Here is a 144179-nt window from a genome sequence, read left to right as displayed (position 1 = left end):
GGCTTATTCTATTAGTAAATGAGATTAAAGTTTGCACTCAGAAGATTTGTCCTGATTAATATATGATGCAGTAATTATGCAAGCATATTTACTTGTTACAGTAATTATAAAAAACAATGATTTCTCAACTAAATCCATAAATCCCAAGCTGGTTATCTGCTTTATTTCTAGCTGACTCAGTTCAAAGAAGGAAACAGAATCAGGCACCAAACCTTCCCTTAAAAAAATAATGCATTACAGCATTGTAGATTTTGTAAAATTCTGTTGGATATGAAATATCATGTGCATTCTGTAAAGTAATTCAACTCACACTAGACATTCACGACTGAAATAGCCTGTTAAATTATGGCATTTACCGTTTTGATTCTTGGTAGTACATTATAGTCAACCCATGGCCGTGGGATTATTTCATTACAAGGAGAAAGGTTTGAGCAATTACTTGTTACAAAAATCTGATATTTCTGGGGTTTTCATCTTGTTTATCCCCTGCAATGAGAATTTGAAGCTAAAAAAAAAAACATAAGCAAACTGCATTATATTTCTTTATAAGATAGCAGTAACAAGCAACAGTACTATTTTGTTCTCATACACCATTTTTCACTAAGGGATCTCAAAATACTTTTAAAAAGGAAGGAAATGTCATTAACCCATTTTACAGGTAGATAAATTTCACAGATTTTGATTTTTCTCTGCCTATTCCACATCCTCCTATGCAAGGAGAAACAATGGATACTATATTTAGCAGCAGCTTCCAAGCTGTGGTCTGTGAGAATTCAGTAACCATATTCAAGTGTGCTTTTAGGGTGGCCTTTAAAAAGTACATATTGATCCAGAAGTTCCGACATTTGATAGCTGTTGATGGGACTCCAAAATTTTGCAAGCCACTGACCATTTATACATGTCCCCACATACTGTAAAGTACCAAGATACAGAAAATGAGATCCCTGATTCCAATAGTCTGAAATTTTAGGGCTACCCATTAATAATTGTTACCTAATTTATACAAAATTAAGCTGAAATTTTTCTTTCTGTGGAAATACTTCCTATCTCTGAAAGTGTTTTCCTTTTACAAACTAGAGACCAAAATCAAAGTCATAAAAATTAGTGGAAAGAAGTATCCCAATGTAATTGAATACTTTGTTTTTATTCTAACTTAAATTTTGATTTAAAAGTGGCTTTGAATTGAAATTCAGAGCTTTTAAATTGAAAATTTCAAGGAAGAACTCTCACTTTTAACTTCTTTTTTTTTTCCACTAATAAGTTTATCATCTTTTTTTTTTGAGGGCTGGGGGGGGGAACAAAGCTGACAAATCTACATTTTCGCATTGGGTGGGCAGGAGTTAACTTTTATTAGTAAGCATCTTTAGAACTCCCTAGTACAGTAATGCTGAGTATCTCCATTTTTTGGCAATGGACTCTCAGTATTCATGATCCCAAAGAATGGACTATCATTTCATATTCACAAAACCTTGTCCCAGAGTCTCGTACACCTTATTAGTTGTCTCGGGCCATGTGAAAGTCGGTAGATTTAGCAATAATTTCAGCAACAAATGTAAATAACCATGTATGCAAACCCAAGCTTCATTCAAGTTCTGAAACTGTCTCAAAACTAGGACTAGAAGACTAACTTTATCAATCTTAGAAAAGAAAAGAAAAGAAAAGAAAAGAAAAGAAAAGAAAAGAAAAGAAAAGAAAAGAAAAGAAAAGAAAAGAAAAGAAAAGAAAAGAAAAGAAAAGAAAAGAAAAGAAAAGAAAAGAAGAAAAAAAAAAGTATCTTGGATTTGTGATCTTCTTTTTTCCTCACCTCCATCCACTCATTTGTCACGCTAAATAGCAACAGCAGCAAATGATATCAACTGCAGATTCTGACCATTTCTGTTTTCTTTAATCATCATCAGAAGTGAATGATAGTTGTGGCATGTTTGTGTAACCAGTTTCATATCTAAAAGCCCAGTGCTGTGTCAAGGGAAATCTTTGTACACCCAACCGTCTCCTAAATGCTTCCTGGCAATAGTTGAGCAGGTTCCCACCAAAGGATTGAGGTCACCTCAGGAAACAAAGTAGAATTAAATGTTTCCACATTAAGATTTGCAAGATTGTTGTACAGATGGTTTTTGTGACTATTTCAAAAGCCTGTAATACACACCTTCCATAGGAAAGTAAGAGAAAAAGTATCCTTTCTGCAACTTCATAGTCACTCCTGTGTACAACTTAATACACTGAAGCACAGAAATTATTCACCTGTATCAATCCACCAAAATCCACAGGGATCGAAGTCTGTTCCCAGTGTGCTACCGGGCTTTGTTCCCTCAAGCTATATAGCAGAGAAGAAAACCATGCCTCACAGATGTAGGTTTGGAGAGCTGAATTTTGGCTATTGTGCTGCAAGTCTTTGGACATCCGCTCACTTTTTACACCACAAAGCAAAGAAGAAAAAGATTCACATACAGCTTACAGTTCCCACTGTCTCTACCTGTGAAATTGCCATAATTCAGCTGGAAATTTTCTTCTTGAGAGCCTGCGGATGTTTCCAGTCACTGTACCTGCATGCCTGGACAGCTAGCTGAGCTTGGTGGGGAAGATAAGAGATAGCAGGAATGCAGTCAAGAGTTGGAAGTGGAAGAGCTTAGTACTGCTTCTTCAAGCCCTCAGACCAGCAATGTAACTCTAAAGGTTTCTGGTAGCAGTTTCAGACTGTGTCAAGTCTGAAATAATGAAACTTATTGTCCCTCACCATTAGGGCAACTTAGTTTTTAGTTATATATATTGTTGATATGAACATTGGATAACAAACATTGAGATTCTAGCTTATAAAATTTTCTGTGCAATTGCAAACTTTTGAATATTTCAGGAATAAATATAACAATAGATAAATTGGATTTATTATTAAATACAGCCCTTTCAAATGATGAATTTCAAGAGTTACAAAAGAGATGAGGGAATTCAGCCACACAATTTGTAACAGAAAAATAGCTGCAAGGTTAAATCCCGTGCTACAATTAAAAAAAAAAAAAAAAGATATCACAGGAAACATACAACAGGAAACAAGTAATCACGCAAGTACTAGCCAGTACTCTGTTCATCTACGTCAATTTTAAATGTTAACACTTTTATTCAGAGGCTATCTACACAGATGGAACCAGTGCCAGAAGAAAGACAATTTTGCTTCGAGCAAATCTTTGATATCATCTTTTCAGGATGAAAACGTCTTCAGAGGTCCCCTCAGCATTGACACACAACCTGCCTTAGAATTCAAAAGAGAAAAGGAAGAACAGGAAAAAAAAATACCTCTTCCTCCACTCTGAGAAAAGTTTTGGGCCATGAAGAAGATGCTATATAATTCCTAACATTATGGCTACTTCTGTAACCACAGTTTGCATTTTAAATCTAAACTTTGGCTCTTATATCAAAGAAAGAAATATTTCTTCTATAATAATCACATAGAAGATAACTGTACATCTTTTCATCCCAAGATGTAATGCATAAACTCTGTTTTACTTTTTATGTCTGTTTCATCCACTGTCATCTTAATTATTCTGAATGGAAATGATCTTCAACACATCTAATACAGGAAAAGGACATGGTCAACATGAACAACAAAAAATAAGTCCTAACCACTTACTTCCTGTAAATCTCACCAAATTTCATACTGATCACCAACAAATATCTTAGTCATAGAAGCCTTTAAAAGTACTTTCTAGTGATTAAGAAAAGGAGAAACAAAGGGAAAAATATTATTGATACACTTGCATTCTTCAATACTGAATGCTGCTACTTTGCACTGCTAAAGTGTTTCCCAGGGCTCAGATTATAAGTCATAACCAGATAAGGAGTTTGCAGGAAGTAAATTGAAGTCCTACTGACCCAACTTACTTAATGACAAAAACAAATAAACAAGAAGGCCTGTTACTTCCAAGATGTAAGTATTCTACATACCTAACACTTGACTTGAAACCCAGATAATTTTATATGTAGTTTCTTGCTCAACTGAATGAAGTTGAATTAAAAAAAAAAAAAAAAGAGAACTTCAAAAATCTTTAACTGCCCAAAGATCCGAGACAAATCCCATTAGCAACAATGTCCAAACTGCATTTGACATACAGTCGCTTGAGCTGCAATGGGAAAAGAGAACTCATTCCTGATTACTATCATAAAACATATTTGACTGCACATATTTTTAAAAGAATACCTTCACGTAGAAGAACTGAAAGTTCTGCTCTGGAAGAACAGCTCTCCCATTTTGGAAGTAATGTTAAGACCTTAAAACCCACAGGGAAAGAAGGCTGGGGAAGGATGGGACCTTAAGTCATATTACCTAGGCAATTGGGTTAAAGATTACAGAAGAACAAAGGATCATTTGTTTTCACATTTGTATGAAAAGCTGAAGCAGTCTCTGTTGCAAGAATTTGCAACACATTCACATCATTCTCATGTCTGCAAGAAACTAAAGGCCTCTTACATTGAATCAGAGAATTTAATTAAAACATTACCCTTTGTATACAAATATTTCAGCAGCTTTTAGCTTGTTTGTAACAACTATTTCATTAAATAATCTTTATGGGACAGCCAAGTATCTGGTCCATTACATCAGCAATGAGAAGCAATTTCTCTTATTTATCTCAAATCAGCTTCACTTTGATATCACAATTTAATCAATACTGTATGTATCATAATTTATTTATTACTGTGAAAACTGATTTTTCCATATGCAGGTATATCTAATTTATTGAGGCACCTTTTGTCAATTTACTAGCAAAACTAAACATGTTTAGATAAAGAAATAGCTTTCTGGCATTGCTAACCTGTTTGTAGCAGAACAAATATACATCAGTGGTTATTTTATTTTTTTATAGCCTGAAGTCCTGTTTATAAAAAGAAAAAAAAAAAGCACAACCAACCCTTACAAAAAACACACAAAGTCTTACTTTATTTCAGATCTAGTGTAACTTTGCATATTTTGAGATAAAATATGTTAATTATTTAATAAGAAAAGGCAATTTTAATTTAATAGCCTCAAAGATTTTTGGTAATCTTTGACAAACCAGGAGGAGGCTTGTGTAAGGCATCAATAGAACTGATACACCCGATCTGCAAAAAGGGCATTTCCAAGTGCCAGGCAAACACTGCTCAGTTTGCTAACACAATGCAGTTTCTATTTTCACTTACGTAGGCAGTGAAATAAGCCTTATTTAGCCCTTTCGGTGATTTTCTGTTCACTTTTGCCAGAAAATGATGCTTTTATTTTTATTCTGTTAACTTCAACTCCCCACTGTTCACCATCTTTCTGACATCACTGATAGTTGTCCTCTCCCTGCAAGCAGATCAAACTTCCATGTTTTTCCTACAAAACTTGAATCACAAGTTTCCTGAAAACCCCAGTTCTTCAACAGTTTAAAAAATCTGGACACGGGACCTCCTTCCTGTAGTGATGACAAGTCTATGTACCTGTTTTGTTTAGTTAGTTAGGTTTTTGGAAACACTCATAAAGGACAGCATGGAACAGATTGATTCCAGTGGGGAAAAATGCATATAAATATAAAAATCTGAGGCAGGCATGAGGAAAAAAGACAGGACATCTTGAAGCCAGACTTAGCTTCCCTGCTGAAGAAGTGGAGACAGCTGTTTAGGCAGGGATCAACATAACTGAGCTGCTAGGTCCTGGCTACTGGAAATGTGTGTGTGTGTGTATGCTGGTCTGCTTCAGCTGTCATGAAGTTCTTTGAAAATAAACCAATGAACCATTAAAACTTCCAGTGAGGTAAATAATTATCATTCTTCTTTCACAGATGAGTAAATAAAGATAGTAAATAAATAGCTGGTCTGAAGCTGCAGAGAGAATTCAGTAGCTCCAGAAACAGAATACCAGTTTCCATATCTATATATTCCCCTTTAAGAGCTTCTGTCCCATTCTGGTTTTTGGTTCAGATCACAGAGTAGTCTGTTACACCTTCCAGCTTGCACACTTAGCTCAGATTTACAGAAAAACCTCACAAGGTAATAGAATAATGTATATGTTGTACAGTATAATACAGCATAGAGATCCCTGAGCTGGATCCAGAACAAGCAGCAGGTCAAGCACATTAGGACAAAGTAATTTATTAATAGTGGGATGACTCAAAAAAATTGCTCCTGCAGAGGTCAGGTCTTAGGCCATGACAGCATCAACCATCTCATTTGCAACACAAGCATCTTCCCACTACACTCTACTACATGCTACCGGCAATAAGTAACTAACTTCATTAGCAGATTGACACCTAGCTCTGTAACGAAATTCCAGCCCAAGTTATTTAAACTATAGCAGGACATTGCCTGATAGACCAGCTTTCATGCTACTTAATTCCATTCACATGAACCAGAAGCTCAGCACGGGCTTCGGATTGACTACCGGTTAATCTTTTGGAAAGAGAAGCACTATGAGGAGCATGAAAGAGCCACTAACTGAGCTGCTCTAACAGTGGGCTGGGTTTACACTCTGGACTACTGTGAAGGATCTGAAATCTTAGTATTTCTTCTATAGGGATAAACCAGAAAGCTTTGTATTCCACGTTATTAAAGAACAGCAGCACAGAAGATGGTGGCATAAAATTCATACATTTGAGAAAGAGTACAACTCTCGGCAGCAAACAGTGGCCAAGCAGAAAAAAAAATATAGCCTGATTCCTTAAACTGTTTATCGGTAAAATATGACCAGCCAAAGAAGTCTGATGGAACCACAAGAGGCTGCTTGATAAGGATGGCTACACAATATCATGTCTGGCATATAGAAATGGAAATGAACATACATCATCTTTAAAAACAAAAACTGGGTGACACTTGAGGGCACTGCACTTAAGAATAAGGAGAAGTTTAATCTTTTATTTCATGATAGGACAGAAAGTTAGCTTATTTCTTACTTCATTTGTGCAATGCAGAATTAAGAAAAAGCAGCCATCATCTTCTTCCACATTCCATGCCTCTCTTATAATGGAAATTTGAAATGAAAACTCGTAATACATAAAAGCATGAAAGTATAATTTCTGTATTCAACAACATGTTTTAAAGCATTAGAATTTGAATTGTTTTACAGTAGATGCATTTTAAGACTTTTACTTTCTGAAAGATTTCCTTAAAATTGGCATCTTCCTTAGAGTGTTTTGCATTTGCTACGTTATTTCTCTACTAGGAAAATATTTAGGAATTCAAGAATGACATAGCACCATATAGCCGCTCTCTGAAACATTATCTCATTTTAGTGGCCCACTGCACATCTAATAAATATCATAGTATGTCTATATATTTAGGCAATATTGCTCTGTGTATTTACATACACTGCCTTTCATATTTCACTACATCTGTGCACGTCTGAGGTTGTATTTTTATTAAGTTGCTCACTCTATAACATATTCCAAGATGAGATTTTCAGTAGACAACCACTGAAATATCTGGTAAATTGGTAACATAATTATACCCACATTAATATATATAATTTTTTTTTTAAAGGATGAGTATATTTTCTACTCTGAAAGTAAGAAGTCAGAACACATACATATTTAGGAGCAACTCTTCCAGATGACAGTTTAAAGAGTTTGCCAGACACAGTTAAGAAGCACTGACAAATTAACATGAGAATGACTGTATATGACACAATATGTTTTCTGTTTAGTGGATTAACAGACAATTTTAGCCTATTAGTGCTATATACACATCAAATCACCACTAAAAATACAACTTTTGTAATTTTAACTTCAACTCCCAGATAAACAAGCCCCTTTAACGTGACAGCTACGAGTATTCATGAGAAAATAAGTCTTCTAAGCAGTCATGTAACAGAAGCCATATGCAGAGACACATACCAGCAGCAGATAAAAATCTTACTACACTGAACTTGGCTTCCCCAAGACACAATTCTGTTCCATTTGCCAACAGAGAAGAACCGCTATTTATAGGAGCATGTTTCTCACACGGTAAAATGAGGTACGTGACTTAGTTTGATCTGAAGTATAGTCACAAAGAAGAGTATTTGGGAAACTCCAGTGGGGTTGTACACACTAGCTAGGAAAAAGACATTTCCTTTACAGAAAAATTTACATTCTTCCTTACAGAAGAAGTTGAAGGGAGAGGGAGTTGTGTTTGTAAACATCACTCCCTCATCACAAATGTGAAAAGTGCATAAAAATTAAAACATAAGAATCCATCATAATCTGTGTCTTATCACACTACAATGTATATCATTATTTTGGTCATTGTGTTCCTGTTTTACTGCTAGTTTTCACAATATTGTTATACTGAATTTAACATTTTAAAGACCTAAGCCTTTGAAATATTAAACATATTCTGCTAAACATCTCAAAAGACAGCTCCAAAGAGTGAAGAAACTTAACACCAGAGAAAGCAGTCAGCTCTTTGCAGAATTCAGCTCCTGTAAGTCTTCAAAGAAAGGGCAGTCTCTGCAGACAATGGATTGGGTAAGCAATTTTTAGCATGCCATTAATGCAATTAAAAGTTCAAAATGAAAGTACCAGCAGATTGGGTTGTCTCTCTGAAAACAATCTTTTGTATGCTATAGTATTTCTTCAATATAATTTTGATTTGGCTAGAACATTACTTTGAGTTTTCTTTAGAAGACCTTCTTTGAAAGGTGGGAATTTCTAAAGCCCAGACTTCAGTTGTGAGTCATTACTATTGTTTCCTTTAAATTTTCTCACCAGCTCATCCTGCACCACTTCCCTTGTTCTCATGAATGAACAACAGTAATGGAAACATATCCATTGGTAAGAAAGACTGAGAAAAATATTGTGGTAGATTTTCAAGTGCCCTGTCAACAGAAAGTTAATATATAATTCTAGTTGCTAACTTTTAGGATTGTAGGTAGGAATTAAGAAATTTGTTTCCTTGCTTAATACAAACTTATTTAAACTTTGCAGCCATGTGACTTCTTAACAGCAATTAAAATGCACTCATCTTGTGCAACATTGTTTTATGATCCATTAGAGTAAAAAGGAAAGGGAATATGATTTTAATCTTAAAATAACATGCCATTTGCGCAAAATGAATGCATCATCAAGGCTTCATTTCCCTACAGAATCTCTGTATTTCAGAACGGGGGGGGGGGGGGGGGGGGGGAACCCCCAAACCGTCCTTACATACCATGAAATCTTACCTCCCTTCAAGATTAATGGGCACTAGTCTGTACGTACATTAAGAGGTCACTCGACCTCATCTGTTGTGCAATAGCCAGGCACACTGGGACAGCGAAGGAGACTGAAAAGCTTAGTTTCCTCTCTATAATTCATTCAATGAAATCTTTGTGTTGTGGGCCCTTCATGCGTTATGCCTGTGGAACTCCCTTCAATATCAGTGGAATTTCTGAGCACGACATGAGTGCAGTACTGTCACATTAGGCTCTATCAAGTGCTGTTTTCCTGCAAGTTCCCCCAGTTATTGGGTCTTTCTTAATATTGGGTCTGGAGGTTAAAAAACAAACAGAACTCCACCAAACAAACAGAAAAAAACCCCATTAAAATAAGAGAAATGATCTAGTTTTACTAAACAGGTTGCAGCCTAGACACTCAGCTACCAAGGACAGGAGATACCAAGATCTTTCGAGTTGCCCTTTCAAGAAGGAGCACTACGACACAAACTCTGACTGGATAGATACCTAGTGCAATTTCTGTTTTGCTCTAACTACTGATGGTCCTCAAACACAACTGACCACAAACACTGCTAACACTTCTCTCCTTTCACGATTTTAAACATGGTTTTTAGGGAACAGCCTTGTGACAAGACTATCTCTGTTCTCGTTTGCTGTGCTCTTACCCATTAAAACTTTCTCAAAAAGCTGCTTTCTCTTGATGTTAAAAATCTTGCTTGTACAGTTAAGACAAAAGCCTGTGGTGCTATATGTAACACTGCCATCTAGTGACATACTGCAAGGGTGCTTTCTGCTGATAAACTATTCTCAATCACTTTTTTTTCCTAATGAAATTTAGCTCAGTGTATTTGTTTAGTGTTAATAAAAGATTATTCAAACCACTAAAGTAGTTTAAAAAGTAAGAAAATTTTATTGTTTGATTGATTTTAGAATATTTTTCACTGTCTGTTTGCATTCCATGATTAGCTCTTCAGAAGTCTACCTGGTACCTTTTAATATTGCTAATGAGAAAGACCATTATATCAGTAGGAATTGAAAATTAGTATTTTCTCCTTCGGAAAGGGATCACACAGGATTATTTGGATGGCTGCAGGCCTTGCCGTTAGTGCTCTGAACAGTCACACGCATTTTTACTTGCTTGACATTTAAAATTGAACCTTCTCCTGATACATGTTTTATGTGCCATCACCTTAATCAATACCAGGTACTTTAAAAACTATAAATATAAGACCCAAGAACCTAAGTGGAAAAGCTAGACTTAAGCCAAAAATTAATGGGCTTACACTGAGTATCAGTGGCATACACCCACCACTGGGTTACAGCCTTCTATTGGGCAGAAGGGACGCCCTGTTTGAGTTGGTTTTAGGCTTTGGACTCAGCCAGTGAAGGTGACCATTTGGTTGAACCTTTTGCAGTTCAGAGATGAATGAATGAGGTCCAAATGAAAGAAATGGAAACATAACTATGCTAGCCTTGCAGGAAAGTAATACTGAGCACCACAAACTGCTAAGTGCAGTGTTAACCAGATACTAATTTTTTCTCTATGCGTGAATAAAGGAGTAGTTATATTTTATTTGTTTAGAGAAAAACTGTGTTTTATTTATTTAGAGAAAAAAACATGTTTTATCAGTAAGCTCTTTACTTCCCCACCACTTACTTGGTGCTACAGCGGCATCAGCTCTTAAGCCAGCATGTGAGAGGTGGAAGAAGCGTGTAAGATTTTCTTCAAAGTCTGTTACTTTACACAAAGTCATCCTCTGTCATGTCTTATCTGGGTACTTTCAGTGGTATATGAACACTATTGATCTCTATTTGTAGCAGATCTAGTCTTTGTCTTTCCAGATTGTTTTTGATCAAAAAGATTTTCCTAGTGCTTGTGCATGAGGAAAACTACAACATTCTGGAATAGGTACAAAAAAAAAGGCCAGTAGATGTAGTCCTCCCTCTTTCTTTCACATATATACAGAATATAGTATTTTCTTATGCCAGTTATTTGTGTCCTTTTTATTTGTAGAGGCTAAAGTTGGGTAGGGAGAGGTTACAAATACTGGTTTGTTTCTAACACAGTGGGAGCTACCAAGGCAGAAGTCCTCATTTCATGCTCAATTCTTTCTGTTGTTTTTAACCAAGACTGCTTTGAGACTCATGTTGCTGCAGCGCTAGCAACTGACTTGTATCTTGTCTCCTTGGGAAGCAGCTGGTCCCACTTAGCAGGGGGAGATGCTCAGTAACACAGACGTTTACCTTAAGGAACGGGGTCAATGCGGTTATCTCTATAGAAATACCACCCCACTTCAAAGGACAGCTATTCGTGCTCTGCTGCCCAAATCTTTAGGAAAAATATTTTTATTTTGTTTCCTACAGGAAACATTTAACAGGCAGTTAATAAATGCACTGAAAATTGCCTTAAATGTATTCACAACAACAGCGGACCATCAGAAAGAAGATTATGTTGTCCAGTCTTGTAATTCTCTACAGCAACCCCTACCCATACAATTCAAAGCTTAAAAATTTTACTTATATTCGCAATGAATTAGGTTTCAAAGTGCTTGTGAGACAACCAACCATTGCTCCTACATATTTTAAAACTCTGTACCATAGTTTTGTCATCTGCAACTTCTTCTTTGGTCCGTGAAATGTCTGTAGAGGAGCCAAGAATGATATCCCAAAATCTTGACTCCATTACGGACTGTAACTGCAAGGATTCTTTCATTTGAGGCAGATGACTGGTCAAATCCCAGGGATAAACTAAACAGTACTATCTCAAATGTCGCCAGACATTTAGTGCTTAGAGAACACAAATGCAAGGATGTCACTTACGTACATATGTACATAATTTTGACTCATTTTTTACCATATCATATATGGCATTCATAAATGTGTCAAATATTCAAACAGATGTCACATTAAGTGCACCACTATTAAACACAAAACACTCTGTGAAGTCATTCATTAAGCTAAAATATCTTAACCGTAATGGGTAACAAGCTGCACAATAGCATTATATACCTAAATTTAAAATCAAAGCTTCATATATCCTGCTGTGGAAATGGACACTTTTCAAGCTCAGTTGTTTTGTAAAGTGAATGTCTGACATCTGCTGGTAATTACACAAACTGTGTATTGTTGAATAAAATTGTCTTTAGTTTTTAGACTAAGGAAGATGCTTTAGAGTATGTAAATTATACAAATAAAAAATATTTGAATTATTACAATCAGGATGTAATAAGGTTTCAAAATCGAACTGCATCAATATTGCTTTTACTTGTTATATGCAAGACAGTGAGTGTCTTAGAACTTCCTACAAAATATTCCTGCAGGAGCAATCAAATCCAGCCCTCAGAAAAACAGTTTTTCCCCAACGATTTTTCTACACACTATTTTAATAAATTAGCAGAAGCAAGTCTAGTGCTATTGTACTTCACAACCCCTTTTGTTTAGATTCAACATTTTTTAGAAAGGTAATTCTACACTGTTTTGTAATATTTCAGTCATGCTACCAAAAAATACAATCGCTAACTGAAACAGCAGAACTGCAGGAATGCCCATTAAAATATTGACTTACAAAAGTCCCACCTGTGACAAAGGCTACAAAATGTGTCTTTATTTAAGAAGTTTTATTTGGAGCCAGCCAAGACATAGGAGAAAATAAAGGATATTGGACTAGAAAAAGCAGCAAAAGTGGACTGCCTTAAGATTAATAAACTGAAGGCTTTCAGTTTTTCACACTTTCATGAGTTGCACAGTTCTTTTTCAAAAATTTGGGGACTTATCAGTATAAGTAGGACCCAGTTTTACAATATCTAAGCACTTGTGATTTTATGAAGCAACTCTGTAACACCATATCTTGGTAAAACATAATTCAGAAACTAATTTTGTACATGAAGGGGTAAGCATATCAGAATGAAAATAACTCTGCTGGATCACAACCAGAAAATAGGAGAGAAAGGAAAATGAGAAACTGTAAAACATTTTATGAATTCTGTAATATGGAGGTAGCAAATAAAACATTCTGTTTGACAAAGTTTGTACGGGGAAAAAAACCCTCAAAACTTCCAAAGTTAACCACTGACCTTTACTGAAAGCCTATATGGATATCAAACAGTAGAACTCCTTCAGTCATAGAAATTGATCTTTCATTAAAAAAAAAAAAAAATATTTGACAAGATTTTCTCTTGCTCTGTAGAAGTATCACCCAATGAAAAGGGGAGGAAAAACAGAAAAAGCTATCGCCTCCATCCATTTTTATTTTTTCTCTATACGAACAAAACAATAAAATAGAATTAAAATCTGGTAGAACATGTGTTGAATCCCTGTATCATAATGTACAGTTCTGATGGTGTGCAACATATAAGCTATAGTTTGCTACAATACTGCCAAAAAGAGAGCATAAAAGAGTTACCTTGAATTCAATGAGAAATGCGTATTGTTTTTTCTAAACAAGAGGGAGAAAGCAAAGACAAAAAGAATTTTAAAATTAGATCCTGCAAAAATACTTTACCTGTCTCCAGGAAAATAAGTAATTTACACCTCCTAGAGCTCCTCAGGAGCAAAAGCGTAAAATTGGTGTGGCACCCGGTAGAACTGGGCAGACACGTCACAATGTTTGACACTGGTTCCCCAGACACATAAGCAGAACTGAAAACAAACTTCTAAAATTCCCTGCTATTGACTGGTTCATGAAGGATTACATCGAACTATAGATACACATACATACCATATGCAGTTATTGGGTCTCCCTGAAATGTTAACAGTTTGTTATTGTAAAACACAAATGGAAGTTCCGTATTATCTGTTTTCTTTAATATAAAAAAAAAACCAGAAATTTTACAGTACTTGAACAATTCATCCACCTGATGGGATAGGGAGAACATTAGAAAAATAAACAAACAAAAAACAAGAAAAGAGACATGACTAATGAACTCATGACATTATTATTATTATGCCAAGTATCCAGAAAAAAAAACCCAGACATACCTTATCTGAAGATATCCACTGACTTTGATGAATGTTGATGTGTTCCTAGATAGAACTATCTGCGTTTGAGGAGTAGCCTACTGTCCAGTTTCAGGAAGCCAGCAGCTGCTTTTCAAATTTCTGATCAATAACTTACAAAAATGGGAGGCAGGGGAAAATAATAGTGCTGATTATTCAACAAGTCAAAGACAACATCTATACGCTCTTATGGGACAAAACTAATCCATTTTAAGAAAATTAAAAATGCAAAATCTGCAAACACTTTTACCTTAGAGACTTCAAAAGTAGTATATCTTAACATTATTCTGGAATTGCGTGGTGAGGAGTTGCTTTGCCAGTGTTTCTACTTATTTGTTATGCTTTTTTAAACAATAAAAAAAAAGATAAGGTTGTTTGTTTATATAGCAAGGAAGTGCATTAAAAATCAGCTTGTTGAGATGCAAAAAACATTAAAACCCACAAACGTACATCCTATATCCAGGTCAAAGATGTTATATTGTGCAGCAGCACATTCTTGAAGCAGCAGTGGCTTCTGCTTTTAGACTTTCCAATCAGGATTATAAGAGACATACTTCACTTTCTTGCAAAATTAACTTCACACTCTGTCATAGAGCTGTTCTCCAAATACAGAATAAGAATGGTTATAAATTTTATCACAGAGTCAAAGGTTTAAGTTACTTTTTAGATATGATGATTTTTATTTCTTTTCTTTTTTTCCCTTCCTTTGATAGAAAGATGGCAACCCTATATGCCAGAGCATCAAAGAACTATTGTGCTTTTTCCAAGACACAGACCTACTTCACTTGGAGCTGTTCAGAATTTTCATTTCATCCATCTTCTTAGATTTCAGCAATTTCAAGTGATGCATTTCTTAGATCCAAACCTAGGGGCAAAAATCCACAACTACATGAAGTATAAAATATTTATTGACCTTATTTATGTGAATTTCTGCCTGTTCCAAACCAATGTTTTCAGTTACATGCTAAATCGCATGTAACAAATTTTCTCCAACTGCTTTCAGCTTGAGAGCAAAGTTCCTTTTAAATACAATTATTGGCAAAAAGCTCTTGAATGTCATTAGAAAATAATATTTAGAACACTTCCTACTCAGTCTAGGACTATTACAGCATAAATTTGTTCAGGTGAAATCAAGTTTCAGACCTGTACTTAAGATTATGCAGATTATAATTGCTCATGTTCTTACATTGTATGGATTTATGCAACAGAATACCTACAGGGAACAAGACTAAATTAAACACAATACAGGAAACTTGTATTTATTGTGAAGACTATAAATATCACATAGTCTTACTGATTGTTAAATCAACATTTCAATAGTAAGAATCACAAAGGCTGTAAAAATAGCCAGAGTCATCTTTAAGTCCTTCTTTTTATCAGTTGCTCAAGACATTACCACCTAGATTTCTAATAAAGATTAATTGGATGGGGTGGTGGGAAATTAAAAGTAAATATTCAATTACAAGTACTTCATAAAACAACTTATTTCTGTTATCCAATATTACATTCTGCTTTTACATGCATACACAATTTTAAAAATCTAGATAGCAATAAACCCAAGAATATTAAAAGTGTCTTGGCAATCATCCCTTCATCTCTATTCTTCTCCCCTACTTATCCCAAAACAAACAAACAAACAAGAACACTTTGGCTAGAGATTTATTTAACCTTTCTCAGTGTTTAGAGTATTGCTACCAGCTGTATGTTCCTAAGACTATATTTAGCAAATAACACTCTAACATCTCTAAAGCATATTACAAGGTCACATTCACTACATATATTTTTTTATATATATATATATCTGAGGAGTTAATGGATCTATTGCCTAAGTTCTGCCAACTAAGCCACCAAAATTTTGGGACCCTACTTCAGTTTTGGGAACTGTTCTCTCACCTGTTGTTACGGCCTGCAATTTTACCTTTTGAAATAGAGTTATGAGGAACATGAATTTTCCACTTAGTGGATTAACTCATAAACTCAGGTCAACTGGGACAGTTTCACTTACATTAGTACAATTGCATACACATCAGTCTGCAGCCACAAAATCTTTCCCACCTCAGCTCCAGGTGCACAATCTAGCTGTTTCCCCCATCATCGTGATGAGGAGGTGTTCTGGTTTTGTTTAGTGAGGGGGGGCCCAAGGTGGTAGCTTCTGTAGGAAACTGCTAGAAGTCGCTCCCCTTTGTTCAGTGGACTCGGCTGGGCCTAGGGCGGACCCGCTGCTGGCCAAGGCCGAGCCAATTGGTAGCAGAATGTTCCACGATAACGCCTCTGCAATAACATATTTAAGAAGGGGAAAACAGGAAAAAAAAAGGAGAAGATGTGAAGCAGCTGAGTGGGGGCAGAGAGGGGGAGGTGTGAGCCTCATGGGCCTTGCAGGCCTCACCCTCTGGCCGCTCGCCCAGTCCGGCCACAAAAAGTGGAGAGGAGAGGAGATGGATGATATGAAGAGATCCTGAGAGGCGTCTGCCTCCTGTTGTGAAGAACTTTTCTTGTGAGAGAAACAGCTGCAGACACTAAGGTCAGTTCAGAAGGAGGGGGAGGAGTAATGAGGCTCCTGGCCAAGATTCCCCTGCAGCCTGTGGTGAAGACCATGGTGGAGCAGGTTGTCCCCCTGCAGCCCATGGAGGTCCACACAGGAGCAGAGATCCACCTGCAGCCTGTGGAACACCCCACACCAGGGTAGGCGGATGCCTGAAGGCGATTGTTGTCCGTAGAGGTCCCGCTGGGGCAGCCGTTCTGGAGGGACTGCACCCCATGGAAGAGATGACCCACACCAGAGCAGTTTCATGAAGGACTGTGGCGTATGGGTGGGACCCCACGATGGAGCAGGGGAGGAATGTGAGGAGTTCTTCCCCCAACCATGAAGCAGGGTGTAAAACAACATGTGATGAACTGACCGCAACCCCCATTCCCTCTTCCCCGCTGTGCCGCTCAGTACGGGGGGAAGGTGGTAGAGATAATGTTAAGCTCAGGAAGAGGGAGGGGTGGGGGGAGGTTATCTCATTCTCTGTCTCATTATCCTGCTGTTTGTAGTAATAAATGAATAGTTTTCCCCAAGTCAAGTCTGTTTTGCCCCTAACGGTAACTTTAAGGATTTTCTCCCCGTCCTTATCTCAAACCTCGAGCCATTTTTTCTTATATTATCTCCCCCTATTCTCTCGGAGGGTGGGGGGAGTGAGAGAGAGTGCATAGTCTGGTCCTGATCGGGGCTGAACTACAATAGGAGGACACTGCTTTAACCCATCTGCCATTGTTGTGCTCACCATCACAGAGTGGAAAGGGGCTGCTGATGACCACATCAACGGCTTACACAGTGCAACACAGGTAGGAAATGCTGTGTTCATCAAAACTCGTAAGAGAAATACAAAACTTGGGTACACTCCTTAATGGGCCAACTCAATCTATACCATCACCTTTCCCATGGTAACATCTATCAGACAAATATTGGCATAAACTTATTCCCAGCACGAGTCCCACATCTTTCTAGAAAAATCTTTGTTAATCTCAGGAAGTTTTCCCTGATGGGTGAGTGGGAAGATTCAGACTAAATATTCAAATACATATAGTTTATAAAAATAGATTCTACTCCCACCCCCAATAGATGCAACCCTTATTTTGATTCCCATGCACAGTAAAGTAATATGCATTTCAAGACCTAGAACTCAGGTACTCTTAAATGTACACTCCTATAAACCATATTATGTAAAAAACCCACTGATTTCCTATTCTGCGCTTCAAGATGTGAAGTAAATGTACAGCTTCCACTGTCAAAAAACACTTACAGAGTATCCCAGCTCTGACTTTTATAGAACCAGATACATAGGGAGAATAATTTAATATGATTTACTCACTACCCTTGCTTGAATCTCCAAACAACTACAACTTTCTATGCTGAGCATAATCTCTAAGTTTAATAAAGTATAATTCCTATTCTATCACCATGTCATTAATGACAGTAGTGAATAGCATAAAAGCCAAGAAAAACTAAAAGAAAAGGAAAAAAAACCCCACCAGTCCACCTCTAAAAACAAAGCCCAACACAGTCTTCCACTCTGATGTTGAAAAACTTACGGCTATTAACTGCGTATAATTTTCTGAATAGTTCTACACCTATCTTCAAGTGTTTTCGCCTTTTCCCCATAGCTAATTAATAGCAGAGAAAGCAATGTCAAAAGCCTTATTTCAATCAAGATATCTTGATAGAGTCTTCACTGTTTCTGGGGATGCTCCTTTGACTAATTCTTCAAAGCCATTTTGCTCTTAAATGCCTTTGGAAAAAAAATGATTCCTAATGAGATACTCCACTTAGGAATGAGACTTGACAATACAGAGAGGCGACAGTGAGGAAAAGTTCATTGCTCATGTGGACGTGGATCAGAGGTTGTGAAATGACACAGTCCTTCCAGTGAGCTCAGATAACGTATCTGATGAGATATAGAATTTCAAATAATTTTATTCCAGCTTGAAGTTGTACAAATCACATTACTTTTTAACCTTAACATTTGTAAATGTGAAAAAAAAAAAAAAAAAAAGAACACGTAGTATCTAAAGAGAGATGGGGGCTGGAAGGGCAAGGAAAAAAAAGAAATTCTGACCCTCTCGTTCTTTCAGAATTGGGACAGAGAGGAGGAATAAAACAGGAAGAAAATTATTTTTTAGAAATGAAAGTAGAACTAAAAAAAAAGAGAGACTTAAGCAGCCACAGACAATCTCATCGCTGTTACTTCCCAATCACGGTTAAGTTAGTTTTATGTTAATCTTCAATTACTACCTTCTGCAAAAAAAAGCTCTTTTCTCTGCCTGCCTTGACAAACACTCATAACTACATCTAGTACAAGTCATTCTTAAAGACAAATAGTTTTTACACTTAAACCAAACACTCATTTCTGAACTGATCTTCCACAGCCACATCCAAAACCCTTCTTTTTCTCACAGTAAATCCTACCACCATGTTCTGAAACCTCTCCTGGGTACGAAACTGGTACCAACTCATCCACCTCAGCACAAGCACCCAGGACCATAGCAGCCACTTGAAAGAAAAAAAAAACAACCAACAAAGCAAGAAGAAACGGCGAGCAAGGAGGCAGAATTAGTAGCACTGTACCTGTTGTTCCTGTTGCACTACAGAAGCAAAACCCCATGCATGAAATCCAAAGCCTGGTTCTGCAAAGGGCATTCCCAATTAGCAACCCCCAATTACCCCTTTTGCCTGCCAGCCACCTGTGCAGCCGGCTGAGCCCCCCACACCCCCAGGCAATTCGAGCTACGACCAGCCAATATCTTTCAGATTGTCACTTGCAAAAACACTTCCAGTGTGGCTTAAGAATGTTGGCCTTTCTGGAAATAAATATGGATTTTTCTTGTAAAGCACTAGGAAGTCATTGGATTACAACTGCAAAATGTATGACAGTTGCTGTTAACAAAGTTATGGGTATGCCATAAATACATCTTCAGATTATAAAAACGTTTGCTCACTGTCATGGTCTTCTAGCACTCGAAAGATGTACATTCTCTCGAATCCCTTTCTGCCAGTTGTGTGATTTCAAAGGGATGCCAGCCGTTTCTTCAGAATTTATGGCCTGGAGCACGGCTAAGGAGCACAAGGTGGGGCATCTGGAAAGCAGAGGAGGGTTCCCGATGACTTTGGTGTGCATCGTTAGCGCTGAGCTGGAGGAGGAAAAGGGGTCAGGTGGTCAGATATCCCCTCTTGCCTATATCCGAGTTCTGAAATAGTCTCTTAATGAAATATTTGGCTCCATTACTTTTACTTTGAGTCAATAGCTTGTAAGTCAGGTAATATAAGTATACTGATTTGGTGGGGGCTGTTTGTTTTGTTTTCTCAATAGTTTATGTATAGAGGATATAGATTAGACCATTAATGTTTGGAAAAAGAAATCATAAATGCAACTCTGTTGGAATTTGGAGTAAACAGAAAAGAGAGAGAGAGGAAGAAAATTCTGACTATATTTCCATGTAAAACAAGATCATTAAGAATTGCCCACTAAGAGCAATTATTAGTTGATAAACTAAAAAAGTAACTTGCATAAAAGGAACTACTAGTGTGACAAAATATTAAGGGAAAAAGAAATTTTTACCAATGGAATGCCTTCTTTATCTCTAACTGTGCATCATCTCTTCAAGAAAGTGCAGATTCACAAAAATCGTCCCAGGAAAGTGGTGGAGGGCACCAGAAAAAGATCCAGCAGCCATTTGGTTTGTTCAAGCTAAGTTTTTAGTTGTTTGCTTTTTTTTTTTCCTTAATAAAAATGTCAGATGTGACTGTAATACGAGCATTTACATGTGTTCTTAGAATGGGACTCTTCATGCTAAAAAGTAAATGCCTGTTTGCTTGCATGAACAATGTTAAATATTTTAAAATAGTTTTAAACTGTTCTTAATGGAAAAAAAAATCAATTTTCTTCCAAAATAAATGTTCTGGTTTTGTTAGTGAGGGGGGGCCTAAGGTGGTAGCTTCTGTAGGAAACTGCTAGAAGTCGCTCCCCTTTGTTCAGTGGACTCGGCCGGGCCTAGGGCGGATCTGCTGCTGGCCAAGGCCAAGCCAATTGGTAGCAGAATGTCCCGTGATAACGCCTCTGCGATAACGTATTTAAGTAGGGGAAAACAGGAAAAAAAGGAGGAGAAGATGTGAAGCAGCTGAGCGGGGGGCAGAGAGGGGGAGGCACGAGCCTCATGGGCCTTGCAGGCCTCACCCTCTGGCCTCCCGCCGGGCAGCCGACTGGGCCCAACTCGGCCCGGCCTGGCTGCAAGAAGTGGAGAGGAGATGAGAAGTGAATAAGATGTAAAAAGGATCCTGAGAGGCATCTGCCAGCCTGTTGTGAGGAACGGCTGCAGACGCCAAGGTCAGTGAAGGAGGGGGAGGAGTAATACGGCTTCTGGCCAAGATTCCTCTGCAACTCGTGGTGAAGACCATGGTGGAGCAGGTTGTCCCCTTGCAGCCCATGGAGGTCCACGGAGGGGCAGAGATCCACCTGCAGCCCGTGGAGGACCCCACGCCAGAGCAGGTGGAGGCCTGAAGGAGGCTGTGGCCCATGGAGGGCCCGCTGGGGCAGCTGTTCTGGAGAGACTGCACCCCGTGGAAGAGATGACCCACGCCGGAGCAGTTTCACGAAGGACTGTGGCCCATGGGAGGGACCCCACGCTGGAGCAGAGGAGGAATGCGAGGAGTTCTTCCCCCGATGATGATACAGCGGCGTAAAACAACGCGTGATGAACTGACCGCGACCCCCATTCCCTTTCCCCCCCCCCGTGCCGCTTGGGAGGGGAAGGTAGTAGAGATAATGTTAAGCCCAGGAAGAGGGAGGGGTGGGGGGAGGTTATCTTGTTCCCTGTCTCATTCTCCTGCTAATTTTAGAAATAAATGAATAGTTTTCCCCAAGTCGAGTCTGTTTTGCCCGTGACGGTAACTTTAAGGATTTCTCCCCGTCCTTATCTCAAAACTTGAGCCGTTTTTCTTATATCATCTCCCCCTATTCTCTCGGAGGGTGGGGGGAGCGAGAGAGAGACTGCGTAGTCTGGTCCCGATCGGGGCTGAACTACGACAATAAAGAAGCCAATTAAACCAGAACAGTCCCTAAATACCAAAGACTTACAAAGTTATTTTCTATGGTTTTTGGTGTTTTTTTTTTAACATACATTTGGAGTAAGATTGCTCCTCCAATACCTGCATTTTCAATCTAAATAGCTTTTATTTTACAGTACTGTTCCTGCAAAACCTCTCTTGAAATATTTTTCAGAAGCATGACATTTTCAGCATTTGTAATCCAAAAATAATGCAGGAACTCTACTTGAATCTGGCTGTTAAGCAATATAATAGCTAGCTTTAATTTCATTGTTCAGAAGAAACTTATTAGAAGAATAAACAAACAATAGTTAGAAGTAATTTATTTTCTCTATGTCTTTCTACTTTCAATATCTATAGTGCCAATCCGTAAGTAAGACTGTACGCACAGGGGAGCAGATCTTTAAATACAGATTTTTAAAAAGTTACTTTCTTTTCCTGCCTAGGGCTTTCCATGTCATGCTGCGTGCTCTCAATGGTAAACGGAAAGCCAGGCCAGTTTAAGAGTTTGCATTTTTCCGTCCTTGGACAAGAACTCCTGTCTCCAGAGCCTCAACAAATTCTTATCTGAAATGCATCAGAAGTGTTTTCAGTTCAAATTTCCTACAAAAGGGTTTCAAGCTTAAGTAAATCAGTTGCTAGGGAATACATCTTTTGTACACATCACTACATAAACCATCACTAGTTAGTTAGTAACACACCTGAGAGAACAATCAGCTGCTAGCAACAACACTACCTCTTTGTACAAGACCTATCAGAAGGAAGAAGAGGAAGTAAATGCCATTCATTTCCATAAAAGAGCGTTCTTTTTATAAACGGTTTGCGAATTGTCACAAAGTGCAGTAGTCTTTTTACTTTTTGAACAGCTTTAGAGAGACCAACTGAGGAATTTGCCTTCTTGCTTGCTGAACCAAGGAGAGACCATCCTGTCCCCCTTGATGGCCGAGCAGTCAAGAACAAGCTGTTACAGTGTCATTTAAGTGCTCATCTATGCTGTGTTTCCCTCAGGATAAAACCAAGTTCTTCTCTCTAAGAACTTAAAGATTAACTCAGGGATGGTTTCTTCTTCATCCTTCTAAAGGGCTTACCTCAAAAATTTCTCTTCAGTGGCAAATGCTAGAGAATCTTCAAGTATCATGTCTGAAGCTACAATTTTATTCTTAAAATCCTGCTACTGTCTGTGGGGAGGAACACAACCATCTTGGAGTAAAGAAAGTAGATTTATCTGTTTTTTGACAGCAGACCCTTGTCTTTGTAGTTAAAGCATCTTCTTCACAGACAGCCTTTATATTCATTGGAAGAGTACTGCCAAAGGAGTACAGAGGAGTGGCCGAATGCCAAGCCACAAGAAATAAATTGTATTCCTGAAATGTTTACTGAAACTTATGAATAAACCAACTTACTTGGCAATTAACAACACAACTCCACAACTTTGCCCAATTATCTCTAAAAAAAAAAATTTGTTTTCCTTCTGTATAGCAGTTTTAAGTTCTCTGTAAGTTTTTAGAGCAATACATACATTTGATATCAAAGCACAGAAAAAAATGGAATATATTTCAATGTGCTGATTCTGTTCAGAGAACTGAAATTCATGAAAATATGCTGGATACAAATGAAAAATTGTCCTCAAATACTCATGTGAAAATGATGTTTTAATTTTCACTTACAAAACAAAATTTTGTTTGGAAAAAGACAAAGCAGTTTTTAGAAATTTTTCAGTACTACTTTGATTGATACACCAACACAGAAAATGTACTAGACAGTCACTTACGGATAACTCACAAATATTAAATATCCCCTTTTAAAACCAAGTTGGCTTCCTCAAAATCCATCAGCTCTTAGGTGAACTCACAATGGGGAGACTCTGCTACAATCTTTTGCATCTCTTCTTTCTAAAGTTCTGTCACACTGCAATTCTCGTCATTTCTCCTATTATTTTTTCTGTTTTGCAGTATTAAAAAACCCAGTTTTAATTTCAGACTATGTTTGCTCTTTTTGAAGTCCCCAGCACATTCAGATCAGTCAACATCCAACAATAATTTAACTTCTCCCATACTTTGAATATATCTGTACCTTAAGAATTATGTCAAGGTGACAGTGGCAAGTGCTTCTCCTCTTGGATACACAATGAGCAAGAAACACTACTCGATCAGTATAAACCATTATTATTGCCAAGGGGTGATCCTGACACCCTGTTTCTTCTTTCTGTCCTCCCAGCTATGACAAGCATTTGCCGCTGTAGCGGAGTGAAGGACATAAAAAGCAGGACGTGCAACCACAGAGGCCACTACTTCAGCAGAAATGCTGACTGGAACTGCTGCACACTGCTTGCTTTCCTGGTTGATGCAAATCAGGAAGACTTGCAAGTAGACTCATATTCATATTCAAGCTGCTAAATCTGTCTGAATTTCTCTATGTTCCCATGGGAAATTCTCTGTTCCTTAAATGTTTTCCCATACTGTTCTGGAGGATATCTGTCCCATTCCTTGCTATGGAAGGGGCGCTCTAATATTCATTGTCCCAGCCCCCTCTGGAACAAGTGTGTTCATTCTGCCTGCTGAGTAGATCCCTAAAAAAAATAAAGCCGTTGCTTTGTAGACAGTCTTTCTTTACCTAAAGCTTTTAATATTCTTACTGACTTATGCTTAATACATGGAAAAGATTTCTTTTTATTCTTCCAGTTCACTGCATTATAAGCAGTTATTAAAATGTTTTACAATACACAGGGAATTGCATGTGGGCCACATCAATGGCACTCAAAACAAGATCTCCAGGCTGACTGACAGATAATGAACTACCACTTTTCAAAGCAGCTGTTGGCAGTGCTAGAAAGGACCAAGCTTACCTTACTGTAACATGCTACGCAGGCTTTTAGCAAAATGCTGTGAAAGAGAACAGCCATTTCCTTCAGGTCCTCGAAGAAACTGACTCCAGAAGGTGTATTTGAGTTCTACACAGATTAAATAACTATCACAGTACCTCAAAAAACCACACTAAGACTATCTTCTGGTTTAAAAATGTTTATTTAAAAGAAAAGGAGATATATACCCAGATGGCCAGGGAAAAAAAAAAAAGTCCTCAGTGTTCCCCCAAAATCATTACTCTGCAATTTACCTTTCCCTTGTTTCATCTTCAATGTTTTATTTAAAAAAAGATCCTGAACTTTCATTTCCTTTTCCTATGCCGCTAGACCTGAGGAAATTTAAGTACCTTTCACTGAAGGGCTGCATGGGGTGTAAGAAGAAACCGCAATAAAATTTATTCACAATATACAAGTATAAAAATATCTTGCTTAGGATTCAGTATTATAATTTAATAACTTTTTGTTGTTTCATAGCTATCTGGAAAAGGTACAGATACATGTCCTGATCCTGTTACAAGAGGTAGAATGCCAGCATTTGGTACAACATTCCAGGAGAGAGTCAAAGTGATATTCCTGTTTCCCCTGCAAAAGCAAAAAAACCCATCAGCACAAATACTCAAGTTAACAATTTAATTAATAATTACTGATATTAAATAAATTAGGATACAAATTGTTTTCTTGATCCAGAAACAATGGGTTTTTTAAATTTTATGTAGTTACTTCATGAAGTATTACCTATTTTCCAGATAAGACTTTTTTTTTTTTTTACTATTATCTAACTCCTTTGGAGTTGATGGCATCACAGAAACAACTCTACAGAGACAAGAGTATTTGAAGCAGAAACCCAGAAGCCAATTGCTCATATTAACTAGAGCATCTTCTAGACTACAGAAGAAACAGGCTATCTAGTATCCCAAAATATCATCTTCCTGTATCATCCTCTAACAATCAAACTACAAAGATGCAACACACTGACAGGATATCAGATAAGACTATAGGTACCTTACCGCATCAATAAAAACACATATAAAATGCAAAGTATGCAAGTATATCAAGACATAATGAATAATAACTTAAAAAAATATTTACTTACTTGAGACCATTTCCATCATCAAAGAAAAAGTACTTTGACTTCATGTCTTTTAAGAACAGCCTTGGATTATCTCCTCTCAACATGATCTTGTCCCAAAGGACTACCTGGTTTAGAGCCTAAAAATACAATTGTAATTAAGTCAGCAAGGTACCTTACAAGACCATATTCAGTCACTGGAATTTCATAGCATTATTCATCTAAAACCCTTGAAGTACATGCTTGCAGTCTGTAACTAATTTAACAAAATAACGCTTCACACGGAGGGAAATTAGTACTACTACACATTGAAGTGTGGCACAGAATAAAATAAAATACAATAAAAACGACACAGAACAGTTCAGTAAGACACAAGAAAGCCATTTAAAAGCTTGACTTTAAAAGACTTAAAGTATGACAGGTTTTCCTTTTGAATTGCAAAGGTAAGTTGCTTTTAAAGCAGTATTTAGACTTTGTTTCAAATAAAGAACAAATTGAGCTATCATGACACCGTAAGTCCACTATTGTAAGTGAACAACCACGGCACGTCTTACTTTTCTCCCACTCTGCTGGGCACGTATTAAGTTAGATTTCATCAGGGTGAACTTCCCACTTTACAGTTAAACTGTCAAGAAAATAACAATCGTGAAGGCCAGTAAAAACAGTCCAAGCTAGTAGGAAATACTGGTGCCTTAACTCTTCCCAGCAGAACTTCAGAACGTTAAAAATAGCTGCAGTACAAAATGGGTAATTGCTTCAACTTTCTTTTCAATACTTACATTGTTTTTCGTTGAATATTCTGCAGACAAATATAGAAACAATTGTTTAACATTCCAGTCAAATATACTCTGCAGATGTATGCAAGTTAAGAAAAATACCATATTGTACTTACATAATCTTGTTTTATTTTTTACTAGATCTAAATAGATTATGATAACTACGGTGAGTTCTTACATTTCAACATACCTCATCTTATTTATAAATCAGAATACTTCCAGGAATTCTAACATAGATTTTAATCATATTAAAGCAACAGGGTTTTTGATTTGGGTTTTTTAACTTATTTATTAAACCTACTAGCTATTTCCTTCAATGATTTAAGAGTTCTATATTTGACAACGCGAGTAACCATAATCTGCTGCTAGACAATCTATTATAAAACCATAAACATAAAAAGCAAGACAGAATTTTTCAGTAAATAAGTAAAAATAATTGCTTTGAACAAAGATCCCTGGTATCCAACTGTGGATCAAGATACAATAGCATTAAACAATACATAAATACAAAATTGGCAGACTGTAGAGTTCAAAGAGCCTATAATAGAGCAGATAGTCTATAGGAAGTATTTCACGTTGGAGGGGACAAAAGCAATTAGCAGATTTAATTACCTACTTACTACAAGATTTTTGACCAGCAGTAACAACTGATGACTGCCATTTGATACTGTCAGTATAATAAAGCTGATTTTATAAATACTTGTCTGTTGTTTATTTAGCAATAAAATGCACCAAGTGTGATTGCTAAAGATTTTTAAACTCACAATAAAATTAGCTGTAACCTTTTATTTCACAGTCCTCTTTTTTATTCTATTTGCCACTATCTAAAAAAAAAAGTGAAAGAGCCCCCAGCCAGCCTCAAAATCTGTTCTATCTTGTTTCACTCACCCCAAGATTGAACCATATTTTTAAGCCTCTAATTCAAAAGTCAAGTAAGGAAAGGATTAAATAATTAACTGCTGTTGCTGCAAGAACAGTTGGAGCTATTTTACTTGAACATTTTTTGTAATCTAACTCAAAACAAACAAGATTCAGAAGATCTCCTTTGTGGGATTTCTTAACGCTTGCTAAAGTTAGCCATAAATTAAGTAAGCTACAGAGTTCGTGAAAGGGGAGTCTCCTCCCCTTTCCTTTCTCTAGTTTTTTTTTTTTTCCTAACTGACATTTTATTTAATTCTTCCTAGGACTACAATTTGCTTCCGTTAATTAAGAGAGACCATGTGCCACTATCTCTTTACAAATTTTGTCCAAAAAAACCCCTACCATAAAGTTGTATTTTACAACTTCACATACTGCAAGGTTTATTTATACCAGGCATGAAAGATTAAGTCAGTTTTTACAGAATTTTAAAACTACTGCTACTATTAAAAGTTATTACAACATGGAATCCGTATGTCCAGATATTGCAAACTAATCCTTCTGTAAGAAAATTTATTTTAGTGGTCCTGTCCTGCCTCATTTTGCCTCCTCCCCCTATATACACTGTATACAATTCAAATAATCTACTTCAGAATGTTAGTCTCTGGCTTTAATACGTATAAACATTTCAGAGGTAAAACTCAGACTTAGGAGTTCACCTCTCCTGCTTCCAGCTAATAAAAAAAATAAAATTAAAAAAAAAAAATCCAACAAAACCCTCTTATTCCTGTGCAACACACACTTGCAAAAATCTGATTAATCTGTTTATCCAGCGTTCACATGCATTCAAGATTTGTAATTTGTTGTGTTTGCTTACACAATGTAGTATTCTCCAAAACAGGGCAACTGAAACAGAGGTAATCAATGTCTTGCCTAATGCAGTGACAAAAAACAGCACAGGGAAAAATCCCAGGAATCTCAGCCCAGTTGCAAAGCAAAGCTTTGTGCAGTCACCTGAGGCAAAGCATGCTGCCTCGTATTTGGTACTGACTTTGGCAGAAAAACACTGAGAATTCTTCATATCAAGAGCCTAAATCCTAAGAATTTTTCCCTTCTATTGTCAAAAAACCTACCCAAAACAAAACCAAACAGAACACACCCACACACAACCCTCTTTCCCCATTAAAAACCAGACTAACAAGGAAATAAAAAAGAAACGTTGCAAAAAGGTATGGCAGTGAGAAAGAGACCAAAAAGTAACGTGATAAATTTTGTAGTACCTCATATGCTTCCCAATGAATTTTATGCTACTCAGTGTTAAAGATTTGATAGTTTAACATTGAAGCAAGCAAAGGATTACAATGCCGTTTTATTTTTAAAGAAAGACAGGTACTTCTACGCAACTATTACATGGACAGAACTTCGAAAGTCTCACAACAAAATGAGTCTGAAAGGTGCATCGAAGATTCTAGATTTAGTGTGACTGTCAAAACAGTATGTTATATAAACCCTATACTTAATTCACACCTCAAACCACCAATACAAACTTCACTTAACGCTAGTACTGTCCAGATGTTAAACCACACTTACCATTATTACATACAGTGGACTTCACTACAGAGCTTGATTTTAAAAAAAGGCATTAAAAAAAAAAAAGAAAAAGAGAGAGAGAGAAAACAACTCACCCCGTGTCACCTACTAGAGATAGAACAGCAATTCAAAGTTCTGTTTTACCACCCCAGCTATGTAAAATACTACTTTTCACTGCTGCAAATTTAGATTTTAAGGATAAATTGTTAGTTTGCCTCAAGTCCTGAATAACTGAGGATTAAAATGTAACAAAAATAGATATCAATATGTTCTTATTTCAAAATGTTGGCAAACCATCTTTTCCATTAAGGATATCTGCAGTAATGTCAAATGTGACGAATCCCAGATCACTTCTTTCTCTAGGTCCAGTGAAATCTTCTACATTTTTTCTAAGACAAAACAAAACACAAGATTATTCTTTCTCATTATTTCTCTTTCATGCATTACATAAATTATTATTCTTATTATATATTTCCCTCATCCATTTTCTTTACTTTCTTTTAAACACTTTTGGCTAAAATACAATCAAAATTACAAAATAACACCCGCCTTATAGAAATTATGGAGCTCCAGTTTTGAATGACAGGCCTTGCTGCCACAGTAGTCTAAGTTATACAAATAGTCTATACATTTTTTCCCTGTTAACAACAATCTCTATCTATTTGTACCTAAACTGCATTACATTTCATTTCACTAAAGTACCTCTTAGCCATCTCCAAATATATAAAGCTGATTGGAACACTGGCAGCATTAGCTGTCTGCTGGCAATCATTTTCAATATTACTTCTCAACTTTCCATAAAAAAAAAAAGCCTCTAGCACTCAGTCTCATACAAGACACTTCAATCATTCTGATAAAACAGAGTTTATGCTTCTAGTTCACATAACTTACAAAAGATTTCTCCCTGGAATGTATTTAAGTAACAGTATAAAGAAAATGCTTATTCTACATTTCGGAAAAACAATATCATTTTGGAAGGCTTTATTACAAAACCACATTTGGAGGAGTATCTGACACTGCCACATTAACCCACATTAGAAAGAGAAACCAGAAAACAGAGACACGGTAGGTTCTCTCATATTTATTCTCAAAGCTTATTTATTTACTAAACCTGCCCTCCACAAAAAGGAAAACCATAAGCAGCTTGGTAACCAGCTACGAACCTTAATTCCTCATGTAACAAAAATTTGATGAATTAAGATGTTCTTACATTTATTCCAGATTGGAGATTACTCCATTAAAAAATAACTTCATTAAAACTAAGCTCAGTAATCTAAAAAAAAAAAAAAAAAAAAAAAAAAAAAAAAAAAAAAAAAAAAAAAAAGGTTAACAGCAAAGAAAAACACTTTTGGAGACAGTAGTTAAGAAGAAGAACACCAAAACTTCCCAGTTTAAGCCTTGCTATGAATTTCATCCCTTTGCAAAAAGCAAGATCTTTTCAAGCAGTAACCCTTATCAAGTACTTGACTTCATTTCTGAATCACTGTCAATCTGGTGGAGTAACAAGCCTGAGGTCTGCAGAACTTGCGCAGAAGTTCAAGAAAAGCAACTGAGGTATAACGTCTCTCATTAATACCAGATCTGTGCACCACAGAAGGGACTGGCAGCATAAATTCCAACCAAATTAGCCATTAGTGTGCTACAACATATATATTAAGCTCACTGGAACACTCAAAAATACACTTCTATGCCGGTTTTATGCTGTTTGCAATCCTCCATCTAGCATAAACACGAGGTTTATATTCCTGAGGTGTTAAACCAATCCAAAAGGTGATGGCAATTCTCACTCTTTATTCGCATTCATCTCCCCTTTCAAACCCTGCCGCTAGCCATCCACTCATGCCTCTTACCTTGAGGTGGCTCCAAAGCTCCATGAGTTGCTTTAGCTCACTAACTTGGCCAAAACCAAACCAACCCAACTCATCAGTTGAGTAAAAGCAGCTCAGTAAAGCATCTTATGAGCCCGATTGCCTTGTGCAGCTGTGCTAAAGGACCATGTGGCTAAAAGCAGGAGCAAAGACCTCCGCTTTCTGGTGGCAGTAGCAGCTGCTCAATTGCTTGTGAGACTACAGCCCCTCCACATCATACATACTTAACCTGAGGAAGTTTTCTGTGGCAAAGTTTCCTTTTTGGAAAAAAAAAACCCAAAAAACCAAACAAAACCAACAAAGAGCAAAATTGAAAAAAGTTCCCTTGGCACAAATCTGCATCAGCACTGTGTCTTCCGGTCAACACGCCTCTGATGTGGTTATTACGTATTCTACACCTGGCACCTTTCACAGGAAAATAAACCATCCCAGTCAGTCTACTGTCACAGTGCTCGCAAAAACAAAATGAAAATACATTACCAGTGGAAAAATCCAAGGGTCATTAAAAATTACCTGCTGAGGAGATATGTTCACTTAGGTCCTCGCACCCACCCCCAAAACCGCCAATAGGTCGACACCCCTGGAGGTCAACACCCCGTTACAGCGATCGCGGCTGGGGCTGGCAGGCCAGCCGGCCCCCTCGGCGGGTCCCTACTGCAAGGCGCTGTCCCCCCACCGAAGGGGCCCAGGCCGGCGGCGGCGCCGCCCCAGCTCCCGCCCGGCCGGGGCGTGAGGCGGCGGAGCGGCGTCGTGGGGCTCCCTCATTGGCCCAGGCGGGGAGCGAGGGAGCGGGCAGGAAGCGGAGACCTCGGCGGCCCCGGCCCGTGCGGCCGCCGGAACGGCAGCGGCGGGGTGCTCCGCGGCGCCGGGCCTCCGCTCCCCCGCTGCGCCGTCCCCCGCCCCGCAGCGGCTCCTCAGCGGGCAGCCCAGGAAAAGCCGCAGCCCCCTGACAAAACCGCCTCTCCCCAGCGCGCGGCAGTCGCCCGGCCCGGCCCGGCCCTCCTCCGCCACTCCCTCCCCTCTCCCGCCCGCACTCACAGCGTGACCCGGGAGACGGCGATGCTGACGGGCACGCTGCGCTCCTTGAAGGCGGTGGTGATGAAGCAGCCGAAGGTGAGCGCCGCCATCACGCTCAAAGAGAAGGCGAAGAGCGAGTTGGCTCGGGACAGCACCGTGTTCATCTCCCCGCTCGGCCCGGCCGCCGCGCCGCGCAGGCTCCCAGGCTCCAGCCGCTGCTCGTTGTCGGGGGGAAGGGGGCGGAGCGGGCCCGGCGGCGCTGGAACGCGGCAGGAAACGGGCAACGGCGGTTTCGCCGGGGCCGCGGAGGAAGGGGGGCGCGCGCGCGGCCGGCGGGGAGGGGCGTGGCCCCGCCCCATCTGGGCGGACTCTTTGGCGAGGCCACGCCCTTCCCGCACCGCGCCTGCGCCCGCGGCGGCGGGACGTCTGTCTCCGCTTCCGCCAGGAGTTGCTCCCGGTCGCAACATGGCGGAGGGGGGCTGTTGTTCACCGGCCGCTTGCTGCCCTCCCTGCAGGTGCTCTTACCCGGTAGTTCTGCGCTGTGTATGCCTTTTGAGACTCGCACGCTCTCAGGTTGGGAGTTTGGAGGCAGAGACGCGTTGTTCCCTGTGGCTGTCGCTTGTCAGAGGTGACCGGCTCTCCTAGGAGAGGCTGCACAGTGCTGCTGCGTCGGCCTGGTTTAGAGAAGGGGAAAAAAAACAAACAAAAAACCACCTGAAGACAAGATGTGCCCACTTGTTTGTGTCCCGTCTAGCTGTGGGTTGTTTATTTTGTCACCTGCCTGCCTGTGGGAACGTCCCGCGTGGGTGTGTGGAGGTTTCTAGATGAGATGATTTACACACATTTGGCACCTATTCCTGCTCCCTGGACCCGCAACATTTCATAATGCAGTCTAAGTAGGGGGAGAGAGAGCCTATCCAATGGGTTTTTCTCCCCATGTTTCACTGTATTAAGTACACCAGGCCTGATAAACACAGATTTCTGTGGGTGGACAACAGGTGTCAGCATTGGTTCAGTTATATTTAGTTTCCTCTTCCCAGCCCTAAGATTTCAATGCTGTAAATACCTGGAGTAGGAACAGCAGCTCAGATACAGGGGGTCTAAAGAGGTGGAAGGCCTCATGGTGACAGAAGGGATAGGGAGAAGAAGGTGTGGGCTGTCATGCTGTTCAGAAATACGTATGTTCTGCAATCGTGGTACTGTTTCTTTTCCTCATCTGTAACTGAGAGTCAGGTCTGCGATTCAGGGAAGAAAAATCTTTGCAGATAAAGGTAGGGAATGGAAGAGGAAAAAGATCATATTAATGCTGTGTGTTTTGACTCAGCTTGAGTATCTGGAGCACATCTCCATTTAGCACTATTATTAAATGTAGGATGTGAAGGTGCCTATGGGGACATTCTTTGCAATTGGGAACCTCTGTTCGCCTGTGCTGTTGGTTTCTGCGTGTCTGTGCATTTGCCATAATGGAGTCAGTCGCAGGCCCAAAGAGGATATAGGCTCTTTAGCAACGTTCTGATGATAAACTCTGCTGGTTTGTGTTTGGTGATTCTTGACTGTCCTGATATTCCAGAAGAGTTCCAGAAACACTGAGAGTTTCTTGTGTAAAGGTTTTTGTTGGCTTGTTATTATGTTATGTTTTGATTTGCTATTCAAAACATTAATTGTTGTGATGTAAAGATTTTTGATTTATGGTCTGGAATGTAGTGTTACTGAATCCTTGGATAACGGTTACTGAATAGTGAGTACTTTTCCCCAAAATATTTGAAGACTTAGAAGCAACAAGGAAGCTTTTACAGCAAACTGGGGAACTTAAACATTTCAGAAGTTGAAAAATCTCTGCTATAATCAAAAAGATGGTTCCAAATGTGAATGCTATTCTTTTCTTGTATCTATAGACAAAAGACTCAATTGCCTCTGCTCTTGATTTTAATTCTTATAGTTGCTACTTAGAGTTTTTCATTAGCTGTTAAACAACTCTGCTGTTGTTTGTTGGAGAAAACGTAAGTAACTAAGGCAGAACTTACAGTAGTAAAATAGTGAAATTTCCAAAGCAACAGTCAAGTACCTGAAGAAGACCAAAATCAAAAAGTTTAGCCAAATTCATGTTAGCATGTGTCTTAAGACAGATAAATAAATATGTCTGTTGCTCATGTTTTGGATTTATTTTAGTAGAACCCTTACATAAATATCCCTTAAAAGCACAGTATTGAGGGGAAGATAGGTGTTTATTCAAAGGCTGATCTGTTACCATTTCAGAACAAAGAAACCTTTTGTTACTTTTTAATGATTGAAATCTTGCAAAATCAAAAAAGGAGAAAAAATTTGAAATTAAGAAGGTAGTTGTGAAGGAAGAAGAAAAGAGGAATATTCACAATAGCTGTTTGCTGGTAAGTTCCAAATTGTTCTGTGGAAAATATAAAATCTGCTCATTTTGTAAAGAATAGTGGCGTAATACTAATGTCAGAATTCACTGTCAGCCAAATAACTTGTGTTAGTCTGACTGAATCAAATACTATAATTATGAAAACAAGTTTACAGAATCTTGGGAGGCTGAAATGTTTGGGAGACCATTTTCAAGATGCAGTGGTGTAAGCTATTCAGTATAGACCAGCAGAGCATGTAAGGCATGGCAGTGCTCAGGCTGGTTCTAACTTCAAGAAATTTCATTTCATGTCAAATTAATTGAACAAAATGCAGAGATGAGATTAGGAGCAGGTCTGAAATGTGGAACTCTTCCTATTTCTTCTGTCCTTCTCCAGAATTATCCAACTTTGGAATTGTGTTCTTATGTACTCTTTGATGTATTAATCATACGTGTTCTTTTTTTTGTAGTGTCAGCACTTCAACAGGATTGATCCCAGTCAGCAGCTGATGATTAGAGTAGTATCCTGAGAGAGATTAGCTTGCCTTCTTTGGTTGATATGTTTCTACTCTGGTGTTCAAGTTAGTGAATGATTCCTTTAATCAACTATAAACAAAATGGCAAGTGTGGACATCAACCATCAACAGAGACACTTATGTGTTCTTTGGTTTTCCGCTGAAGTCAGACTGGTTCTAACATGGTACACATAGATAGGAGCTTCGAGTTGGCTGACAGTCTGAGGCTTGTGAATTCTAGGTGAAGGGGAGGTGTTAACTTCAGCCCAGGTGGTAGCACCTTCGGCCTTCTAACTAATTTTACAGGTGAAAGTGTAGATGCCTATGGCATCTTTGGCACCTAGCTAGTTAGATGAGGACTGTATAGATAACTTCTTTTTGGTCTAGGGCTGTGTATTATATACTTCCTAAATTTTACCATAAGTGTCTAAATCATTTAATGAATTTGTCTTTTATTCATTATTGAAATGTTAACTCTTTAAGAGATGGTAGCAACACACAGCCTCTTAGGGAGCTCTGGATATGCAGATGAAGATTAAAATAAATGTGGCTGTGAGCAACTTGGGGAATTTTTGTCTCTATTGCAACAGCCCCCTTTCAGTAAGCACTTGTGGGTGGGCCATTTTTACAACTGCTGTGGAAAGGCTGTGGCTAAGAGAAATGGTCTTTCTGGAGTGCATTGAAGGGTTTTTGTTTCTAACCTTCTTCTCACCTCCATGTTTTTGCTTTGGATCTACAAAATATGGAGAATAAGAAGATAAGCAAACAGAAATTTTTACTTGCCTCAGTATTTTTATTGTTAGTCCTCCAGCAAGAAAATCTCAGGGAATTTTAAATTTTGATTTCTGTATGAACTTAATATTTTATAACTGTCTCATTCAGCAGTATAAGAATGCTGCTTCAGAGATAGAACCAAATATTCTTGGCTCCAAAACCAACTCTTAAGTATGTTTTGGAGCCCAACACAGTTAATTTTTGGCTCCGGACAGATTTACTATTGCCCATTCCATGGCATATGAAGCCATGTTAGGTAAAGTCCTTTCATACATCACTGATTCAGCCAAAGCTTTCACACTTCATTGAGCTTTACATTCTGTGGCAAGAAGCCCATATGCTACTGATCCCCCTCACTCTAGTTTTACCTCATTCCCTAAGTCAGTTGCAAGTTCTTCATCACAAAGTATTTTTATGTCTCTTGTAAAAGCACCAAGAAGAGACTGTCATGCCTCAGCTTGAGGAAAAGAATGTTTTGCTCCCCCTGTCATGATGATAGTCACGATGATATCACTTAACTGATACCAATTTTAGTGGATGGAAAAAATCTTTCTGATGTGAACACTAGCCATGGGAGTCAGGGTATAGTGACATATGCTTGCAAAATAATCTCTTAACTCTCATTGCTACCAGGTCATGAAATTGACTTTTAAAATTCCTTTTATTAGTACCATTCATAGGCACCTATATACTTTCTGTGTATACTTTACACAGAAAGGAGACAAATGAAACCACTTTTACTTAGTCTAGAAGAAAACCTGGCAGAAGTTTGAAGAAAGTGAGTAAAAAGTTAAAGGAAAGAGATTAATTCTTTTTTTTTTATCAGGTTTGCAATGGAGAAGAAAAAAACCAGTTAACTGATTAAAGAAAAATTAAAAGACAGACTATCATTTAGAATAAAATTAACCATTTTGACAGGAATTCAAATTGGTAACAGAAGAGATTCAGAACTGAGATGTTATTTCAAACAAACTTTTCGCTTTAGAATAATTGACAATTGTCTCATCTTGATGACATAATTTAAGGCTCTCACACATAAATAAATGATTACTTTAGATTCAAAATAGTTTCATCAGTCTAGGCAGTATTAATTCAAACAGCTGAAGACATCTGTCTAGGTTTCAAAGTGGCAGAGGGGCATTAGTTGGAGGTGCAAATCTGATCTTTTGAAAACAATTGAAGCAGAAAATTTCTGTCAAGTTACTTTCTCACGTGCCAACTCTATGTATGGTGAAAACCAAATCCACACATCATGGCTCTTCTGAGATTTTAATGTTACAGATTTATTTATTTATTTAGAGACAGCTATTTAATAAGAATATGTGACATTTTGCAGTTCATTAAAGAAAAGAGTAACTGTAAAAACTGCAAAAATACCAGGTTCAGTTACATGAATTTAGATAAATAGGGTGTTTGCTCTGCCTACTAGAGAAATGAGAAATAGCAACGTTAGTTCTGTCAATCTAGTTCAAGTATCAAAAGCATGGTGGCTGTACTACGACATACCTAAGGAAGAGAGCGAGTTAGTTGCTGAAGAAGGAATTGGTGAAGTTCTATAGACACGTGGTTGATGATGAAAGCATTTGGACCCAAGAAAGGAGCCACACAAAGGGAAAGAGATGCAAAATGAGGAGACATCAAAGTTTCACTGATACAGCCCTATCAGTACATTGAGCCATCACAATTATAGCTAAATATCCTTATTAAGAGCTGCATTTTGACAGTACTCTCCCCACATCATTTGCTGCTGCTTTTTAACAGCAGGTTACTATCTCTGTAGAAGAATGGATGGTAAGGGGTGTGAGTGTTTATTTCACTGTAAAGGTTAGTTTAAACTCATCAACAGTTTAAACTGCCAGATTTTGAACTGGAGTGGCTGAATACCAATACACATTCCTTCCTGTTGATTTCCAGGAAGAGAGAAAGAGGGGCAGGAACCTTTAGCTGAGAAATGGAATGGGCAACTGGAGGTGGTAACTTTTTAAACTCCTAGGGAACAAGATTTGCTAGAGTCTGTCAGCAGGCTGTGTGTGCCTGCTGTCTGACATGTTTCTGGTTTTTGTAATGTCTCCAAGTGACATGACTTATTTCGGAATCTTCTTCTGTAACACTCGTAATAATTGGATTGTATTAAGTATCCAAAGAGAACTGCAACAAATACTGTAGGACAAACTTACTATGTTTCTTAGCAGAACTCAGATTGAATTTACTTGTAAGCAGGTCAGTTATACTGACTTCCCTTCTGTATAGAACTTCACTGTCAGTGATTAGATGGACTGGTTAAGCAGATCAAGCATGTTCATGTGATAATGTTGCTGATAGCAGGGATTATTTGATATTTGACTTGTAGTTGAAGTGGAATCTATCACCATTGTGAAAAGCAGCTATCCAGTGGCTGTATAACGAAGTGATACAGCTTTAAAATTTCTGTGTATTCTTTCAAAGAACTGAGAAAGTTAGAAAACTGGGATTTCATAATCACTTAAATATCTGAGTTACTTTTTATGTTTTTAAATACATGTGATATAGAGAATGTCTGTTATGTCTAGAGATACTAATTGACATTTAAATCCTTGACCAGTAATTCCATTCTCTGGAAATCCAGATATGCAAGTCTGTATGTTAGAACTGTTTTCTAAGATAGGAGTAGTATTTTCAACAGACAGGAAAGACAAAGCACTTGAATAAAACCAATTTAAATTCATTAGATGTTCGCAGTAGAATAAGCAAACTTCCCATGATGTTACAAATGGAAGGTTGCATCATTCAACTGCCAGAAGAACTTGATTTGTATAGAACCTAAACTGTATCAGAGCACTGATTTTAATACAGTGGAGGAATAAAAAAAACAAAAACCTACTACTGTATCCACCCAAGGCATGAATTTGGAGTTTCTGGAGCAGTTTGAGAAAGGATGGAAATAATGCGATACACCAAAACACAGAGAGAAGCTATATATGGAACAAAACTTGTATAAGATAAATTTTTATACATTAAAGCTTTTTAAATGAACTGGTGGGCTTCGTAGTCTTATGAGAGAAAAGGAATGGTATCTAAATACATAGCTGTTCAGTAGAATGCGTGTCAAAAGTCAGAGCATGACTACTAAGAGGAGGAGGGTAACATGTTTTACAACACTTATTCTGATAGTCCCCTGTTACAATGCTTAAGTTGTCATTGCATTGCATTTTGAAAGAGGCTTTTGGTTAAAGTCTTCAGTTGGATTACCAGGAGAGCAGCATAAATTATGAGATCTGCAGAAATCTGAATGAATCCCTTTGTATATCAGTTATAACTTGATGCTGTATTGTTTGTGTAGATTCTGGATAGACATGGCATTAAGGTATGGCCGGAAGAAAAGCTATAAAAAGGTGATGTAAGCCTTTCATTTGTGTGTTTTGCAGTGTTGTGTTTGCTTCAGTTGGCAACATAACTCTCAGGCTTTTGTGCTGAGAATGTGGCTTTGTCATGTGGTCAAGTAAGTCTGCAGAATTTTTAAGGATAGCAACAGAGTGCAGTGGAAAAGCGGTTTAGATCTGAACTGAGCTTGGTCTACTCTGGACCAAAGTTTGTGTTCTCCCACTTTTCTTCTTTTCATTCCCCCAGAACAGTAGCACCAAGTCTGTACTTGGCCAATTTTCGTCTTCATATTTTACAAAGAAAGAGTAGCATCTGTTTTGTGCTAATGGGCTTGACTTACTGTTTGGAAAAGGACTCCACAGCTGTTTGATGTCTTCCAGTCACTTAAATTTCTGAATTTCAGGTAGCTGTCAGGTAAATGTGATTCGTTTGTTTTTCTGTGCCTAAGCATAGATGCATAATATCCTTAACTTTTGAAGGATATTATTGAAAAGAACATTTAATATTTTTTGAAAGTTGTTTCATGGTATGTCTGGCTATTTTTGCTTTACCTTCAGTGTTAACTTAAGGTGACATTTTGCATAACCACATCTATGAGAAAATGCATTTTAAAATAGTTGCTCTATGTCTAGATATATTCAGTTCAAATGCTTTGAATAGAAAATAATAGAAAAAAATGCTTAACGAACATATGCCAAGGAGGAAAATATATAAACAAAATTCAACAACTTTAGATGAGTCGAATGACATTTTAAGTATTGAGGATTAACAGACCAGACACCTATTAAAATACAAGCCAGCAGGTCCCTAATTCATACTGAATTAGACATTGCCTTTTTAGTAGCTCAGGCTTCTCAGCATTTTTGAGTCCTTCATCAAGCACTGTATGCTTAAGTCAGAAACTCTACACTAGAACTAGTGGCTTCTTCCTGATTTTATTTTAAACTCTTTCTGTTTTGAGGTCATTGTTTTAGAAGTTTCTCCTAGTGGATTGTCTATAATTTATAAAACAATGTATTCTTGAAAGCACCTAAGAATTCCCACTCCTCTGCCCGGCACCCTATTTAATTAAATTATCTTGTGTTGTATTTGTTATTAGCCAGACGTTTCAAAACCAGGCTGACTATCTTAACTTCTTGTGTATTTTTAGCCGAATCTTATATATGGAGAAAGACATGCAGATGAAGTATCACACAAATAATTCCTTATACTGTCACATATGTTGTCTTTAAAAAAAAAATTTCACTTTCAGACATTTAGATGCATCTTCAAAATTCTGAAGAAAACTATCTTAGCTGAATTTGTGCCGAGAGGATAATTACTCTTCTACAGCCTATATTAATCTAATTTAAGGATATTACTTTAAAAGATTTAATTAGAAGGAAGTATATTTTCCAGAAGTAAAGATAGAGTATATATTGTATATTGTATTTCTAATGGTTTTACGGTCTTTAGTTTTAAAAAATGCCTTCACAGACTAAATATTATATCAGTTGTCTTATTTTTCTTGTGTATCTTGCCTTACTGAAAATTAAGCACATCAGTTTTCTAAAGCGTTGAGGAAGAATTGCCAGAAAAAAAAATTAAAGTTTATTAATGTGATTATGTAATTAATCACAGAAAATAGAGCATACTTTTTTTCTAAAAAATCCTCATTTAAGTCATGGGTAAATTGCACTAGATTTCACAAGCAGTGTGAATTAGTGTAAACAGGTGCTGCTGCTGAATACTTTCTTTCTGCGCTTGACCACTAACCAGTAAGGCATTAAAGGGTAGGCTACTTTGAGCACTGGAGTTTGAAATTAACCACTTTTTTAGTCATTTTAAGTTGCAATATTGCTATCTCGCATATATTGGTTATGTTCTTTAGAAATGATAACTGACCAAGCTACATTAAAAGGGAATTGAAGACCATAAATTCTAGCATTTGAAGTTTTTTAAATGGTTTTAAAATTAAAATAGTTAATTGCCAGAAATGGGGAAAGCATACCAGAGAAATTATTACATTGTTCTTGTTTTATTTGCTGAGAATATGCTAGTATGTCAAGCTAGGAAGATCCTCGTCTGTCACAGTATTACTATGTTCTTAAAGCAAAACAAAAATCCTAGTATTGCTTATCTGCATTGTAGCTTGGTGCCATTTTCCTGTGTGCTATGATAAAATCTTAAATGTTATAATAATTTGATGTGCTATCCCTTTTGTAGCCATTAAGTGAATAAATATTTAATATTTCATTTTATTTAGGTTGTTAACCAATTTTTTTTAACCTAACTAATTTCAGTATTGCTTTCGCCAGAATATGAGTATACTGTTAACAGCAACGAAGTCCTCTTCGGAATGCTTCTCTTGAGTGGCCCTTTTAAACCCATTTTACAAGTGAGGAAATGAGGCAGAGAAACTTCATTCCCAGAAGTCAAAACTATTCAGGAAATGTGAATGTCCAGATTAAGCCACTGCCCTTTTCAAGTGCTTTGATATTTTTATAGTGTTATATACTTGTTACATAGTGCTGATGCATTTCTCTTTGGAAGCTCTCAGTATTCTGCACTGCTGCAAGACTAGACTCCAGTTGCTTCATGTTGCTCTGCAACAGAAAATTGGGAACACTTACATGCCACTCTTTCATGGCATCACATTGACTGTCAGGTCCTTTATTTATTTACCTATGTTTCTACTTTCTGATTTCCATTACAATATCTGTAGCTTTCTGTTCCTGGTTCTCCCAGTCTGCATGGTCTTGCTCTCAGCTATTTTGGGTTCAAGTCTCAGGATTCACATTGTTGATTCCTCCAAAATGCTATGAGAGCATTAACATCTGAACTGTTACTCAGTTTTCATGACTGGCTGCCTAGTACCAAGCTGGAATGGCAATTTCTGCAGAGCTTTCGTAGCCTTAGATTAGGATAACGCTGGTTGTTCTGTGCAACTGGGAGAGTTTCCAGTTAAGCTGGCACATATGAGTTACAGAGCTTTAAAAAAAAAAGAAATATTATTAGAAGAGTAATTTTGCCAGCTTCTCATGAGCATGTGTGAACTGAAATTCTCAAACTTCATTATTTCTTTCATTTTAATATCGTTTTATAGCTAAGGAAGGAAATTTTTGAGAGGACAAAAGACAAGCTTTGATATAGGAGTCACCATCCTATTCAATTTTTCGGTTGTTTCTAAAAGCAGAAATTTTACAGATCAATGAGGATTTTTGAAAGAGCACTTACAAAATATTACATGCACCCACAGCTTTATTTTTGAAAAAGTTTTTGTTATTTTTGTTGACCCTTTACAGAAAAATTCAACCTGAAGAAGACAACCTAACAATTGAGAATTTTTTTTCAGTGATTTATCTACTGCAGTTATAAGAAGCAGGAAACAGTATTGTAAGGGGAAAATTAACTGTGAGCACTGCTGTTAACTCCAGCTGTTATTTATAGTAATCGCTATTTGGATTTTCGCCTCTACAAGGAAAGACTGTTTGGTTAATTAACAAAACATGAGAGAAGGCCAGATGAGAAAGCACAGTTACTAGATGACACAATGTGGAGTCAGGAAAAAAAGGGGTCAGGTAAAACACTGTAAAGAAGAAAAAGGTTTTCCGTGAGATAGTTATGATTCTTCCTTATTCTGCATGTTAAATTTGCAAAAGAGGTACTTAAGATGGCTGGGGAATTCTGTGGACTGATTGAGTTACGCTTAATAATACTAGTAGAAATATGGAAGAAGTAAGAAATTCCAATACTGGATGTGTTACCAAGGAAAATATCATTTCTATTAATGACTGAAACGGAAATTGGCAGTGGTGACTCAGAACATAATGCCTATTTATCCTTATGGAAAACATGACACCTCAATTCAGTGTCAGATAACAATGTGCCAAATATAAAAAGGGATTTTCATTTGGCATTTTAAGTACTCACGCCTGCTTCTAACTATGGTATGAGGAGAGCAGTTCCTATTCTGGCTGGATGAGAAAATGTCTATAAATGAAATTTTGGAGAAAATGCGTGTATTTTTTCACAGACTGATATAGTTTACAGTGTAAACTGCTTTTTAATTGCCTTTTCTAGTTCCTGTTTTGACTTTTATGTGTATTAAGCTTTTTTCAAAGAAAAAGACTGAATGTCTGTTTCTCTCAAGATAAGCCAAATTCAGTTCCTGTCTGTTAAAAATCTTGATATTTATTTCCAAGCACATTTCCTTTTATCATTGTCTTTTATTAATTTATATAGGTTTATTTGAATGTAGTTTCCACAAAACATTATATTTTCTGACTCTAATAAATTACTCCTGGAGGCAGACGATAAGAGGTTCTTTATTTTGCCCCTTTCCTTTCAGAAATATGATTTTGTATCATATCTTTAATGTCTGCTGTGCTGTTCATTGAAGTCAGGGGGATCTGTGGATGCAGTGACATTTGGATCATACCTTCTGTTCCTGATGGACAGTTGCCAACATTCTAAAAGGTTTTTTTCTGTCCATCAAACAAGAGAATCCAGGGTAGAATAGAATGGGTGTTTCAGTTTAAGATTACTATGGGTAGAATATTTTAAACTATAATTCAAGACACTATTTCTTTTTTTTTAAAGGAAATATAAAAGCTTAGAGCAAGACCCTTTCCTATGCTGCCTGTGATTCTTTATTTTAGGGTTATAGCTGACTTCTGTCCTGCAGCTCCTCAGTTTGTATCATGTTGTGACACCATTGTTTACTCAGCAATTACTCACACTAATGGAACAACTTGTGCATAACTGCTGATAACTGTGAGTAATAACTTTTTGATATATAAGCAAATTAGCTCTTTAAAAATCTGAGTAATTTAGATTCCCCTCTCTAAAACTGGCCAAGAAAGCAAGCCTGTCATGTCATAGGTTTAAAATAATATGATGCAGCACGATGAAATGTGTATCATGAGCATGATAGATTTTCCTTGTTGTATATTTAACATTACATTTATTTAATTTTAATTACATTTTAATTAATTTAATTTTAGATGCTCCAATATATTTTTTTGTAAAAATATCTAGGAGTTTGATTCTTGTAATCTGCTCTGAATATTGGGTTTTGCATAATCTTATAAGGCATGTATACTAGATATTTTTATTCAGTCTGAACAAAATAATGAGAGACTGTCAAAGCTGGTATATATTAAATCTTTGTTTCTTTATTAATGTGTATTTCAAGTATTTACTGATATGGTTCTAGTTTTGCAAGAATAAAATAATTTTCTAACGTACATAAGTAACACAAAAGAGCAATTCTATTTAAGAAGCAGGAGAACTTATTTTCTCAAAAACTGATTACCTGAGTTACCTGTATTAATAGGGTAAATAAACAAATTAGAAATGCAGAATTTGGAATGAAACAGACCTTTTAAGTGGAACAAGTACAATTCAGGGTCTTGGAACCTGTCTCTGTTATATTCCATCCCACTTGAATATCACCAGGCTAGCAGGAGCGGTAGTGAACTCAATACTATGTACAGTATAAATAATCGTCATATTTTGAGCAGCAAGCATCATGACCAGCTGATATTTTCTTTCCTCAGTACCAGTTGTTCCCGGGAGTGCGTGGCTGGAGCCATATGATCTTACGAACACATTTGAGAGCCCTGCCCAAACACTGAGAGAGATTTTGCTGCAGCAATGACTGTCATAGAAGAAACTCGCCCTTTTGCCCAGCAGCTATCCAATGTCTACTTTACTATACTTTCACTTTTTTGTTTTAAACTTTTTGTGAAGATCAGCCTGGCTATACTTAGTCATTTCTACATTGTGAAAGGAAACCGTAAGGAAGCAGCAAGGATAGCTGCTGAATTTTACGGAGTTCCTCAAGGACAAGGTATATTTGTACCTACTATCTATCACTACGCTTTGGGGTTTTTGTTGTTACTGTTTTTTTTTCCAGGAAAGTACTTATCTGCTAGCCTTATTTATATTCAGTTTGTCAAATGATATGTGTGAGTGTTTTCTTTTCTCTTTAGTTCTTGTTGTGTTTTTTTTTTTTAACAAAAAGTATCTGAAGGAGTGTTGTTAGATTATTTAAGCTTTTTTTTTTTAGGTTAATATTAAGTTCAGAATAAAAGAATAAAACTGAAGTATTACAGCAAATGCCCTGTTAGGAGAGAGGCCTATACTTAAGATGGCTGTATTTAAAATTGCCAACTACTTCCCAGTCTAAGACTATTTTCCCAATTGCTTCTAAATTCCCCAGCTTACCTATGTGTGGTTGAAATTTTCCATGCTTGGCATGTGATTATTTTGCAACGCTTTAGTGAAACTAGTCCAAATATTTCTAAGAATTATTTCTTGATTAAGTTAAAATTTTCTTATAATAATTTGTTTGAGGAGATATAGTCCTTCTGTACTTTGAATAAATTAGTGTCTTGGCACGCACCAGGTAGCTTGCTTACTGTTTGTCAGAGTGAGCTTTTGGGCGTCTGTGTGGAAACCCATCAAATTTTACTGGGTTGAAAGCTTTTGTGAAAATTCCTTTCTCTGTTTGCTCAAGCAGAACTTTGGCAGAGCTGGGTACTACTGTTCCCTCAAGCTCATCTGTGGTGAGCCAGCACCATCTTAATTTAATTATTTTTCTGGGTCACAGAACGCAGAAAACTCTCTCTTCTCGATTGTGGTATCCTAGTGCATGACTGAGATGTATTTTTGCTCATCTTGTGACCCCTGCTGCCTCACTTGTCTTTATTGTTGTTCCTTGTGTTCTGGGATGACATCAAGTTTGAGTTAGGCAATGGAACAGGAAGACTTGTCTTGCCTCTTACCGCCTTCACCACTCGTCCCTGGGTACTGTGAAAGAGAAGAAATAACCCAGGTTAAATGCAAAGGGAGAAACTGTAGAAACGAGCCAGAAACTGTTTCAAACCTAAAGATCTTTTCAGTCTTCAGTGTTGGGACAAAAGCTAGACATTTTGTGTACATGTGTTTAAATTTGCAAACAGGCTTATATCCTAAAGCGGGAAGTAGCTTGCTTTGCAGAAGGTTTACTTCAGGTGGATTTAAGTCATGTGTTCTCCGCACAATGTAGAGGGAAAGTTCTGAAACCCAGGGTTTTTACATTTGAGTATGTTAATGACGTCATTTGAATTATTACATGTGTGCTTGTGTGTATATATATATGTATGTGGTGGATGTGTATGCATGTATGTATTCACTACAGTAGGATGGGGAGGACTTACTGTATCCTACTGGCAGTAATACTTGCAGAGAGTGTGGTAACCCTCACTTGAAATCAAGAATTTTTTTCAGAAACTGATAGCTAGCTCTAAGGCCGCTCATTCTGGGAAGATGGATGCAGAATCTAAGTCAGGAAGGAAAACGACCAGGCAAAAACTAGAGGGAAAGGAATAACATACATCAGGTTGGAAACTAAAATAGTCTCTAGAGTATTACTTCTTGCTGAATCCAGGAGACTTCAGTTTGGTCATTCATCAAATGTCTGAACTATTATATCTAAATAAATGTATATTCAGCATTCTAGTTAGCTGGACAATACAAAAGATGAAAATCTGTCACTCTTGCAGGTTACCTTTTTGCTCAGGTAGCAGAGGTTTATGTTGATTTAAAGGCTCAACCATATGGTAGAGTTTCTGGTTTTCTATTTGGATTATTAAAAGAAAATAGTTAATGCAACTATTTTGTCCTTAAACTGTGCTTTTTACAATTTGACATCAGTGTGTCTTACTCTTTCACCACCCAAGTCGCAGTGTTTTGGTCTGGATTTGTAACAGTCCTAAGCACATGTTCAGCTAATGTCACATAATCTGCAAATTCAGCCATTTGTTGTGATTAACAGGACCAGTCCTTGCTCCTTGGGGTGCAGATAAGGTGCCTCAAAATTACTGGTTTATCTCATCTTTTCTGTACCTTTGTTCTACATTTGTAGAAGGGGGCATGTTGGTACCTCAGCTCACACCATCTTGTGGGATTTGGTTTGTTTCTGTTTGTGAAATATGCTACAGAGATAGCTCAGTAGAGTTTATACAGTGCCATGTAACAGAATATCCTGTTTAAAGTAATATCTAGAAGATGTATAATAAGTAATATGAAGCTACAGCTTGAAATGTTACATGATAAAATTAAATACTGAGTATCCTCCTAATTAGTGATCCTGTTCTATGTTTTTTTCTTAAGCAAGAGAGAAGCCTCAGCAGAAAAAAACACCCCAAACCAGAAAATTAGCCTATCGTTGCCTTATTGAAGTTTATAGTGTTTCAAGAACTAATTCAGATTAAAGGAAATGATAGTTTTCATTCTCTAGTTTTAACTTGATTATATACTCTTAAAATTATGTTAGAGCTGATATTTTCAGTTTGCTTGTAATAGTACAAAATGACTTTTTGCTATTATAATGGCTTGGCTAGGATAGAGTGCTACAATTTTAAAGAGAGCCTTTGGAAATAATGTGCTACTAGGGACAGGCATTATTTCATGTTTACTGAACTGGACTCTTGAGTTAAAACAAGCCTTTCTTTTATGCTTCCTGTATAATTGAGGACATTTTAGGTACTGAGCAGTAATGCTTGGTGGAACTCCTTTTATCAAACTGAAGGTCAGTTTGGTCCAGGATTTCAGGCCCAGGGATCACACATTTCATGGCTGACTTCCTTTGTTTTGTGGCTTGTTCTTTGTTGAATACAAGGAGATAGCTTTGCCTGTCTCATCTGCCTTCTGGGGTCTTGTTGCTGCATATTAGTAGTAAAACAGGTCATATTTTGTTCCTTTGTATTTCAGGAATATTTTCCCTCCAGGTTGGATAGTCACCAATCTACTGTTTTAAATCCGTCCTTTGGATCTCATATATATGTGAATAACGGGTTAGGGATAGCGTCTCAATAATTAATTAGAAATCATTATACTGTGTATGTGGCACTGAAATATAAGAACTAGATCAGGGTTCAGCATCAGCTAAGACCAGAAAAATGCGTATAGCTCTACTAATTGTAAGTCACATTAATTTGTTTATGGAGATGAAGTCTGAGTAAAACTCTTCTTTTGTACAGCTGAAAGGCACCTTCAGAGGTATTTGGACTCTCTAGATGGGTTGCATGGCAAATGTTTGGCAAAGCTGCTTTTAAAATGATTAGTAATAGTGATTACTGCAGTGTCCTTATGCAACCAATTACAGTTTTTACTATTGTCATCACTAGAATGCTTTCCATTCCTCCCAAGACCTACCTAATTCTTTATTTCTGCAAACTAAATACATAAAATATGATTAAGGTATTTATCAGTTTTTCTCCATGTATGAAAAGTAATCCATTTAAAGACTATTACCATGCATCTTCCTACCTCTACTGTTTTTGTCTCTTCTAGAAGAAAGAAAAAATGGTTTAACTTAGTTTGTCCTCCTAAATCTTGTTTTCTAGACCTGGAATTACTGTGGTTGCTCTCCTTTGGACTTGTGCCAGTTCATATACAGTTCATAGACATCTTTATTGATATCTAATTCCCCACATTAAATAGAGTGCTCCAGCTGAGACTTTATTAGTGCAACCAGTGGAACTATTAGTTGTGTAAAAGTGGAACAGTTATGTCATGTGCCATATATATGATACCCTATGTAATACCTCTTGGAATGAGGTGCTTTTTTTTTTTTCCCCAACAGTAAAGTATTAAGGATGTGGTTTGTAGCCAATAAACCACATGTTAAAACACAGTCACCATACCAGGCATTTGCTTTTTCCTCTCTAAGTGTAATACTTTGTACTGGCTTTCAGCTAATTTCATGTTCTTTATGTCAGAAAACTTCTCCATTTTACTCAATTCTCTTGAATTGTTTCCCTCTAAGCAGTAGCAGCACCAGCAGTTGCAGCACCTGCGGTTTAGTGTCACCTACTGATTTAATAAAAATAAATGCAATATCCTGTCATCCACAACAGTAAAAAACTGAATGGCACCAAATGCAGGACAGAACTCGGCAGTCTTTTACATTATTTTTAAAGTGAATTAGACTCCTGTCTTAAACTATCAGAATTTAATTATTTTTTCAGTGAAGTCAGTTGTATTACTACTATTAAAAATTAAATGAAAAAAGGATAGGTTCTGTTACAAAGGTCCCATTTACTGGATTATTTTTAACTTTGGCACTAATTTTGTAAACACTCCTACAGACATACTTGCCCCTTTAAATGGAAAGGGACTGATTAGTTGTTTAGAGCGAAGTGCTTTGCAGTCAGGGACTATGGCTGTGTTGTAAGTAGGTTATGGTGCCTAGCTGTCTCTTTTTATTGTGTTGAAGTGATCACGTATTCATTCATTATGCTAGAAAATGCGCAGAAGCCAACATTTTATTAATTTCTTTCTTTATGGAAAAAGTCATAGCACATACATGTTTATGCCGTTTTAAAATTCTGTGCCCTACAAACTGACCTACAAAAATGAACTTAGTTCCAAATTAACATTGGATATAATTAGCTCCTTAGCAGGCTATCTGCAGTGACGGTGATCTGCACAGTAAGATTTCTTCTTTCACTGTTTTTCCAGACCTGTGAAGAGTTAATAACTCAGCCTTTTGTACAGCTGTTGCTGGATACAAACCAGAGGATCAAAAGCAACCTTTAGATTCTTCCTACTATACCAAGTAGCTGGTCATATCATAAAAGTGCTCTGTACATACAAGCACTGAGTTGGAGCTTTAATTGAGTTTTATAATTCAGTTGCTTTAGGATGAGGTAGTAGCGCTGTGGTATGAAATGATTTCACAGTGTAAGTGTGTATCAAATTTTAAGAGTTAACTCATCATCAGATGTTTTGGGTCTGTAAGATACAAACTCTACTGACAAATAACTGGTAAGAGCTTGGTTTGTATGGAAGAGTCCATATTTTGATAATACAGATAATTTTACAGAAGGAGGTCAGTAACTGTCAAAATGCTTTTAGCTGCAAGCAGGAGGTGATATAGAGGAACTTTTTAACGAAACAATCCTTTTGCAGAAGTTAATATTGCATAAACAACAACCTAATCATGTACTTACACAGATACCTGGGGTCTGACGCACAAGCTAAGTAGTTCTGACAGCATAAAATACTTTTTCTTTAGTATCATGTTTTTTAATTATGTCAATTCTCTTTGCAAAAATTTTCATAGAATGTCACTTTATACATAACTATCCTATTTTAAAGTAATATTCAAAAGTTATTTAAAAGCAGAATTTGTATTTGTAGTATTTGAGTATAGCTTCTCAAAATATACTGTTTTTGCAGAACTGGAGAGGTGAATATGACTTGATTTCTTCTATTTTTTTTTAATTACTCTTGAATGAACATAGCAAGTTCTAAGCTACCTGTCTTTGCTGTATCTGCCTTCGCCAGGAGTGGTGGGAATGCTCAGTACACTAGTTATTCCTAGTTACCCTAAATTAAGCCATCCATGAGACTGTGGTAGTTCAAGACTGGAGTCCCCATCTCCTTTCAGGATTATGAGGCCTGTAAGTAGCATGAAGCCTTCTGTTTCCTTCTTTTTCTTGTGCACTGAACACTGCTTGGATGGACCCAAAAACTCGTCCATTAAATACAACTCATATATAGGAAATAATGCTATGTTTCACTGTTAGAGATCCGCTGTTTGGAAAGCTTGATTACATTTTGAACTGTAGTGAATGATTAGAGCAAAGTTTTTCTATTATTTTATTCTAACAGGTTGCAATTGATAATGTCACTCAGCAACAGTTGTTAGGTAGGGAAGATAGGCACGAGGCATTTTCTCAACTTGCATTCCACAGAGATCACAGTTCTATTAATAAAAGCCATATAAGACCTCTACTAGCTTCCTGGATACAATAGAGATTCATTTAGTAATGACAGGAATATTGTATGGCATACCTATTTGCCATAACACTTGGTGTAAGGCACCACATTTAGCATTTGTTTTTCGTATGCAGCACGTACGCTAATGGTGTAAAAATGCTTAAGATAGTGTGAATGTTCTTTTTTGAAAGTTCAGGAGGGAGGTTTTTTGATAGAGCTCATCACCTTCTCTTATATGCTAAATAACTTTGCCTAGTATGATAAATAACTGCCAAAGAAGAGTCATACTTCAAAATAAATCTCAAGAAGACACTTACTTAGAATGAAGTAAGTGACACCACATATCAGCAAGATACCAGAACCATTCTCCTCTGAAGAACATAATCTACCGTAAAGTAGATTTTGGTGAGAGTTATATGACACAATTGGACTGGTCAAAAAACTGACCTATTTGCAGCAACAAAAACCAAGCCCATCTGTTGGCAAGTGTTTGCTCTTCCCTCATCTTAAAGAAAATTTCTGAGACTACAGAAACTTCTAGTGAGTGTATCTGCTGGAGCCTGTCTGTATGATTGCTTCCCTGAAAGGAACTGAAATATCCTATCATGTGAATTCCTCTGTGGGTTTTTTTTACTCCTATCTGTATTTGTATGTCAGGACCTCCTTGAGAATAGCACTGCCACAAGCTGTATTTTGTGGTCAGTATTGTTTATGTATTGTTTACTGCCTCCTTGAAATGTGTCTTTTTCTGAAGATAGACCTTAACTTGTTACCAGCCTGGTCCTTTTGGCTTGCTTGATGTGCACACTCTTAAGTTAATTCACATGGAAATCTCCTCCATCAATTGATTTCTTTATTTTTCTGGATGAAATTAATAATAAGCTTTTGAACTACAAACAAGTACAAAATGAAACATGAACTCTGTAGCTTAAAACCTGGGGTTTTGGAGGTGCATAGCAATAAAACTGAAAGATAATCCTGGAGCAATCTGCCACAAGGCCTTCAAGACAACTATTGTTAAAGGGAAGCTGTTAGGAAACGCCAGTACAGGATTGGGGCAAGCCAAAGAAGACCAAAATAGCATAGCTCCCTGAAGGTGATGTTCCTTCCCTCAGCCATAGGCTTGTTATGGCCAGAGTTCTGCTATTCACACTCCTCTCTTGTAGGGGATGTTCTCAAACATTTGCAATGCAGGCAAGCAGCGAGTGAACTGCTGCCAGGGTTAGATGATGATGGCTTTGGGGGAATGCAATACGTGCCTAAGTACTGAGCTCTATTCATTATTGCAGCAATGCTGGCTGGTTGGTCATAAATCCATTATGGCATGCTGCATCTGTTGCACTAGTGGATGTTCTTATTTGCTATGTCTAGAGTCTTTCTGGCAGTAGGTATGATCTTTCTCTTTATGGCTGTTCTCTCACGGTAGTTGACTGAAGATTCACTCTGTGGTACTCTATACCACTCCCATGCTGACTACTCGTCTTACCCTTGTGCCTTTCTTCTCTGCCAGTATCTGAAGCCCAGGCCTGCTTGGTAGCAATTCATCAGCATGACTGCTGTGATTTGTTTTACTTTAGCCCACATATTGGCAAATATTCAGTGTTACCACTGCCTGTCTGTATGAAGAGGTCTGGTGGGTACACACTGCAAAACCACAAGCCAAGCAATGTACTAAAGGTATCACTGGACCATGTTTTACTTCTGTGGGGGCTGAGATGGAGCCTTTATCATATCAGAATTTTAAATCTTTTCTCAACCTTCCATTCTGATTCCCAGCATTCAAGGATACAAGGCCGAACAACTGCAAAAACCTCAGGGGAAGAGGTAGGAAAATTTTATTTTGTAGCTAATGTAACCCAAGCACAGATGGCTGACTTGAAGAAGATCACGTAGCAATTCCACGTCAGAGGTAGAAGTGAAATAGCGAGTTCTTCCGTCTTACTCACAGTTTTAACTGTATGTTCATCCTCTCTTTACATCAGCATTTTTAATACATTTCCAGTTGATTTCTGATGTTGGTCTAGCTTTCACCTTTTTTTAAACACTTTTATTTATGTACTGTTTTAATAGGACTTTTAAATGGCTTTTGCCTGGACGATGAATGGTTGTGCTAGCATAATTTACTGAAAAGTTGCTTCTGCAGTCCTGAATGGGATAAGCTTTGCCTTCTTAAAAGTACGAAAAAAAGATAATGCATATGTTTTATACATTGCATTGTGATGTCCTCCAAAGTATTCAAAGTAACTTAATAATAATCACTGGCAAGTTTTTATGGAGTAGAGATACTTTTCCTAGTATCCCTTGTCTTGAAGGTGGCAGATTTGGGGATGGTGTAACTCCAGTGGTAGCTCATTGCTTCCTATGCAGTTTTCTGGATGAAAGTGAGCAGGTACTGCTGACTCCCCCGGGGGGATCTTCCTCTTTGAAGCCAGGGCAGTTGTCTGTGTACCTGCTGGTTTCCTTCCTCCTGCAAGTTGCACCTCTGAGACTAGTAAGAGAAAATGGAGGCTGGAATAACTGTGAAGCAAGTTGTATGATCTACTTCCAGGTTTGTACCACTCCTCTAGAAGGACCCAGCTTCATTCTTGGCTGACAACCTCATCCACAAAACTCCTACAAAAATATTTAGGTCTTGTCTTCCCAGCCCACTGTCAATCCCTGCCCTGCAGTGCCAGATGCTTTGCTTGATCCTGATCCTCACCAGCTTCTCCTGAAAGTCCTGGAATTCCATTCCAAATGGAAAGGAAGTGTAAAACTGAGATGAGCCTCAGAGCCATGGCAAGTACCGAAATCGTCATCGGTTGTTTCTCACCTGGAGAATAGCACTGATATCTTCTGACACAGACACATGTATACATGTCCTTAGTACGCTTTCCTGTTGATTCACCTTCCAGTTTTTATTTACCTGAAGAAAGCACTACATTTTAACAAGTAATTCCAGTATTAAAGTGATAGGTTTATTATGAGCCCTTTTGCAAAAGCTCTGTTCAAGACTTAGTCGCGTCTTGCTGTAGAAGTGTTTATTTCAGTCTGTGAGGTACTCTGGTCCATTCAGCTAGATACAATCTGAGGAGGAAAACTTTCTGAAAGCAGCGTAACGTCTGGGAGAGTGCAGTTTTGTTCTCTCTTGCAAGAACAGCAATAGCCCACTTGCTTCTGTTCTGCAAAGAGCGTAGCACCGTTCCAGTAGCACAGTTCTCATGTGCTGTGATTTCAAGGTGAAATTTGCAGCTGCTTCTTCTTCCCCTTACCCTACCTAACTATAATCTTGCCTCTGATTCTCTCCTAAAGAAAACCAAGAGGGATATAGAAAATTTCATTAAACATCCACGTTAGGGATTAATTTTTGTCAAGTACTTGAAAGGAGTAGTATTAATGAAACCCAGTAATGTTAATTTCATTTTTTTAAATTTACAAATGGCTAGCTTTTATATCAGTAGAGGAGGATAGTGAGGACATACTAGAAAGAAGTGGTGGGGATGTAAAGGCGGCATCTTAACATGTTATTTGTACAGAGAAATCACTGTCTTCTTTGTCCATGCTGGAATTTGATCACAGATTGTTTCTCCCTGCAGATTTTTGTTATACAGTATCAATATAGTATTATATATTCAGTATGGATAATATAATACATAGTAACAAACAAAAAATTCTACTACTAGAATTGATTCTGTTATTATTTTAAAAAATATTGACTACTACTTCTGACAAGACTACATCCTTACTTTCATAATAAGATCAGACTTTCCAAATAAGCAGTGAATTATTATTTTGTAGTCTAACCATGCTTTTATTTATTCAGGATGTAGTTTCTGGTTGGCAGCTCTAGGATACCTTTTCCCCTACTTCCTGATTAAAAAAAAAAAAAAACCAAACAAAACTAAAAACAAAAACCAGAAGTGCTTAATAATTTCATGGATTCTTCTGAATTCAAAAATCATTCTTAACTGCAAGTTACATATCAGTAAAGCCTGATGCAGTAATAATTAGTGTTTCTGTTATTAAAAGAATTGCCATTCTGATAAAACAGTTTTAGTTTTTCTGGTTTAGGTTGCTTGTTATTCAAGCAACAAAGCATTGAATACTTACACTTTAAGAATCTGTTTCTTTTTTGGTTAAGTGATTAAAAAATTAACACCTTCTTTCCATTTAAATCATGTAAATAGTTAAGACTCATGCTGTAGCTAAGCTGATTCTTTCTCTGTTTTAAAAATAGAAAATGCCGGAGCAGTCCTTCCCTTCCCCCACTATGTACTCACTAGTCCAAGCTAGTAAATGTTACTGAATGGATTTCAGTGTTGTAGCCATTCTACAGTAAGTACAGCAAGAGCCTCTGTGAAACAGCGCAAGAAGAGGTAGGAGAAATCCATTTCTGGGTGTTCGTCAGACCCCAGCACCTGCACCAATGACAGGCAGGCTTTCCTCAAGAAGCAAATAATGACAACAAACACGGCTGTGCAGAGGAGCCAGAATCTCCCCAAAAGACGCCTAGAAAGTATAGGGGAGTGTCCTGTGAAACGAAAAGCTAGCTGGGGTATTCTGACCAGCCAAGGTTAGTATAGCAGCCATTTCAGAAACCACGTACTGAAATATGCTAAGCTGACCCAGTTTATGGTGTTCTAGCTCTAAACTGTTTTTTTTGTTTGTTGTTTTTTTTTCTTTTTTTTCCCCTAGCTGTAATACAAATGCATGCTTATGCTTATGTTTGTGGCACTGTATTGTCTTGCATGGGTTAACACAAGGGTGTTGAAGCTATTTTTGTTCTTTCTGCACTCTTATCAGCTGATCTAAAATACCTTTTCTTGTTTATCTGCCCTATTTGTTTTATGCAAGTGTTTAAGGCTTGACTTACTCTGACTTTTGCTGTCCTGTCACAAGGTAACTGGATACTGAAGGCTAATTGTTTACAACAGGGAACTGGGGAATGAAAGGAGGGGGAGGAGTAAACTTCACGTTTAACTTTATATGTAAAGTTTAGAGGTACCTGAAACCGGAGGCAATGGAGGAACTACAGGTGACAGAATTATTGTCCTGCACTAAGATACTAAAGACAAAGATATAATTATAAGGGTTTGCATAGAGATGTACTTAGGAGGTATTTAAGTTGCTGTACACTGGCATTTTCAGCAATGAGGAACAAACTCTATTACAGAATAAGTTTTTAGGACTCCTATTATCTGCACCATATTTTCCTATTTTTTTTCATAATCCAAGTATGTAAAAGGAAGCTTTGAGTAATTGTGAGAATCTCATAGGAATTTTTTAAAGGAGTGATCATAATTCTTATTAATATTGACCATATCATAAGGCTTAGAGTGAAAGAAAATAAGAGAATCAAACTTGAAATTCTTGATAATATGATATCAGATTAAAAACTGGAGATGTTAAAACAGTCAAGGAAAGGAGGAGACAGGCAGGAGATAATTATTTTTATGCACAATATATCAACTATGAATTTACCATGTGAAATGTAGCTATATGTTATAGGAATCAGAGTTATTCTTCAGATACCTTTGCTAATTTCCAGTACTGCCAGTTTTAGATTTAAGCAATATTGAAGAATTTAAGCAACAGTTACCATATCTTCCTAAATAATTATTTGAATGCAATGGTCCTGTAAGGTTGTATTTATTAGTCAGTTTTAATGTGCAGTGTATCTTTTACTCTCATATTGTTCACTGCTTGGGCTAAGATTTCCTTATCTATAGGAACTTTTATTTATGAACATTTCCACTATTATGAACCTTTAGTTAGGTCAGTAGTTCCCAAAAATCTAGGACATTCTCCCACAGACTGAAAATAAATTTTAGCAGAGTTTATCATTGTTAGCACTAGCCACTCCTTGATATGGTTCAGGGTTTGGCTCTTGCCACTCTTATAAAGAAATAGCCACAGTTAGTCAAGTTTTGAAATTTTCAAAATTACAGTAAAATATGGAAAGTGAAGTTTTCTGGAGAACCCATCTTAACACTACTTATAGCCTCTTTGTGATTGCCAAACTGGGCATATATATTTATTGATGGACATCTTGAAGAGCTGAGAGACTTCTGTTGCAGTTGAGGCTTCTGGTTGCTGCAGTTCACTTGAGGAACAGGCATATCTAATACCAGATCTGAAGGAGGCTCTTTTCTTCCCTCTCTGTTCCCACCCATGGAGGTATTCAAACCTGACTTTGTTCTTCAGGCACTGTTGCAGAGCAAAGGAAGAGAAAGTCGTACTGCAATGCCATATGTAATGACATTTGCAAATTGGAAAATGGACTGGAAGTGATGCGAGGGGTGGCATATGTCATGATAAGATTTGGCAGAATGTTCTGGTTTTGTTAGTGAGGGGGGGCCTAAGGTGGCCCTTTTCTTATATCATCTCCCCCTATTCTCTCGGAGGGTGGGGGGAGCGAGAGACAGACTGCGTAGTCTGGTCCCGATCGGGGCTGAACTACGACACAGAAGGGCGAAAGGATAGAATCAGGCTAGGAAAAGATCCTCAGCTTACTGGCTTGAGGGTCTACAACCAGGCTATTTTACCAGAATTTCCTGGATGTGGCAAAAATCGGCACACTAGGCCCAGCTTTGCTGCCCAGCTGGGTACTGCTTTGAAGGCTAGGGATTAGTCTCTGTGCTGCATTCACTCGCTGGCAGGCTGGCAAAATACTGAGAATTCTGAGCACAGCTTGGGGAAAACTGCTTCCAGTCTGGATTAAGGCTAAAACTGCATCTGAAGAGCAAAATTGTTCCAGGCAGAAGTCCTCCAGAGTCTGAACTCAGCTCAGAATATCTGTATGCCTTTTCTGTCACCTTCTCCTTGGGAAGGCCACTGAAAAACACTTACTTTTAGTGATTTGTCCAAGGAAATAATAACAGCCTGAGTCCTACCAGCTGTTCCACAAACTCAAATAAAATCAGATGTGCATCTAACAGATTACGGAATTTAGAGGTTGATCTGAGTTTACACCTTTGTGCTCTACCTGTGGCACACAGAGTTTGCAACCTCCTTTCAGTTAGGAAAATGTCCAGCCAGTCATTTATCCTTCAAGATGGAAAAAAACCAAACTCAGCATGAGCAACGGACAGAGCAGTTTCAGTTTGCTTTCATGTGTTGAGAAAAGGGGCCTGGCATGCTTCTTCCCATGCGTGCAATGCTCGGCACGGAGCCAGCCACAACAACCACTGCTGCCCCACCGCCATCATTGTCGTCGCCTCGCGCAGTGCGTCATTGCTTCTGTTGGAAACCAAACGAGCTATGACTGGATATTGCTGTAATGGGTTTTTTTTAGGATTTTTAATACAGTTTAGTGGCTCATGTTTCGGTGTGAAAGGTACGTTAAATTGCAATGCCAAAGCACTCAAAATTCAGGAGTTGTTAAAAGTAATGTTGCCTGTGCCATGCTGATTTGACCTTCTAGTGCATTATATCCCAACACTTGACAACAGAGACCCGTGCTGTACTTTTCCACAAAGCCCCTGCTTCCTTTAATGTGCAAGATGGATGATGTTCTGAGAATGCACTAGGTTTATACGCAAAAAAAAAAAAACACCCTGGGTTTTCCCAGGGTTAGAAGGCATGTAGTGAATGGTAGAGAAAAAGGGGTTAATGTTTTAATGTCCCTAAAAGCAAATACTATTCTTGTCTTTGACATGGCACCTGTGTGTTTTAAGACAAATCATCTAACCTAAAAGTTTCTTGACCGATCATGGTTATTCTTATCTAAGGCTGAAATTTCAGAAGCTCAAAGCTCTCATAACCGTAATTAGACCATGCTTTCAGTCTATGCTTAAGTACTCTGGAAAAAAAAAGTTTTACAATTTAAGCATTAAAACTCTCTGGTTTTTCATTCCTTAGTTATGAAATAGTATGAATGGATGATGTTATGAAGATAGATTCAGCCAGGGTTTTGAAGTATTCTTCTATTATTGGGAGAGTACCATGAAAAAGGCCATATAAAACTAAAAATGTTATAGCCAGTTTATAGTTTGAATAGCATATCTTAAAGAGCGAGAGATCCTACTAGCTATGGAGATACAAAATAGTTTGAATGCTAACTCATTAATTGAATACAACACTGGAATGTTGGCAAAACTAATGTGTGGTCATGTAATGTGAGCGCATCATAAACAGAACTGTGTGGGAAAATAAGTTTGTTTTGTATGGTTTTCAAGAGTAGGAAATCGTTGGCATTTGCATTTGGAATGAAATCCCCAGATTTTGAAAGTCTACATGATGATAAGCACTGGAAAGAATATTAGTTTGAACCAATCAAGTTTCATTTTTTGTGTGCATATGTTTATATGTTTATGTGTATATATATTGTTATAGAATTTTCAATCAAAACAAAGATTATTTGAAATATTGAAATGAAATATTTAAATGCCACTTGAACAACTTCTCTCTCAGACATATTTTCATAATCTCTAGCCTAAATTCTGATTCTTTTGTACTTCTTCAGTGTTGACTGTTGGAATTTTATTTGTTCAAAATAAGGAGCTTCTGTTTTGCTGGTCCTATCTAATAATAGTATTTAAGCACCACAGATACATTTCTTAACTTTTAAATCCTTGACTTAAGATTCTTTTCAATCATTTTTAACATCAAATAGCAATTAAGTAGTTGACACACCACTTTATCCTGCAAGGGCTTTAGACAAACGGGTAATTTTATAAAGCCACATTAAAAATCTTAGAACTTAATCTCATTTGCAAAATATCAGGCAGTTTTAACAACTGGAGTGAAGTGAGTCTGTTGATCTTGGGACTATAGTGTTTCAGAGTTTTTCTGTTGTAGTTATTGATCGTGCCTGTTGCTTCAGTTGCCACCAACTAAAACACTCGGAATACATCTTAAGGTAACAGCAATGAGCTTAATACATAGCATTTGTTAGTTTTGCAGAAATAAATATTAGCTACAGTACTTCCCAAATAGACTGTATTTCTCATCTCCCAACAATGAGCTGTGGCAGGGTTCTGTTTTCAGTTCTCTGATGATGCTGCTGCTTCTGAGGACTGGGGCACCATATTTTTACCCTTAGAGCAGTATTTTTCTGAAGTGCTGAGCCCTGGCATAAATCTCCCAATGAAGTCAGTGAGAAGACTTCCATTCATTTCCAGTCCTCCTTGTTTTGAAAGTACAACTTTTTAATTAAGGTACCTTTTATACTGGGTGGGTGGTTTGTGTGTTTCGGGTTTTTTTTTTGTTTGGTTGTTTGTTTGTTTTTTTTTAAGATTACACAAATTTTTAAAAATAAAAACAAAAGGATGAGATAACTGGAGTTAATGACTTTTATGAAAATACTTTTACTTAGTATTTTACTACTATGGTCATAACTGCAGGAATGACTTAGATGCAGTTGCAGGTAGATGTAAAGGAGTGAAGTCCGTAGGAAATTTGAAGAAAATAACATTAATGACTTAGAAATGGATCAAAGCCAGAATTGCAGATCCCCATTTGGGGGGATTTTCACTGCTGAGAATAGTTATCAAAACCCCAATTTAACAACCAAAGAACTGTTTAGAAGATAATTGAGGCAATAGTGAACTGCTAAAAGAAAACACAGCTCAGCGTACAGATCAAACAGCATTTGAAACACGTTCAGAATATCTTTGCTTCTCTCTTTTCTAAATATATTATGAGTAAGTAGTAAAATAACGTAAATATTTGGCAGTGCTTCTCTTGCAAATCTATGTACTAATACTGATTTTTAAGGGCATAAAACTGTGTCTCATTGTATGAGGTTAAAAAAAGAGGAGTTTGTCCTGCAGTTCTTATTCAGCTCAAGGCTCTCTTGATTTTGGTGTGAGTTTCTCTTGTGTTGAAATTTCAGTTAAGCTGTCGTGGAAGGGAAATGCACAGATAGCGGCACTTTGAAAAGCTGTTATGTTAAAAAAAGAAATGTAAAAATTGAACAAAAAGGGCCACAGTCCTTTAGTATAAGAAAAGAAACTGGCAACTTGTATATGCTCGTGTCTTCAAAGTGATGCTTAGTGAAGAGTGAAAGTTCATATTACAGTGAGCCGCTGATCTTCCAAACGTAGCTGGAGTGTGTTACGAACAGACCCAACTAACAAGAACAGATTTTTTTTATTATTTATTTTTCAGATTGAAAGAAATGAGTAAGATTTATAATTGCAATTGGCTGGAAGTGCCATGGGGAGATGGAGATTTAGGTATTGTATGATACTTCGTAATTTTATTTTTTTTAACTTCACCTGTTAAGACAGTGAATGTATTTATTCTTTCTTGTTAGTGTTTACAAGGCAATGTAGGCTGCCCTTCCTGGTAAAATATACACCAGAGAACTTGGACCTAATGTGGCTTCTAAATATAGTTAGAGATAGTTTATATTCAGCATCTGTCAGAGACGACATCAGTGGGGAATTAATGCATTAACAGTTTTGGAGTAGACTGTGTTTACTAATACTGCTGTTACAGACAACAATGAATGAAAAAATGTCCTCGTTTATATTCTTGTCAATGCTTTCTAAGTGAAAGATATAGCAAGTTTGTAGATTGGCAGAAGGCAGCAATCTAGACCAAGAATTTATTTCAAATAAATACGCTTGATGTTTATTTATGATGCATATTTATTTTGAACATATTCTTGTCCTTGTGGTATTCAGTGATGAATTACTATGTTTATTCATAAATCTGTTGGAATGTGAAATTTTTTTTCAAAACTTGGTTTGTACAAAATATTTCTGCAGCATTTTGCCTATAGATTTCTAGTAGAGATGATACAGGCATATTGTATTTAATGGATTTAGCAGAAACAGCTAGCTGCTGGATGTGTCTACGTGAAGACAGGGATATAAGTTGGGTCTAGGAGCAAAACAGAGCTTTCAGTGGGATCTGGAATCATTTGATTCTCAGATGTCACTGGAGCAATGACATTAACAGACATTCTTCTGAGCAATCCAAGAGGGAAGGAGGTGAAGGAAAGAAAGGTGGAAAAAATGTTGCTTTCAGATCCTGCCAGCATCTTTGTTCTATTCAGAGTTATACATGGCTACAAAAATGTCCAAAGTGTGAGGGTTTTTAATGAGCATAAAAACTTCACGACGCTTACAATTTTATTAGATGTTTTTCTATATAGTAGTTAACTGTCTTTTTTTCCCCTGTTAATTTAGTAGTAGGATAAACTGTCAAGAGAGAGTTCTCATCTGTAGAGACAGGGTGACAAAATTTCCAAAGCTCTGAATACAGCTTTTAATTATTTTTGAGTAATTTTTTGCAGCTGCCAGCAGGAGAACTTAATGGATCTAATTTATTTGAGTTAGAACGACTCGATTCAGATACAACTACAGAAGAAGGAAAACATTGGTCAGAATTCTCATAGTGATTCCACATATCCAACCTACAGTAGGATAAATATATCTGAGCTTGTTGGGATGACAGAGAAAATACTGATGTTTTGTCAAAATCAGGTGTCTTTAAGATTTCTGAGCTCAGTTTTGTAGTATAATACCCCTGAAAATCCCAATCACTTTGTGTATGGGGTTTTTTTAGCCGTTACTCTGACTGGTAGTAGGAATTGCAAAATATTACATTTAATAAACCTAAAGTAGAAAGTATAGGGAACAATGTGTGTGCATGTACATACATATGCAGACACAGATGATCAGAGCTTAGTGCAAATAATGCTGAAAGAGTACTGGAAGCTGGGTCTTGCCTATGGTCCATCTGCTCCCCCAGATGAAAGAGAACAAGAAGCTTCACACGTACTGGATGCTCTGACATAATAGAAATCTCCATGCATTTTTAAGATCAGGCTTACAAAGCTTTAATCTCCTGTTTTTTAACTTCTGTGATCAGCTTTATATAGTCTTACGATAATTTAAATACTCTGCTGTGCTTTTGTTTTGCTAAGTTTTTTATCTTAATAGCATCCAGTGGTGCTGAGTTCCACAGTGTAGTTATTATGGTCTGTGAGAATATACAGTCTTATATCTGAGTCAGTTTTGGTTTCATTCACTAACTGGGAAAATGGAGATTTTTATCTTAATTTTCATATTGTGCACTATTTCATATGTTTTTAACTATGTCGTAATTACTTTTCAGGTTGAGCAGTCTTAATCTTTTCAGCCATTCTTTATGTGATTGGAAGCTGTTATTTATTGTAACCAAAAGTGTACTTTCTGCAACAGGCTAGTGGACAGAAGGGGTCCAGTAGAAAACAGAAACAGGGTCTATTTCTAGTGAGTAGCTACCTTAGAGCGTCAACTAATGATTGCCAGAGATTGAGCAATCGGCTTCTTATTTAAAATTCATTGCCTCACCACTAAAATGCCGTAACTGGCTTTGCAGGCAGTCCTAGTCTATGGCAGTGGACAAAGTCAGACACGTTTATGCGTTGGAGATTCATCTGCCGTTGTTACCAATTCATCATACTTGGCTAATTCTCTCTACATTTCTTCAAGGATTTTTGAGGGCTTGCTATAACTCACATGAGTTGATTGTATTAGCATTTTACAGTTCCGGTGATTTTCTTCTTACAGGAATAAATATCAGTAATTTATAATACATTTTGAAGACAGTTCTTCCTTGCACAGTCTTTCAAAACTTGATTTGCAAAATTCATACAATAAATTGGTATCAGCTATGCCTGCAACCCTGTCTGGCTAGAAGAGACCTATCAGTGGCCAATCTTCTAGAGGGAAGGGCAGGCTCTTCACCAGGAGTTAAGGGGGGGGTACGTCTGTGGAGGTGGGTTGGTGGTTGTGTTTCTTTTCTTTTTTTCCTTTCTTTCTTGGGGGTGATAACTAAACGAAAATGAATGCCAAACCTTTACATTAAGCAATTCTAACTATTTTTAGCCCTAAATCCTACTAGAATGAGAACTTAGACTTAATACCGTATTTCCACTGTAGCACTCTTTTTAGTGTGATTCTCACTGTATTTCTGTCCTTGCACTTGTCTAGTAGCAGCAGATTAATCTCATCATACATAAAGATTTCTGTATTGATTTTCACATACATCAGCTTTTTCAGGACTTTTTCAGGCAGATTTATGTTTAAGTTCAAATATCAATTTGTTGAAGTCTACAAATTTCTGTATGCCAGTTGCAAAAATAAGGTATATGATTTTTTTTTACAAAAATAAACAATGCAAAAATAGAAGTGGGAAATATGGAAATTGATTAATTTATTAAATCAGATTACTGAAATCATTATATCAATATGTTGTTCTCTCTACCACATAATTATTTATTGTAGATGTTGACAATATAATAGCAGTTTTTATTGTCTAGAAACTGGTCATTTGGAATACCATCTCTAAAGAGGAAAAAATAATTTCATAGGACAGTTCATTCTGTGCATTGTATTTTCTGCTTTGCTCTATGCATTCCAAAATCCTTCTAATTCATATGGTTTACTCAATAAATGTTGTTATTTTATAGGTTCTTGGGCAGATCGCTCACCTCTGCATGAGGCAGCCAGTCAAGGACGTCTTCTTTCTCTAAAGACTTTATTGTCACAGGTGAAGGCCGTGTTCTTAAAATTGCTTTCATTTTTAATGTTGCTTTATTTCTCAGTGTAAATGATTAATGCAGTTTTAGTGTGCTTTGATTTGCTTTTTTCAGTTGCATTTTTAAGAGCAATACACATTTAGGAATCTTTTATATGCTAAGACATAAGATAATATTTAAAATATTTCCTCTGTATGTTTTAAAACTTCCCCCTCAAAAAATTATTTACCAAAGATGTATTTAAATATATATCATTCTTCCCCTCTTGCATGGTATAAGTCAATGTATTTCCAGTGCTTTAAGCCCTAAGGTAATGTCATAAATGGAGCTAGCCAGGAAGAATCTTGAGGGGAAGAATCACTGAACGATTCTGGGGTTTGCATAGTTGTGATTTAAAAAAAAAAACAACCAAACAAACATTTTGTTAATAGCAAAAGGAGAGATTCTAAACTGCTAAATTGTAATAGTCCAGCATTGTCATATTAGCTACTACAATACTGAAAAATTGTACTGTAGGATACATTTTTTGAAAGCCAGTAGATGCAATTATTAGTTCCTAAGAATCAAACAGCATCTGCTCAGAAAATTTCAAGGGATTTTATCAATCCAAGAAGTGTTTTCATTGCTAAAATTAGTGGCTTTAGATATTTCAGACCTTAAGTCAGGGAATCATGGAATCACAGGACAGTTTAGACTCAGGGCCTTGTTGACTTTTAAAGATCACCAGGAGTGGAGATGCCCCAACCTCTCTGGACCCCTGTTCCAGGGTTTCACTGTCCCCACAGTCAAATTTTTATCCATGTAACTAATTGGAATTCACCATGTTCCAGCTTGTGTCTATGCCTTTTGTCCTGTCACTGTGCACCTCAGCAGTCTGTTTCCATCTTCTTAATACTCCCTATATCCTATTCCTATTTCTGATTTTTTTAAAAAAAAGAAGAGCTGACAACTTATTTTTATATACATTGATTAATTGAAAGATTCTTTTTATGCTCACTGAAGATTGATTTATTGCAAGTAGAGTTGTAACCCAGTTTAGAGTATTGTAAACTATTCATTTGAACAGTAGTGTGAACAAGTGACTCTTAACAGCTTTTGTATAATCTTTATATGTCATTGATCTCTTGTTTAGGGGTACAATGTAGACACGCTAACAATTGACCAAGTAACTCCTCTTCATGAAGCCTGCCTGGGAGATCATGTAGGATGTGCAAGAATCCTTCTTGAAGCAGGAGCAAATGTAAGGGGTTGGTTTTTTTTTTTGTATATGAAGTCCAATGCTAACCTTGCTTTAACTAAGAAGGATATATTCCTTGATTATTTTTTTAATCGGTATTTTTTTCTGCTTTTCCTATTGATTGCATTGATCTCATTTAATTACAATCAGCTGCCATCTGAAAGCTAGCAAAGGCAAGTGATAAGTCAAAGAAACATCATTAGAGAGATGTCAGGTTAAAAGAAAAAAATCCAACCAAATAAACCACACAATTGTATGTGTAAGAGTAGACTGTCCAACAGAAGAACAGTAACAGGGAAAACAGATGGGAGCTGGGCGGCAGAGACTGAGACAGAGGAATGAACTGGAGAGAATCTGCTAGCAGTATGTCACCAGCCTTATTTCTTCTCTGAAGTTCACTACATTATTTCCCTTCTAAAATATGGAATGCGTCCCTGTCTCTTACTGGTTTCCTCTTGCTTTAAGTGGCTTGCAAAAGACTGTTCTTTTAATCTCCAAAATATCTTTTGTCACACTGCACGTTTGTGCTCTTAAGAGTTTTTGATCTGAGTACAAAAAAGCACTGGCTCTTTTCTGTACTCCGGACACACGCTGGCTGTAATCCCAAAACAAAAATGAGACTTTACAGACCACTTTCATTGCAATCTCTGCCGACATCAGAGTTCAAATGCATAGTTTCCCAAATCCCTGTGATGGAAATATTTATTATCCCTACAATTCATTTTTGAGAACCATGTAGAATACATCTGTGTAATAGAAGGAGAAAATACATAGATTTTTTCCAAAAACAATTCCTCTCCACTTCAGCTAGCACAAGGATTCCAGAGATACAAAACTATAGACAGTATAGACAAAACTATAGAAGAACAAATTTAATTTTCCTATCTGAATTTGTTTAGTACTTATCCTTGTTTTGGTGGACTTGGGGCAGTGCACGGAAGAGGACAGGCCAGAGTCCTGGAAGGAGCCCTCTCCAAGTACCTGTGCTCCTTCCTTTACTATCATCATCTCTCACAAATTTCCCTAGTTTCTCTCACACTGGGAATATTCATTTAAGCAGTAAGATGATGAGGTTGGTATCAAAACAGCGAGCCTGTACTACTAGCTTTGTTTCCATCCTGTGAAATATCACTCCAACCTGGAGATGAAAACCACAGAAGAAAATGGCAAATAATTCTCACATTTAATATGGAGTTTGCACTCTTGACAGAGCTATGAGGAGAAGGTCCCCGTCATCTCAGTACCACACAAAGCGTGGATTTTCTGTATCTATGAAACAAGCTAAGTGTAGTGGCTTTGGAAAATTATTTACTGCCCAAATGTTAATGGGTGCTCTTTAGTACTCCAGGTGTATTTTGGTTTATTCAACGTAGTTTAACAAGAATAATAGTAAAATAATTTCAACTGAGGGATGTGTTGAGAGGAAGATAGTAGCACAAAGACTGAGCAGCTAAGCTACATTATTCTAGCCAGTAAATTTTCGGTATTTTAATGCAATTTCTAACTATATCCTGTTTAAAAATTTACCTTTCTTTCAATTGTGTTCTTAAGTAGATTATATATATTCTAGGTAAATGCTACAACGATTGATGGAGTGACACCTCTGTTTAATGCGTGTTCGAGAGGCAGTGCGGCATGTGCCGAGCTCCTGTTAGAGTATGGTGCCAAAGCTCAGTGGGAGTCCTGTCTTCCATCACCAACTCATGAAGCAGCCAGCAGAGGTAAGAAATGAGCTGCTGAACAAACATGGAGCAGTTGACAAATGTCTCAATAATACTGTTAAGAATTGTGTCCAGATTTGTCTAGAAGACATCTTACTGAAGTTGAGCAAACTCTCTCGTGCTTTGTACTGACAGGTCACAGTGAATGTCTGGAGGTACTGATATCCTGGGGTATAGATGTTGACCAAGATCTTCCTCATTTAGGAACACCTCTGTATGTAGCATGTGTTTCACAGCAGATCCATTGTATTCGAAAGCTTCTTTATGCAGGTATGTCATGATTTAAATAAAAATGTTACCAGTTTGTAAAATAAGCATACTGTACTCAGCTTTGAAGTGAGCTGTGCTCAGTCAGTGAAACTAGAACCCTTGCTTGCAGGCATCTACTTCTAAGCTTATTCTGGATGCATGTTTTTTTTTATAATAACTTACTATGTCTTTCATTCATAGTAAGCATATGAGGGGAAAAGGAAGCAAGACCAATAAGAATGGGTGTTCAAAATTTTCAGCACCTACTGCAGCTTTGTAGATGTTCATTTTCTGTAGGAGAAACAAAGGTAAAAAATCAGCTTTGAGAAAGCAATTTTATATAGTAATCATTGAGCTGTCAGCAGAACTTTTACTAGCAAGGTCGTCCCACCCGTTTTCATTCTTCCATGTGTTCTGATTGATCTTTTTAAAAGGCACAGAGGCTGAGCTGCAGAGATAAGAGATAAAATAAAAGGCATTTGATCCTAAATTGCAGATTATTATTTAATCAGCGTAAAAGAGATGTTGGAGGCTCACTTTGTTTCAGCACAATCAGTGTGGCTAAAGGATCATTTGCTGCATTTCAAGTAATGAGATACAGGGCTTTTGTGTCCTGCAGAACAATGAATGAAAAAATACATGTGAATAATTACAGACTTGCTCTCATCGCAACAGAATTGTTTTGCTTGTTAATTGCAGGTTATTTAGAACTTAAGCAAGCAGTTAAATTGTTTCTTATTAAGTCAGTCTCCTTGTATGATTAACTATCCTATTTCATGATGTTTATGTTTAAGAACCACAGAAGTATAATTAGCATATTTTGGGATTCAAATACTACTGTACATTGAAAACAGTAACAGAAGGGCATATTCTATGTTCATTGGTGCCCTGAAGTAGAAAAGGGTATGTTAATTGAGAATACAAGTAACTGCTTATGTTAATCTGAATGTTTTCATATTTGACCAGTTTATGGGAATGTATTACGAGTTGAAAAGCAAATAGAGAATAAAATAGGCCAGAGAATGAGACTGTAGAAAGATTCTCAAACTGTTAGTACTGAGAAAAGTGACTTATTTGTCTTCAAACCTAATTGCTAAGCTTGTGATATTACTAAATTATTTTACTCAAATTGGAATTAAAAAGACAAAAACTGTTGATTCAAGGAGAAGAGTTGTTACAGAAGCCAATTTTGGGTCTCACAGGATCAGTAATGCTTTCTTAAGAAGTCTGGGTTTTTTTTCTGCTAGAATAGTCTAGAAGACTGTTGGGGCAAACCCAGTTTTAGGGGGGCTAACAGCTTACCTGTAAGGGAAATTCTTCCATACCAGCTAGTTTTGTTTAACTCTTGTATGGATAATTTTTTCTTGAATATGAATGCATTATTGGACATTAACTTAGTCCATTTTATTTTAAAATAAATTAGCAATACCATATTAAGATAAAAGTGCAATAATTAGAATTCAGTGGATTGGGAGAATTAATAGTTTGCGATATTTTCCCTATTAGCTTTCCTGACTCTGTACCCTACTTTAATTTTAATTAAGTCCTTTATAGAAAATTCTTTGAAAAAGGTTGGATGGGATGGGAATCTATTTCAAACCCTTCACCAGCTTCAACACATGAAAAATTATAAGGCATCCAAGTTAGATTCCTTCTTGAGTTGGTGTACTTAAAAAAATAAAAATACTAAACACATACAAAATGTACTTTTTTTATAATTAGGGCAACAATGATGCTAATGACCTAATTTGATTTTTCTTTTCCTTCTTTTTATAAAGTATTTTCCTTTAAAATCTAGTTCTGTTTAGGTAATAAAAACTAGCGTAAGTGAATGGGTTCAAAAAAACCCCCACTGATATGATTAGCTGTAGCGCTATGCAATACAATTAATAAAGTGGTCAAATTCACTGTGGCTTTCTAGGACAGTGGGGATTTTGTGTTTCTTTTGTAACATCATCTTTATTCCATGACAATTTTAATTCATCTCTTCTTACGCCTCTTTATGTGCATCTACCCACCAGGTGCCAATGTGCAGAAAGGAAAGCATTTGGAAACTCCACTCCATGCTGCTGCCCAGCATTCTAGTACAGAGATTGTAAACCTACTCCTTGAATTTGGGGCAGACATAAATGCCAAAAATACAGATTTTGAGAGGCCTGTTGATTTAGCTGCTCCAAGCAGTTTAGTGGAGAGACTGCTGCTCCTCCATGAAGGTCAGTTTTACATGTGTGTTTTTGCAAATGTAACTTGTATTCTTAAACCCCACACCCCTAAAAAAAAACCAACAACCCAAACAACCCATGTTACAGAAGCTAACATTGCGCTTTATGCAATGAATATATTGATATTTGGGTAAATACCTTTCTAGCTATAAAAATACCCAGTAATATTTAGTCTCAGGCCAGAGCTTGTTGACCAAGCAGCATCAGAATTTATATAAACTGAAAAAGTATAATCTGATGTTTATTAGGTGTTTACACAACTAGACATTAAAGCTACATTTTTATTGGCTGTTTCAGACCTTATTAAAAAGAAACAGAACATTTTGATTTCACATTAAAAATATATTTAGTTTTGGCCAGCTGTCCCAATATTTTGAAAAATAATTTTTTAAGTGCATATAAAGCACTTTATTTTGATTGTAGGCAAAAAGTATAGTAAGCTTCATTTTCTAAATTTTCTTCACTGAATTTTAACTACCTGAGAGATGGGAATTGACACTGAAGAGTCCTTTAAAACTCATAAAGGTCTGTTGCCTTAGAAAGAGAGAGAGAATATCGCAAAGGGAAGTGGGTTTATTCAGACTGACCTATGTAGAGCATAAAAATAAGCCATAACACAAAGGCAGGAAATAAGCAGAGAAACTATTGCAATAACTGTGAGCATCTCTTTAGACATGAACTGACAAGTAGCATTGATTAATGTTTTCCTCCAGAAAACATCTCGGTAGTCTGAATGCTTTTGAAAGAGAAACCCTCCAAAAACAGTTAGTTATCACAAAATTACCAAGGCTAGTAGGATTTATAAAAGCCATGGCAAAGATGTCAAAAAAAAAAGTGAATTGACATGAAACATGTATGGTTTTATTGCCCAGAGAAAGATAGCAATGTGTTTATTTTGAGGGAGTGGGGAGGTGTCTAGGGACAAAGGCATTATCATGAGCTAGTAAGGCCACTAAACATGGTCTTAACATTTTGTTTGCTTATTCTCTGTGCAGTGATGCATTGGTAGTGCAGCTTGTAGTGCGTAGCATGTATTTCACCTGTTCTATGAATTAAAAAAAAAACAAAAACAACAACAACAAAAAACCCCAACAACCCCCCCCCCCAAAAAAAAAAAAAAATCCTGCAGGTTTAAAAGTTGTTGATATCAGATATTTTCTGGGAGCACCTGGCATTGCTTTTTTGAATATTTCCCTGATTATGAATAAGGTTTCAGCAGCCCTAGGGCAAAAAGGCAATGAAGGAAAAGCAAGGAAGGAAAAGGATGAATTTGCAAAATGTGAACATTTTTTTAGAAATCCCATTATCGTTCAAGACTGTTGTAAGACAAAGTGCTGGCTTTTATAGTTGTATAATTAAACTTCTTTCTTTTTTGTTTGCAGCCACACCATCTTCTCTTTGTCAGCTCTGCCGACTACGTATCCGAAATTACATAGGAAGAGCTAGACTGCATCTCGTCCCACAACTCCAGCTGCCAACAATACTGAAGAATTTCTTACAGTATAGATAACATAGTAATTAACCTTTAGAAACTTGAATAACAAGTACTTTTTCTTTTTTCTGTTCATTGTATGTTTTATCTAAAGAACTGCTGGGCGGAAAAAAAAGCCTTTTGCATATTACTTTAAAAAAATATATATATCTTTGACACCTGGTGTTGGTATATAATAATAATTGGGAGCCATTCAGCAACTGGTACCAAGGTGCTAATAAGGCTGAATTGAATAAGTGTGCTGATACTCTGGGAGATGATTGTATAGCTTTAGCTTAACACTTACTAAATAGCTTTAGTGCTGTTAATTTTAACTGTATTTATACTTTTAAAATCTGTTTGACACACTTGAACCACAAAGAGTTTATTCATTATTATTTGTTAAGTTTGTTCATTTGGAGTCATTATTTTATGTGTTTTTAAATTTCTGTTATTTGTGTACCTAAAAATACTTGGTGATATGTACACTATATACATTGATAAAAATAAAACAAACATAGATGTCAACTTTTCTTCTTTTTTTTTATGTAGGCAATTCATTAATGACAGTGAGAAACTTCCTTTATTTTTCCTCTCTGCCTGTGCTGTGAATTGGAATTATGCTGCTGTGACCATAATCACAATTTTTTCAGCCAAGCACAGTTTACAGATTCTCTGTTTATTAGTACACTCAGTAACTTTAAAAATTCCAGAGGAATATTCCTCAAAAGCCTTAATGCCGAGATACTTTTGATCTCCTTTTGTGAAACAGAATTCTCTGGGCTCTTTTCTTATCTTTTCATAACAATGCTGTATCATAACTCATGGGCATATTAAAAAAAAAAGTACTTGCCTCAGAGAAAGGCATAGATCATTGTATAGTACCTCTGAGGTTTCTGAAAGCATACTGTGGAGATGTGAATACTGAATCTTTAGCCTCAAGTTCAGGAGGTGGAGGCAAGGCTTCAGAAATACAGCAGTTCATTGTATTAGGACAGGTATCACTCCGAAAAGGACATTATTTCTTTTGCTGTCTATTTTATAAACACTTACCGAACTCCAAAAATTGTGTTGCAGAATCCCAGAATGCACTAGCAGGCATTTCTCTGATCAGGTTGAAATTTTATTGTCCAATTCTCTAGCCAGAGGAGGAATGCTGACACCTCTAACAAACACTAGAAAACCCAAAGGACTTCTGCCTCACTCGTGCCCTTGCATGGTGATTGCCAGGCATGTCAAAAAAGGTGATCTGACTACTTCCGTGAAATACAGCGCTCCTTCTCTCCGCCTTTTCATTTACTCTTCCTTTGAGAACAGATTGCTTCCTCAGTGACTGATACTCAATTCCTGCAAACCAAAGCATAAGACACTGGAAAATTTACCACTTGCCCTTGGTGATTCACCCTCTTCCATTCCTTTTCAGTGACTCCTTTCTGTACTTATGTTCCTACTGGAAAGATGCCCTCCCAGGGGAGAGTCACAAAGATGATCAGAGGGCTGGAGCACCTCTCCTATGAGCACAGGCTGACAGAATTGGGGTTGAGGCTGTTCACCTGGAGAAGAGAAGGCTCCGGGGTGACCTGATTGTCGTGTTTGGGTACCTAAAGTGGGTCTACAGGAAAGATGGGGAGAAACTCTTTAGGAGGGCCTGTTGTGATAGGATGAGGGGGAATGGTTTTAAAATAGAAGGCGGTAGATTCAGGCTGGACATAAGGAAACATTTTTTTACAATGAGGGTGGTGGAACACTGGAACAGGTTGCCCAGAGAGGTGGTAGATGCACCAACCCTGGAAACATTCAAGGCGAGGTTGGACAGGGCTCTGAGCAACCTGATCTAGTTGGGGATGTCCCTGCTTCTTGCAGGGGGGTTGGACTAGATGGCCTTTAAAGCTCCCTTCCAACCCGAACCATTCTATGATTCTGTGATTTAGACCCTCACCTTCAGGTATGCACTGTGCTTTTCAAGTCTGACTTAGGAAAAGTGTCATAAAAGACAAGCTGTCACATGTTCTTTACAATTAGTTTTCAGCAAGCATGGCTGTTCTGCAAAACTCCTCTTTGAAACAAAACTAGATGATGTTAGAAGTGTTGCGGAGGGTCACATCAGCGTCCATGCCATCTCATTGTAAATAGGTGCGTTTGTGCTCTCATGGCATTTGCAATGTCTGATCGCACCATTCCTGCTGATTCTTGCCATCATCCAAAGAGCAAACAAGATCATCTTAGGAGTTTACAGGTATTCAGTACCACTTTCTCTTTACTGCCGTCGAATGGTAGGCTAGCTCAGAGAGTAACTCAGAACCAGCTTACAGTGGTACTATGACTTCAATTCCAGGCCATATGTAGTTGTCAACATAATCTTTAATCTTTTGCTACCAGATAATTATATGAAAATAGAGTCACTTTGGCAGCCTGAGCCAAGTTGGATGGGCATCGCTTCTGTTACTATGGAACAGGAACAAACAAAATAGGGAATGGATGTTCTTGCCCTGGCAGGACTTTGTACTGGAACAGGTCTCTGGCAGATCAGACCACGCTAATGCCACATACCGAAAATACACAGTAATGAAATACCTGACATGAGTGTTTGGTGAAATTCTTTCCAAATCAATGTTAAGTAAGTAATGTGTTAAAATGTTAAGAACCGGGATCTGAAACGAACCATGTCAGAGCGCAGTTAGCAGCACACCCAAGTTTAGGAGCAGCCGTCTTTACTGTCTGCAGTATCTTTCATTATATGAATAATTACACCAGCAAAAAAGTATCATAAGACATTTTCAGGGGGAAAAAAAAAAAAAAAAAAACACACACAAAAAAAAACCCCACAACCCAAATTCTAGCGTAATATCTCAATTCCGCAAAGAAACCCTGCAACCTTGCTGACCCTGTGTTCAGGAGACACACGAGCGGTGCCGGCCTCCCGCCCGGACACCTCAGAGAGCGCCCGATTTTCGGTGCTGCCCGCGGGGCGGGGCCATCGCCAGCCTTCGGGGCGCCCGCTGCGTCGCTGCGCCTGTGGCCGGGGAGGGGGCTCGGGGGCGAGTGGGGGGGGTTCCCCGCACCAAGGGCCGCCCCGCACCGTGCTCCCCTGGCTGCAGAGCCGCCACCTCTCCGCCTGCTTCCGGCAGGACGGCGGGTGCCCCGGGCCGGACGGGGAACCGGGGAGAGGGAGCGGGAGCCGGTGCCGCCGCCTTCCCTTACCGGAAGGGGCGCTCGCTGCCCGCCGATCTCGGCGACCGGTGCCGGCGGCGGGTGGTCAGGGCCCCGCGGCGGGGGAGAGGGTGGCAGGTGCCGGCCTAAAGTCTGTCTTTTTGCGTTTCCACTCCACAGGAATGAGAGGTTGTAAAACGTATGCACTCACACACTAAGCAGTTGCTTTATATATATATATACACACACGTGTGTGTGTGTGTTTGGTGCTTTTTTTTTTTTCTTTTTCATTTGTACAAATGCGATCTTAGTACTGAACGTCTCTCTGGGTGAATTAATGGGTTTTTGGTTTTGTTGTTTGGATTTTTTTTTTAAATCTCAGTTCGGGTAACAAAACTGTACAGGCATCTTCTTCACACCTGCTCATGTCCCGAGCTTTATTCCCTGTTGCATAAAGGTTGGTTTTTTTTGCGAAACAGAAGCTGACCCTTGCCCAGGAGCTGGCAGAGAGAACCATTCACCGGCAGCCGGGCTGGTGCAGGACACCTGTGCTGTGCCCTTTCATTGCTCTTCATCACTAGCACTGGCGTGTTACCCAGTATCTTTCACATCTTGTCCCAATTTGGCAAAAAATAGCAGAGTTAAAAATGAAAAATGTGTTTTAAAGTGTAATGTGACTCTGGAAGAAGCGTTGGAGCAGCTTTAACCTTGTGGATTGAGCTCACAGGCCTGGATATCGACTGCTGCTTGATTGCCTTCAGCTTGACCAAATAGCTTTAGCGAAGCTATTTAAGAGGGTTGTTTATTGGTTCCCGTTTTCAAAATGAAATATTAATTATACATTATAGAACTGTAAAAACTAAATAATTGAGTGATTTTTTTTTAATGTAATCCATTCCTTAACACTTTTTGTTTTCTTCAGAATTAAAAAAATTTCAAGACCAGAAGGTTGATTTTGCAGATTGCTGTTATCAGGCATAGTTACCAGTGGTCGACAGATTGACACTTCAAAGGCTTTCCAGGTGATGGTTGCTTACAAGTGATCTCCCCCAGGGATCACTTCTTGGGCCAGTATTGCTTAATATCTTTATTAATGACCTGGGCCAAGGGGATGAAGGACACACATACACAATAGGGGAGCGCCTGGCAAGCTGAAGATCCCTCCAGGTTCAGAGGGGCTTCAACAGGCTGGAGAAATGGGCTGACAGGACATGACACTCAGCAAAAATAAAGCCCTTGGGGATGGAGCCACCTGTACCGGCTACAGTGGGTTGGTTAGAAAGGAGCTTTGCAGCAAAGGGCACAGGGGTTCCTGATGTGAACAGCACCCCTGCAGCAGTGGAGGCCAGCAGCATCTTGGGCTGTGTTAGTAAGGGTGTGATATGCCAGCACTTTGGGAAATTACTCTTCTCTTCTGTATGGCACCTGTGAGACTGCACTCAGTGTTGGACCACCCACAACAAAACATACATTAACCTACCAGAGTGCGTCCAGGAAGGGCCACCAAGGTGGTTAGTTGGCTGGCACACCTGACGTACATGGATTTGGGTTTGGTACCTTCTAGGAGACCACTGAAAGGATTACCCAGAGCGTGGACCTTTGAAACACAAACCGCATTCTGATTACATTAGTGTTGACTGCATAATCAACAGAAAGAAACTTAAATTTACTGTTAGGGAACAATTCTCCTTTAAGCAAATAAATTGAAAACCTCTTTGAAATCATCATATTCTAAAATACAGCTTCTGTTACTGTTTCTTAGCTCCTGCAATACAGTAATTTACTTGATTTTATACTACCTTCTTCCTAGAGCCGGTTTACTATTTTATCAATAAGTTTTTCTGACACAGATGTTACTGATACAACATTAGAAGCCACAAAGTATAATTGTTGAATGTGAAATTTTCACTAAACTGAAAGTGTATTTTGTATCTTCATAAATTGACCTATTATGCAAATACATACTGGTCATGGATTTTAAGTGTCATATCTCATTTTAAAGGCAGTCTTTGCAAGGGGAAGAGGTTATAGCACAACAGATTTTCTGGTATTGTTTTGGAACCCACCTAGGAAAGTCTCACATGTGACTGGGGCCTGCGAAGCTTGCAAACGTGTCACTAATGTTGGTCAGATTCCTTTAATAGAACAATGAATTTGATTTTGTAGGGATAAAGTGATGTTGACCTAAACTGAGATGTAATAGTAATTGGAAAGCACTAGCTGTATACTTTGATAGTTTTCTTTATTCAAACTGAGATATGACTTCTACAGAAGAGTCAAACAATCATTTGAGGACAAAGGATTATTTAAGGGGAAATATCTATATTCGACTAGCTGTGCCAGACAATGAAGTCACACATTAGCAAACAATCTGAAATTATTTTTGAAAGTGATGAATTTATAGTTTGACAGTTGCAACCACAGTTGTAGCAGTAGACACAATTACAACCTTTCCTGCATGTTCCCCTCAATCACCACATGGGATACAACCACCTTAAAAGAAAATGCAACCTCATTTTATTAACAATGACTGTTACCTGATAGATTCCTGATATTAAAAGTGCCATTTGACATAATTTTTGTATTTTAGCAATGAAAGAGTTCTTAACTCTCATTCTCTAATTTAAAGAGGCAGTAGATTTGTCTAAGATTCCATGTTAAGGCACAATTTATGTGCAACAAATCAATGCAGTTATACTACATATTGTAAGGTATTTAAACTGCGAAATATCAGTAAAAATCCTTAGGACACAGCAAAATTTTTAAATATAGTAGAGTAGTAGTTGAGTCAATCATCAGCCATGGAGCTGCATATGTTCAGTTCTCACCTTTGCTCTCCAATTCAGTATCAACAACTTTTACATACGAGGTTGTACAATTTGTGTGCTAAAACATAGGTAAGGTTTCATTTGATAGAAGCAACTCATCAGATACTGACTGCTGGAAAATTCTTTCAAAAACTATGAATTTTTATTTCTGAAATCCAGCTCTCATTTCCCAAACTCCACAGGGTTAACAATGGAAAACATTTTCCAAAAAATTCCAGCAAAAAGTAAAACATTCTGTTCCAGCACCCAAGTATGTACAAAAATGTTTTTTGTATAGGTTACAAAACAGCTAAGCTTTGGTTTTCCCCCAGTATAGTCTTACACCAGAAACCCTGTACTAATACTCTAAAACACTGACAGAATGAAATTTTAACTTTTTAAAGAGGAGGAATAAAAAGGAAAAAAAACCAAACAGCCCAGGAATCTTTTCTTTCTGATCTCCATCTCACTTTTCCAGGATGGTGGCATTGTTGTTTCTAGTTAAATGAGGGCGTTCCTGACCTATACATCAAGGATTTTGTTGGATAGGCTCTGCTAAGAGACCTTGTGTTATTTCCAGTTTTATAACAGTTTCTCTTGAAATAGTTCTGTCAATTTTTAACTGCAACTGCTTTACATTTTATGTAAATATCAGGGTTTTAAAAGTTATTCTAAAGCAGCAGCAAAAAATGTAACGAGATAAAGTAGATTTCTGCTTGCGTGCCATCAAATAAGGTAATAAAGAATATTATAACCAAGGCATCTTTTCTACAGGTAACTCTGATTATAAGAATTATTAATAAGAATAGGCAAAAGATTTGCCTTACAATTAAATTCCATACTAGACACAGCTTTAAAATTTAAATATTCTTAGTAGTCTATTGCCATAATTTTCTTTCAATTTGAGCACAGTTTTAGTAAATAAAAATATATGCACAAGTATTTACTTCTGGTCTGTCATATGTATATTTATAACTAATACAAAATGTAAAAAGAAAACAGGTATTTTAAATGTATATAACGTTTCAATAATTTCAAGAAATTTGTTTGTTCCTTACAAACCCTTTGTTTTCTTAAAAAAAAAAGTTTTATAAATATATTTTTGCTTCTAGTGACAGTGTAAGGGGGACACAGTTGCCAAAGATGAACTTATTAGAAAATAGAATTTTATAATCTAGATATTCAAACATATCTAAACAAAACATTAGTGGACATCTTTGTACTGCAATTGAAGCACAATAACTAATGGATGAAAAAAATAATCTAAGCACTTTTAAAATTTAACTTTTGCTATAGAATCCTATGTGTAAAAATTAGTTAAAATTAAAAAGGGGGACACGATGTGTGAAACAGCTGAAAGATTCCAGTAATTCTAAAAATAGGTTGCAGTGGCTAACAGTAGAGTCATTCTGTTATTATGTATTTGAACGTGTGTTTATGGATTTCACAGTTTGTTATCAATATTTTGATAATGTGCAGATAGTTGCTTACTTCCTTTACAAGGCATCTGTTTACAGAGTTGACTGAAATATGTCTGTATTGTCTGACAACACTACTGTCATTTAAAAAAAGACATGGCTGTCTATGAAGTTAGGACTTTTTTTTTTTCTTTGGATTCTCAAATAACTTTTTCTTTGGATTATCAATAAACATTTGTATAGATATCCTTTTCTTGTTCTCATTTTACAATTTTCAAAGTCCAAATAATTGCCCTTCAGCAGGAATCAACTACCATCTTTCTGTCCTTTGACAATCAACGTTAAATGAGTATTAACCCCCACCGTGTTATTTTAAGCACTACAAAGTACAGAGGAAAACACCTCATCAAAACGGGTTAAGTCGTATTCCTGTTCCTAGTGGTGAAAAAGGATTCACTTTGGCCCACATCAAAGCATCATTCAGTGAAATGGCAGATTTTCCATCTTCAAGGAAGAACACTGGACCCTGTACAGCAAAAATGTTTGGGGAGGGAAAGAAAAAGAAAGTACATAAGTGTTGTGTAAAGGCTACCACAACAAAGAGCACATTTCGTTTTATCCAAGAAGGAAAACCTGATTTACAACTATCATTTACATTCGTGCAAAAATTGTACCCCATCAACTTTAACCTTTGATAATAGTTACACATTATAAATTGAGTGAACTTGTTATGTTCCAAAATCTGGAGATCCAACATTTCATAATCCTTAAATTTTTAGTTTGATTTTTAATAATTGTGGTATTTGACATATGTGTGTCAAATATTCCAGAGTTAAATTTAGCCTGAATTAGAGTCTGAGGTAACAAGTTTTCTTCCCTCAGAATACTGTATATATTTCATTGTGTCTGTCATTATGTGTGCTGATCTGTGCATTTCCCCATCTACAAAAAAAAAAAAAAAAAACAAAACAGTATAATGCCTCCTTGATTTGTTTGAAAACATGGCATCTACATGCAGTCTACAGAATAATTTCAAGTGTTCACTATGAAAAGCATGAAGGAAAAAAACCCTAATTTATCTGATGGAACAAGAGCTATTTGTAATTTCTTCCTTTGACAAAATACAATCTCAAAGCTGCAATTCAGTTTAAGTGCCGCCTTAAAGAGTCATGCTCTCTAAACTCGCTACTTAAAACTTGTAAACCCAAGAAGTTAGTCTACGGTACCTTACTATTAACTAAGTGATTTGTGAGCGGCTCTGCATGCCTAAAGCAATGACTCCTAAGGTTCCCTAATCCAGAAGTAAGGATATTGTAGATCACAAGCTGGTGACACCGTATTTGCTACTCTTGTTGAATGGATTGTAACAATGGCAGCTTCACGTAGCTGTTAGCAAATGTTGAGAGCACAGTCATAGCCACAGACCATTGGTCTAATGTGGACATGTTGTCAGCGAGGTTTTTTTTAGACTTGATGGTGTACAGTTGTGAATTTTGTTTAATTAAAAAATCCCACTAGCATTTTGCAATCTCCAATTTCTGATGCAAAACCATCCTCCTTGTTACCCTTTGGGCTGGCATTTTGCACTGGACAGAGGAAACAGACTCAGCCTCATGTAAGAGAGTAAATTTGTAATGAGACACTGTCTGGAGACAGCAGTAGTGTTTTCAGGCTCTGTCAGTTTTCCCTTTATGGAAATAACAACATATACCAAAAAGGTGTTATAAGCACTAGTATGTTTTGATCATATAGCACTATATGAGTGATGAATACATATATTTGAATATTTAGTCTTCTAATATCTTGTTTTAATTAATCATGAATTACAAGTTTTATAGCATGCATTTCCCTAACGATAAATACTAACAATAGAATAATGTTAGTATGTTGTTGAAGATAAATAATTTCCTGCTTTTATTTAAGCTGTGTTGAGGTAATAGGCAACAAGTTGCATGCACTTTAGACAGAACATTTGGCAAAGGAAATGTGTCTTTCCCATGGAAATGATAATATTTTGGATAGGGAAATCGGGCAGTTACTTGATTGGAGAATTCTTTATGTAGCCTTTCTTATATAGAAGATGTCAGCACTTGTCCTCTTTAACTTCTGCTACTGTGACAATAGGGAAAACATTTTTCCTCCCAAATGATGCTATCACTCAAAAAGAACAGCTCAGCTCTCTAAGACCATACCTGTATCCTTAGCCCTGTCAAACAAGAGATGTGAACATCTGAATGACTAGGAAGATTTGATCCAGTGACATAGTCTGGCCCAACCATTCCTTTCAGAGGCTCCTCTTGTATGCGTGACACAAGTATTGAATACACTGCTCTCTGCGATTCAGTTGGTGGGGTGCATGGCAATTCATTGGCAGGCCTATGAACAAAAGACAGATGGTTTTCAACTATACTTCTTAATTTGTCTGAGAAATTAAAAGCTACAAACTACTAATCTTTTAGATTCGTAGTCAGATTTCACAAAGGAAATAAATACTGTACTTACAACTAAACATTTAAATACTAATAGTCTAATTCATGGTAATTTAATATTTTTCCACCTACTTGTTTAACTGAGTACAAGCTCTCCATGCATCTAGTTCCTCAGAAAGCTGTTCAATTTTCAAAGGTACCGATACTTCCCGTCTTTTTAAAAGCTGACTGAAAAGGAATGCAAATAATTAAAGTCCAAATTAACTCTAAAAATTTATATTTTCTTAAAAGAAAAACAAGATAGACAGTAGTAATATAAAACTATTTGTGACTGGGTATGGAAATAACTTTATGGAAATAAATTGATCCTTCCTGATAATCACTATATTAAACCTTAGAAATATTAAATTACTAGATATAAAAGTATACCTTTTCATTTAAGTTTGATTTTAATTATCCCTATATACATCTTCTTATTTAAGCTTGTCTTTAATTAGCTCTATTTTTTTCTTTATATTTTAAGGTTAAATGTGTTCTTATGTCTTAATAATGACAACTTCACTAAAATTAAGGGCCCATTTTGCCTATATATAGCAGGTATGATCAAAATACAGTTAGAGTAACATGGTTCAATACACAGTCTGGGATAGCCTTGTTTCACCTGATTACTTGTGGAAAACAGTTTTGAATCTTTTGCAGTGGATGTATTTTTTATTTATCAGAATATAATACAAGGGACAGTTATTCCCTGACCTAATTCAGCAAACTTTCTTTTGTGTTGGGATATGTTAAAAATGTCCAGCTTCAGCATGTAAATGTCCCGTTTAAGATGGGCTGGAATTTAAAAATCTATGAATCCTGAAAATATTGGGCAATCTGAGAAAAAAAAAATGTAGAGCAGTTTGGTTCTGTGGTTCTTTAAATCCCAGGAAAACTTAAAGCTTGACAGCCAAAGTATCACAAACTGGGTCTCAAAGACAGCTTGTTACTATACTTAATAATTAATAATTAATTTTCATATCAGAATAGCCCTCCTGTAAAAGCTTATATGTCATTTTGATGTTTTCCATATATGTCTGGTGGCTTAAAAAATAAAACAAAACAAAACAAAACACCAAACAGTCCTTTTCCCTATCCTCTCATCAACTTTAAGAGATGAGGATGTTTCAGAGAGAAGGAGTGCTGTCAAGATATCTGATGGAGTGGAGTCAAAGAAAAGGGAAAAGGGGCAAACACCTAGATCTAAAACATGTTATATTTATGTTGTTTAATTATCCTTGGTAGGCAATTCTGATAAAACATCAGAAGGTGTAGGAAAGCTCACAATTCTAGTAAGGTTTGAAAGGACTGGACAACACATATGAAACATGTATTCTTGATGAAGAGATAAATAAGCTGAAATTGTTAGCAAAGCTACAGTGGTCAGTTAGAGCAGCAAGTGGAGCAGTAACAGCTACAACAATGCCAACTCAGCTTGCACTCTGAAATCAGTGACACCTTGGAGCTGGCCTTGCTACCCAGCAAGTCAGGTGACAAAACTAAAAGGATTTGACAGTCCTAAATTGCGATGGAGAAATGGAAATTAGTCAGCTGGATAATAGTATTGTTACCAAACCAGACAGGAAGACTAAATAATGGTGGTTATACTCTTGAGGAAGGAATACTAAAGTATTGTATGTAAGCCTATTTTACTTACCAGATAAGATAAAGATTATTGATCTTAATCTTTTTCTTTTCAAGTCCAAGTGGGTTCTGGTCTCATCAAGCATACCAAGTGAAATCAAGTGGGTCAGGTCAAGTAGGGTCAAGTGGGTTGCGCCAAGCTGTACTGGGCTGGGTTAAGTCAAGTCTGGTCAAGTCAAGTGGGCTGGGCAAGTCAAGCCAAGTCTGGTCATGTCAAGTGGGCCAAGTTTGGTCACACAGAGTCAGGTTTAGTCAAGTGGGTGAGGTCAAGACAAGTCAGTTGGGTCAGGCTGAGCTGGTTCATGTCAGTCAAGGCAATTGGGTCAGGCTGAGAGGGTTCAAACCAGTCAAATCTACTCAAGCAGGCCTAGTCAGGTCAGGTCAAGTTAGGTGACTGGTTGGGGGTAAGCTAGGCTAAGTGGGCATGACCAGGGCAGGAAGGATCAAGTGGGCGAGGTCAAGTGTATTAATGCCTGGGAATATTAGCTCACTGAGTAACAGAAGGTCAAGCCAGGTTTCTTAGTGCAAATCAAGCTAGTGCCCAGTCATGAACTCTAAATTCAAAGCCTGTTGCTACTGAGCAAGTCTTGGCAAATGGTCTACACATAGATACAAAATTAGAACTCCTACTGTCAACATATAATCATGGATGGAGGTAATGCTGAATACTCACCTACTTCTAAAAAATGTTTTTCTTACAGAATTAAGAGTTTCACTGAAATCCTGGATTCACAACTTGTTACATTACCTCAGGAACTTCTACATGTATAATGCATAAAAAAGTAAAGAGGGTTCTGTATGCAGGCATGAGTATACCCTTATAACTTTATAACAGAACTAGGAACTGAATTTTTTTTTTTGGGGGGGTGGGGGTGTGTGGGGAGGAGGAGAGGGAGGAGAGGGAGGGGGGAGTGGGGACAATGTATGGCATATATCATAATAAGGACTGACCTTTCTCAGCGTTACTGAGAACATATTATTACCTTGTATACTCATAAAGTGCAGGTACAATGCTATTGTACTGTCTTCGGATAGCAAGTAAAGCACCAATGTAACCAGACAAAATCAGCAACTCATTCCGAAATCTATAAATGGACAAGTATTAATCATGAACAGTAAGAAGAATTTGCAAAAATATTAAACAAATTCATATTCAAATTATAATTTTAATATTTATTTAATTTATCCAGCTGTCTTTTTGTGGAGAATATATATTTGCTGATTACACTGTTTGTGATGTAACTGTTAAAACAGACTCCATCTGCTTTATACTGATCTCAATTACTAAATTTTAAATAGCATGTATAGCACATAGTTATTAAGCACAATCATGTAAAGTTACAAAACCAATGTCACTCAGATCTTTTAATGTGATAAAACTCTAAATGTAAATAAAATTACCCCACACATTAGTGCAGACTTCAGTTTTGCCAAGTTTCCCCACAGGCCACAAATAAGAGTTAAGCTTTTTGTTCCTTTTAGTTCTTCACATGCGTACCTGTGCAGGCACTCAGGCCTAGCTGCAATCATCTGTCATAATGGTGAACCACAGCTATCCAACTATTTTAGAGTTAATTCTGAGAGTGACAGCTCAATTTTCCTTAATACTTTGACATAAAAACCCCATATTATGTGTGGTATCACTGCTCTCTTTCTTCAGGAAACTGAAGCCAGAGCTAATCAAAATGAGATTCTTCAAATAAGACCAACATTGATTTACTAATTGTAAATGCCCCACAGAGAAAGAAGTAGTAAAGTATCTTCTTTTCTTCTTGTAAACCTTGAAAATTTAGGAAAATTCCATATTCTATTCTCCAGATTGGGAACTAGCCTGCTTGTTGCAATTTTTTTATAACACTCTTCTGGTAAACAAAAAATGACACTAACTGTGCACCTACATTTCTTTAATTCCAAAAGTTTCCTTTAATGAAACTTCCACTTTTATAAGTAAAGAAAATGTACTCACTCACTACATTTATGCAACACTAATCGTTCAGTGCGTATGTAACTCAGAAGATCAAGATATGGACAGACTGAATCTAAAGTCCAATCTGAGCCACAAAGTTGTTCTGTTGAAAAACAGAAACAAAAATATCACAAGAGGCAAGCTATAAAAATGTACAAATGACTTATGCTTTAAAAGGTTTCTTCATCCAAGTACCTACCTTTCACATACTGAATGCCAATAGGGAGAGCCTTTTCAGGTTCTGTGCTTAACAGGTAGTACTTTATAGTTTCAAATATATCCCCATCTGTCTGAATTGTCTCTGCCAATTGCATACATTCTTCTACATCAGGAAGATTACACTGGAAAACAAGGATTTCACCAAATAATTATTGTAACGTTCAAACAGTTCTCTAAGATGCCAAGAAATACTGAAGTTTGCACATAACAGTAAGATCAAACTCTCTGAAAGAGCAGTCATTGTTTGAAGGACATATCTGCATACAATGTGCATTAAGAAAGCCATCTAGACCAGAGAACAACATAGGAGGAGAAGGTTCTGTAAGTTTAATTTAAGCGGTATCAGTTTCCATTGCTAATGTTTTTTGTGAACTTTTTACTATTGTTTAATTGATGTGCAGTCTGACTTGAACATTAAGGGAGTTAGTGGAGCAGACCCTTCTGCTGCTGAAGAGGAAAGAGGGGATTTAAGGAGATTAAAGAGGTAACATGTAAAACAATTCAGGATAGTACAGAAAGCTGATCTGCCAAGACATGATTAGGCGCACTTCAGTGATGAAGAGGTTATAAGTCATACTGACAGGTAATTCTGAAGATCATAAGCTACTTCAGGAAGTAACCTGTGTCATAGAAAGACTGCAACACACAGAATAGAATTAAAGAACTAAAGCTCTTGTGCAATCCTCAAAATAAAGTCAATGAAGACTAAAAGAGCAAAAAAGGATATATATCATACAAGACTGTTAGTGACAAATTCATCCTACAGATTTATTTGGCCTTAAGTTTTCTGAAATTAGTAAACAAATCAATACAAAACCTCTTGTTACCATTCAGGTAAATTCTTTTTCAGTGTACCTTTTCATGCAGGTCATTTATTTCTGCTACGCATCCAGGATAAAAAGCACATAGTTTTACTAACTGCAGTTTATTATCAGGAATCATCATAAGAAGATCTGCTGCTAAATCCCTGCACAAACAAAAGATGACATGTAGTTATTCTTGCTAGTTTGTAACAGGAGGAAACTCTGTTTTCTCTTTTACATTCCTTTTATAACAAAGAGTTTACTGAAAAAATAACTATTTCCAGAGAAGAGTAGAAGAAGCAACCTCAATCTCTAAGAGTATTTTAGTGCAACAAATGAAGCTTAATCTATTAATCATTTTTTGGGAAGTCATGTGTTAACTTTTTGTTGCTTTAGTTGGGTGAATTAAACAGCTCTGCAGTCCTCAAGCATCAGAACCACCTCAAAGTGAGATGGAAGAATATGTGAGCAGGGATGGGAAGGGAGAGTAGGACCTATCCAATTTGAAAGAATGAAAGAAGTTAATGTGGCTCTGTGTCATGAAACCATCCTCAAACTTCCAGGCTTCTAGAGGTCCATGGCATCAGCATAAGGCATCTCTCAGTCATCCAGAATGTAGTGCTTCTGTGACGTTATAAAAGAGAGATCATACCAGAAAAGAATGTGATCTCTATTTCCATCATTCTGAAAGGTAAATTGTGTTTTAGCCAACTGACATTTCTGAAATATTCCTAACTTTTTACCATTTGTTACCCCCTCCTTAACACAACAAGCAGCTGGAGGGAACACATATAAATATTAATAAATTATTTTGAAACAGTTATACTATTGAGCTTTAAATAACTGATTATTCTGGTTGTTCTGCGACTCTTCTATTCACGCAGACAAAATTTCTCCTGTGACCCACAAGACTGACTTGCCCCTGTGTAAGGCAAAAACTCCTACTGAGTTTGCCTGGATTTTCAGAATGCAGTCCTTGGCTTAAAAATGTTCAAGTAAGCTAGTGTCCAGTATTTGCAACTGCTTTCTATCCCGCTTTCAAGCATTGATCACAATTGAAAAATTAGAACACTTAGTTTAAGCTTATTTTTAGCATCAGTTAAGTCATTCACTTTTCAAATCTCTTTCTATAAACAAGCAAAATACCTGTATCCAAGTGATGGAAAGCTAAAAGGAAGACATTGAAATAGTAATGAACAAAATTTTGTTTTGTATTCTTACTTTACAGAGGAAAAATCTAATAGAAAATGACTAAACTACAACAACAAATCTAAGGGTCAGGTTAACCGACTTTTTAAAGATCAACAAAAAGAATATCTTTCCAATGCCTTTTGACAACCTAAACAAGCTAATAGCAAAAGGTCTTTGGAAAATCTGTTATACTATTACCATGCAATAGCCACTTTTCCAAGATACAGAAAGGCTCATTCAGAATATAGTATATTTCAGAAGTTCTTAAACTATTTTAAAGATCAGTTACTCAGATGTTCTCATCTTCATAGGCAATTTAAACATTTTTTTTAAAGTGATTAGAAATTGCTCAGCCAAAAACTGAAATCAAATGTTTATTTAAAAGAATCCAAAGAAGCCCTCATATAATAGCCTACAAATTGTGTTACCTGGAGTGGTTTTTTTTAAAAATCAAACTGAAAACAGTGTCAGTATAAAGAACAAAATTAGGTGGCTAAGTCTGTATATGCAGTATTCAGTATCTCAAGTAAAATACCACTAGCCTTCTGAATAGCAGAAGGTTGCTTTTAACAGTATTTAGGTGCTAGACACAAATAAAATGAAAATGGTGTTCTTAAAGACTCACAGAATTTCCCAAGGCTGTAGATTTGCAAAGATGGGGAAGGCATGAATATTTAGTTTTGACTTTTTTGTTTGGATTTTATATTTTAGAGCACTTAAAAAAAAAAAAAAAAAAACAAACCAAAAAAACCAACCAAACCACTCCCCTCCAAAAAAACCAAAGACCAAAACAAAACAGAAAAAACATTCCACTAATAACCAATTCAATTACTAACCCATCAAGGTCCTTTCAGTATTCCTTCAGGTGTCTACAATCAAGTGTCTCTCTACAATGAAATGTTTCCAATTGATGGCTATCCCCAAGTGTAACAGCCAGTAGAAACAAAAAGGGAGCCCTTGAACTCCAGCTTCCCCATACATGATCTTATACATGCAGTGGAGCAAGCAAGTGGATGCTGTGCCAGTATCCCTTTATTACAAATAGTAAGAGATTCAGGAATCTCAGATCTTTTTCTAAAGAACAGAAAAATATTCTGTAATGGCTGCAAATCAGAATCCACGACTAGCGGGTATAGCTGTAATAGGTGTTCAGTATAGCATATGAAACCCACTGACCAATCCAGATGTATACTTGGGCAATATGCAGTACACCAATGTAAAATTTTATCACGTATACCCATGTAGATGTCAGTGTACACATGCCATAAGTTTGCAGAAGTTTTATGTACATACACGCAAATGCTGTACTATTTTAAGTGCTTCTTACAGCACTGAGATCAGAACAAGCTTTTGTTATGAAACTGGAAAATATACACTCTTTTTCTTAACTCCATGTCCAGTGCTTCCTATCAGAGGCTACATAAAAATAGTTCTTCACATTGAAGGCAGAGAAATTGGGGAAAGAGCTTCAGAGACTTTAAAAGCTGCAGATGGAGTTGCCAAAACAATCCTGTTAGAATTGGTGCAATGCAGACATGCTAAATTATTGCAAAACAAAAGCAGCAAGTAATCCATTTCTTATTTTATCTTTTTCTACAAGGCTTCATTGTCTAAGGCAGGCTAAGTGCTCTGTAGAGAGCAGTTCCACTGTGTTTCTCTCAGGCTGCCTCTAGATGCATAAGCAAATATCAACTGTAGCAGAAAAAACCTGATGCTTAATTGCAGTATCTGTTTAAGCACACATTTTCTATGAAATGTTGATTCTGAAACACCTGCACAGCTGCCAAATATACCTTAGGATGATTTTCTGCTTTTCATTGGTAGACAGAAAAGAGACCAAAACTGTATCCTTCAAAGTAAAACCACTACAAGGAGGAAAAGAAGATTTAGCAGAAAGTTTGCTCTGTATGCAACAGAGAAATGATCTACTCCTGCAGAATTAGAGTACTCTTGTTTCATTCTTAAATCCTGTCAGCTGTCTTGTATTCCCAATACCAATATAAAATAATTCCTCTGCCTCTAAGGTTTTTACATTTTTCAAGCAAGTACTTAAAAATCACTTCACAGATCCTACTTAAGATTCTGTTCCTTTTGACTTTGTAATTCAATTCTAGCCTTACTTTGTCTGAAGCAGTCATTTTTACTCAGTACAGACTAGGACTTACTACGCTACCTATTGCCCAAGTACCTGGGTTTTTTCAGCAGGTTTCATACTCTGACAAAAACTCTTCTCTTATTTCAGCAGGTTTCATACTCTGACAAAGACTCTTCTCTTATTTGCAATGCATATATATAGTATTTTGAGATTAAAGAAGAACATTTGCATGCCCTGTGCTTCAAAGGTCTAATACAGCAATTCTATTCAAGCAGCAATTCTTATTCTGCCTACCCATGGTGGTTTGGTGTCTATAAAAGTTTCAGAATGAAACAGCTTTATCATTTTGTCAGGGAGGGGAAAAAAATAACCTTCTTTGGATTAAAAAATTCTTACCATGTTGTTACTGTCATACATTTTCTTGCTAGTAATTCTAGGGCATAATGTGTTGCTTGTGCTGCACTTTCTCCTAAGACAGTACCCACACTGATTGCCAATTCCAGTTCATTTCCACGAATCAGGTTTGCCATCGCAAGCTTGCGCAATGAAAAAATTATATCATTAAGGGACACAAGCATTTTTGGGGATTCACCGTGTTGAGCATATTACATTCATTTATAAGACTGCTTTTTACAGGACAAAATATGCATTAATTAAAGCAACTCTTGTCTTGAATGAGTCAATAATTGTGCACCATATGTTAATCAGTTTTTAAATAATCAAATAGATTTCTTTTAACAGAATCTTCCTTTATTCAACCAGAGATTACACAAACATAAAAAGCATTATAGGAATTCCTTCTAGTCTTAAGTAAGGACACTAGCTTTCAGAGTACGTATTTCCACTCTCTTCTGATGAAAGGAGACTCAAAAAAAAAACCGCAACAAAACCCAGGAAGGACTCTCCTGTTCTCAGCCTCTCTGGCCACTGAAGTTGCTGATAGACATAGCAGAATATTAAACAGTAAGAGACTACAAACAACTTGTAATGTGTCTACTGAAATACAAGCATTAGTTGATCGTTGCTTTCTCTCTGAACAGCTCATTAATATGGAATTTGACTAACTTGAGGGGACAGAGGAGAAAGAACACGTGGGGTCGGCAATAACAAAATCCAGAGAGAATAAGAAAAAGAAACAATTTGTAAAACTACAAACAAAATGAAAATCTAATAAAATGTCAGCTCTATTTTTGTGCTGAGGGGTAGGGGATTTTTTCCTATTTACCTCACCATTTAGACTGCAAATTCTTCAAAGCAGAGATTGCATCTTTTGTAGCACAATGAAGTTCCAGTTCTGAGTGGGTCTTTTGAGTTACCATAAACAGTAAACGGTAATACTTATGTGTATATGTATATATGAAAGGTACTTGGGTATCTTATATTTTCCAATATAACAAGATACTGTATATATTAAAATTCAATTAAAAACTAACATACTACTTTCTGTGCATGAGAGAAATCTTGAATTTAACAGAATCGGGGGAGTTTTGCTACTAACTTCAATATTGTAAGGATCAAACTTTCTCTATAAATATATACAAAGCAAATACCAAGTATAAGTACTACATTTTAGAATGTGGTATATACATTTCAAAAAACAGTTAACATGTGGAGATGTAAAAAGAAAGTCAATGTTGGCTTTTCCACAGTTAAATAGGAAAAACAAACAAACAAAAAAAGTTACCTCTATATTTTCAACAGCCAGATGGCAACATGCTGCAAGCACTGCACGGCCATCCTGGAAATACCATTCTGCCAGTTCTTTACTGACCTTGTGCAGGAGCCTGCAAGAACAAAACATGAATTCTGCAACATCACTTAAAGGTTGGAGTTCTTTGGCTCCATATTTTCATATTTATATAGAAGTCACTATATTTGCTTCTGTACCCTAAATTTTTTGTATTTGACTGATAATGACACCGCAACCTTTCAAAATGCAGTTTGAGCTTCATTCACTACTTATGCTGATGCATATTCAGGTGGATCAGTTTCTCAAGATCTACATCACTATGGAAATGTCTCTCCAGATTGACAGAAGAAAAATCAAGTGTTAGGATATTCATTCTGTACCTGTGAACTCTGCATAAATATTTCTCTAATTGCTCAAAAACTGCACATGTAAATGAAGTAACTACAGAGCCTCCAAGCTGCTTTTGTTACGACACATATAACTTATTAATGTGATTTAGGTTTTTGAGCACTGTTCTAAACAAGGAGAGATGCATGGTTTCTTTTATGGGCACACACAATGAAAATACGGCCATTAGTGTACAGTGTCAGAAACAATAAACTGATGATAAACAGTGAAGCTTCAAAAGAAGAAGATGCATAAAACATAGGGTCTCACAGACACTTGTTAATGCTAATTCTTACTCTACTTACCAAAAGTTCTGAGTTAATATGCTACATATTTGAACATATTTAAGTGCATAGGAATGCACCTTAAAGGTCAAGCGAATGAAAAGAATATTTATAATTATAATACATACATAAGGAAAAATCCATTTGGTGCTAAGAGGTGGCACAATGGGGGAATTACTCAGTGTAGCATCAGTTTGTTAGTAACTCTATCAATCAAGTACTAGAAGATGTAATATTTTGTTGTTGAATTCTACATTGCTGATGCCAAATTAAACCACTAAGGTTTATCTCCCTCAGTTACTTCATATTCTGCACTAAAACAAGGCTTTAGATATAAACTAGAACAACTTACTCATTATAATCATCTGTATTGTTTCCACCAGAATTTGAAGATCCACTTGTTGTGGAGAGTGGTGACATTTGTATATTTCCCTCACAAGCGGCCTAGAAGTGAATAAAAAAAGGATTAATGAATGCACCAACTGAAATGAATATGAAATGGATTTTTCAACAGCAAAATGAAATCTAAGATCTATAAAAATTCTTCAAAAGCCCAGTTATAACAAAGGATATGTTTAAACCAATGAACTTACTCATAACTAATTCTTAGCCTAGATTTACTCAGCTATACAAGAAATTCTACAGAAGCAAGACACCTCTTTGTTCCTATGAATTTGTACAGGATTTTTCCAGCATTTGAGTACACTTAAAATGGACAGTGAGGGCTACAACTTTGATTTTTGCACCCCTATGAGCAGGTGACTGTGAGTGAAGGATGAACTCCATAAATACTCCTCAGTAGATATACCAGCAAATCTGGAAAGGTTTATATAGCGGCATAAGCTGAACCTTTTTAGTATCTGGCAATAAATTATTTCTAACATTAAATGAAAACAGATCAGTGTGGGTTAAAAGGAAATTCTTTCATGTGCTTTAAGGTGTAGCTGGGATAACAACATTAAAACTCAGGGCTCAGTTAAAAGTGAAAAAAAAAGTTCTGTTATTTCATCACTTAATATTATCTGATTAAACCTTTGAGACAAAGGCTATTCCATGAATTGTAATAAAAGCAACCCCTGCAATGTCTCTCTTGTAAGAAAAATGAAGATCTTTCTAAAGTTTTAAGGTGCTTTTAAGGCTCAAATATTATAACTTTTTAAATTTAAGCATACCTCAAAGTTCCATTCTGTGCACTATTCAGCTAGTATTAGAATAACAACAGCAAACACAGACAATTTCTAAAGGAAAAATTCACATGTATTATTAAAGTTGTTATCCTGAGGCAACTGAACGTTCAAGGACAGGTAGGTATGAGAAAGTTCCTGGGACAAATCTTGGCAGTTTATTTAGCGAACTATACTCCGCCTGTAGAAGTTACTCAAAAAGAATAAAAGGAACAGCAGAAAGAGTGAAACAAAGTATCAGTCTCGCATGTTTTGTGCGCCATTTAGTTTGCATTTATATTAGGAAGCAGAAGGGACATAGGTACTTTTGGCAACTTCTTGTACTGTTTTTTGTATTCATTTAAAAGTTTGATTTCCTATATTTATTACTACTGCAACTAAGCAGTAGTAATCCCCCCAAGATTCTACAGGAAGTATAACCAAGACCTCAGTAGAAATGCAAGATAAATCCTACATGTCTTAGATATCAAGGGTAATACTGACTGCTGAAAATCAGGTTAATTTTCTACTTCAACCAAAACCGAATACATCAGTTTTCATTATGGGCATTTGATTCCAATTTAGAAGGATCAGGCTTGAAATCTGTAAGCATGAAATACCTTTTTATTATTTCTGTGTGTTGCAGTTCAGCCCTGATCAGGACCAAGTTATCTAGTTTTTCACCCACTCTCCCCACCCTCCAAGAGAATGGAGGAGAGAAAATATAACAAAAAGCTTGAGGTTTTAGATAAGGCAGGGAGGGATCATTGAAGTTACTGTTACGGGTAAAACAGACTCGACTTAGGAAAAACTATTTATTTATTATTAGTAGTAAAACTAAAGCAGGATAATGAGAAAGAAAACAAAAAACAGCTACCACCCCTCCCTCTTCCCGACCTTAACTTCATTTCAAATTATCTCTACCTCCTTTCCCTCCTGGAGCAGCACAGAGGGATAATAGGGAATGGGGGCTGTGGTCAGTTCATCACACATTGTTTTCCACCACTCCTTTCTCCTCAGGGATGCAGTCCCTCAGGAACTGGCTGCCCCAGTGCGGGCCCTCCATGGGCCACAGCCTCCTTCGGGCATCTGCCTGCCCCAGCGTGGGGTCCTCCACGGGCTGCAGGTGGATCTCTGCTCCTCCATGGACCTCCATGGGCTGCAGGGGGACAGCCTGCCTCACCATGGGCTGCACGGGAATCTCTGCCAGGAGCAACTTTACTCCTCCCCCTCCTTCTTCACTGACCTTGGCCTCTGCAGCCGTTCCTCTCACAAGAAATTCTTCACAACAGGCAGGCAGACGCCTCTCAGGTTCTCTTCACATCTCCTCTCTTCACTTCTTGCAGCCAGGCTGGGCTGAGTTGGGCCCAGACAGCCACCCAACAGGAGGCCAGAAGGTGAGGCCTGCAAGGCCCACAAGGCTCACGCCTCCCCATTTCTGTCAACGCTTCTGCTTCTTCACTTCTTTTATTTTTTTTTTTTTTCCCTTCTTAAATATGTTATCACAGAGGCATTATCACTGTCACCAATGAGCTTGGCCCTTGCCAGCAGCAGGTCCGCCCTAGACCCAGCCAGGCCCACAGGACAACTGGGAAACTTCTAGCAGCTTCTCAGAGAAGCTGCCATTGTAGCCCCCCTCTATACAAAACCAGCACACTGTGTAAAAACTGGACAACAGAATATGAAAGTAAAAAGCAAGGTATCATGGCTTAGCGATTTTGCAAAAGGGAACAGAATGAGCCTTTTAAATATGCTTTTCATCTTCAGAGTTCGAAACAAATAGCTAAATACATCTTCCACACTGTTATACATGATAATACCTGTGCAACAAGGAGAGCCTCTTTAAGCTGGCCTCTTGAAGTAAGGAAAGAAACTAGTTTCTTCACATCTCCGATAGCTATACAGTATGGGATGACATCATCATTTTCTTCCTGAATTAACTGATCAGCTCTCCTAATTAAACACATGAACAAATAAACAAGAAAGATCTACATATATAACTGATAATTAAACTCATCTCTATGGTACAGGTGTTAGATGAAAGCATGTAAAGCTCACTGCAACCCATTGCCTTTCCAGACCTCAGAAGACTTGCAAACTGTGCATACTGCACTAAAGAATTTCTAGTTAAACTTGCAATTTATGCTCAACCCTTTAACTTGATTGCTGTACAGAAAATCATTATTGAAAACCCTGACAGTTGCACCCCCAAGCTTACTGAATAAAAAGTAACATCACTGGAATGCTGTAACAAAAGCCAAGTACAACTGATATTAGTATCCATCCTTCCTACTTGTCTGTGTCCTTTTATGGACAGAACCTACAAGCCAGCATCATATTTTTACTACCTTACCTTTGCATTAACTTCCTCCAATATTTCATTGAAACACCAGGTGCAACTGAGAGAGCTTTGTCCCACTAGAAGAAACCAGAAATATGTTTAACCTGATCATTTTATTTTGAGAAACAGCTGTATTTTTAACTATTTTCATGTTTATTCCATTAAAAATAAATTTGCCAAGAGGTTAAATAAGGAATGAGCTATGCATTGGACTGAATATGTTTAAAATAACATATTTGGAGCAAGATTACTCTTTTTGGGACTTATGACATATTTTGTTGCTACGTCATCTTTGCTAGGGTAACTGATTTCAGAAACCTTCATATTTTATTGTTCTTCAGTTATGTTCTGATATTTTACCTCTCCAAGTTCTACCATTAGTTCACAATATCGTTGAATTTGTCCTAATCTTAAATGTATTTCTGCAGCTTCTTTAAGCCTCTCCTCTTTGCTTGGTGCACCAATACCACCTCCAAACTTGGACATTTTTACTGTTGTCAGTTCTTGTGCCTTGGACTGAGATGGGGGGGAAAAAAAAAAAAAAAGAAAAGTTAAATTTTTTTTTAGAAGTACTGTTTTCTGTGATGAAAACAAGTTTCTTAAGAATGAACTACAGTCAAACATTACAACAGAATATAAAGGCTATAATTTAAGAAAAAATCCTTTTCAGAAAAGGCTAATTGGAAGAGATTACAGTGAGATTACAGTGAAATAATTAGAAGAATTTAAAATGAGATTAAAGAACTATATATATTGCTAAAGTAATTGTGTTAAGTGTTTTGTAGCAAACACATATTTTCCTCTATTATCTTCTTTTAACCTCTTTAATACATTTTTTTTTTATTCTTAACAACTTTCTCATATGTAATAGTAATTCACCCAGATGTCCATCATACAAATCTTGATATTTTTGAAGTGTCAGAAAAATATTTGTGAAAATAAACCATACAGAGTTGGAAATTGTACTTATTACAATTACAATGCTGTCCAAATAAAGAAAGAATAAATACAATAGGCTCAACTTGTGTCTTGATCTGTCATACTCCATTAACCACATGACCAATAAATGATTTATATTACCACTGCAATGCTTAGTAGCTGAAAGTAATAAGACTAAGTTTCTCCATCTGGCAGAGTTTGAGAGACAAGCTGCAACAGGATCACATTTAACATAAAAAAAAAAAGGCAAAAGGAGCTTCACTTCACATGTCAATAATTCTCAGTTTAACTCTCTATTGTCAATGCACATGAGATAGCATTTGGCTATTCGTTGCTTTGCAATACCATATATGGAGGATGGAGAACAAACTTTGAACATTCTTCACCTAAGAAAACTGCAATGTAGACCAATTGCAGCTGCTGAGAAAGGCAGAGGATCTGTTTTTTTAAAAAACAATGTTACTGTTCTACTTGGCACCTCTATCTTTTTTTTTTTTTTTTGTAATTTTCATGCTGAAGTCTCCAATGTATCCTCTCTGTTTGCTAGAAACAAAAAAAATATACTTGCTCTAGGTTCCTACTTCATTCTGAAATGCCTAGGTGCTGCAATACCACTATCCACATCCCAAAGAAAAAAATGGTATTAGCAGCCATACAGAAGCAGCCAACATCACCCTACCCCTACTTTCTCTTAAAGCTGTCAAACAAGATTCTGAGTCAGCAAAAAGGGGACAAAATGCTTTTAATTAATGTGAACATTTAATCCAGATCCACACAATGATCAGTGATTACTGTAGCTACTCTAGGTCACCTGAGTCATAAATGCATGAAATCATGTTGCAGGGATAAACAGACTGCTTGCACTGCATGAGTCAAGAATGAATTTCTTCTTCTCGGGCTAACTGGCTGAGAAAACTGGGTTTTGGACAGACACAGAGACACCTCCCCCTGAGCTTCCTTGTATTAGCAGAGGAGCTGCTATTATTGTTATTACAATAAAAAAAAAAAATCCATTACTTAAGAGTAATAAGGTATGTAGGACACTCTTTAGGAGTTTGTGATTTTGCAAAAGAGACAGCCTGCAACAACAAACCAGGTGATACCTGGCAGGTATTTAGCCCTGGGGGTGGCAGGTGGGAAATAAGGCATCTCTTGATCCATACTGATAGGCATCTTTCCTCTATTTCCAACCCAGTCGTTAGACTAGGGGATTCTTTAGTATCCCTAAGTCTCTGACGGAACTATGTATCTCCATATTTGCACAAATTGTATGTCTGGTTTCATATTCATATATGCAGCTACTAATAAATTTGTGGGCCAGTACTTGAATTTCACATTCACATCCGAGTCACTCTTCAGCTGCATATCTTTATTAATGACAGGTTCTTGTTTTCCCACTCCTTCTTCCAGACAGCTACAGAGCATATTTCTGTTGACTCTCCTCCATTTTCAGGAATTAATTCCCCTGTCCCTGCAACTGAACATAACTACAAACTTCGTGTTTATACAACCAAATAATCTGACTTTGCTGACTAGAAAAGTACAGAATATATAACAGGGATGACAAACTTGCTTCATAGCTCAAGCTGTAGTGATGTTTGCTGTGCAATTTCTTTTTGTTATTTTGAAAACTGCTTTTCTAGTTAAAACTGTAACCTAGCATTTTAACACTGAGTATGCATGAAGTCACACAGACTTAGCTAGGTGCTGTTGTTCTAACAGACTAGTATTCTACAGAGAACTGCTATTGTACAAATATCTCTGGACATTAAATAAATTGTGATCCTTTTGTAAAGTATTAAATGTTATTTTTTAAAGACTGAAATACTATATGGACTGACAATCATTTTCACATACTGTTTATGCTTCACTTACCATTCTAAATCTAATGAGATGTTTCATATGCATAATTCCTTTGCAGTAGTTTTGTGGAAGCAAACTGTCATCCTGTCCTTTTATTACAGCAACTAAATCCCATAAATTTTTGCTGCCTCCTGGAGGCTAAAATTGTTAGAGAAAAAAAAAAAAGAGTTGTATTACAGTAAAGCTCAAGACAGAAACTTGAACTTATAAAGATATTGGAAAACATCTGGCCATCAATTACAAGAAATGCAATTTCAGACCATTTCAGTATTAGAAGCTTTACTATGAAGATATGAATTAGTTCAAGATACTACAACTTCTTCAGTCTTCTTGAAGGCTGTGAAGATGCAGCAAGATCCATGAAAGTAAGTATTTGGTTATATGTGGACATAGTTGAGGGCTCACCATTAGAGTTTTCCCATTTGGTCCGAAAGGAATACTAGCTATCTGCTGGCTACTAAACATTTAGCTGCTGGGATGGAGGAGCTGCACTAATACTTGTTTACCATCTTCTGTAAAGCAAAGGCGTCAGCCAGATAAGAAAAAATTCAAGGCTTGACTGCCATAATCTAGTTTACTATCTTAATATTAAATCTTAAAACAGGCACATACAGTCTAACTGTATATACACAAAATCTTGCAGGCTATCAAGGCAAATTTTTAAAAAACCTAAGTTTTATGCATTTTTATTGGTCTAGTCTAACATTTGAACCAATCCTTCTGTTGAATTAGAACTATGGTTAAACATTCAAACTGTTCTCTCTTTTTACAGTCCCCTTAAAGCTCCTACTTGATTCCCCACAGTTTAAGCACAACACTTTATTTTCTGAACTTGAAAAGCACTGAACACAGCTGATCAAAAAGTTTTTGTTCTTGGGAAATTCTAATATTCTTATAGCAATTTTACTCTCAAATCAACATGGGACATCAAAACATGTAACTTCTGTAAAACAAAGAATTCCATAAAAATATATTTTAAATAAAATGGGAAATGTCAAGATTTTTAATTGGGGAATATTGTTTCAGCATTTCTAACTCATACACTTAAATTCAGCTAGAAATCAAAACAAATATTTTGGATTAACTACGTCTTTCTAGATCAGTGTATTGACTTGAATTACAACAGTGTTCGACACAAGCTGTAGTTCTAGGTCATTTTTGTCCTTGTTCTACCTCAAGTTCAGCTCCTATGCAGGTAAGCAGTCACAGGGTCCCAGTAGTTTATATTTTGACCTCAACTGCTTAGAGAGGCTGCAGTAATTTACAGGAAATATTACTGTGCAATAGAGCAAAGGCAACAGGTGGATACTGTGACCTCGGTGATCCAGATCTACAGTTCCTAGAAGGTAATACAGCAGTTTTGGCACAGACATTTGGGCAGTTAAAACCTTATCTGTAATGAGGGTGTCCCTTTGATGGATTAAAATTTAAAACAATGTAGTTTGATAAAACACATATTTTCATTTTCTTCAATACAAATTTCTTGTCAAATCCAACTTTTACTATGGAAAATTAAATTGTCCCATCTATTTTTACTTTGTGAAAAACTAGTATTCATAACTGACATACAACTCAGTCATGGACATTTTTAGATGCAGAACTGTTAAGAAATATAATTTATTTCTGCATATATTCTGAGCTCCCTTTAAGAAAGAGAGGGGAAAAAAAATGGTAGAGAAGAAAGAAATTTCAGTTTTGGAGACTGACTTCAGAAAAGGAAGTCATGTGCACTGACAACATCCTTAAGTTTGCAGAATACTTACTGAAAAACATTCTGAAAACCACCTTAGTTTTTTTCCTCGAGGATTTCCTGTCAATTTTTCCACTTCTTGTTTAATATCCCTGGAAACTTTACCACACAGCAAAGGAGGAGCACCAGATTCCACAGCACGATCTAACACATACAAAGATTTATACATGAAAATTAAAGTATAGTAACATACAGAAAATTAAAACAACGGTATATACAAATTTACTTACCTGTATTACCAATAATCTCATCCCAACATCTATCTGCTAAGATACTTATTTGTAGAGGACTTATAAGAGGTGTCAATGACCAGAGTCTCACAGTGGAGTCACGAGAGCAAGATGCCATAGTAAACGGACGACTAGGATGACATGTTAATCCTAGTAGAGAGGGCATTTAAAAATGTAGTTAAGTTTCTCTAACAACCCATTTTATTACATTATTTTATAAATTTAAAAATATTTTAAAATCTATTTCAATACAGAAATAAAATAAAATTTTAAAATATTACCATATACATCTGCACCATGATCATAAACTGTGTCTAAACATGTTCCATCTCTTGTGTCCCAGACTCGAATCGTATAGTCCCAACTGCCAGATATTAGAAGATACGGAATTTCAGGATTCCACATCAGTCCCCGTACTGGAGCTGTATGTCCACTAAGAATATTTATACAAGCATCCTGTGTATAATCCCATATTCGAACAGTACTGAAAACAGGGTGAAAAGAGACCATCAAATCACCTACTGAAATATGATTATCTCTCTACTTCAGCAATATTCAAATTTATCAGAATATTTATTTGCAATATGTTTACAGAATTTTTAATAGGAGGGGTTGGAGCCAATGCCCTTTATGTTTAGGATGGGGTACAAAATAAACCAAAGACAGTTCACCACACTGAGACACTATTCCATCCACCACATAGTCTTTCAAAATCTCACATGCACCATTATCTTACATGTCAGTGAAAGAAAAGAAGTTTCCCCGTATGCCTGCATGTGTAATAAATTTGTCTGTTAGGACTCTCAAGGGGAAAAAAAACCTGAAAGGAAACCAAAGCAAAACTGTAAGATCTATCTTTCCTTTGGCTTAAACAGCCCTCTAACAGACCCAGGAAACTACAGATCTGTTAGTCTCACCTCAGTTCCTGGAAAAAAATTATGGAGAAGATCATAGTGGGTACAATTGAAAGGCATTTAAAGAATAATGCAATCATCAAGCAGAGGAAACGTGGGTTCACACAGGGAAAGTCCTGTTTAACTAATGTGAAATCCTTCTATGAGAAGGTCACCCACATAGCAGATGAAGGGAAGGTGGTAGATGTAGTTTTTCTGGATTTTAGTGAGGCTTCTGATACTGTCCCTCACAGCATCCTTCTGGACAAGTTTTCCAACTGTGAGATGAGTAGGTTCACAGTGCACTGGGTGAAGACTTGGCTGAAGGGCAGGGCTCAAAGGGTTGTAGTGAAAGGGGCTACATCTGGCTGGTGACTGGTTTGGAGGTGTTTAAGAGGCATTTGGACAACACCCTTATTAATATGCTTTAACTGTTGGTCAGACCTGAAGTGGTCAGGCAGACTAGATGATTGTTGTAGGCCCCTTCCAACTGAAGCATTCTATTCTATTATTTTCTCACCTTTGAGCATGGCACATGTCACGTGGCAGAAGTGGACACCACGCTATCTTAAATTGTGAAACTCCCACCACAATTGCACAAATAATGAGGAACAATTCATATCAGTTTTCTCACTATTTTTTTAGTTCCCTTTTAAGCAAGTAAGTTTCCAACATTTCCTTTTATTTTCAGTAGCTGCTGTCACTGAGTACAGCTAATTGAGCAGACTACAGAATTAGGAAGTTAAAAGTTCAGTTTCTTGAAAAGATTATTGTTAATTCTGGTGAAATTTTATTATATTATCAAATATGTTACCAAAGCTCACTCATGGCAGCAAAGGCACCTATTACAGTTTCTCCACTGCTGCAAAGGGGCCATTTGATGGGCCTTGCATCACAAAGCAGAACACACAAGTTAAAAGGACATTTTATATATTTAGATATATATTGTCCTACAGCAATACCTGCTCATGTATAACCCTTGCATACTGTTCTTAAGTACTGTCTAAGCCTAGGAGCTAAACAGATCACCTGAAATAGCTCTGAATTTGACTATGAACAGGACTGTTAGCAAGTACAATAAACTCAAAAGACTGCTTACTTTCTGTGTTACCTGGGACTAAATTATTCAACTATCTCCTTCCCTAAAAGTAAAAGTGTGACTGCATTCTGGAAATCCCTCTGTAATCAAGGCTTATTACATAGCCATGATTGGTAATAAAATCAGAATACCTCATAATTACACTATGACAAAATTTTTGATTCACTGCTTCTTGCTCATGTGAAATAAGAGATTTACATGTAAAAATCTTGTCAATTTTTTTTTTGTTTCATGAACCATTACACTATGAACTAACATAGACAAGCATAGACATCTAATGAATGATATTGGGGAAAGCAATAAGAGACAATACTAAACTTGTGATCCTTTACAGAAATGTTTTGTATACTCTGCAGGGAAGTAGCTTAGGATCACAAAAAAATCCTTCCTCCTGCTCACCATAGACTGATGCACTGTCCCTGAAAAAAAGTCATAGAAGCCAACAAAACAGAAGTACTTAGCACTCATTAAAAATCTCCACAGATTCTACTTAATCATACTTTTGAAAGACATCAAATAAGAGCAGGTCTTGCACTCATATCTTTAGATATAATGTAAGCGTGTGGTATCCTCCTTGTATCATTACTGGGAGGAACAGGTATCAGTCACTGACTCTACTTTTGATAAAGCATTTGGAAAGGTGCATTGCTACAGCAGTTCTGACAATTTCAGATAATTATCCTGCTGTCCAAATACTATATTAAGCTAACAGCAAAGCTACAGTCTGAATCTGAACAAAGCAGAGATTTATATTATATTATTCAGAGTTTTTGAAGGTGCTAACTGATCTTCAGTACAACTGAAGATCTTATGTTTTTCTATTAGTCCCTGCTTGAGGTTCTAAGTTTTCTAATAGTTTAGAAATACACACCCATCATCAGAGCCACTGCAGAGGATTCCTTCTCTCAGGGGAGACCACCGTACATGAAACACCTTTGCAGTATGCCCTGTAAAAACTTTCAGGGGCTGATCTGAGCTGGTTGCCAAGTAATAAACACGAACATTTTTATCCTCACAACCAGTAGCTATCATATCTCTGCAAAAGGAAAATAGCAAAATCCTCAGTCACTGGGATCATCAAAAGTATTTATATTTTTTTTTTAGTTTAAAAATAAATATGATGCATATTTTGCAATTTACTTTTTAAAATAACTTCTTTTTGCTTCTCCTTTGTCTCTTTATGATGTAATTATTGATAAGACAATACTAAATCAGAAAAAAAACTGGAAAAGATCCATTAGTTGCATTAGGGAATAGTATTTGCACTACAGTCTGACCAAGCACGGAACACAACTGTTAGTAGATTGTATTACTGTTAATTGTTTTTTGACAAAAAGCTCTCATGTTGTTACTAGGAATTATCTGCAAAATTAACACACATCTCAGTCATTATCAGTCATTAAAAGGAAATCAATCTAAATCCCCTTTTCCTGGTATTGAACATCTGTCCTCCACCGCCCCCCCCCCCCCATTATATACTCAGCCAGAGAATTTGGTTTTTCTCCCATCAATACAAAAGGATTTTCTTTTAAAAGTTAAGTAGTCTTTGTCCTACTCAACACATTAACATTCTGGGCCATGAAATACACTACTGAAAATATAAAGCAGCTACAGACATATTCTACTGTGGAATAGAAACAATTTCAATGCTCTTATATCACAGTAAATATAACATTCTCAATAACTTTGTGTTCTTTTACTGGTAATCAATTTAATAATTATTAATAATAAACATCTTGATAAATATTATCAATTCTTTGGGTTAATTTTTACTTACTTGTTGTTTTGACTCCAATCACAGCCAAACACTGCAGCTGGATGTTTGTACTTGTGAAGAACCTTGCCGTCGATGGTTCGAATAATACTGAAACCAATTACAATGTAATATTATGAGGAAAAAAAGCATTCTGAGTAGGCTATCCAAAAGTCAAGTTTGATTCTGTGCAAATAAGCCAGATAGCAAAAAAAAAAAGTATACAGAAAGAATATGAGAAATCTTTATTCCTACAGCCCCTGAACTACAAGGCTAACTATGTATTTCCCAACAAAACATTTAATTGGACTTTCAGAGCACATGTTCCCTCAGAGGGGCTGTGAAAATGTCCACTGGGGTACCTCCCTCTCTGAAAGGATCCTCACAGCTCAAAATCTAAGTTGTAGCTATGACTTTAAGATGTTTAGGGATTTAAAAAAAAAAAAAAAAAAAAAAAATTGTTTTCTAAAATTCATGCTCTTGTTGTATTTGAGCTGAAATAACAAGGATTTAAAAATGTACTGAAACATAATATATGAAAAATTGTTCTCAATGGGCATTTGCAAGTTTTTACAAATAGACTATTGTACTCCTGTGATGGTACAATTGCAATTAGTTTGTTCTAAAACAGTGATTCCTAGACCTTGAAATAACAAACTTTAAATATTTTTTTAAATGAAGACAAGTAAAGTGGGATAGCTTTTGAAAAGTTTCCTCCATATCTACAGATAAGAAATCTAGAAGAATATTCTTGGCTAAATAAAATTCAATATTCAGTTTCACTATCAGAGTGTCTTAGATGCCATTCCTTTTGCAAATATTTCAATTGTTTTTTCTCTCTTCAAATAATGAAAAATACATCCTAAAAAGTACAACAGATTAAGATAATCCAAGTCTGGCCAGCAAGAACAGTTTTAAAATTAATCACTAACAGTACTGTCTAAGTTTACTGACTTGCAAAGTGCATTTAGCAACTTTTTTTTTCTTCCAATAACACTCACCAAAATCCATCACTGCTGCAGGTTGCTATTCTTTTGGAATCTTTATGACTCCAGGCAATGCAGAAGATTCCATTCTTTCCATGCTTCAAAAAATGCAAAATACCTATCAATAAGAAATAATTCACCCCTTTTTTCTCTCATCTATTGACTCATCTTTTTTATTTTATTCTCCTATGGGCTTCAGCCCTTTTCTCCCAGTATACTATACTGTACAAAACCACATTGTAATGAGTTTCCAATATAGCTGAGATATTTGAGAATCCAAGTCTAAAAAAGTCAGGACTGAGAAGAGATAGTAAAACTGCCATAGTCTCCAGAGACTATGTCAAGAGACAAAACTGGGTTCAGTTGAAGAATGAGCAACCCATAACCATATGCACCCGATGGCTGAATAAAGGTTAGCTACTTGTTGAAATAATGAAGTTAGTGGGCATGAATAATTGTGGTACGTGAAAACTTAAATGGGATGTGTATCAGAATGAGTGTTTGAGAAAAATGTTTAGTAGCACAAGTGCAAATCTTCTAAGTGTTAGAACTCAGGAGCTCCTGAATATATGTATGTATGTATGTATATTTTCTTCTGCTCACTCCCTCTCCCACCTCTGTTCTTAAAGAGCATTCTTTGTCCTCTGATGCAGATGCCACAGTTAAGTATGTCTGTATAATCTGAAGATTACAGCTCTATACTAGGAATACACAAAATAGTATAGAAAACACAGCATTAAATAGCTCCTTCTGTCAATAACAATTATGCTACTGTTTCAGGACTTGCAGACTCCTGCATAGATTTCAGGTAATACAAGGCAAGATTCTAAATAAGGCATAATGTTTAGTGTGCAGCAAAATAAGCTTTATTGATCTAGAATTCAGGGACTGAAAATTTTTTCTGGGCCTTACATTTGAAAATACAGAACATAATTTAAGATTTTGATACCCAGTTTAAAGACTATATGGCCATATTCATTTACATGTTTAAAGGAACATCTATCACTACAGGATCAATTTTAAGATGATGGAGACCATTTGATGCTTTGTCATTCTTAGGTCACAAACCCATTCTGAGGAAGTAAAAATACTTCTCCCTCAGGGATAAACTGGCACCTACATAATTCTTTCTATAGATTTTTATATTATAGCACCTTTGAAAAACATATGAACTTAGACCCATCTTTATTTATTGGCACTAGAGGGAATGACTAACTTACATTTCATACAGACAAAAAAAAAAGATGAAATCTCATCTTACCTCACTGAATCTGGTTATCATTTTGCCTTTTGGGACATCCCAGATGAAGCCACCATTTCTGGATGTTGCACCTGCTATGCAGTTCAGATCTCCTTTAAAGAAAGATATTTGTAAGACTTCACAATAAATATGAGACCACAATATTGTCTGACTTTAAACTCAAGAAATGCAATGAAAACTGAAGACATAAACAGGAGTTTTTCATAGTTTAAGTCCCGTATTTGATAGTAAGTCACAAGCACCAATTTCAACAAAAGTGCGATCTGCTTTTCTACATTCCTAAGGGCAAAATAAAAGTTGTATAGTTGCAAAAAGTATTTTAAATGCCTGCTGAAAGTCTTGCAGTTAAGGCGACAAGAAAATAATGCCCATGATGCATGGCTCAAACTGAAAAACAGATACAATCTCAATGTTTCAAGCTTGTACTGTAGTAACTAGAATATTTTCTTTTAAAGTTCCCCATGTACTAAGGCAAGTCAGGAAGAGTGCAACAAAACATGTAAGAGTACTTTGTCTTCTTAACCTTGACCCACTGCAGCACCTAAGACCATCAAAAATGTAGCTGAATCTGTAACCACACTCTACAGGGTGGAGGATCTGAATGTGTGACTCCATAGTGAGAACCTGAAAAACTGAATTCAGGACTAACTCAAAAGCCACCAAATTCTCCTCACCACATTGACCCTCTATCCCAATATAGCTAGACTTTTCCTAAATAGCTAGATGGCATATTTATAAGTTTTAATTGTTATTTTATACCACACTTCAGAGGCGAAAAAAGCAATCTGTGCAGGAGGAGTCTAGACAGGTACATACCTAAGATGGAAAGAGATTCAGGTAGGAGAATGATAGGGGAAAAAAACAAAATAAAAGAATAATCACTATGTTCAAAGGTCTTTTGAATAGAAACATATAAATTGGTGGCATGCATTAGATTATATATTAGGAATGAAAATAAATGATACTACAAGGTGGAGAGGAAAGAAGCAGGCAAAGTTCTGTGTGGGATGGACAGGAACTTTTGGACAGGATGGTAAGAAACTGAAGTTGAAGCACATGCTTCCAATTAGCTTAAATTTACTTCTTTAAAAAAAAATAATGAAATCAGAATACAAGACTTGAAAAGCACTCCCTCCAGTGAACGAACTGTTCTCTCCATGTGAGATACTACCACAAACTGAATTTAAATTTCAAAACTAAATAACACAAAAGAAAACACCGTATTTCATATTGCCAGAATTTCCATATAGCAAGACAAGTTATCTGTGAAGAGGAATAAGGTGCAAGAGACTTTCTGAAATGAAAAAAAGGAAAATTCATTTGACATATGCAAACTATATTAGACTTCCCATCACAATACATTTTCTTGTCAGCTATTATTTCTTAGAGTTTAAAAACATAGGAGAGAGGCAGTGAGCTGAATTATTTAGACTTTTTTAAAAAATGCATCTGCTGTACAATGAACTAAAATACAACAAGAAAGCCTATCTATCATCAACTATTGACATTAGTGACTATCAGAAATGTACTCCCAGGTTCACCTAAGTGGGTTGCAGAACAGTTTTAAGAAGGAAGTTTCCTACTGACTTCAGTGACTTCACTAAGAAAAAGTAGATGCTTTGCAGAAAAGGTCCTCTCTATTCTAATAAAGTAAAAACAAAGCTTTTGTTTAGAATGATTAGAATCCTACACAAAAAAAAAAAAATGCAAGAGAAATAACTAAACACTTAATTTCCGCTTTTTCAGCATAAAATACAATCTGAATTCCTTTAACCAGCTGCCTCCCATGCTTTCCTCGTTTGCATAATATAATGCTAGAAAGGCTCTGGAGATTTTCCTCCCTCCATTCTGACTCAGTATGAAATACTGCAAGCATTGCTCATAAGGATAAACCTCAACAAGCTCCGAAGCATTGAATTCTACAGGTTGGACAGATAATAGTTCAGTTACGTTTAAATTTGTAAGATATCCGTCTATCCAAAATTAATACTTTTACAACACAAACTGCTGCTAGTCAATGCTAATTCAAAGAACATTTAGACCTAAAGCAAAATATTCTTACCTGGAGCCCAAGAAAGGGAATAAATAACCCCCTCATTACCAGGAGATGTGTAAACTGCTGTTAAAGTATTTATGTCCCAAACTTTTATTGTGCCATCAAATGAAGCTGTAGCAAGAAGATCAGGGTTATCAGGTTTGAATTTGCAATCAAAGATGGTCTCAACATGTCCCTTAAATGAAACAAATATTTAATCCATTTTTATTACATTTGATTTTTTTCAGAAGTCCAACTCTAGATCAAACTCTAAAGTACACTGTATTATAACCTGTCAGGTCAATTATGAGTTCCAAAAAGCTTGGCTCATCAGTCAAAAATAAAAAGCATAAAATAGCTTGGACTATAACACTTCTCTCTTTCATAGATCATTATTAAAGACAGAAAAAATTCTGCCCTGAAATACCAGGGTGATGCAACAACGCCAAGGGCATGTTAGCATTTTCCATTGGAACTGAGTTGCTAAAAAATATAATTTAAAAAGTTAAGTTAAAAGAAACAATCAAGAAACATACATATATATATATATATGTTTTTAAACAGAAATAATTTTGCCCTTTAGGTAAAAAGTATCTGACTGAAAAAATAAAGCTTTGCATGTTGATCATGTTCTACAAGTTTTCTAGAATTCCATTGAGTTTTCTATGTTCTAAATACAGTCTATGCTCTACTGAAATTTAGACTTCAATCCAATAGAAATTTCACATGTCAACTGGTTGTTTCCTAAGACATGCATTTGTAGAACTTAACTTGAGACATACATGAGAAAGATAATACATAAGAATTTTTTTAAGCCTCAGTTGCTTTACAGGACAAAAACATTAAAAATGGAAAAAGAACACCAACTAGTAGCCTCTATTCAAACATGTGTGGGAGTACAGCTGAAAATTATTCAAGTTTTTGCAATGAAAAGGGAACAGGAAAAGAGGAAAATAGAAAAGCCCTCATGAATAACCAAAAGCCCAGTGCAGAAGAGGCTCCCCTAATATGTGATAAACCCAGTTTGAATTTCTGCTTCAAAGAAGATCTAGTAATTCAGAATTTGTTATTTTAAACTGAATTACTTCACCATCTGAGTTGAATATATTTTCTCTCTGATTTGACTAGAGCTTTTATTCTGGATTATAGAAAACCTTCCAGATAATTTTTTTTGAGAAGGCCATCAAATTAAAATTTCAGTTAAAAAAAATCCCAAGTCCTTAAATATTTATTTCTGGATGAAAACTGCCACAATACTTTCAACAGGATTGAGTCTTTTGCAATAAATAATTACTTTCAACTTCAGAACTGTCATTTTGTTTCCTAGAAACTTAGACACTTATTAATGATTTAAACTGTTTTACAGTGCTGCAAACTTTGTTTTCTTTTTTTTTTTTGCTGTTAGATAAAAATGTATAAGTCAAATAAACTCTCATTATAAAGACAGAGAAGAAACGTACCAAATCTCTAAGGAAATCCCACTTTTTGGCTCCCATGTCATAAAGCCCGACTCCACCATCCATGAAGCAACAGACAGCATGACCAGGAGGAAGAGAAAATGCTTGGTTTTGGGTTAAAGCTGGAGGAGGAACAGCCTCACTTGTTGAGGATGTATGCTGATTTTTATTAGGATACTGTGATGAACATGCTTGATAAAGCAAAAGATATAAACAAATAAATTAATTTTTATTTTAATAAGTAACAACTAAAAAGAGTAAAATGCTTGGTATTCCAATGAGATTAAAAACAAACAAACAAACAAAAATAATTGAGAATTCCTGTATGAAGCCTGGCCTACTAAAGAAGGACCTTATATAAAGTACTTGATCCTTTGACATTTGTCTAGTCTGGCACCAGAGGGTACTTTGATTAATTAAGGACTACAGAGCCGATACAAACTTGCAGAGATCGACTTGGATACAAGATTCAAACAGGATTTTCCTAACTGTCAGTTATTGCAATGAATAACAATAAAATTACACTTACACTTTTTCTTTGGAGGAGAACTTAACACATGCAAACCATGGAAACCAGTTTTCTTCAATTTAAAATTATCTATAGGTGTTGTACGTGAAACATTCCAAATCCGTAACACACCAACCTGAGAATCTGAGGTTTAAAAAAAAAAAAAAAAAAAAAAAAAAACCACACAAAAGCATTTATTTTTTTTATTATTCTCTTTTTACTGTACACAGAGGTATGTGGTTTAAGAACTGATTTAAGCAAAAATACATCAATTAATTAAACTCAGAATCCTATGAAAAAATTTATAAGCAGGCACTGTCATAGTAGCACTATTAACAACAATAATTATTAGCATTAGTTATTTAAACTTCAGTAAGTAAACTCTGTGGACCCTCTCATTATAAAATATTCTCACAGACTCACTTCCCTTATTCATTAGGTCTTCAACCTGAGCACTAATGCCTATGGTGCAGAAAAGAGGCAGGAAATAAATTCATGTTTTAAAAAATGCTTCTGAAAATAGAGAAAGAAAAGCTGAGGAGCAAGAGGTGGCATCCAGTAGTACAATGCATTTCTATTCCTATTCCTGAATTTACTCTCATATTTGTTGCTGAAGTGTGCAGGAAGAGAATACTATTTAGTATAAAAAAATAGTTTAAAGTCACTTGGTTTTGTACCTAACAAATACAAAATAAGTAAAAACTCCTCAGTGTAGTTTTCTGTTCTTTTCTACACTTTTATTTATTTTTTTTTTTGTACAATGCACACATGCTTTTATTTGTAAAAATGCTAACAAACAGAAAGATCAAACTTGAAGTATCAATTCTGAAGACTAAGTCCTACATTTACTACCTTTGTATAAATCAGGGAATAAAAGGCTTACCTCCCGTTATAAACATTCCAGGTGCACTAGAAACCCAGGCTAAACACTGAACAGATGCCGCTGCACTGGGAAAATTAAAAGTTGTGATACAGGACAGAGATTCAGAATCAACTAGTCGAATACCATTATGCAAATTAGCTACAAGAAGGTAGTCAGTTGACAACGGGTCCCACTCCAGTGCTGTAATGGGATCCTCTTCATCTGTTCCTTCAAGAGACTCTGGTCTTAGGACATGTTTCTGATTTTTAGAACCTTTAAGAGCACAAGAAAACAGATTATTTCAAAATGAAATAAAGTATATCCTTTCAATAGTTACAAGGTTTGCAAATATAATTTTTGTCTCACTCTGAAATTTTTAGTAGCCTGCTCTACTGTCTGCACTAGTTCAATTAATGAAGCTGGCCTTGCAATATTTGACTTAAAAGTAGTTCTGGCTCCATCAGATCCACCTTTCTTTTTAATACAGTAGAAAACAGAAACAGCTGTCAGGTTTATTAACATAATTTTATACTAAAGAAAAGTTTCAGTTCAGATTTTTTTTCTGAATGAAAATCAACATTCAAATGAAAACCAAGAACTGACAACAAAGCAGAATTGTCATGTTTCAGTTAGCTTTATAAGAACTAAACGCAAAACGTCCTCGAGCGATCAAAGCCAGTCATGTTCAAACACTCTAGTCTCAAGAAAGCACAATCAACTGGAGGGAATATGGATATCTAGCAGCTATTCAGTTTTACCTGTGCTTCAGAAAAGAGTCCTGAAGCAAAGCTCATGGAAACCCTAACTGTTAAATTTTATTTTCTATTAAAAGAAGACATCAGCCCTGTGAATCATGCAATTGAGTCACAGGTCATTTAAATAAGCTATGCTTTTTTTGAGAACAAATGAAATGTAAGCCAGTACAGAACACTTGGCTCTGCGTGACTGCACAGACTGTGACTCTTTGAAAATAGAGTACTCATCTTAAATCCTTGTATACTTTTTCTTCACATTAAATGTTCTGCCACATTAATGGATAGCCTGGAGTTAATTAAAAGAAAGTACAGTCACAAAAACCCCCAAACATAAGTTGATAATAATAATGAAAAAAAAAAAAAGTTGTGCTGCCTACTAGTTATGTGGCAGTGACTCACATAGAAATAGAAAGACTAGAGCCTTCAACCAGTCAATCATACTGAACTTTCAACCAGTTAACAGGAACTTGTGGAGGTTCAGGTTCTCTCAATACAGTATTTTGTAGGATAATATTTTACTTATCACTTATCCTACAAAGGGACTGAAACATTTTTTTTTTTTTTTTGAAATTGATTTAACTTGGCTGCAAACTAAGTTCTGGTCCAGTAACAAGTCATGGTACACATTCTGACATAAAGTAGATGAACTTCGATCGCAAACCAAGAATATTGACTTTCTACTCTTAATTGAAAAATACCAATTCTTTGTGTCCCTTCACTCCCTCTCTTTTTTTTTTTTTTAATAGAGAGCCTATACTCATCCTACTGATATAACTTTCTTTTAAGCATTGTAATTTTTTGAAAACTACCAATTACAAAAGTCAGATGAATTTCAACTATACATTGCAAACTAGAAACCTGCAGTTGATAAAATAGATAACTTGGATAAGCCTATTATTTTCAATTATATCTGAATGTTAAGACACGTATTTAAGTCATTCAAGAAAGTGTAATCAGAATCATGGTACTTATATTTTATTATAGTGACATGATCTATTTTTCAATATTACCCAATTTTGAAGTATATTTTAATGAGTTTATCTATTCACCAAAATTTTCATGCTCTATTCTTAAAACACATGCAGGGTTTTAGCTAAACAAATTCTGCATCTTTTTCTAATAGTGTGAAGAAGGCAAGTTAAAAGAAAACTATTATACTCTGTATTCTTTCAAAAATCATTACGATTGCTCCAATGTCATTGTCTTAATTACAAGAATATAATCTTTTGAATTAAAATATTCAAATTTCTTATCGCATGCAAGTCTGGGCTTTGAATGGCTGCTTCATGGCATTTCAATTAGTGGCTGTTGTTCTTAAATGCATCTGAATTTGTTGTACTAATTTATCCAAACTCGTAAAATTTGCTACTCAGTTCTGACAGTTAATTTGTAAGTAGACCTCTACAGATTGGTGGGTTTCTTGTTACATAAAATCGAATAAAAATCATATTTGACTAAAAAGTTTCTTACATCCATTTCATTAAAAGAAGTGTGTTTAGGTTTAAAGAACACTTAATATGATCGAACAGAAAGTGTACTACTTTTCTTGAATAATTTTGAGAAAGTGAAACTCTGAACAGTGTAAGAACAGAAACTTGAAAAGTTAATTTTTAAAAGCCAAAAAGTACAGCTATAAATTATTCTAAAATTTATTCTAAATAATTTATTAAGTAAACTGTACTACTGAAATCCAAGATTTTCAGTGAAAGAGTTCTGACAAAAATTTTCACCCAACTGTGTATAAACTTTCAACTCCTTATTTCTCCGTTGGAAACCAAGAATCTTACATCAGTTAAGAACAGGAAACTAATTTTATGGTTCATTTATTTTTATTTTAAAATTATCCTAATGAATATGTAAAATATTACAATAATAATGAAAACTATCCTAAACACAGAGACAGGTAAAATTTCTGTGATAATCTAATCTCAATTTCAAGCTGATTTAAGTAGATTTTTCCCCAACAGTAATGGATAACTTTCAATAAAAAAAATTTATAGCAACATATATGTGGTACATACAAAACTGCCACTGCTGCTAGCTTTTTTAGCCAATATTATATTTGCATTTGCAGAACATAATTTTGACATGTAAAATCCTTTTCCTATTCTTTCTATTTTCATATTCAAATCATTCTAGACAAGCTTTATGAAAAGTCTCAGTTTGATATATATTTAGAGGTTATCATATTAAAATAGATTTTCCTTTCCCAATGCCAATACTAATTCAGTCAGCAATGGAATCTATTCTCTGTGACATCATGAGTGACAACTTAGTAGAGTGAACTGAAGGAGAATAAATTTTGCATAATACTATGTAAAATTAACACATTATTTTAAGAATTTTTCTCACAAAATTGAAAATCAGATCTTACTGTAGGAAAAAAAAAAGGTAGACAGAAAAAAAATTGAAATAGTCCACCTAATACAGATACCTGTCTTTGTAGAAAACTATTTATGAAAGAGAGCTAAATTCTAGCTTTAAAGGAACTTATCAACAAGACACCTTCATTAGCAAAGCACTGGACTATTTATGAAGTACGTACAAATGTGCTCAGTGGATTTCAAACTTAAAGAGATAAATATTTTCCCATATAGTCTTTGACAGAACAGAACCATGAAGAAAATATGAAGCATGACATTAGACTCTACCTATAAAAATGCAGAGGACTCTAGAACATGAAGCAGAAGACTAGAACATAGGCAAAGTCAGAGACTAAGAGATTCAAGTCACTCCATTCAGAAGAACAAACTTGCTGGGAAATATAGTTCAGTAGAAGATCATGGCTAAAAAGACCATTCCCTAAAAAAAACCCAGTTTATCGCATTTGTCGAAAATTGCAATGTTATCTTGGTCACAAAAGGGAGAAGATACAAGCTAGATAAAGAGCACAGAGATTTCTCTGTACTATCTATCTAAGAAAATGTTTTTTGTGATTTGGAAGTAGGAATACTATGAACTAAGAACAAGTTCTATATATGTTTATATATATTACAAAGCCTGAATGAAAAAAGTGCAGTACTACACACATATACAGAGACAAAAATAAGATATATATAAACATTTTACTGTATCAGTTTTTACCTGGCTGAAAAATAGATAGGCTTCCATCAGTATGTCCAAATACTACTTTTCCTTTTTTCTTTGGATGCCATCTAAATAGACTGATATCGGACAAGAAACTATGTGCTTCTCTGTGTACAGTTACCCCGCTATCCGGTCCTGAGATAGTCCAAATGTACAATGGACCTCTGTGAGACACAAATGCAACTGCATCACCTGCATTCCAGCACCAGCTAAGTGACGCAGGAATTCCTGAAACATACAGGTAAACCTTATAAGAACCAGGATAAGAAATTCAGTGCATTACTGCTTGAACCAGTATCAGCAATTGTCTTGAAAAGCTGCAGAAATAACTATTTTACATAAAAATTATTAGACTGAAATTTAGACAACTGTGTTAACATCTTACGGTGTAAAAGTAAATTATACATCTCCATAGGCAGGAAGTAGAATTATTTCCCAAATTTTTTTAATATTGTGTGGGCTGTATTTTATGATACCTATACTTGATTTCATTAGTGCCAAAGGCAATCACAGATATGAAAGAGCCTGATCCTGTAAACAATACTTTCATTCATTCACAATTCCATTCACCATTATGTTCTACTGTAAGCTATTTGCTACTAAGCTAAATATTGAAAACTTTAAGATGTCTCTTTTTGCAAAACAGAATTAAATTTATTTTAGAGATAAATATAACAGAGGTAGACATTTGTGACAAAATTCAAAAGCTAACTCTGTAATCAAAGGGAACTCTTGATAGCTTCCTTCTGGATATATGACAGTTTAAATTTAGTTGCCTAACTGTAGGCATTCCAATGTAAGGAATTTTGACCTTAACATCTCCAGCTCCCATTATCCTCATAATTTAATGGTGTGTCTCTGAAGGAATAAATGACAGTAAGGCAAACTCCTCAAGCTGAAAATTTAAAACTGTTATTAGACACTTTAATATGGCAGTGTCAAAGACAGTAAAAGCATTAATAGGAGGTTTAAACATATTCTTTTAAATTAGCTTTTAAAAAGTTTAAAATAATGATAACACTTCTTTTACACATAGTCATTGGCTGAAGTAGCTTTTTTAAACAAGGAATGCACTGAAAAATAATTATCAGTTTTTATATTAATGCATAAAATGATAAATAGTCCTTTTAGAATAGAGCAAATTGTTGTGGTTTTTTTTCCCTACTTATTGTTTTTGCAGTATGTGCAGGATGTACAAGATTGTCAGAGGTATCCTAATTGCTCTGGAAAGAACAGAGTAGGGAGTCCCAAAATGTCTTAGAAGATCCTGAGATACTGAATGTTCTTGGGTTGCAGTTGCACCTATTTTTCAAGAATGCAAATGTAGGAGTAAAGAACACCTGACAGAGATTGACTGCAAGAACAGAAGTATGGGTACTGGTTTTGACAGAAGGGAATTAATCAGAACTGGACAGGGAAAGGTAGCAAACCCAGACTTTTAACCCCCTAAACTTCTATTACAATCTCCTAATGAGCAATTTCAAGTTCTGAGAGAAGATGCAGGTAGATAAGCATTAGGGTATTTAAACAAAAATTGTTTTGCAAATTCACTGATAATTTATACTTGAATCTGTTGAAGGCTATATTTTATTTGCTTTCACTTCTGCAAAGTTATCATGAAAATACACAAGGTTTAGAATTCAATTATTTACCCTTTTATACAGTGATGGAAAAAAAACATAGGGTTTTTTCCTGCTCAACAAGAAATCAATGGCAAAGTAAATTCTTGAGTTGGTCAAGTACTTTAGAAAACAGAATAACCTTTGTTTACCAATTTCTAGGTGCTTCAGAGCAATTTACTCAAACACAGTATCATTATGTCCTAAAGTGAACTGCAACAAATTGACAAGAATATTGTGTTTCGCAATCACTAAACCTCTGGCCTCCCAACTGCTTAGAATTTACTCTATTATCAAATATTTCTGATACCAGTGGATGAAAAAGCTGTATGGATCAAATAGATCTCCATGTCTGAAATACCTTTTGTATTGTCCAGCTTGGCCACAACCTTCTGCTCAGTCACATTCCAAATAATCACTAAACTATCTGCACTGGCACTTGCAAACATGTCAGGATTGTGGGGACACCAAGATATGGCTGTGATTGTCTTCTTATGCTCAGACATAATTGCCTGGAGCTTGAATTCATTGTATCGGTGATCCAGCTAAACAAAAAGTGAAATTCATTTTAGAAATACATGTTTTGTAAACTCATTTAAAACACTGCTGAGTTGGAAAATAGTTCATATGACAGTATCAGACTTAGAGATGAATTTATAGTGGATTTAACAATTTTCAGTACCTGGCTTCTCAATAAATTAAATTCTCATGGATTTGACTTATACAGAAAAGCTGTTGAATATTCCATTAGTGCAACCAGTATTAACATAGTCTATCCTCCTTTCACTTATAAACTATTATATTCCATTAATAACTGTACTCAAACTCAATCCTAAAGTGTTTTATTAATAGGCATGGTAACAATAATTTAGTAATCTGCAAGGGGTTAAATGAGATAGAATATGAAAAGGAGTTTGAAATTAACTCATGAAGTTAAAATAAGCACATCCTTCATTTCCTGATATATTTCTCAGTCTGAAAATTTAACATCACAGCATTTCTATTTTTTGTTATGTGTTAATGTATAGTAACTGTGAACTTCAGAAGACCACAATGCTGAGCAGTTCAGAAATGAAGAAATTAGTAACTTGTTCCAAACCAAAGAAAGGTGGGCAACTGAATCCACAACTCTGCACAGTGGGTTGAACTACTTCAAAATATTACAGTTATACTACAGCTTCAATTGAAACCACAGAATTGCTTTGTTTCCCTCTCAGAAGCCACTCTTCTATCACTGCACTTCTTTCTCAAGTGTTTGCTGGGTTGAGTGCCTGTCTCTTAAGAAAAATTCTTGACAAATACAGATTCAAATATGAAGTTTACGTCAATCTTTTGCACTGGTTGTAACAAAGAGAAAAAATAATTTGGAATAGGTATCTTGAACGGAAGATGAGCTTTACATAGACATCTTCTCAGCAGCAATCACACTTCCCAAAGCATTGTAGAAACATTTTTTGAAAGGGTTCAAAGTGAGATAGACAATACTGTAAAAATGTAACTAGTCTGTTAGATAAAAATAATCTTACCTGATAAATATAAATAGCAAGAGTAGCACAGTAGGCAAATCTGTCCCCACTAGCAGCACATACATCCTTGTTCCATGGCTGACATCCAGCAGCTAAAAGTCCCACTTGTTTAACCTGTGACATTTTTGTCTTTAAAACAGGAATTCATTAGACAACAAGATCACAGAATGTTAAAGACCAGAATAATGCATTTTTGTTCACATAAATAACATACACATATGTACCTTAAAAATATAGCTAGCCTTTATGTTTTAACAGCAATATCTTGTGTTCATGAGTTACAAACGAATGTAGCCAAAATAAAGCCAAGCAGATGTTCACAGGCTTCAGTGCTACACAAGAAAGGGATTTTAATACCAGGAATCCACTTAGGAGAAAAAAAAGCAGGGTACAGCAAATGAAAACTTGAATAGTTCTTGATTTGTACTAGCTAAAGCTGTTCTTCATCACTTTCATTTTCTTCTGCAGTCAGGTTCAACACTTTCTATATTACAGCGCAATGCCTTGTCTACTCTTTTTCCCTTCATCGTCCACAAAGACATTTGGACAAAATAGACTATATGCTAACACTTGTGTTTTAATTAAGTTAAACAACATGTCTTAAAATGTCTTCAAAGCACTTGCATAGAACAACTAGGTATTACTTATCATCGCCCTTTTTGGAGAAGCTTTCAAAACTTTCTTAATAATTACTGTTTAACAAAAAAGTTGAAGGAAACTGTGGAAAATAAAAAGCAAAGCTTAGTATAACATTACTGTATTACTGTATAGCAAACTATGCCTTCACAGTTCAAAACAAACCTCAAGCTACCAGCTCTGCTGAGAATGAGACAACACCTGCCTTTAACAAGAAAACACAATAAATGCTTTGCTGGGCCAGACCAATTATCCATCTAGCCCATATTTGATTCACGACAATGTCAGAACGTTATGTAGAGCACATGAGCCCAGCCATTTTTCTATGATCCATTTACATATTCTGCTAAGACCAAGAATGCACACATTTACAAAGGTATTGTTAAAACTTAACTCCTGGGTGGGCTGTACAAGATGACCTCCACAGGGACCTTCCAACGTCAACCATTCTGTGATTTAAGAAAATGTTCAAAATGAGCTTTGTTGCATTTATTTACAGCAGACAAGTAGGGATGGCTATCGGTTTTTACAAATCTCTGCGTTCACTTACAAACAGTCTTCATGTGATACAAACATCCCCAGTTCAAGTCAATTGTCAAAGGATGCAATGCCTGCTCCATCGACCTGCAGTAATAATTGTGGCTTTACCACCACTATAGAAGGCTCTAGTGGCCAAATAACTGCAACCAAGGTGGACAATGATGACTAGGTGGATCATAGCCTGCAACAGTGTGGTGATCCAAACAGCAGAACACGGTCCAAATAGCTACAAAAAGGATTCACCACTTCTGCACAGAAGTTAAATCAATCCAAACAAAGCTCTGTGAGCTTGACTGAAAGTACTACTCATACACAGGACATAGCTGAAAGCTCTTCATACATACAACTTCAGCTGGGCTAGCAGCAGAATTCCAATACAGGAAAACAATTGTACTTATGTCAGCACGAGCTCCTGCAGAAAATAATCTTCTTATGCAGATTGGTGGAAGACAAGTCTGCTGAATTTCACCATACCACTGAACGCGTCAGAATGGGCTCAGGCAAGTTCTAGACATAAAAATTTACTCCTCCAACTATGTTACTAAATGTTTCATTTAAGGAGATGTTTATCTTGTAGATAGATTAATGGACTGAGGGACATTATGTGGAAAAACTTTACATGGAGTATGGAAGATGGGATCTTTAGGTCAAAGAGCTGAGACTATCATCTTTAAAAGACAAGAAGAGTTATGTTCAATTTACCAAGTATTAGGTACATTTTCAAGCCCTACAAAGGAAAGGGAATTCAAAAGAAAAAAAAAGGAGACTTCAAATGCAATCAAGTATTTTGAGGGAGCAACTGTCGGATTGAGTGCAAGGGTTGGTTATGGAATGCATTGCTGTGTAACAACTTTAGGAGAGATAGGTTGTCTGGAGATCACTTTCCACCTACTTGACATCAACTGTACAGAGTGGGAAATATTTTTCTGAATGACATTAGTAGTAGGGTGCGTTTAGAAAAACCTTTGTACAAGTATGGTAACAGTGACCTATAGTACCCAAGGGAACCTATCAGTCAATATTGACAAAAAGCTTATTATAGAAATATCAACAAAATTTCATTTTAATGCATATATACAAGGGATGAAAAGTTGAATGATCAGTTTTATCTTCCATTTTTCTTACCTGCTTGGAGTATTTACTTAGCAGATAAATAGTAACGCACAAACATAAGAAGCAACCACCATGAGATGATAAGTCTCACTTTGGAAAGTGTGAAAAACAACAATAAAAAATAAACCCACAACAACAACAAAAGAGAGAGACTTATTTTGTGTGCTTCCTTATCAGAAGATCAGGATCAGACTGAACATTTGGGAGTCATCATCTCAAAGATATAATTGACGGTAGTTACAGTGCTTAAAGGTTCTGACTGAGTTCTAAATGCCTAAAGAAAATTAAATACCCATGTTTAACCTCTGAAAATTTGGGTAAAGGAGACTATACAACAATAGAAATATACAGAAAACCAAGCTCTGCTGCAGACTACTGCTTTGGCTATTTCCAGGGGTCCCTTCTGTGCAACTGAAGTATCAATCACAAATATTCAGAAATATTTGTATTTGAGGCATTCAGAACTGCAACATAGACTTTTTCCAGTCACAATGGAAAAATAACACTATTAACAACTACCTTTTTCTGAAATTAAAGTCATCTGGTTGATTACATAACAATTTACTAAAATGTAGAATAGAATAATACCTAGAACCAGAACTCTTGGATTCCACTCTTGATTCCAGGGAAAATGATGGTTAAAACACTACAGCTAGGTATGTCAGCAAACAGATAAGGAACATGAAAAAAAGCCACGGTGAAGTAGAAGAGAATTAGATGTACAATATTGGATTATCATAGGTTTAGTTTGTAGGTTGACCGCACGTAAGTGATTAAAAGTTAAAATCTCTTTAAACCTAAGAGTGCGCAAATGTTTATTTCATAGTAATGACATATTTGTCTCATTTTGTACAGATACTCATGTGGGAGCTAAGAAGTTACTGATTTGATGAAGTTTAATCTGTAAGAAAATATCTTAAATCTTGTTTAATTTGCAGTTTGACTACAGGTAAACTTAACATCTCCTACAGATGCTAAAACATAATTCCACAAATGTTTCTTTCAGAGTAACAACAGATTGGTCTTGTAGGATTCTGCAGTAATCTGTATTTTAAAAAATCTTGTTCATATATTCAGCAGATCTTCCTTTTTGCCTTAATATGAGAGAGAGAAGTTATTCCTCTCTACATGAAACCTACTCCATAGGAAATTACTGTTCTAAGCAACTGAGAATAAGGCTGATTCCAAGCCTAAGCACTGAAATCTAGAACAAAAAGGTCCCCTAAATTGGTTTTACAATTACCATCATCACACAAAACAGACTAGCACTTTGGTTTTGGAGATAGTTCCACTACTACTAGTGCTACTATTCCCATGTTTTCCATGCAGCTAATTAACAATGAAGAGGCTTTTATCTATTTTTTTTTTTTTTTCATTTCATCAGGACACTTGCATGGTTTAGGGTATTTTAAGGGTCTCCAAATGCATACGTCGCTGATTAGAATTCAGGCTAGATTAATCAGAATAAAAAAAAAAAATCACTGTCATTAAATGGCTATAAAATTATTTCATAAGAATTATTAACAATTGTTATTTCATAACAATTATTATGTCTGCAAGCATTGCAGAAACATTATTAAACTTTCATTCTTCATATAGATTTTTCTGTTTAAGTATACGTTAAAAAAATTCCATATATGTAGAATATTCTGAGCTGAATTATAGAAAGGAATTTGTACTTTATTTACTAATATTTGCTGTTTTAAAGTTGTTAATATTTCCTTGTAAAGAGTTCTCTTGTAAGTATCATGCATTAAAGCAGGTTCCTGCAGATCTTTTCAGACATTATAGATTTCTGTTTATCATACTTCTAGTACAAGGCAGAAAGCAACATTCATCAGAACAGCCTGAGAAAAATGACCTAAAACTAGAAATGTAGTATAACTGTATAAATATATGTATGTATGATTTCACACACATATTTTTATACAGTGGAGGTTTTTCATACTTTGTTGAAAAAGCATTTTATATGCTTCAATAAGAGATATACAAGTAATTATACTGGACTCTTAAGTATAGACTAAAAAAAACTGTGCATGGAAAAAACGTATATCACACTGGAAAAGCTATCAAAGGATGACCACAGTTTCCAAGGAGATGAAGTGAAGAGGAAGACAACAAAAACCCTTCTTTTCAATTGGCATGAGCAGCAACATTCTAAGCCCTTCCTCGTTGCTAAATATAGGAAAAAAAAAAAAAAAACAAAAACAAAAAACACCAAACTGAAATTCTGTATATCATATAGTTAATATTATTTTAAAATAACAGCTGAATGGACTAGATACATAGACATGGCTATATATCAATAACTTAAAGATAAATGCCTAATAATCCCTACCTTCGGATAGGTATCATTTTTTGTAAACCACTTAAGAATTTCCATGTTCTTTTCAATACCTTGCTGCTCCCAAAAATGCAAAATCTTGCTCTGCTTGCAGACTGAAATCACTTTACTTGACAGATGAAGAAACTAAACCTTGATGTTCACAGAATAATGCAGTTAAAGGATGCAGGAGGAAAGACTGAGCATTATGTTGCACCACACACACAAACCAGCAGTGTTAGTAGCCTGGCAACTGCAGCTCTTTAACAGGCACCATTTTAATTTTAACCTGACTCTTTTTTTCTCTGCTTCAGCTACACAGTGTATTCCATTGCTTGTTGTATTTCCCGATTGTACTACAATTATATTTACAGAATAATAATACCTCTAAGTCCATAACTTAGCATCCTTTAATTATCAAGAGATGTGCTTGCATTTTGTAAGTATTCATAAATCTATAACCATCAAGCACAACCAATAACATATGCTCATATTGTTAGCGCTTGTGCTCCCTGTGGTGTATGACCTCTCCATATACAGGTCATACATATAGAGTACACATACAATGTGGCATGCACACCAAAGTGAATATATAATACACTTATGTTAATCAATATACTTCTGTATATACAAAACCCTAGTTTCTGAACACCTATATGTAGTAGAGTGTTCGTGTCCTCTGCTTCTGTTCATTCTATCGTCACTATATTTCAATTATGTTTGTATGTTTTCTGACATGAAAAGCTTGCTGTCATACCTGCATGATTGATATATAAAACTTATATCTCATCCAGATTATTGTCCCCAGGTACCAGTATTTTTGTCAATATGTCAATGATAATATTATAATTATAAGACCTTCTTTAGTGAATTACAAGTGGTGTCTCCTTAAAGCCATTGGGTATATTTACCTGTCTTTGTGGGAAAATCAATTGGAGACGAAAATGTGACCTGTGAACCATATAGTTTCAAATTCATTACCCTATCCTTTGAAGCACCAGATAACGGACAATGAATTTATCTTGTTTTTTAACGAGTTTTTACATGAAGGTCTTCAAACCTGTCAAGAAATTTCTGCGTGTCTGCAAGACACAGCAGAAATCAACTTCTTCTTGACCGTGCCTGCCTCAATAGCACCGAGTTTCATGTATGAACATAAGCATAATTAGTACTAACCCTCTTCCAATGGGGCTGGAAAACACCAAGCATATTATAGCCATGTTAAGAAATTTAATTCTGATTTTTTATGCTCAGACTCGCAAAATAAAGGATAATTAGAAATATTCTGGTACATATGCAATTTAAAAGCCAATAGACAAACTAAATTCACTAAGACTAAACAGAGCAGTGAAATTTCAAAACACTTTAATGTTTCTGGAAAGAGCATTGATGACGTTAGTACATTTTCTAATTCTATTCTATGCTATCTATCCATTACATTTAAATGTATTTATATCTATTACTTTATGAATCTAGGAAATCTCAAAAGTAAAAGTAAGCACATCAGAATACAAGAAGAAATCTTATACCATGAAAACGTTGACAATATGTATATTGTCAAAGATCAGCTATCATGGATTGTAATAGACCCATAGGAAAAAAAGGTTAGAAACAAAGAAATAGATGTCAGTGTCATATTTCAGTTATAATTTCTTAAGAACCAGATATCTCAATATCAGTTGAGCTACTCCCTTTGAACAAAAATTCTTCCTACTCTGCGCAGAGTACCACTAAATGCCAAAGAATTTTCAGTTCTTGCTGTGGACAATCAAACTGCAGTTACTAAGGCAGGTCTGTAAAATGTTCTTACTAAGACTGTACACACACTAATTCAAGCAACTGCTTCTGGGCAAAAGATGAGCAAAGACTGGCTACATTAATGATGACAGTCACGATGTAGAATAATGCAGAATAATTATGTAGGTTTATGCATGTACTGCTCTAAACAGAAGTTAACCCCTTCATACTTCCCAGTAAAATTTAACCTAGGTAGTCTACTGCCTGTTAAAAATCTCAGTTTGGTTACTAGTTTACCATTGAGCAGTATAGACAGAGAGTTTGTATGCTTCTCTGCAAAAGCTAGAAAAGTTTTTTTTCTACCTTTGTATAAAATTTGTGGCACACAGACCATCTGTGGCTCCGGAAGAATCAGAAGACTAAACAGAGGCAAGAAGAGAGTGCCTTGGACAAGGCTTTGAATTTTGGCAATATTCTTCAAAACAACCAGAAGCCTCAGCTAGGCTCCTGCAACTAGCATTTGTAGATGGCACTTCCTAACTTATGATAGCCTAGCAAGTGTTCAAAATGAGTATATTCAGTTGTCCAGATGCTGACTAGGAAAAGAATACTCTTATTTAAAAGATAATTTTAAATGAACAAGTGTCCTACTAGCGTTCATAACTATTTTAAACCTCCACAATAAACTCAAAGCCAAATTTCTACTAGGATTGATTTAACCACAGTATCCCTGGCTTCACAAGGGAAGAAGTTGTGGATCTTTTGCTGAAGTCTGGAAAAAGTTTAGGTTGGAAATCACACCCTGAGACTGTATTTTACAGAAACAAACGCTTATTTGACATTAAAAACAAATATATGAATCCAAGATAGATACCCCTGCTTAGAAAGTCTAAGGCAAACAATCTAGCATTAAAAAAACATAATTTGGGTTAAGTCTTACACAGGAGTGGTTTTGACTGTCTTGACTACACTACTTGTACATTTTAACTAGAATATCCTTTATTGTGCAACTTTAACAAGATAATCTAAAGGGCAATACTAGGGTTTGAAACAGAGCATGGAGAAATGCTGGTATTTCTAACAATACATGACCAGCAATGTCATACCAAATCAACCCGAGACATCATATCTAGCAGTGGTAATAAAACCATCAACCATCATCTATAAAGTATTGGTCAGTCATATGGTACCAGAAATCTAGTTCTCAGATACTGTATGTAGTACAAAGAAATACATACAACCTTGTTTGATCTCAGTATAAAGCATCTGAAAGTCTCCACAAGAATTTTGTTCTCATTTTCCAACCCAGATAGAATCATAGAAGAGTTAGAGTTGGAAGGGACCTTCAAAGGTCATCTAGTCCAACCCCCCTGCAAGGAGCAGGGACATCTCCAACTAGATCAGGTTGCTCAGAGCCTCATCCAACCTGGCCTTGAATGTTTCCAGGGATAGGGCATCCACCACCTCTCTGGGCAACCTGTTCCACTACCCTCATTGTAAAAATTTTTTTCCTAATATCTAATCTGAATCTACCTCTCTCTATTTTGAAACTGTTACCCCTAGTCCTGTCACAACAGGCCCTACTGAACAGCCTCTCCCCATCTTTTCTGTAGGCCCCCTTTAGGTACTGGAAGACCACTATAAGGTGGTCTTCCCCCGGAGCCTCCTCTTCTCCAGGCTGAACAGCCCCAACTCTCCCAGCCTGTCCTCATAGGAAAGGTACTCCAGCCCTCTTATCATCTACCACAATCACCAGAACATTGCTTTTCTGCTAGCAAATTGCCAATAAAACATTTCTGGTTTCAGATAAAGTTACCTCTTGACACATCTCACACCTGAATCCTTGATGAGCAGCTATTAAAAGATAACTCTGCATCTGAAACACTCATATCATGAGTGACATGTAAAATAAGAACAGTGGAAAAGTATTAAAAGCTGATAGATTTTAATACTTATGAGCATATAAGTGGCATTACCAAGTAACACAATTAAAGCAGCCGCTGGCCCTTATGTTTCAGTAGCATCTCCTGCATTCTGATTCAATAGCTGAGAATATAGTATCAAAATGAGAAACAGAAATTACAGGAGTATATGGTTACATAAAGGAGCTTGATACAGCGAAAGAAATGTGAAATATATTCACTTCCCACTATAAATCTATGAGAGTAGAAGTAGATCAAGCTTTCTCAACGCATGCAGTTAATAAATATTAAAAAAAAAATAAAATCCAAGATATCCTGCAAATGTTGCTATAGTAACCATTCCTCCTCCTTGGAAAAATGTTAATAAAAACACACAGGTATCCAAGGCACAACTTGTAAATGACCCTAGATTAATTTAATATCTCCCAAATATTTTTGTTTTGCTCAATTAGTGCTTAGAATTACTTTAGTTTACCTCACACACAGTATATTAATTCCTCCTAATACAATAACATTAAATGCTTGATTTCTATCTCATTACATATTAAAGAATTACTACTCACGAAATGATGCAACTTAAAAAATGCAAGTAGGTAGCCACCAAACTTCCAAGATCTTTTATCCAGCTAGCAACATTAATTTTCAAAAAACTAATTTTAGATATGCTTATCTACGATTCGAGACCTCATTAAAACCACTAAAAACCTATGTATTTAAATCTAAATCGATTCTCCAGTACCACTAGGGAATATTACTTTTGGTACTAGTAATACAATAAGCAGCAGTGTAAAGAAGGAAAATATAAAGGAAGTAAAAGAAAAAATATTAATTTAAACAATTCTTACTCGTTGCTGTCCTTCATACCAATCCTCTTCATCAAACCAGTGGGAAATATAAGTCATCCAAGCCATGACAGAAGACAGTTGAAATAAAAAATACAGAACCTGAACATATGTAAGTACAATGAGTCCTGTGCTAAAATTTACTCAAAACTACAACAAGATATACAAAGATTAATAAGCTTTACATTCATAAATATACAATCTGAAATACTTATAGCAGCAATTTAAATGCTATATGTATTGGATTCTGAACTGGAAAACAGAAATCAACACTAAAACAAGTACTAGATTATATATTCCAGTATTTTAAATTAAAACAGGTTACTGCTTCAAGCTGAATTTTACAGTGCTTCTGAGCTCGGAAAATGAGGTACTGTTTGAGTCATTCTTATTTGTCTCCTAAAAAATTATTTTCCTTTTCTTCAAATGTACTGTCTGTAAGAAATGTGGTACACTGCATAAAAGCTTGTATTGAAATGTGAAATACCTTCAGAATCATGGGGAGTGGTATGTTGTGGTTACGTGGGGAGGGGTTTCAATTGGTACGGTAGGAGGGGCCATGATTATTGCAAGTGCCGAACATGTTATGTTTAACATTTTTTAAAAAGGGAAAAAAAGAAAGAAAAAGGATCTGCATCTCCATTGTTCACAACCAGCAGAGCCTGAAGAGCTCAGCTACAGCCACCAGCACTGGCTGGAAAAATTTAAAAGCCTAATTTTCACTGAATCATTGGAACGCATCTGCTTCTTTTCTCTCCCTCGGGAGAATTTCACATATCTGTCTGCATTTTTTTCCTTCTACAGCTAGTTATCCTTTTCTGGTACGCTCCCAAGTTTCACATCAGACTTCACAGTGCATTATACCAATGAAAACGAGGTAAAAAGAGGAATAAAAGCTGTATTGCTTATATCACAATTCAGTATTGCAGCAGCACACATAAATCAGCTGTGCTGTTTAGGAGACATTATCATACAAAGCTTCCTAACTGCATGGTTGCAGCAACTATCAAATCCTTAACAGAGATTATGGAGACCTAAAACCCCCTGGTTTTTTTAAGAAATCCAGAACTTGGACAACCTCTGCCTTTATGTATTGGATTAATAATCTGTTTCACAAAATTCATAATATAATAAATGCAAAAGCTAGACTGTGAAGTCAGTTGTTCAATCAAGAAATAAACAAAGCAAAGTAGGAAAAGAACAGCTGGAAGTGCCAGGTATTAACTTGGAGGCAGTGGTCAAAATGACTTACCATTTCCAAAGAGCAATTCAGTGTCATTACCAGTCCTACTCTAGCACACCTAGTTTCCATTAAGGCTATTGTATAAGCAAGTTATGTTTTCAGATACACAGCAGGGAAATAAAGAATAGCAGCAATACTTTTGCTTTCTAATTTCAGAAATTATGATGCCCACGGGGGAGGGGGCGGGGAGGGGGCAGGGAGAACACAAACAAACCACACACAGAAAATAATAAAAATTTAAATCAAGACATTCACTATATTTATAGGAAGTGGCAGTCTCAGATTAGCACATTTTTTTTTTATGATTATAGAGTCCTCCAGATAAATGTATACATGCAGAAGAACATACAGAGGAACTTCCTACTACACCCCTGAAATTTTTTAGTTACTTGCCCTTTGATACTTCGGCTCAAACATAAACAGTGCAAACCGCATAGAATTGCATGGTCTCATAAACTATATGGGAAACACAGGATTAATTCAGACACCTCTATTCATGTAGTTTAAGAAATCCCTGACCATACCCATGGTCTATGACTAAATTATAAAAGTGTTACTTATGTACCACTGCTATGAACAAAAACTTTAAAATTTGCTAAACGAATCATATCCACATTATACTACTACTATACAAACCCGTGGTTTCAAATGAATTAAAAGTAGTGCATTTAGGAAACCCTTTGCTTCCACACTGCTCTGTCTCTTTATCGGGGCACACAGCACCTTTCAGAATCTTGAGCAAAGTATTACACGTAGTTCAACAGTAACAAACTTGTTTCTGTTTTACACCTATAGCTGTAGCACAATGTATGTGAACTGAATTGTGTAGTCTCAATACCAACCTGCTAAAGCGATGAGTCTCTCAAGAGAGACTAACACTGTGGTTCACATTTTGTTTTAGGATCATCAGGGAAGCCTGCACTGAATGGATATAGATACTGTATTATCCTGTCAATAAACTGGTGATATCTTCAGCGCAAAGGTACAGACACAATTAAAACCTTCACAGGATAGTGGATGGGAACTTAAACTGCCTGTAAATAAAGTAAAAAGCTTTGTGCTAGATTATACTTGAAAAATAAAGACAAGAAAGACCAGTAGCTGCAAATGCATTATGAGTCCATTGTATTTGTTTGCCTATTCCACCATTCATCACCAATTGCTGGAAAAACTATTATACTATAGGTACAATAATAGTCCAGTGGAGCATGAATGAAACTCCATGTACTAAATATTACAATAAAAATATGAAAAATCTCAAATTAATCCATCTCTTAAATTTTTTTGTAATTAAGGTTAATCTTATTAAATGTTTTATAAATAACTTTGTATGCACTTGACCTAAACTCCAGTTGATACATCTAGTTAAGAGTTCTTTGTCCTCGCTTTTAAGGACAATAAAATGTACTATGATGTCAGGTCAAAAAACTGAATTTTTATTCAAGCACTGAATGTTAATAAGGAATTTTAATAGATCAGACCAAAAGATACATCTTTAAGGTATATACAGCCTTACAACAAATTGCTCGATACATGTATTTGCAACATGACAGAGGGAATAAAAAGATAAAACAGATCCTATTCACTTCATGCAGAAACAAACATTTAATTCTTGAGCTGACATGAGGAAATGGAATGAAGCTGCATCAGGGGAAGTTCAGGTTGGACATTAGGAAAAGGTTCTTCACTAAGAGAGTGGTCAGTCACCGGAACAGGCTCCCCAGGGAAGTCAGCATGGCACCAAGCCTGTCAAGAGTTCAAGGAGCATCTGGACAACACTCTTAGTTATACGGTTTGCTTTTAGGTACTCCTGTGAGGAGCACGGAGTTGGACTTGATGATCTTTATGGCTCCCTTCCAACTAGAGATATTCTATGATTCTATGATCAAGCCTACGCTGTAGACATTTCATAATCCTCCCTTTGGAACTAGGCACTTTCATTTCAGTGAGTGATAGAATCAGTTTACACTTTTCAGAGTCAGGACTTGCACCCACTCCTAGAGGGTGCAATTCTGATAAAGTAACTACATTTTAGAAACTAAAGTTGTTATGCATATGTAGTAACTAATATGTAAATACCTGATACAACAAGAATAATATTATCAGTGCACGTTACAAATCAAAAAGGTTTGTTACTATTTAGCACTCACAAACATTAACTTCTCATCATTTGAGGTGGAAATTGCAATAGCTATCAATGCTGCAATATGAGACTTCTGGAGAAATACATATAAAAATACATTTTAGAGAAAGTAAAGATATCTTGCCAGCTTTCTTTACACTGCCATGGGCATTTTAAAAGTAAGACACTCAAAATAAGCCAACTAAAAGCATATAAAAATAGTGTTCTAGATTTAAGACTGTTGTGGGTCATTTCACAATGCTTACCATCTCCTGCATGCACATTCAAGTGCATTGCCCAGACTGTCCACAGCCCTCACCAAGTCCCACTGTCACACTGTGGTTGTGCCTCAGGGCTACGAATGAAGAAGCATGCTCAGGAGAAGGACAACTTCTACAACTCCATAGAGGCAGCTAGCCAATACAGGACCATGGACTCTGGTCTCTCCCCTTCGTGTAACTGTGCAGTCTTTATTCCTTATCTCTCAGTCCAGACTCTGAGGGATCCCTTCCATTAGGAGCAGGGTTCTTATCTGCCTGCAGCAAGACCAACAGGGAGCAGCATGAGTAGGCTACCTTGCAAAGTATGGAAGCCAGGAGACAAGGGTGATCGCAAAGCAGTCAGGGGAGGGTGACCTTGCTGATGAGCGGCACAGACCCTCTGTACTCAAGAGCAGCAGAACTGGTCCGGTGATGGTAACCAGGTTCAGCTGGTAGTCCATTGATCAGCAGACAAGCTCATAGTGTCAAAGTAAATCTGAAATCAGGATAGGAATTCAGCAAGCAAAGTGAGGAGCAGCAAAGCGTTACAGGTAGGCACAGTGTGGCTACTGCATAGTTCAGGCAAAGATGACGGCAAGGGCCTGAGGTCCAATACAGCTCTAGAGCCAGGGGGTGAAAGGTGCATGGATGGAGGCCCCAGACAAGGTTCCTCATAGCTCTTTCTCCTGACTTCACTGGTTTCACGCAGTCTGATCCAAGTTTACACAGCTGCACCATAGCAGAGCTTGCCTTCAACATAGACGGTTGAACTCCTGGCATGGGAAGGAAAGAGAGTAAAGATGGAGATTGCAGAGCAAGAGTTATGGCCTGGTCAGACCAATTAAAGCCTGTACACTGGCAGAATGGAAGACACAGAGAAGCAGCACTCTTGATGTCACATCATCATCAGGACAGAGAGCCTTGTAAGCTTGCAATAGGTCACTACACTAGGATTCTGACCTAGAAAGAACCTCAGTTTGACAATTTTATATTCTCAGTGTAACAGTAGTGGGAAGCAGCTGCTGCTGGCAGTATTACCTTTGAGAATCTAATAACATTCAACTAGACATGGGTTCTGAAAACTTCCTCTGCTCACTGAGTCCCTGGTATCCTCCATCTCAACAGCGTAAGGAAAATTTGTCAGAAGACGACAGAACACATTCTTCTAGAAGACAGTTTCTCAACTTCACAATCCCGAGTGAGTTCGAGTTGGGAAGACAGACAGAAGTGGAACAAAAGATGGTTCATAAGGTGAAAGCTACCCTGCGGAGATGGGGAGTGACTGGGAATGGGGAGACAGAGAATATACCAACAGCTGCCTGGATGCTCAGTGAACCAAGCCAACCAACAGGCCTGTGTCAATAGCAGATGTTGCATCCCACAGCTATCAGCTCTGAAACCAGGAGTTACAGGGATTCAAAGCAGCTTGCTGAGTCAGGAGGAAGAGTACAAACTAGGCAGATGAAGGAGATGGATGGAGTACGGGAGGTAATGTTGTCTGTATTAGGCATTTCCACTTATACATTCAAGCAACTCCTACGAGGGTTGCAATGCATGTAGTCCGCACAATTCTAGAATCTGCTGTCACAAGCAGCTATATGCCACTGTAGAATACAGTGACTGAACAAATAACTTCTGGAATCCTTCACATAAGGTGTTGATACTAGAAAAAAAAGGTGTACATTTTATGCTAAACATCTAAAAACACATTTTTCCCAGCTTTACCAGTTGGTAACGTGTATAATCCCAGAGATACTGAGATTGTAAAAGAAATGTCTTCTCAAGTTTATGAGCATTATCTGTCAAGGATAACAGAAATTGTACATACTCACAGAACTACTGTCTGAAGTGACAATGGATCAATCCAGCCACCAGTACAAGGTTCTTCAATCCTTATTGGGATTCTTAAATGAATTATTCTCAAATAAGTTTAATATTGAACATTCAATGTGATTTCAGAATCCAAAATGTCTTCTAGGTTCACGTAGGAGAGGATTTAATTCCAAGGGAAAACTTACTTTATTGATGATGACAGCCTTCAATTACCTTAAGTGTGGACATTAGGCAGGACAGAAAGCCCATACACTATGAATTTTTTTCTAAGATATGACTCAGCAGTAATAAGATAGTAATTGGGTTTTACCAACTGCTTTTAATGATTCTGCCTTATATGATAACAAGGAAGGATGTGCAATCAGAGAATAGTTATGGTTAGTGGAGGTTACTACCTCCAGTACCGCAGATAAAACAGCTGAATACTTGGCCTCAGAGTTTGATTGGCTATGCATAAATACAAAAAACCTTAAACAGTCAGAAGGATAAAATGGAAGTGATGTAAATTGTGATGCTTTAGGATAAGAACATTACAATGTGTTGTTAAAGATCAGTGCTACAAAGGTCAAGAATTACAAACAAACAAAAATCAATGTTTCTCTTCTATTTGTATTTGATATGAAAGTTGATCTTACTTCTGGACACTTCAATGCAGAATTTTTTTTTCTTTTTTTTTTTAATTATGAGAGTAACTTACTACCTTGCTTTCTACAAAGATATGACCTTAAAAGAGTCTAAAAAGATATGCTAAAGAATATAATGGCCTCAATCTCTACACACTAAAATATACTCCTAAATATAAAATACATTTATAGTGTACCTAGAAAACAAAGAATAAAAGATTACATCTGAAAATAATGATCTAAATGCCACTGGAATGCACAAGTTAATACTATTCTCCCTTGTTATCTGGCAATATCTGCAGTCAGGAATATATTTCAGTTATGGAGAAACATCTTCAAGACCTGAAGAGAGGTAAGAAACCTCTCTGTCTTGATCTTCTACTTTTGCCACCGAATTTGCTATTATTTAATAATTCATAGTTGATATACTGTGCCAAATCAACCATGCATTTATTTTTTCCAAATACATTTCTAACCACTGTTTATGTTTCTGCTTAAACCTTCCATAGAGAAGTACTTAGACATTTGCCTGTATAATTTAGAAAGTCAGATTTTATGTATTCTTGCCATAAATCAGTAGCATTAAGTATGTTTCAAAATTAAGAATGATTTTTAATTAATTGACTATTTCTACACTTCACAGAAATCAGTATTTTAGTAAGCTTGTCTCCAGATTCACTGTACCCAATTCTATGACAAAGTAATTCTCCGTCAATCCATGTAGACATTATTTCACAATGTGTCCCGTCATAGCACTAAAAATTATCTACCGAATGACTATATACTGAAGATCAACATGCTACAACTTTGCACTCTTTCTCTTTTGACACGTTTTGAAGCTACAAAATTCATTGCAGGAATTAACATCTTCGTAAGAAAAAGCACACAACAAAAAAACTCGAGTACAAAATACTTTACAAATTCTTTAAATTACACGAGTATAAAAATTCATTATTTTCATTATTTGTATAGCATTATGTAAATTCATTACTTCAATATCTATAGTAAAGAAATCAGTTTAAAAGTCTCAGGTTTTATTTATTAATTAGTGCTTTAAAAACCTTTACATTGAGAATATGAAGCATGTAATGACCATAAATGCTCTAAAATAAATCCTGAAATACAATGCTTACAGTAGGACTGTGCAATAAGCAATCATATGACAATGACACAGGAAACCTATGGTTTAGTGATCCTATGTCATATCAAGTCAGTTAAGAATTACATTTTCCCTACTCCTAATGGTACAAACATAAGCAAAGTTCTAAATGGTTGTCCTTTTTATTTTTCTCCTCATTTGCTCTTTCCCAAGAAGCTGTACAGATTTATCAGGACAAAATGACACACAGGATAGCCAGGCCACCTCACAGTGAGGTGTTAGCAACAGACATGCAATGCCATCATGATCACCAGATCTGCACTGGGATGAGGCTTTAGAACAACCTTCCCACAAGAGTACAAGGACAAAAACACAGCTACTTGTAAGATTGAGCTTTATCAGTTTATGGAGGAGATTAGGCTCTAGCTGCCAACAATAGCAGTGGATTGGACTTGATCACATATCTTCCTAAGGATGTTCCATAATTGGATCTTGAAAAATAAACTCTATGAAACTCTTATAGTTCCTTTTTTTAAAAAAAAAAAAACCAAAAAAAAAACCCCAGAAAATAACTTTAACATCTCTTAAGAAAAAAAAAAATCTATATATACAGTACTACTGTCACTATGGCTTAGCAGATGCTTCCATTCAAATTCTGTGAAGAACACATACAAGATTTAGGAAAAGGGAAAGTTGAATATCTTTGATTTTTTCAGCTGTGCTCTAATAATCACAAAAGCAAAAAGAACCCTGAAAAAACATACACCACAACCACCTCCAAAAAAAAAGAAATCTCTTTAACTGCAACAAGATTGCACTCCATTCTCTGGAAATCTGAATGGGATACAAGTACATGCACATTCATAGCCAGCAGATTAAGTATAAGAAACGTGCTGTAGGATAGCAACAAGTGATTACAGAGCTCTTCTCAACACTAACCTCACACTTTAAAGTGGAAATCTTAATTTTTCTTTCCTGGCATTTAAACTTATAGAATCATAGAATCATAGAATGGTTAGGGTTGGAAGGGACCTTCAAAGGTCATCTAGTCCAACCCCCCTGCAAGGAGCAGGGACATCCCCAACTAGATCAGGTTGCTCAGAGCCTCATCCAGCCTGGCCTTGAATGTTTCCAGGGATGGGGCTTCTACCACCTCTCTGGGCAAGCTGTTCCAGTGTTCTGTAACTCGCATTGTAAAAAATTTTTTCCTAATTTCCAATCTAAATCTACCCCCCACTATTTTAAAACCATTACTCCTTGTCCTATTGCAACAGGCCCTACTAAACAGCCTCTCCCCATCTTTCTTGTAGGCCCCCTTGAGGTACTGGAAACTTAGTATGAAACGGATGTCTGGGATCTGACATATCCTCTTTCATTCCATCATTATCAGTTTCCCACTACAGATATTCTGAGACAATAGGTAAGAACATGAAAAGGAAGTTAAGACAATGAAAGCAGTAGCACTAAGTTGTGCTGTGAGATCTTGATTTGCATATGGGGGGGAGGGAGGGGAAGTCAACCCCATCATAAAAACTCCAAATGATTCTTTAACCAGAAGAGATTAAGAAGATAATACAGAAGGTCAAAACCAAAGAGATTAGGGTTCAGATTATCAATAAACTAGGCAACTTAAGTCTCATTAAGAAAGAGGCTACTGAATAATAAGAAAAAGCAGGTTGTCTAATGGTGCAAGTAAATGCAAACAATTATATCCAAGACAGAAACAAAATAGGAGAACTGAAAACATGTAAATTGAAGGGATGGGATAAACTCTATCCCCACCCCCCAAAAAAAACAAACAAAAAAAAACCCCAAAAAAACCCCAAAAAAACCCCAACCAACTACAAGTAGATATTATTAGTTTAAAGAGACCATGAAATTGGTAAAAAACACACAACTATAGGACAACAAAAGAACAGAGAGGAAAAAACCCTCACAAAATCAGACAAAAATTGGATGTGATAAACCATGGGAAAAGTACAAGCCATCAATGGGATGTGGCCACAAGAAGAAACGTACAACGTGTTAGGAAAGCTGTTTTCAACATAGAAGGAAGCCTAACAGCATTTTACCAGGCACTCATGCACTACATTTAGTTAGCACACTCAAGAGAGATGGATTTAAACATTTTAGAGACAGTGTTTAAAAAAAAGAAAAATTATTGAAGGAGGTGACAATTACCAGAGATATAGAAGTGTTATTTAAATCAAAACACCATGCAAGGTAAGTAGCTTGGTTCAAATTGGCCACATAGGCTGGAAAGTAGATGAAGGTTCCTGTACCTGAACCTAATTTCTAGTCAGTAGAAGCATTAAGAAAAAATATTAATTAAGTAGGGAAAAGGCAGTATTAACCTCACCAACATAAGACCTATAATATACAGCTCAAGAAAAAAAGATTACATTAATACTCCAACAACTGCTTCCAAGAGCTGGGGATCCCCCATCATTAAATAGGAAATTAGACACTGGACATTAAATGGAAAGACTGACCACTGATGAGGATTTTTGAGAATCAGTAATTCTCAACTTGTCTGCTTACCCACATCTTCCCACATAAAACTGAACAAAGTAGCATAAGTGAAAAACTTAAAGAGAAGCCTTAGCAGAGATGATGGTGCGGTCAAGGTCATCACCACAAATGAAAACACCACCAAAAGACAGAAAGAATTGGAAAAGACAAGTTCCCATAGTTTATGACAAGACTGCCTTGAGAGGTAGTATATGATATTGTTAACAAGATTTTTAAAAGTCAGCAAAAGTGTATAAGCCTTTACTGCTAATCTAGTAAATTCCACACACAGTAGCAAAACCAAATTCTCCAACCTGTCCTAGAACAGGATAAGGAATAAATGGTCCCAATGGATTCAGTCAAGGTGTACTTATTATAGGACTTAAATGGAGAAAAGTATACCATACAAAGCCTCTGTCCTTCTCCAGCGCTCGGAGTACAGCTCAGCTGCTACCATAAATAATTGCTAGCCTGAATGACACTATGCCACTATGAATTGCCTGTGGCCTACAGATGAATTCTCAGTTCTCACAGCCAGATGCTGTAATTCAAATGCTACATTGATATTTACTTTTCCTCGTGTTGCGCATCTTTTGCCTTATATAATAAAATACGAGAGTTACATTATATTTTCACCAGGATTTACTGAAGTAACCCCTATTGTCCACATCAACTCTGACTCACAGACTGCAGGAAGAAGAAATATTGCTTTCCCTAAGTTATCATCTGTTATTATATATTAAATAAAATACTGGCCCACTGAGTTAAACAGACCATCACCCAGACTCAGCAAGGACTTTCTTATGTTGTTCTTGCTATGTGGAAATTTTCCTAAAGCAGATGACAAAATTACAAGTTTATCATTATGTTATGGGTCCTTTAAATAGGCAGAGCTACTCAATGAGTCCAAGATTTGGTATAATAGAAAGCACAGAACGACACTTCTGTTGAAACAGAGAGATGGAAGAAGCCAGTAGGTATCTTTTCAGGGAGAATAATTAGTAAGTCACAAAAAAAAAAAAGGTATCTTAAGAATTTTGCATTATCTGTATTACTCCACACATACTGCATATTACCTTTGCAAGTTCTTTAGATCATCATGTCTCCATATGGGTTACAACAATTAGCCAAAGATGACTACAGTCTTAACTGAAGCTTTTGAACAGTTCTGATATGCAAAATATAAATAACAATAACATAGTTAGCTTGACTGATTTGTGCAAGGCACTTGTTCTCTAACAGAAATCCTAAAATATATCAGTATTCTATACACTTGTGCCTTTAATCAGGAAACGGTTTATTTGCAAATGACACAAGTAAATTTCCCCTATTTTAGGGCTACACAAAAAATAGGAAGTGCAAAGTTTAGGAACTTTAACTTAATTTAAAACAATGGGAAATATGCCTTACTACGAATAACTTAAGCAAAATAATGCTTTGCTAAAGTCTGAAGAACATCTGATTGTTTATTATATGTATTTATTATCCAAATTCTTCCCCCTCAATGCTCTTACGAATATCAGGAAACTGCATAATGTCATGACAAAATTCTTAAGTTAGGGATAAAACCAGAAAGCTCCATACTCCTAATATAGAAGAGAGTTAAACTCTAGAATTAGTTAAAAAAGAGACACAACGGACTCCCTAGCCCATGACATTTTTGAAAGACTTGAGTGCATGGCCATCAGAAAGATATGCTTGAAACAATCAGTTTCAGGGCTCAAAACAGAAATTTCCAGGTATTTATGCCCTGTACCATGCAGTGGCTAAGCCAATTATTAAGAATATTATGGTCTTCACTGATTTTTAAAATCCGGGATTATCATATTTACTACAGCATTCTAAGTAACTAAAAGATCTCACTCAGACTTTTATTTCATACCTGCCATTTTCAAGCCTTCCAAAACAAGTTTCTCAAATTATCACAGGACCATTTATCTGTAAAACACCACCTCTTAAGATATCAGAGGAATTTATTTAACAGAAAAAAAAAAACTTTACTTATTTCTTCATTTGAGGATTCTGCTGCCTTAGATATGTTTTCATAAGCTTCGTTTGTTTAGCTTGTAGTTTGCTTTTGTACTTGAATTATTTTTTTTTTAATTCTCTGAGCTTGTTTTTGCTCCACTGTCCTGCATTCATCCCAGCTGGGAAAAGCATTTGCAGTATAAACAAGCCCAAAGCTCTCCCTCCCTACGGAGGGCAAGCGTTCTCCACGCAGTTTGCTTCTTCTACAGATCGCTGCCTCCGCGTTTACTCCATTTTAAGTTTATGCCTTATAGAGAGATACGCACGCAGTAGAAAAGTCCCCAAATCAATGCAAAAACCCAATAATACTGTCAGCCCGCTCCTGGATACTTCAGACAACCGCCCAAAGCCCCGAAAGCTCCGCAGGGCCGCCCCGTCCCCAGGCCGCTGAGTGGGCGATGGGCGGCCCGGCCGAGCTCCACAGAACTACCGCCCGCGGGACAACCGGCCTCGCACCGGCTCAACGGGCCGGGCCCCCTGCCACACGGCGGGGCGAGAAGCGCCGTGCCGTGCCGTGCCGTGCCGTGCCGTACACCTCGGGCCCAGCACAACGGCCAGGCTCAGGGCCCACTCCCCAGTGGTGGCGGCCGCCAGCCCTCACCTGTTCACCGACACCACCGCCGCCGCCGCTGCCACTGCCACTGCCACTGCCGCCGCGCCGTGGGAAACCAATCCCGTCTCCCGGGCAACCCGGCGGGCCCGCCCCCGCCCCACGCTCATTGGAGGGTGACGCCGGCCGCCGGCGGGCGGAAGCGGGGACCGCGTTACTTAGCAACGGGGCGGCCGGCCGGCCGGTGCGGGCCCTACCTGAGAGCCTCGGGGCAAACGTCTACCAGCGGCGGCTCGCGCCTCGGCCGTTGACGGCCCGCGTCAGCGTGACCTGGGAGACGCTGAGGGGGCGAATCCCGACCCCAGCGCCGCTCTTCCCTGCGGGTTTCGACCGGGTCAGTGGCTGGGAGAGGGGAGGTTTTCCAGGGCCAGGGAAGCCGCCTTCCCCCTTACCGTGAGGGCATCAGAAGCCGGTGTCAGCAGGAAAGGGCAGGTTTTACGCGTTCCGAGGATCTCTGGAGGTGCTGGTGTCGTACCTCCGGATGACGCTGTTGTTAAGCTAAGAATTTTAGGATGACATTAATTTTGAGCCATTTCGCTATAGTTGTGCCTTTTTTGTAGAGAGCATCGCTCCATGCCGAGGGACTGAGAACCGCAGACTGTCATGTTACACACACTGACTAAACCCGTCAAATACGAGTTACGGAACACATTCCTCTGGATCCAGCTCGAGTCTGGAGTCATGAGAGCCATAATGTGGGCTTTTAATCCACAGACATTTATTGGACAACGTCGGCTTGTTTTTCTCTTCTACTTTTTCCATCCTCCAGCTGTTTGCGCAGCTGGATGGCGACTTGCAGCTGGATGGTGACTTGCAGCATGGAACTTAATTGTTTACTGAACAACTACGTCTCCTTGAATTATTTTTCAGACAGAACCAATTTCCACCTCACTACATCACCGTTATTGTGTTTGTGTCAATGCAATGCAAGTAGTGGGGAGGCAGCCTGTGAATTGTGGAACTACAACTCCAAAGATAGTTCTTGATTTCTTTTGTTAAAGCTAGCTCCACCCTCTGTAGCTGGTACCTATGCATGCTGAAATAAGAAAAAAAAATGTTTTTTTAATCTACTCTCTGGACAAAAAGAAGATATTGCTTGAGACAATCTGTCCTATAATGTAGCTCCTGACCTTGCCAATAGATTCTTCTTTAGCAGAAGGAACTGAGAAGAGGTGGATAGGGTATCACTTTGTGTATTATTTACTGGGTGGAAAGTGTACAGCTCCAACACACATCACCCCCCAGTTAAAATTTTTGCTGAATCTGCTTCCTTCCTTAGAAGCCTATGTTAAGTTTTAACCTATATGATCTTCTTGAAGACCGTAACAATCATACTTGGTCATACAGAAATTCCAAGCACTATATTCCATATCCAACAATAGTCAGTACAAGAAGTAGGTGCAGAGAGAGTAAGGAACAAGGCCATACAGCCTTTCCCTCTTTATGTTATGCCTTTCGATGATCATGAATCAGGGACTTGATCATACAAAAGGTCCCACAAGTGCTATATTCCATCTCCAACAAAAGCTTGTACTGGAGGTAGGTGCAAAGAATATAAGGAAAAAGAATCTATTCTTTCCCTCTTGATATTACCATCTTTCAGCAGTTACAAACTATGAGATTCTTGTACTAAATGTTACATTCAGATCACGGATATGTACCCCTGGCATTTATCCATCCCCCTAAACTTTTGATCTCCAAAACATCTCACCACACTGAATTTTATTTTTGAAGTCCTGCAGAAAAGCATCTGCATTTGTTACTTTTAAAATATCTGTCTGGTAATCCATGTGCTTCCTTTTTAATGGCAGGTAGCAAATAATAATTTTCGATTCAATTTCTGTGTCATTCATGCTTTCAAGCTCTTTTCCACCACCCGTTTCACAGGTTGAAGAGATCTAGCCTATTTTGTCTCTTAGATAAGACCTAATCTACAAATTCAAATGACCATCCTTGTTGCCATTATCTTTTCTAGTTCTGCTTCATTCTTTTGAGATAGAGTGGCTGGAACTGCCTAAAGATTATTCCTGGAAAAGAGATTGTCTGATAGGACAGGTTCATAGGATCATAATATAGTACTAAGAGGATGATTCAGATTAGAAGGGGCCTTCTGAGACAATCTAGTCAAACCTCCTGTTCAAAGCAAAGTGAGCTATGAGGTCAGACCAAGTTGCTCGTGGCTTTGTCTTGGTGGTCCTCTGCTGAATTTACTCCATTTTGTTGATGCCTTTCTTGTGCTGGGGGCCAAAACTGGATGCAGTATTACGGGTGTGGTCTAAGAAGTGCTGAGTAGAGAAAAAAAAAGTTAAATATGTGTAACAGAAAAATGTTTTAATACTTACTCTTTCACATGTTAAGGATAGATACCTTTCATTTAAATAGGACTACTCACATTTGAGTGCATAAAATGATAATTTTCTCTGGATTCTGAGATTATATTTAGCACTGAAATCTCTGTTATGATGTCTTTTATTTTAGTTAGAAAAGCAATACAACTTTTACTGACTACTAGGAGTCTCGATTAATCTAGGCATACAGAACTCCTTTCTGTAAGGTGTCTAGCTCTACCACACTACTAAGAACGAATCCTACTGCTTCTTAACTTCTCTGTGACTTTCAGCTCAAGAAATGTGAATATCATGGTGAAACGTGCTAGCTTATTGCCATCCATGCCCATCATACACAGTCTTATCTAGAGATTAGTTAGAGTTATGAGTGCCTTAGGTTTTTACAGAATTGTTTCTTGTTCTTTCTCAGTCGCTGAAAGCTAAACTGAAGTTTATTCAGCTAGTCATTTCTTTTTCTTACCAGAGCTCTGTATTTTCTCCTGCACTCATGTTATTAAAGCAGGATACATTTATCCCAACTATGAATAATACAATAAAACAAGTAGAAACAGAACTTTAAATTAGGTCAAAAAAGGAGTTTCAATCACATCATATGTAGCATCAATGAATACTTAGAATTTTGGTAACTTTCATTTTATTCCTATGGTGTGACTGACCTCTGGTGGGAATCAGCAAATACTATTTTATTTTAATTTCTCACTAAGAATTTTTTTTTTTTTCTGCTAGGGATCCTATAGTACTATTAGCCTGCTGCCTGGCAGGGATCATATGCTTTCCTACCTCATGTTAACTGTCAAATTACATCTAGCAAAGGATTTCATGTAGGACTCAGGCTGATTATTATTTTTCTTCATTCTTGGTGAGAAGTGCTTACTGAAAGGTGTCAAAAGAAGAAAATACTTGAAAGAAGTTTCATTACCTTCAGTTCATGCAGTTGTTTTATTAGATGCATACAGTCTCTGCTGTGGCTAAAATCAATAGTTGTTTATGAGATATTTTAAGTGGAGGAACTGCCACCTTGGCAGTGCTGTTGATGTTGTCCGTTAATAGTTACAGCATTAGGATAGCCTTGAATTCATTTCAGGAAACTGGGTATCTATCACAGAGTCCAACATTTGCAAACGAGATCACACCAAATCAGAAAGTCCCACTTGCCCTTAGCATCTTGTATGGGGTAGATTTTGAACACAGAGGTTCTGTGGGACCTGAGGAAGTACAAGGTGACAGACTCTTCCTGGCTGTTGATTACCAATAGTTTTCAAAAAGCACCTTTTTAGCAATATGGAATGCTCACTCCTCTGAACTGGCTGGCAGATAGGCTCTAGTTAAAAAATCTAGCATTGGGGTGAGATTCACTTTGAGACTGGAGCATTTACATTGAACTGCTGGGCCAGCAGGTATATCAACAGCCATTACTGTTAATTTCTCACAGGAATCCCACAAGATCTTTCAGAGTTTCTCACAGAGTCCCTCCGTTTACTAGAAACAAGGTGTTTAGGGTAAAATGAAGGATTTGCTGGAATCTACTGACTGTATTGCTGAGATCTTTATTGACTGTAACAGGAATTTTAAACACCTAAATTTAAGCCACCTGAATCCCTCCGCAGATATTTACTGGCAACAGACTTTTAGCCTAGGTAATGTCACCCTCCTGCAGTGATCCTGACCATAAGACCGTTGCATATCGCAGAGCTACTGGCCCAGATAACACTGAACCTGAGAAGATGCAGGCCTTTGCTGTGCTGTGCTGCACATCCCACCTGGCTGTCAGGCCTGTGATCTGCTGCACTTGGCCTGTGGCCATGGGACAAACTCAGCCAGCTTGTTGTAACAGAGGAGGCTGCACACATGCTCCCGCCTGGTATCTGCAACTCCACCACCTGAGTGGCCTTGCCTTTATCTAAAAGTGCAGGAAGTTCTCCTGTGTATACTCTTCCTGTTTAACAGCAGAAATGATGAATAGAGTTGTTCTGTTGTAAGAAAATCCTATAGTAGCTTAAGTGACCAAGATGTTTAACTGTTTCTACAGGCAGGGTCTGCACAGTGTGCTGCATGCTGATCAGAGACCCATTTGCTGCTGTGCAACTTCAGGCTCCCAGCATGTAAAGGGAGCTAAGATTATCTGTACTATTCATTCTTTATATTGTTAGCTATAATAAAGAGCCTTTTAAATGATACTTTACAGAGTCTGACTGCCTTTCTAAACGGGAGCATAATGGACCAGCATATTCTGATGCAAAACACCTCCTTTTCTGTTGGTTGGGTTTTTTTTTCTTTTTTCAGAAATACTTGTGAGATTTCTAGCCTACTGCAAAAAAAAAAGTAACTTTAGAGCAATATTGACAATAGTTAAAACAAATATTGTAGAATCAAAAAAGTATTGAGGCTGATTTTATTCCCTTCTTAGATGTTGTACAGCTCCAGCTGGCTTGGCAGAATTCCTTCAAGACAGAAAAAGCAAAGAGTTGGCAAATATAATTATGTGTTACTCCTTTTATCACAGATTAGAACATATACATTTTATAGACTGGAATAGAGGTTTGCTGAGAGCATTATGCTCTTACACATCTATATGGGAACACACTCTTATAAACAGTACGTACAAGTCTTTTTGTTAAAGGTAGTACATACTAACGTCATGATATGTGTTCAGGTCATAGAGCAGTAACTCCATGTGTGAGTCTCTACAACCAAGGCCTATGACTAAATGTTCTGGTTTTGTTAGTGAGGGGGGGCCTAAGGTGGTAGCTTCTGTAGGAAACTGCTAGAAGTCGCTCCCCTTTGGTCAGTGGACTCGGCCGGGCCTAGGGTGGACCTGCTGCTGGCCAAGGCCGAGCCGATTGGTAGCAAAATGTCCCGTGATAACGCCTCTGCGATAACGTATTTAAGTAGGGGAAAACAGGAAAAAGAGAGAGGAGAAGATGTGAAGCAGCTGAGCGGGGGGCAGAGAGGGGGAGGCGCGAGCCTCATGGGCCTTGCAGGCCTCACCCTCTGGCCTCCCGCCGGGCAGCCGACTGGGCCCAACTCGGCCCGGCCCGGCTGCAAGAAGTGGAGAGGAGATGAGAAGTGAATAAGATGTAAAAAGGATCCTGAGAGGCATCTGCCAGCCTGTTGTGAGGAACGGCTGCAGACGCCAAGGTCAGTGAAGAAGGAGGGGGAGGAGTAATATGGCTCCTGGCCAAGATTCCTCTGCAACTCGTGGTGAAGACCATGGTGGAGCGGGTTGTCCCCCTGCAGCCCATGGAGGTCCACGGAGGGGCAGAGATCCACC

At 36.8% G+C, this 144179-nt stretch overlaps 3 protein-coding genes across 10 annotated transcripts; 1 reads left to right on the top strand and 2 right to left on the bottom strand.

The window, feature by feature from the left end:
• Positions 1–24711: 24711 nt before the first annotated feature.
• Positions 24712–32079, bottom strand: SPCS3 (signal peptidase complex subunit 3). The gene is made up of 5 exons (XM_086747410.1): positions 31770–32079; positions 29179–29252; positions 26419–26495; positions 25664–25779; positions 24712–25152 (listed from the first exon to the last, which is right to left on the bottom strand). Exons 1-5 carry the CDS (start codon positions 31910–31912, stop codon positions 25020–25022), a joined length of 543 nt encoding a protein of 180 aa, XP_086603536.1. The 5' UTR covers positions 31913–32079; the 3' UTR covers positions 24712–25019.
• Positions 32080–32174: 95 nt separating this feature from the next.
• ASB5 (ankyrin repeat and SOCS box containing 5) lies at positions 32175–71397 on the top strand. Of its 7 annotated transcripts, XM_086747519.1 has the most exons (10): positions 34019–34135; positions 43400–43514; positions 44300–44592; positions 54901–55065; positions 63901–63980; positions 65102–65209; positions 66777–66927; positions 67063–67197; positions 69198–69389; positions 70781–71397. In XM_086747519.1, exons 3-10 carry the CDS (start codon positions 44397–44399, stop codon positions 70906–70908), a joined length of 1155 nt encoding a protein of 384 aa, XP_086603645.1. In that variant the 5' UTR covers positions 34019–34135; positions 43400–43514; positions 44300–44396; the 3' UTR covers positions 70909–71397. The 7 variants fall into 7 exon arrangements, with proteins under 7 accessions (XP_086603642.1, XP_086603638.1, XP_086603640.1 ...); XM_086747512.1 differs by lacking the exons at positions 34019–34135; positions 54901–55065 and adding an exon at positions 32222–32321 and having other exon boundaries at positions 43341–43514; XM_086747513.1 differs by lacking the exon at positions 54901–55065 and having other exon boundaries at positions 34022–34135.
• A 4847-nt stretch (positions 71398–76244) lies between these two features.
• WDR17 (WD repeat domain 17) lies at positions 76245–126340 on the bottom strand. 2 transcript variants are annotated; one of them, XM_010123735.2, is made up of 30 exons: positions 126235–126340; positions 117119–117247; positions 115954–116137; positions 113971–114201; positions 110153–110404; positions 109291–109413; positions 108765–108952; positions 107332–107500; positions 105270–105361; positions 104024–104106; positions 103047–103133; positions 102141–102305; positions 99559–99761; positions 99278–99427; positions 99061–99191; positions 97310–97435; positions 94856–95011; positions 94508–94572; positions 93975–94107; positions 91344–91435; positions 90315–90414; positions 89027–89166; positions 86491–86511; positions 85397–85529; positions 84522–84663; positions 84323–84425; positions 83340–83441; positions 80806–80901; positions 80437–80620; positions 76245–78770 (listed from the first exon to the last, which is right to left on the bottom strand). In XM_010123735.2, exons 1-30 carry the CDS (start codon positions 126298–126300, stop codon positions 78651–78653), a joined length of 3966 nt encoding a protein of 1321 aa, XP_010122037.1. In that variant the 5' UTR covers positions 126301–126340; the 3' UTR covers positions 76245–78650. The 2 variants fall into 2 exon arrangements, with proteins under 2 accessions (XP_010122037.1, XP_086602594.1); XM_086746468.1 differs by having other exon boundaries at positions 85397–85508.
• Positions 126341–144179: the final 17839 nt, after the last annotated feature.

The sequence above is a fragment of the Chlamydotis macqueenii genome, chromosome 4 (genome assembly GCF_036417535.1).
Source record: "Chlamydotis macqueenii isolate bChlMac1 chromosome 4, bChlMac1.mat, whole genome shotgun sequence".
Taxonomy (NCBI): Eukaryota; Metazoa; Chordata; class Aves; order Otidiformes; family Otididae; genus Chlamydotis; species Chlamydotis macqueenii.
The sequence above is the reverse complement of the archived record's forward strand: the minus strand, read 5'-3'. Positions and strand labels throughout refer to the sequence as shown.

Bases quoted from the DNA above. Each gene is read 5' to 3' on its own strand.
- WDR17 (XM_010123735.2), bottom strand. From the start codon at position 126,300: ATGGCTTGGATGACTTATATTTCCCACTGGTTTGATGAAGAGGATTGG. The intron at 116,138-117,118 runs GTAAGATTATTT...CTTTTTGTTTAG, and splicing joins TTGCTATTTATATTTATCAG to CTGGATCACCGATACAATGA. The intron at 107,501-108,764 runs GTACGTTTCTTC...GTTTCATTTAAG, and splicing joins GGGATTTCCTTAGAGATTTG to GGACATGTTGAGACCATCTT.
- ASB5 (XM_086747519.1), top strand. From the start codon at position 44,397: ATGACTGTCATAGAAGAAACTCGCCCTTTTGCCCAGCAGCTATCCAAT. The intron at 55,066-63,900 runs GTTAGTATAGCA...GTTATTTTATAG, and splicing joins GGGTATTCTGACCAGCCAAG to GTTCTTGGGCAGATCGCTCA. The intron at 67,198-69,197 runs GTATGTCATGAT...TCTACCCACCAG, and splicing joins TCGAAAGCTTCTTTATGCAG to GTGCCAATGTGCAGAAAGGA.
- SPCS3 (XM_086747410.1), bottom strand. From the start codon at position 31,912: ATGAACACGGTGCTGTCCCGAGCCAACTCGCTCTTCGCCTTCTCTTTG. The intron at 25,780-26,418 runs GTAAGTATTGAA...TTGTATTTTTAG, and splicing joins AATATTCAACGAAAAACAAT to GCTCTAAACCAGGTAGTCCT. The intron at 25,153-25,663 runs GTAAGTAAATAT...TTGCTTTTGCAG, and splicing joins GATGATGGAAATGGTCTCAA to GGGAAACAGGAATATCACTT.